Here is a 124,682-nt window from a genome sequence, read left to right as displayed (position 1 = left end):
CCAATTTATAGACGGCAGGATGACGGCCATGCACTCGTCCAGTGACGCGAAACAGTTCGGTAGTCCAGTTAGGTAAGTAACCTTTGTCGAAAGTGCGTTTGGTTTTGCCAATGCGCACCCAATCTCCTACGGCCAACTCTCCACTTTTCTTGGGGACAGCCCTCGTCGGGGACGTACCAAACAGGTGCTCAAACACCAACACTTCGTTCTCGGGAGTCACGTCTTGAGGGGCACGTCCGATGCTTCGATGGTAAGATTGGTTGTACGCTTGCACCAGGTGCGGTAAGATGTCGATGTACTTCAGAGTGTGGTGATGCGTAAAATATTTCCACATGCGTTCTTTCAAAGTGCGTTGAAAACGTTCCACGATGCTGGCTTTGGTTTCGGGATTCTCGGTGGTACAAAAATGAATGTCACGTTTCTTTAATTCTTTTTGGAAAGCTTGGTTCAGAAATTCGGTGCCTTTGTCCGTTTGCCATCGAAGAGGGTGACGACCACTTTGTTTCAACACCCGTTGCAGGGCTCGCACTAACTCGCTGCTCGATTTGGAAGTCAAGGGCACGACCCAGGCAAATTTGGAAAAGACGTCGATGACACAAAACAAATATTTGTAGCCACGATTGTAGCTGGCCAAATGAGAGACATCGGCTAAATCGGCTTGCCATTGATGATCGATGCCTTCCACTCGGGTGCGACTTCTGGCAAACTTGCGTCGAATGGGTTTGTGTAAAGTGTAGGTAGCTTGTTCTTGTAACCATCGTTGCACTTGAGGTAAACGGAGACTTTTCAGTTGCGTTTTGGCAGCACGATACAATTTTTGAACTCCTGCGTAACCTGCAGGATGGGAGGGATCGTAGTAAATGCTGGCTAAGACGTTTTCCATTTTTTGTGTTGGTTGGTGTGTTAATAAGACACCCACTCTTGGAGGATGCTACTCTTTTTCTCTTGGGGTATTTTCTTGGATTGCAATGCTTTGCGTGTGCGGCCAGCAATAGGTGTCGAAGAGGAGAAGGATCTCTGAGCGGGGGATATCGGTTCTTGTTTCACTTCTGTCTTCACTTCTGTCTTCACTTTCTTTTTCTCTTGTGAGGAAGAAGGGGTGGCCATCATCTTTTTAATCCATCCAATTCTGGAGGTAGGTGGTGTTGTTAACTTGCGTACTTTTTCTGGTGGAGTTTGAAACCCTTCCTCTTCTTCTCCTTTTTCTGTCTTGGTCACGGGTACTGGTGGTACTGGTACTGGTACTGGTGATGGTGCTGGACTTTTCATCAAGGTCTTAAAATCTTTCAGAGTGGGTAGAGCTGTTTCGTCTAAAGCTTTCTGGTGAAAGAGTTGCAGTCGTTGCAAGAGTTGACCGTACTTTTGCGATTTTTCTGTTTCGGACAAATCTTGGCGATCCATCAAGGACTGCAATTCGTGTTGTAACTGGGACATCTCGCTCAAATGGGGATTGGGAGGTAATTGCGGGGTGTGTTGTTCTTGCCACCGATGGTATTCCATCCATCGTTTGTAAGGCACTAAAGCTAGTTTTCGTCCTTCCATGGGGTTGTCAGGGGTCAATTCTGAGATCTTGGGACTTCCGAGGCCTTTTTATCTTGCTCCCACCAGTCCTCCCAACATGGTTCCCAAGACTCCTTTCAGTATGGGGCCTAACAAGAGAGGTAAAATACCTCCACGTTGCACTAACATCTTCTTTTTTTGACGAATGGGAATTTTCTTTTGAACCATTTGGCGAAGAACGTGACGATGTTTGCCTAAACATTGTTTCTGGTGTTTGGACAAAGGGATAGTGCCTTTCAAAACGTTCAAACAACATTCGCACACGGTATCGATGACCTCTTTGGAGGCTGTTTGAATGAGTTTTTTTCGTAGGGGTGGAGAAGCTTTGGACAGGACAGATAACATGTCCCCATGTTTGGCTAAACGTGGTGGCAGTCCTTTCCTTTTCTTTCCTTGGGGTTTTCTGGAGGGTGACATCTTTGAGTCTTCAGGAGCACCAAAAAACACTGATACCCGACTTGGTCACAGGCCTTTTTTATACTGGAACCCTTCGCCACTGATTGTCTTTACGTCGTATTAGTTTGAGGACAGGCATGACACGTCGTGCAGGGGTACGTAACGGACTAAATCGAGCCAGTTCTTGCTTGGACAAATCCAGTAAACTTTGTAACATGCCCGATCTTTCTTGAACTTTGATTTTGGGAGAAGGTACTTTGTGAGCAGCAGCCACTGCCACTAAATTGGAAGGTCCTGCCACTGGGGAAGTTCTTTTGGGGGTCATCAACGGAGAAGTTCTTGGTGTGATCAACGTCTCCAAGTACTCTTCAGTTCTGGGTGTCATTAACGGAGAAGTGGACAAACGTGAAGCTGCCGGAGACGCAGTCACTGCCGTGGCAGGTCGTGGTTTGCGAGTGTAAGGTTGCGTCCTGGCCGAAGTGCCTCTCTTGCGACTAGTTTTCTGTGGACTTTTCTTTTTCTGGGGGCTTCTTTTCTTTTTCCGGGGTGGTGGTGGTGTCTGGTCAGAGGAGGGTCCTGCCACTGGAGAAGTTATCCTTGGGGACCTGGTCTTTTTCTTCTTGGGGCTTCGTTGGACTTTTGTCTTGGGTATAACTTTGGGGGGCATTAGGATCCCATCTTAAGAGTGAGCGAATGATGACCCCTACTAGAGTACCGCTCCCTCCAGGTTTCAAAATGATTTGTTTTTTGGTTTGAGTGTCGATGCGGGGATCGGCCAGTTGGACCAAAGCGACTTTGTTTCGATCGAAAAAGCGTTTGGTTTGATGAGGAATCTGAATGATTCCTTGGAGTAATTGACGTGCCGTCACCGTGAACCATCGTAAGACTTCTTTGAGACTAGCTTCTAAGACACGAGCTCGTGTTTGTGGATTTTTTTCTCGACTGATGCCATATAAGGCACGAATCAATTTGACGGGAAGATGCGACTGAAGGGACGTCATTTTCGCACTATGTGAGACAGACGAAAAAGGGTCTGAGGTTTTTATAGATTTTTTTATGGGGAGTGAAATGAAGTCGAGGACGGAGACGTGTACAGGACAGGCCCTCCGTCTTGGCACCAGTGGTGAAACAAGTGGGTACGAAATCGCAAATCCTCGGGAGTCGTAGGTTTCAAATCGACGAGTAAATAGGCGTGTGGCGTTTGAGTGGCATCGTCGTACGCCTGAGTCAGCCAAGGCGTTCCTAACTGTTTGGCTAAGACTTGCACTTGCGATTTATCTCGAGGGCTTTTAAACAAGACCACGTAATGCGCATTGAGACTGATGGTGCGATGGGCTTTACTTTGTTGAAACAAATTTTGGGTGATGTAAACGACACTGGCATTACGGTGATGCCCTTTGCGCGTGAACCACAGTTTAATTTCTTCTTCGTCTTCTCCTAACATGTCGTCGAAAATGACCAAATGGGTTAGACGGGAGTCAGAGACGATGCCGTCGTCTTCTTTAGGAATGCCTTCCACAAACACGATGGAATCGCCTTGACTTTCTCGCAAGAGGCTGTACGCCGATTGCCACTCTTTGTAACACCACACAATTCGTTGAGGGGGTCGATCGATCAAATGATGTTTATGTTCGATCAAACGTTTGACGAATTCGGTTTTGCCTGAACCGCTAGGTCCAGCAATGAGCATGTTAAAGGGATGGCGAAGATACAAAGCCTCCCAACTGGCACGATCTAAGTGTTTGTCGATGACTTTGACAGTAGAGGAAGAGGGAGCAGAGACAGCAGAGGTAGCCATGGTGTGAGAAATGTCACTTGTGACACGAAAAACAAACAAGACAAGAGTTTATATACTTTTTCAGAACACGTTTATTGAATGTTTCAAACATAAATACGAAAGACAAAAATGCATAAAAGCCAAAGGCTTAAGTACAAGAATAAAAGGCACATGATAACCATGAACGTGGAATAAACACAAGTGTCTGTACAACATGTTTTGGGTAAAGTTCTAACCAGTTCTATAGTAGGGGTAAGGTCACACAATTGTCCTCCCGAAAGGGTCTTTCAGGCCTGTCCACGACAGTCCTGTCCTGGGTGACGGGTTCTTCTGGCACCGTCACTAACACAGGTTGAAAAGTAACTTTTTTCCTTGAATAACTCTCGTGCATACTAGGCCACCTCTTGTGTCCAGGCCTCAAAACCCTGGTCTCGGTGATGTCCAACATTTGACTCCTAACCAATCTGGTTTCTTCTTCGTCAACGACATGGTAAGTTACTTCAATGAACAATGAACTATCGATCTTGCCTAGGGTTCCTTTTCATATACAGACCAATACCGACGTGACCGTACGGTAAGGTGAAGTGATTGGGAAGTCGCACTCGCTTCTGGTATACAATTTGATAGACTTTTTCCAAGGGTCGACTGACGATGTGGTGAGTGGGTAAACGTACAATCTTGTTCGGTTGATAGGTGGTCACTTTAAAGTTTCCATCCTCTCCCGATTGCAAGGCTTCTTTCAATACCCCAAAGTTGACCACTCGACTGGTACGATGATTCAGAGTCAGTCCTTTCACTTTGCACGTCGTGTGCACTTCTCCTTGTTTGTCCCGGTATTCGTAGCCGTAATTTTTGGGACCACCACTGACGAAACTTAGAATCTTGTCGTCGGGATGCTCGTCTGTCCAGGCTCCTAAACGGTCTCCTTCGATGTCAGGGTGCTGTTGAATCGGGTGATGGATGTAAATGCAACTGTCCGTGTCAAAGTACAGGACGCGTTCTTCTAACAGTTCTAAAGCTTCGTACAATTTTAAGCGAGCATGAGCTGTCACGTAAGCCGCAATGATGACATTTCCAAAAGGGTCGTCTTGTACAAAGTCCAGATCTTCTTCGTAATTGATCAAGATCAAATCCTCTCGAACGACGTCCACGTGTTTCATGTATTTGGTTTTGTCGTGAATCATCTGGAAGTAGCGGGAAGGTTCTGTCAAATATTCCGTCTTGGGTAAACACGGTCGTTGTGCCATTTTACTCCACAAGCAATTTAACATCACTTTGGCAAACGATCGCCTGCCTTCGTTTTTTTCGATGTGGTCTAAAGAGATGCCTTCTTGTGCGTAGTATTTCTCTTTGAATTGTATTTGGTCTTCGGGAGTGTGACACCAGGAAGGATAGCCGCTGGCTTCTTGTTTCAGTTTCAAAAAGGCATCCACGTAGTCGGCGAAAATGCCTTTCTGAGTAGGGTCACCCTTGTGGTACTGTTGTGTCTTGGGAAAGTGGCAAATTTCGTACACTTCTAACAGTTGGTATCCCATGTCCAGAGCTTTGAACAATTCCACGCTGACCCAGGTTCCCGTCAAGGCACGTTCTTCCTGGCTGTGATGGCAAGGTTGGTCCTGGTTGCACGTTTCGGCACAAGTACGGCACAAGGGAAACATCAGTTTGCCTTGACAATGGTGAGGTAAGACGGGATGGTATAGGTTCGTGGGAGGCAAAACTTTACACTTGATCAAGCCTTCGTATTGTCGAATGTTTTTCAGGTCGATGTGTTCCGTGAACAATTGCGGGTGCCCTACAGGAAAGCGACAATATTTGCACACGTAGGGATACAGCGAACACACGTCCAAGTATTTGATTTCTTCTCCTTTCTCTTCGTCGGCTTGGTACAGCAAACAGGTGGCATTGGTCCTTCCTCCGTACAAACTATCCCTCGGGTTCAGCGGGTCCATGAACTGGTAACTTTCCACGAGGCGTTTAAACTCGGGATCGGTTTTCAAACGGTGATCGTACTCGTGTTCCCACATTTCCACCACTTGGTATCCTTGCTGTTCTAACTTTAGGCGTCGCTGACAAGTGTCCTGGTACAAGTCTTCCATGGTTCGTTGCAAAAACTGATTTTTAGTGTCACGGTCAGGGTAACAGACGGGACATCCGTGAAATAAGCAACCGTTAAACTCGTACACGATCTTGGGGTTTTCTAAGTCCCAGCCATCTACCGAATACGTTCCGATGGTCTTTTCGCCTCCTCCGTTGCGGGCATGCTGAATCCATTTGTCTTCCTTGTCGCACAAGTAATGTAACCAACGTAGGGCTTTGACAGAGTATTGACGCTTGACATAGTGGGTCGTTTGAGGACTGATGACAGCCACGGTGTTTTCAGGCATGAATCGTTGGCGGTACACTAAGGAACACGCTTTGGCAATGGTGCAAGCTTCTTTCAAAGGATCGACCCCTCCGTGTTCCATGAACAGTTCTCGAAATTTTCCACAGCAACGTCGTAAAATGTCCACGTCGGAACGACAATACTTTAGCATTTCTTCCTGAAAGTCGAAAGGGTCGGAGGCATGAGCCTGGTACCAAGCGTAGAAAGCTTCTCGTTGTTCGGTACGCATGTTGTCGGGGTCGTAATAGTGAGCCTCAGGCAAATGGGGTAGAACGGCATGTTGATTGGCTTCCGTATTGAAAAAGTGTGGAAAGTACCCTTTAGCCATTTCTGTCATTCCAAACGTTTTAGGCATTCGACTCAAAGGCATGGCCAAGTAACTCATCGAATCTTTAAACTGTACTTGTCCCACTTGCATGAAAATGATTTTGGCTCCGTTCAAAGTGACTTTAGGACGCTCGGTGCCTTGTTCCGCATAGTACCTCAAAAGAAACTGTCCATCGTATCCGGAGAAATTGTGAGCCATCACCGTGGCATGACGATGACAATCTCCGTAACGTTCGATGTCCTCTTGGCTCCACGTCTTGTCGATGGGGTCTAAGACCCATTGGGCAAAATCGGCTAACGTGTTTGGTCCCCGAAAGATTTTTTCACGCCCTCCGGGAATCTTGCTGCAGTGAGGGCAATGACTGAAGATAGGTTCTTGAATGCACTTCTCGCACGCTCGATGAGCCACGCAGAAATTAGGAATGTGAATGCCGGTCTCTTGCATACATTCGAAATCGAAAAAGATGAAATTGCCTTTCTTCTTGTGACCGTCCTCTTTCTCTGGTGGGGGTTGGTATTTTTGCACGTAGCATTGGTGTTCCAAGTCCACGATGCGGTGACAAATGTGACATTTTTTTTTCCTGAACATACGTGTGCCTTGGTACTATTGGTACGTATGCCTTGTCTACACGTAGGGCACAATCTCAAGAGTTGACAAGCACATTTCTGCTGTGAACCTTGCGTCTTCAGATGTTGTTGGTAACAGGTAGGACTGACAAACGTGCGCAAACAAGTCGAACAAGGCACTGGTCCTTCGCTCAGACAGGGTGGAGAGGCCAAACATCCTGGGCATTTTATTCCACAATGCTTGTGTTGCTCTCGATTGTTATAACCATAGTCACATTTCTCACAATAATAACCGTATCCCAGGAATCCAGTGATACTGGTAATGGTATCGAAATGGTCATCGTGATGATAGACATGAATGTATTTTCCGTCCTTAAAATCTTGGCCTCGAAACAACAGAGTTCCACGCATTTCTTGAGGGTGCACTTTCAAGGTGTAGCGTGGAGCTAGGGCATCTTGCAATTTTTGCATCTCAGGAATGCCACAGGGTGTGTCTTTGGACAGTCCGGCTTGTTGTAACAGGAGTTCTGCTTCGTTTCGTTGTTTGGCTCGATCGCATCGTTGAATAGTTTTCCAGGTTCTTTTCCATTCTACCGTGTCGTTCTTGTTGGCATAGGTTCGTCCCACCACGATGGCACGGGCTAAACACATCTGGTCTTGAGGGTTGTTAATTCGGACGAGACTCTTTTTGGTGTTGCGAAGGTCGTCCACCAATAACATCTTTTTGCATCCAGTTCCTTGAGGAGGAGAGACGTGGGCCATTTTCAGTGTGGCTTTATCATCGGTGATGTCAAACTGGTCATTAGATTGTTGCACCTGTTGTATCTTGTCCATGACTTTGGAAGGGGTCAGTTCTGCGGGTCTGCTAAACTCGATCCAAACAGGGGATTTCAAACCGTCGTGATCTATGGATAGTGTCAAGCGATCGTCTTCTTTGGCTTGACATTGTCGCTTGAGTGCGGTGAGCAAAGAATCCCACATCTCGGTGATGAACCCTTCTGCTTTCTCCAAGGGTACGTCGGCCTTGAAATCTTTAAACTTCACCGTGTAGGTGTAAGCCGTGGTTCTAAATTTTCTAGAGGAGCGCTTTTCCGTCTCTCGAATGGAATAGTACTTTTCAGGGTTGACTAAGGGTGGTGAACTTGGTTTAGAGGGTTCGGATTCTGGTTCACTCATGTCCTCTTCAAAATCACTGGCATGAATTTGTGCCAAGATTTCAGCCCTGGTACGAGGCGATAGATCACGTTTCTGCCTCTTACTTTCTTCTTCTTCTTCTTTCTTCTCGAATGAATGGGATCGTTTCATCTTGAGTGCAAAACGTCAAATGACTCAAGTTTAAACACCATAGACTAATTTATAGTCTTGGCAAACCAGCGTATATAAAAAGGGTGTGTGTCTTGTCCTTTCACTATTCATTTCACTCTCAAGCCGAGCACAACGATGGAAGAGACTACCCAGATGGAACGTTTCGTCAGAGCTTTGCGAGAGGTCATTAGAAAATTCTCTTCAGACCAGCCGACGGACTACTCTCCTTCCTTTCGAGATAAAAGTCAAGATACTTGCTATATCTGTCAGAAGAAAGGGCATTGGTCTTCAGAGTGTCCAGACCGTCAAAAAAAAAAAAAACAGGGGCTAAAAAAGACAAAAGTCAAGATACCTGTTATTATTGTAAAGAAAAAGGACATTGGTCTCCAGATTGCCCAAAAAAGAAACAAGAGGAGTCAGAAGAAAAGAAGGATTCTTCAGAAGAAGAGAGGGATTCTTCGAAAGAAGAGAAGGATTCTTCAGAGGAAGAAGAGGAAGAAAGAAGACAATTCTATTTAAAAGAGGAAAAGAAACAGGAGAAGAAAAGAAGAAAGGAAGAAAATGAGGAAAAAACGGTGAAGAAATTGAAAAAACAGAGAGACTAAATAAGGAGAAAGAAGAAGTGTAAGAACTTTTTAAAGTGTTCTGTGGTGAATTGTGAATTGGATTGTAAAAAATGGATAAAAGAATACATGAATGATATAAGGTAAGTGTCTTTGAGTTTTGATTTTAAAATAAGAAGCTACACTCAAGCACTCATACACAGACACGTACTATAAGGGTAAAATGGGTGGGGTTTATTTTTGAGTTATTGGCAAATTGAAATTGTATTTCTTTTCGAGAAATGTGGGTGGCCCTGAAAAGGGCCTTTTTTCTTTATGGTGTAGGAGTGAGTTTAACCAATCAACTTTAACTGCCTTAAGCCTTTGCCACGGCCAAGGCCTACTTCTGATGATTGGGTTGAAATCACTAAGGGTGGTACGACAGGCTTAGTCACAGGGTTGGCGTGTTTAGCTCGGGAAGGTCGTATTCTCTTCGGTCGTGATAAAGAAGTCTGATACATTTGTTTCAGACTTCTTAACTCCGCTAAAATGTCCAACAGTACCGTAGCCGTTTGATTTTCACCCTCTTGTTTCTTTGCTGCTACTTCTTCTTGCTGTTGTTGCTGTTGTTTTTTTCTTACCTCTTCTTGTTGCTGTTGCTGTTGCTGTAGGAGAAAAGCTTGTTCCGCTTCCTTTTGTCGTTGCATAAATTTCTCCAGTTCTTCTTTCTGTCTCTGTCTAAAATTCTCCACTTGCGGTAATGAAGAAGGTAACGAAGGTTCCGGAACAAATTCTTGCGAGGTAAGAAAATCCACAAAATCCCAATGTACCTCTTCTGAAAGTAAGTCCGGGTTCCCTTGGGCAGTCTCCCCTGCTGGTGCACCCCAATGGATCGTTTTCTGAGTTTCCGTCATGTTGAATCACTGTCGCATAGATTGACTGCACACAAGCGCTAACGAATCTATATAGACCACGTGACGTCACAGACTGCTCTCTTCGGATTGGATGCGAGCTGACTGAATTTTGTAACGCGTGTTCGGATTGGTGAATGAATTCAATCCGTTTCAATCCTTCCTGTACCTATAAATAAGCGCAGTTCACTGCATTGATTCACTTGTTCTCGTCGCTTCAAGATGTGGACCGATGTGCAATCTTCTACGCTTGTGTCTTCCATGATGTTTAGGACGGACATGCTCATGTATGTCCGATCCAAGTGGACCATTGTCCACAGGACAAACACCAGCCTGTGGATACGTAGGATCTACGTTGAAAGACAAGGATGCCTGAAAAGAGTGCTGATTTACGGACCAACAGTGAGACGTAGCCTAAGGACAAGAAGAAGACCAATGCGGTACCATTTATGTTAATGAATACATTAACATAAACCCAAAGGCCCTTTTCAGGGCCAGCCATATTTCTCGAAAAGAGATAGCCTTTCCATTGCCTACCCCTTTTTTAAATTTAAATTTAAATTTAAATTTAAATTTTAAAAAAAAAATCCCAAAAGCCCGAACTCTATTCCCCATGTTAATTTCCCCTTGTCGCTAGACAGACCCACACTATAGTTCCATGTTAAATTCCCCTTGTCGCTAGAGTGACCCACGATTTATTCCCATGTTAATTTCCCTTGTCGCTAATCTGACCCACGATTTTTCGCCATGTTAAATTTCCATTGTCGCTAATCTGACCCAGGGGTCTCTGTAATGCTAATTCCCATTGTCGCTAATCTATCCCCATTTACTACTCTTAGTCTATATTCTCCACTCGTTTCAATATACTGGTCGGTAAATGAATGGCTACATTTTCTGTATTCAAAAAGCTAACCATGCTGTGTTTGTAGTGCTGTACTTTCTTCATTTGCAACATTTTGCATGATTAAATGATAAGTATGTCTTATATTTATTTCATGAATAAGAAAGAAAATAGAAGCTCAGAAAAGAGAAGAAGCGACTTATCAATTTGCAAAGAGGATTCTGCGTAGCTTTATTAGGTACAGAACTACATTTTGTAGCGGACGCACATGGCAGGAATGTGAAGAACGTATTCACTCCGTCAATATACAGTTTCTTGTGTTAATCTTAATTCCGTTGGAAATGCAAGTATGTATATTTGTATATGATAAACATAAAATACGTGCACAGTATGTACATGTACACTGTATCTCTGATCTACTACATGTATAATTTTTTTTCATTTAAAAGAAAGTCGGTAAACCTCGTTTCCTTTTCATTAAAAATGTATACATTCCTTTGTATATCAACGATACAGTGAACACACTATATATTTGTGTTATATATAGGATGGAACTAGGTTATAATTACACGCTTTAGTTAAGAAAAGAACACCCACATTATCTTCACAAGATGTATTTCTATACGCAAATTTCTTCAAGTGAAACATTGTGTACTAAGCAAGATCTTTGCGGCAATACTTGGTCCAATTCATCGTGTTTCATTTTCATCCTTTGCGGATTGTTTTATGTTTGATGAAAAAAATTGAAAAAAGTACAGTCGAGACAAAAATATCATATCAAATTGCTCTTTTTGTATTTTATTACATCGACTTCCTAATATTATCATGTTTACTTGAAACGCTTTAAAGCAAAACCCATGTTCAGCTGTATTCTACATAATACTGCAAGAAAGATTTGCGCTCGCCCTAAATTTTCACCAAAAACGGCTTCTTTAGAGCATACATACAACTTTGAACAGTTAAGTTTTTGAAAATATTTTGAAAACTCTGATTTTAACATTAAACCACAAACATTTCCGAGATCACTGCATGAAGAAGAGGAATAAATGTATTCTGTGATTTATAATTATCAGTCTTTGAGTTATATGAGACAAGATAACCTGGGACTGAAAGCCTCGGAGAGTTCGTATAGAGAACTTCAATTCGCACTAAATCGCACTCCACGTTATTCGTTATACCTACAGAGTGACCAGTTTTCAAAACTAATTTGCGAATAAAACTTTGCTTGGGAAACTTCAATCAATTTAGTGAAAAAGTCTCCTGAAGTACATAAAATGTTTTTCACGCATCCACTGATCAAGACTACGTGGCCTCAGAACACTCGTACAAAGAACCTGGGTTCACACGCTTTTTAGTTATAACTCGCAGACTGATGGGTATTTTGGGCGGAAGTGGAAGAATCTTGAGGCAGGCCTCTCTGTATTTCTTAATTCTCACAGCATAGATAAGAGGATTTGAAGCACTCTTGGTAAATCCGACACAAATCAAAGCAATTATTGCTATCTCTCTCTGCCGTGTACTCGCAGATCCAACCAAAGTTAAGTATATGGCATATGGCAACCAGAATAGTACGCAAGTGAAAAACAGTATGAATATCGTCTTGAATGCTCTCCTTTTGAAATTCAAATCCACTGCAGCTCTGTAAGGCTTAACAATGGCCGGTAATCCAAGTTTGCAGCTATACTGGGTGACACTGACGCTGATGCTACTTCCGGGGGATACATGTATCCTCCTTGCGTTTTTCCTTACAGTTATTTGAATTCTGCTGTAAGTGAATGTCATGACTGAGAATGGAACGAAAAATACGACAGTGGCTATAATAATATGGTAGGCACTATTCATTGCCGTTGTCCTTGATATTATCACGCAGATCATATCATCCAATTTTGATGTCGTTATTAAAATAAAGAATATGGGGAAAATGAAAAGAATTGACGATAGAGTCCAAGACATTCCGATGAGAACCTTGGCAGATTTCGGCGTAAGTTTATCTCGTCTGTGAACAATAATCAGGTATCTGTCCACACTTATTGTCAACAGAGTATAGACTGAAACGCTTACAAATATATTCTGTAGGGTTGAAAAGCAAACACATGTAATAATATTATGAATGTGGATTTTTGACACAATGGTAGAGAAGATGAAGGGCATTGAAACGATTCCAAGGAACATATCAGCCAGTGCCATGTTGGCAAGTAGAAGATTTATTGCCGATCTCATGGATGTCTTCTTATACACTAGAAGAAAGGCAATCATGTTTCCTCCACAACCTATAGCAATGATTATTAGCAATATGAAAGCGAAGGTTATTTTAGCCCCAATAGGAACCTCCGATAAATCATATGCTTCGGTCTCATTCGTGACATTTTGAAGAATATCCATCCTTATATGATCAATATCAGACGACTATGTTTTATCCGGAAACGTTATCCAAACTTTAAATAAGAAATGCGATTCTAAAGCAAGAGAAAACTCTTATTCAGAAAAATATTTAACGGCGATAACAAAACTTGGGCCAGACCTCAGTATGCCAAATGTGTTTTACAACACTTTTGAACTGAATAAGTAAAGACGGGGCGACTCTGTTTCTTGCCTGCTATTTTTCTGTTTACACGCATTAAGTAAAGGATTAAAAACAAAAACGTTAGGAGGAAGCCTTTCCTGTTGTCTTGATAAATATTTTTCCACTACACGCATTCATAACGAACTGAGATAATGTCATAGTTCCCTGGAAATTAAGTACTCGGGAAATTTAACGGTGAAATTCCTATATACGTTGTCACGTGCAGTTTCTTCTGGAAATTTACTTCCAACGTGTTATGTGGACTGATACTTAGCAGCTACTCTTGTTTTTTCCCTCCATCTGTTTATAGCTTCCTGGTGTTATCCCACTGTTAATATGTTGTCACTGCAATGAAAATTAAGTAAGCATACCGTGATAGCATATATTAAAAATAATAAATCCAAAGTTATTCTTGAGATTTTCACAATTGTTGACAATGATGAGAGAAATTTTTATATCAACTTTATTCCCAGACGATTTTCCACAACACCACCATTTGCATGAATTACACGAATTAGCCAATGTACTTGTTGGAACACACTCCATTGTGAAAATTGTCATGAAGAACCCTCTAGGCGGCGTGCATGAAAATAGTTTCATGCCATTCTTTGGAACAGTTTTATGCAGGCTAGTAGTACTGCTGACTGAAGTTCGGTTTTATCTTGTTGACACCTTTTGCGTTATTTTCAGGAACATGGATGAGTAGTGAATTATTTTATCCTCCTATTGTGTGAATTTGTTATTGTTCAACTTTGTTTTTAAGATACTGTTTTTTGCGTTTGATGTTTGAACTATCACGGAAAATGAGAAGTTCCTTGCTGTGCAGACTTCAGAAGGAGTTCTACAGTTATAGATGAATGTTATCCCAAACCAAAACCGGCAGCGTTTCCGATTTTTCCTGGATGTCCGATATTCACATCTGAAATAAAAATAACAAGGACTGAAATACTAAGTAAACAAAGAGCTTCGGTCGTCATATGTAGCAAACTAGAATAATAAGCGTACTGCAGTCAGGTGAATTCTGACTAAGAACTTAAACCTCTGATCTCAAAATTGTTTTTAAAAGTAATTGATAAGCATCCGTCCGAGTGATTTTTTACATCTTGCCTTTAGTGACACCAAGTGAAAGTTTGAGCTCCAATTAACTATTTTATTTCATGCCCCGTTATCCAATTAACTTTTCAGGAGTCGATGTGGCTTGGTAGTTAGCGTGACGGACTCACGACCGAAAGGGTTCGGGTTTGAATCCAACCATCGGACCAACCTTGATCGTGGGCTTGGCACTTTACTCCAATTACCTCTGCACTAAACAACGTACTTGTGTTGCTGTGCCGCAAAGCGCCAAACCAAACTAGTTAACTGTTCGTGTCCCGTTATCTTCTTATCCATCACATGACCAGATGATATGATAAATGAATTAGAAAATAACATACTTCTCTTAAATAGTTAATGTAGTTTTACTCGAGAAAGATATGTTTCAAAATAAATTAGTTCTCTTGATCAAGGTGGCAAAAGCTTGGTGCTTTGTACAGACAAACTGTCACTGTCGGTAAACAAATTAAATTATCCATTACTTTATGTGCGATTTATACAGTTATTTGTAAAACTATTTTCTGTCTGTATTTACTAACATGATCCAATATTGGAGAAAAAAGTATCATTTATATAGCCAGTCTAGTTCGATCACAATTTTTCCCCCCAAATAAACGTTATGGTTATTTTATCCTGCCTGCCCCACTGTCCATGTGTGCGTCAGTGCGTGCTTTCTGTTGCATAAGTCCTCCTTTACTATTCAAGATAAATATTGAAAAAATGAGGGAGGAGGGGATGTGGTTTTGTTGGCTGTACATGACTGTCCAATAATTTGTATGCAGAAAGGCAAACGTTTTCTTTATTTCTAGCTCTGTGCTTAATTTGAAGACAACACGTAGCAAAATAAGTAGCTACAAGCAAAACATTCCGATCGTTTGCTGAATAGGAGATACTGATTGACAGTACAGCGTTATCCCATTAACATCTGTTCGTGAGTAGCGGTCACATTTGTCGGCATTCTAACACAGCACATAATTAGGATAAGACATCGAACACGATTCTCGGCTAAAGTGGGCTCACTTTTCTGTGCCGATTCCAAAATTACCACTCACTTACCATGAAATCAGTCAAATTGTGCACTTCATTGAGTGAGATATGCTGATCAAGCTCCTTGATGTATTAAGATTTATTACAGAAATAAAGATTGGAGCATATTCCTAAGTTGTCACACCATATCGTATGATACATTAAACTGTACGTTTTTAGCCATACAATTATTCACGGTGTTTCCTGAGGTATTGTATACAACCAATGAATCTGATGAAACTTTTTGCTTTTCTTAGTCTTAAAAAAGTGCGATGTATTATACAATTTCGTAATTAAGACATATTTCAGGTTAATATATGTGGTTGAGACTTTTCCAAAAGTTATAACCAACCCTAGTTCTTAAACTTTAAATAAACCTTATACTGAGTAACTCCAACACACCTTGTTTTTGTCACACAGCTTCTAGTATACAATCTATATGCGATAAATGTCAGATTGAGGAGCATGTCGAGCTTGCAGTGTTTAGGTAATAAATCCATGCAGGACAAGTCTCAGCTTGCAGTATTTAGGTAATAAATCCATGCAGGACAAGTCTCAGCTTACAGTATTTAGGTAATAAATCCATGCAGGACAAGTCTCAGCTTGCAGTATTTAGGTAATAAATCCATGCAGAACAAGTCTCAGCTTGCAGTATTTAGGTAATAACTCTATGCAGGCCAAGTCTCAGCTTGCATTATTTAGGTAATAAATCCATGCAGGACAAGTCTCAGCTTGCAGTATTTAGGTAATAAATCCATGCAGGACAAGTCTCAGCTTGCAGTATTTAGGTAATAAATCCATGCAGGCCAAGTCTCAGCTTGCAGTATTTAGGTAATAACTCTATGCAGGCCAAGTCTCAGCTTGCAGTATTTAGGTAATAAATCCATGCAGGACAAGTCTCAGCTTGCAGTATTTAGGTAATAAATCCATGCAGAACAAGTCTCAGCTTGCAGTATTTAGGTAATAACTCTATGCAGGCCAAGTCTCAGCTTGCATTATTTAGGTAATAAATCCATGCAGGACAAGTCTCAGCTTGCAGTATTTAGGTAATAAATCCATGCAGGACAAGTCTCAGCTTGCAGTATTTAGGTAATAAATCCATGCAGGCCAAGTCTCAGCTTGCAGTATTTAGGAAATAACTCCATGCACATCCAATTGCAGCCGTCTCAAGAATGTGTATCATCATATCACTTGGGTGTTTCCAGTGGATGTGAATGAAAGCCAAAGAAAGCCGCGTGGATACATTTACACCTAAATGCACACAGCTGACCTGTCAAACTTAACCTTTGACCTCACCATTGTTGTGCTGTTGGACAGTGATCTAAAACTGCGACTAATGAAACCTACTCTAAAACAAACAAACTGACCATAATGCTAAAATGACTCATACGCATAAAGTCGTGATGTAATATTAAAAGGAGTCATATGCGTACAGTCATGTGTTACGAGTCTATGGTCTCAAAATAAGTAACAAGAAGGAATGAAAAACATGTTGTTGTTGGAGTGGGGGGGGGGGTTAAAAATTATTTAAAAATAATATTTATTTCCCTAAAATAGAAATTGAAAGAATTAAAAATAACTCACAGTATTGTGAATGAGATCCTAGCATCCTAAATAGTTCTATGAAGTCCAAAAAAGTCGAGTAATCCGAATGAGTTCCAACGGTATTCCTAATGATGGTCAGTAATGTCCTGGTGTATCAATAGTACAGAAGATTCACTATGATATTATCCAAAAATATCTTTACATGAATTCACAGTATTTCAGCAAGAGTTATAATTCCAATTAATCTGAAATATTTCCAAAGAATGGTTAAAATAAACGAATTTTTTTCAATATAACTGAATAACTTTCCAGACTGGCGATACTACAAAGAATGCCTAATTCTTTGTAATATGTTTATGATATAGATTCCCAATACGCGTTAGAAATAGTCTCACATTCGTAATCTAAACCGTAAACAGGGTCACGTTGGTTACACTAGCTAATCGAGAATTAGGTCATCATGGCCTTTTCGAAAAACCAATGACCTCCATTCACACCACGTGATGTATACCTGGATTAAGCCTTGGAACTTATGAATGGATTTACACACTATTATAATATCTTGTCTTACAGTACAAACAGATTTATTTAGAAAACCAGTATTTAAAATATTATTAGAAAACCAGAATTCAAAAAATTAATAGAAAACCAGTATTTAAAATATGATTAATTAATTAACCCTTGCTAACTATAATCACGAATGTTAATGCACATAACTTAGATTTACATAATACTTTACGTAAAATTAAAATGACACATGCATAAAGTCTTGACATAATATTAAAATGACACCTATGCATAAAGTCTTGACATAAAATTAAAATGACACGTATGCATAAAGTCTTGACATAACATTAAAATGACACCCATGCATAAAGTCTTGACATAACATTAAAATGACACACATGCATAAAGTCTTGACATAATATTAAAATGAATCATATGCATAAAATCTTGACAATATTTTTTTATTAAAAAAAAACTCATATGCGTAATATCTAAACAATAAATACAAGTAAAATAAACGAACTTGTAAAAGCATTCAATACGTAATATCTTTTTCCTACCGGCATAGCATTATGAACAGTTCTTCACAAATTTGTGAGGTTTAGTGAGAGCAAAAGAAATAAACAAAAAAAAACATAGTACAGGAAAAGGAGGATGGTGGAGCTGTCTTCGATATCTGACGAGATATAATTTAAGTCTGTCTCTTATTTCATCCCTGTCAGTCACGTTAAGCCATCATTTTATGAATAAGTCACGCACCATAATTCACTTGGGCATTAACTTCAGTCTAGTTTGATACAAATTAAATAGGAGATAATTATCCATCATGTCAACAGTTAATTAGAGTTTGATGTAAATCAAATCCCATATAATTATTAATCATGTCCACAGTTACTTAGAGTTTGATGGTTTTAGAAATTATTCGATCTTTCAATGTAACGAAGAAAACGATTCCACAAAATAAGTTTCCGCCTACATGATTTTTGTGCATAATTGCAAGTAGTAAACAACGTGTTTACTTGAATCTGTTTTGAAGGCCTGAACATGGTTATGATTGGGATGAGAGTTAAAACTGATACTTTACCAATTTTTTAACTATATTTAATCATGAGGCTTTCTTAAAAATGTACTGTTTGTCGTTGAGTGCAACAGGTGTACTATGTTGTACGGGTGACATATAATATCCAATAACAACAGGTGTACTATGTTGTATTGGTGACACAGAATATCCAATAACAACAGGTGTACTATGTTGTATGGGTGACACATAATATCCAATAACAACAGGTGTACTATGTTGTATGGGTGACACAGAATATCCAATAACAACAGGTGTGCTGTGTTGTATGGGTGACACAGAATATCCAATAACAACAGGTGTGCTGTGTTGTATGGGTGACACAGAATATCCAATAGTAACAGGTGTGCTGTGTTGTATGGGTGACACAGAATATCCAATAACAACAGGTGTGCTGTGTTGTATGGGTGACACAGAATATCCAATAACAACAGGTGTGCTATGTTGTATGGGTGACACAGAATATCCAATAACAATAACAGTTCAGTCATTGACACTTTGCATGATTCATATGGAAAACTCCGTCGGAAGTTAATATTTTTGTTGTGTGTCTTTTCACTTTTATGCATTCTTGTTGGAGCTAGCTAATTGGTTACATAAATGTATAATAGATGGACAACAGTCTTGACACAGTTTAAGATCTTTTCATGGGGGGGGGGGGAGAGAGCAATTTGGAATTGGTTCAATACAGAGGAGCCTAATTTTTGGCGAGTTATAGTTAGGCGATTATGGAATTATGAATAGTTAATTCGGTAGTAAATTTTGACAATTTATTTTCGCGGTCTCACTCTGAAACCGCCAAATCGGTAAAGTTTCTCGAGTGCTAAAATATACACACACACCACACACACCATATGATAACTGGGTACTGCTCCGTCACGTGGCGATAAGAATCTTCGTCTTATATGTCGGGTATTTTAAAAGTTCTGAATATCATTGCGCTGTATAACAAAGTGAATAGTACGTCGGTTTATCCCCTTAAAGTATTCCCCATCCACTCTATACACTTTCTCAGCCGGATTATCCAATTATGAAACGCCATTTGAGATTCGGTTTTTGGAATATTGTTCATATACACTGGATATTGCACTTCCAACTCATGGCTGATTTCAAATCGTCTGCCATTCAACGTATAATTGATAACGGGACTCAGACAAAAAAAATCATCTGGAGCTAAATCCGGACTATATCGCGGATGTGCTCCTTCATACGTTTGTCACAACGGCTGATTGTCGCACTGGTGCGTTGTCATGAATTGGATTCTCTGGGTGCCAGTGTGCGGACGGGTGGTTTGGTAGTGTTCTACAACGCCTGGCAACACTTTGAAATTATACAAATGTACAATGACACTAGCAGATTTATGCACCAGTACCATGACGACGGGGCCATTCGCGTCGAAAAATAATGCGCATAAAACTCTTGACAGCAGACTACGTCGAGCTATTTGTAGTCTGTGCTTGTTTACTTCGATCCAAAATTTATTATTTTCTCTTGAGTCAGGTTCGAATGAGGAAATTCATGTTTCATCACCTATGACGATTTCATGCAGGCTTCTTTGGTCACTCTTTTCATAGTGTTGTGGCGATTTTATCCCAAATCTGTTTTGGATCAGCCGTCAACAAATGCGAGATAAATCCTGCACAAACATTTCTGAGCTAAAAATGATTCTTCAGTGCATTTGAAACAGCTAACAAATAATGTCCTTGATAACTGCAACATATTCCACTGTGTGCAATGCATCATCTTCATCAATTGTTTCCTTCAAAGCAGACACATCCAGCTCACAAAGCGCAGACAACCGTCTTCCTCGAGTCATATTCTAATGATTCGCGACCATCTTTAAAACGATGAAATCACCTCAAATTTGTAGGATGTTACAGAGAATTACATCGGTAAATTTATCAACTTCGGCCCTGATACCATTCTGAGAGTACCATAAGAGCGGCTTGATTTTACAGAACGCTCTTTGTTCTTCTTCTCCAACTTGTTTACGTCACTGATATTTACGTGTCACGTTATACACATTAATCTGAAGGTGTCGGCTGACTGCACATGCAGCTCCAGATCATTCTATACAACATTAATTTCAATATGTTGTCTATCGATTGGAATTAAATTTATTGACAGATTCAAAGAAACAACAATGTTATACAAATGCATTATACAAATGTGAATATTCATCAATTTTAAAAGCCATTGTACTTCATGTAAATGAATAACATGCACGTCATCATAAAAGAAATAAAGAACCCCGTACTAATATAATTAGAAGAGAAGTTAATAAAAACATAGAATGTCATCAACGGACAGATCAACTCAGTACCAAACACAACTCAAAACGGATGTAATTTGCCTGATAGTCGTGTACGTATACAGAACGTTCCTATGGAAACTGAAAACTAGACAGAAATAATAATAAAAAAACAACCACTCCATAATTTTAAGGTCTATTCATGCACTTGCTAATTCTGTTACAAAAACATCAAATACATGGTTTTTACGTTAAGCTTATATTGTTTTGCAGTGGTTACCATATAAGTAAATGTCAATAATGGAACCTCTGTCAGCTTTTATACCGTTGCACTCATACTGATGTTATATTCTGTGTTTTAGACGTTGAACTATAAAAGTTCCATCTATGTGGACCAGTCTGGTTCAAAGGAAACTGAAAATACGACCGGTTTCAAAAACAATGTGATTATAAATTTTAAAACATTTTCAAATTATCGAGAAATATCCCTTAGCAAATGTATATATTTGTCTTAATGGTGATATGATGGACTGTATTCATACCTATCTGCATACTGAATGACACGTTTTGCGTCCAAAAGGCTTTCTCCAATTCATGATTGTTCTTTGTGACAAATTAATGCCACCATTGTATGTTGATCAATTGTATTTGCATTTGTATTGTCAAACTGGTTTTAGAAAAGAACGCTAACAGCTCTGACAGCATCTTGACACTTTAATTAAATTTCAGCGAAAGATATGAAATCAGAGAAAAGCGTATGAAAGCCATACAAATATTGGTATAACTCTATGTTTTGTTTACAAATGCCCAAACAAAATCATGCATGCATCATACATCCTCTCATACAACACTTACTTATAAAAGAAAGATGACATAATTGTATTATACTCACCATGTTGCAGCAGTAAACAGTGCTTTGTGTGCTAGGAAGTCTCAATCAACCATCCACCGTGGGAAGTGACACAGTGCCAATAGCTCACATTCATAAAACGGAATTATCGACATATGGCTAATATTGAAAACTGTCCAGTGTTGATGAAAATGATAGATTAACGTACTCTGTTAAAATTAATGACAGCGTATCAGAAAATGAAGCTGGCTGGAATTCCATATTGCGTTGCCGTCGTAACCGAGCGAAGAATCAACAAGTTCTAGCAGACGTTGAGTGTCTGACCGACTAGAGATATGACAACTCCCTGAATTCCAGAGTGTAGATAAAATAATTCACAGAATGGGCAATTTTTGTTCAGAAATGTGTGCGTGTGTGTGTGTGCTAGTGTGTGTTCCTGCAACCCGTGGAATCAGCTTCGTGGTTAATGGTGGATAAAATATAGTAAAGTTTGTAATTAATTAACATGTTTTATTTCGGGATGTAAGCCTACATGATAGTCAGTATGAAACCACTCTTGCCTTCACATTACTCTCATTCATAGTTAGGAAATGTGGTGAACATTGTAGAACGTTGTAATGAATGGATCAATTCACATGTTCTAACTTTCGTGTAAGCCTACAGACATTATCAGCTATTATGAGACTACCCTCACTTTATATGACCTAACCTTTACAGTCAGGTAATTCTGGTTAACTTCGTCTTGGGACATAACTATGGAAATATGGACATAAGATTAATATATATATATATATATATATATATATATATATATATATATATATATATATATATATATGTGTGTGTGTGTGTGTGTGTGTGTGTTACCTAGTTTATATTTTTAAGAAATGGGAAAAGGTGTGTATTTCTGAGCCAGGTACATGATTTAGCTGTCATTAATTTAATAATAATAATAATAATAATAATAACTTAAACTTTAGACGAAAAAGAGGATGCATTGAAACCCGGAAGTGCAGTACGTCATGAAACCGTCAATATCGTTAGTTTTAAATACTTCGCGTAAGAACTGTTTAATTTACACTCAACCGTAGGATCTGTGGTCCATTGTTATCAGTGTTTCCAGCAAATGTCAATGTGCTATACACAGTGGCTTCACTAGGGTTGGTGTCACCCAGTGCGGTAACTCGTGGTGTTACCCTCATTGACCTCCTTTCGTAACAGACCATACATAATCCTTAGTAATGTCATATTGGTGTCACCCTCTTTGATGGTGTCACCCGGTGCGCTTCGCACCCCTCCCCGTCAACCACCCCCCCCCCCAGTGACGCAACTGGCTTTGCATAAAATGCCGCTTACAAATAGATGAAAACGTGACATTGGCACCGAAAGGGGTTATTATAGTCTTACCGGCGTTATCAAAACCACGTGACAACTCGCGAGTCGACAAATATTTGACATCAAAGAGGTCAAAATCGTGCAGAAATATTAAAGTATCAATTTCTAATGAGCATAACGTTAATGACCCAATATGCGACAATATGGTCCAGGTAATATAGGAGTTGGAAACTGTGTTATTATGGTACGAAATATTTAAATAACCCATGAAATGTATTAGACTTATGAAAACTAAAATTTTAAGTCGTATAATATTCATAAATGCTATAAATATTTGACTGAACACTGCTTAAACATGAATTTGAATTACATAATTTCTGATTTTATTTTCATATTATTACCCTAAATAATGTAGATATATCTTTCTCATTAATGAGATATGTTATTAATTGGCCTGTTTAATTCATTTAAATGGCTTGAATAGCTCTGTATCTTCATGCAAATGTAATGTCATTGTTTCATAGAAAGTTTTCTTTGTATATTATGCACTACAGATGTGTTTACCTTGCTGTGTATTGTACTACCCGCCATTCAATTTAATTCAATTTACTCTTCCCCCTCCCCCTTCCAGGGTCGAAAATGAATATCAAACACGGTTGAGTCAATGAATTGCCCCTGTTTGCTGTGGATCACGCCAGCTTCTATCTTCGGACGTATGGTTATTTTTTTCCGGCATACATACAGACATACATACAAACGTAAACTTAAGTTTTAATTTAATAACATTTTAAATTCCAATGAAATCGCTAAACCCGATAATTAGTCATTTATGCCCTGTAAAAGATGATCGTCATTTTGATAAGTCGGATGTGTTATTTATGCATAATATTTCTAACCTCGTTTATCAACAAGTGCGCTGAGAAGAACAAAACTTTCTTTTGTACCACAGGAAATGCGAGCTTCACAGTAATACAGATGTGGAAAGAGAGCATATTACGGCTTTTTATTGATTTTCATTGACTAAACAAACGAATCTTCTTTTTCCTTTTATTTCTTTTGCTCTTGCTTTTTCTTTTACTGTTTAAAATTGTAGGTATTTATGATTCTTCTCAATCTTCTTCGTCTTTATTATTATTATCGTCATCGTTATTTTCATCGGTATCTTATTATTATTTTTATTATTATTATTAATCGAGAAGATTAATTGCACTGAATAGATATTTGAAGATCCATGCTAACATTGAAAGCAATCACAAGAATAGAGCTATTAGGAAGGAATTTGCATGCCTTTGTTTTTTAAATAAAAAACAGACACACTGAAGATTTAAATACGCATTACGCTGTGATTACCGGCTTTCATAAGAACTATATGAACCAAATAAACACGCTGACATTATGACGAGTTAGCCAAACAATCTATTCAATTCATTTTTTTTTAATTTAAAAAAAAAATCATTCATTTTTAAATAATCAGAATTCATCGACTCTTCTTATTCACTAGCATTTGAAAAATCTTCATCGTCTCAAAAATAAAAAGGATCATTTTCCACAGAATGTTTGTCCATACCAACAAATATTAAGTAGTTTTACGTCATATGTACCAAGTAAATCGGATTCTCTAGTTTGTACCGTATAAACCCCTTTACAACACGATCGCAAATTCGAAAAGAGTAAATCAGACTTACCGTCGCATAATGCGGATGAAGATCTGAGTCTTCGCTTACAAAAATGAAAATCAAAGATTAAAAACAGATCTTATTGCAGGCTGTTAACTTACCACAGCAGATCTTATTGCAGGCTGTTAACTTACCACAGCAGATCTTATTGCAGGTTGTTAGCTTACCACAACAGATCTTATTACAGGTTGTTAGCCGTTCGATACCAAAGCAAATATTAGTCTACGTTGATGGCAGTAGGATGCCACAACAGCTCTTAGCCTACGTTGATGGCAGTTCGATGTTACAGCAGATCTTAGTATAGGTTGTTAGCTTACCACAACAGATCTTATTGCAGGTTGTTAGCTTTCCACAACATATCTTATTGCAGGATGTCATCTCACCACAACAGATCTTATTGCAGGCTGTTAACTTACCACAGCAGATCTTATTGCAGGTTGTTAACTTACCACAGCAGATCTTATTGCAGGTTGTCAGCTTACCATAACAGATCATATAACAGGTTGTTAGCCGTTCGATACCAAAGCAAATATTAGCCTACGTTGATGGCAGTTCGATGTTACAGCAGATCTTAGTATAGCAGTACTGGGGAACGCTGGTAATGGTTGAAGAAAGAATAAATCAGAATAAGTTTTGGCTTCAGTACTTTCACATTGTTTTATTTATTTTATTTTTTGTCCTTGGCTGCCATATTGGGACTACCAGACAAATACTAATGATTGTTAACACATGTCAAGTTTTTAACGCGGTATAGAAATCTAAAACTATCAAGTTCTCTAATTGTAACTTAATGGTGCTTAACAGTCATCTTGAACTGAGCTCTGTTAGTTCTAAAACAATATGTAACAAGCTAAAGTATATCCTGTAAGTAAAAACTAGAAAGTCAGAATAACACTGTCACACACACTCACGATATTTATCTGTGGCGCCATTAGACAAAAATCAGGTATATAGCTTACATACATGACTCATACCTATACAATACAAAGGAAAGGAGTAAACTCACATCTGAGAAATCAAATATTCAGATACATCCTATAAGTAAATTAATGAGTATAACACCGTTAATCTGGACACCTCGAGTGATTTTACGAATGGTTGATTAATGAGTATAACACCGTTAACCTGAACATCTCGAGTGATGTAACAAATGGGTGCAATCTCTCTAATTCACGCAATAAGCCTGTAGCTACATGCAAAGCTACCAATAAGAACTGCCAGTGTAGTAAATTTAACAAACATTGGATTCAAATCCCAAGTCAGTATGACATATTCGTTTTAATTATAGTGTGTGTGTGTGTGTGTGTGTGTGTGTTTGTTAGAATTTTTGTGTGTCCTATTGTCATAATTATTTAGACTGGTAATCAACCTAAATGATTATCAATATAAAATAATTAAACTAAACTACTGTCATGTAAACGTCGTCACCTACAGACAAAATAAAAAAGGAGACTTTACAAATGCACGTTCGACCATGTCTGCCTTAGACTTGTCTATATGTAGTTTCACATCGTCTCCTATGACTGTAAGAGACCCTGCTTCTGTATTAGGTACGCGTGGAAGTCTTTTAGAATAGACTTCAAATCCAGTACATGTGGTGACAGTGGAAACTTTGGTCTATATGCATAAAGTATTTCAAACGGCGAATATCCCATGATAGCATCAACTGCGTTGTTCATTGACAACACTGTTGAAGGGGTCATAATGTCCTAGTTGGTGCAAAGTGTGTTCGTATACCCTGTTAATCTTGTACCTAAAGCTCGATGAGTACGCTCGCATGCCCCAAGACAATGATCATGAAAACTATGTGCAAATTATTGTTGAGGAATTTCCATCATTTGCTCAACTGAGTAATAACCTTGGCAGTGAACTCTGTTCTTTGATTATTTATCAACGTGTGGCATGTACCATACTGTGTAAATAGTTCTAATAATGCTTCCGACACAGTGAAAGCAGCCTTATTGGCAAAGGGGCTTTGTGAACAGAAACTTGGAAAATATATCAACAGCTGTGAACAGTTAGATAGTTCGTCTTGTTGAGCAGTGTAAGGGACCATACAGGGCAATGTGCCAAACCGAAACTGGTTCTTTTGGAGTTTGATATGATGCCATAATACTTTTACTATATATGATGGTAATTTTCCTGCTCTGATATTCATGACAAGATCTCACAAAATCACCAACAATCTGAATACGGCGTTCAGAATAGTAATATTTCTTGGACCCTATTAATGGTTTCTTGTATTCAACCGTGACCACCAAATGGTGTATCGTGATACAATTTAAGTATAGTCTGAATAAACGATTTTGGCAACACCAGCTGGTACTGTGACCGTAGTTTCGTAAGTTTCGCCTTCGCAACACGACAGTGAAACAACATATCAGCTAAAATCACATAATCGGACTGTTGCAATAATACTTGTCAGCGGGAGATTGCGGGCTCGAACCGCGGCCGAGTGATACCATAAACTTATATAGTACTAACAGCTGCCTATCTTGGCGCTCAGCATTAAGAGGTTAGAGTTAGGTCTGGTCGGCCTGGTGTCAGGATAATGTGACTAAGTGGGACATTATGCAATTTATGCTATGTCTGCGGTATGATGCCCAAATGCTAGACATCACTGTAAACTGCCACACAGCAGACATCGTAGCGATACGACTGAAAAATTGTTAAAGCTATGTTAGATTCCAAATCTCACACACACACACACACACACACACACACACACACACTAATTGTCTATCTTTCCCTGGGATCTTGGCATAGTACCCCGGAATACATAATTAATAGTCATTTTCAAATCTGGATCTGTAGATTGGCAATGCCTCATGCTAACAGAAGTCATGTTTAGCTCAGTTAAAGCAATGTGTCTTTTTTTTTCAATATACCTAGTTAAAGAGCAGAACTTTCAGCATTTAGGGCCTGTCAATCACTCAGTACGTTCAAATCAGATCGGTCTGTATACATAAAATATGAACCCGTTACAGACTCTTAATGTCAATATCCCAGTTTTGAACACGTAGTATCTGCAACTTGTGGTAATTAAGAAGCATGTTGTCTTTTTGGTTGTTTTTGTCAATCATAGTCCTGGGGAACTCTGATAGTAGTTGTAAATTGAATAAATCATGAAAGTTTCGCCTTCAATAAATTTACGTTCTGTTTTGTTGGGGTTCAGGATTGGGGCGTCCTTGTATCATGCTGCCCAAAATTAGGACAAGGAAAGCAACGTTGCAACTAACATCTTTGTTTAATAAAGCCAAATGATAACAAGGTGAGTTTCAGTGACTCATATCGAGAGAGATATAACATTGGTCTACGTTATTTGCAACTAGATGCCACATAAGATCTTAGTCTGCTTTGTTGGCAATACGATGCCACAGCAAATTTTAGTCTACGTGCTAGCAGTTCTATGCCACATCAGATCATAGTCTACGTTGTCGGCAGTTCTAGCCACATCAGATCTTATTATATGTTGTTAGCAGTTCTATTTCACATCAGATCTTAGTCTACGTTGTCGGCAGTTCTATGCCATATCAGATCTTAGTCTACGTTGTCGGCAGTTCTATGCCACATCAGATCTTATTATATGTTGTCGGCAGTTCTATGCCACATCAGATCTTATTATATGTTGTCGGCAGTTATATGCCATATCAGTTCTTAGTCTACGTTGTCGGCAGTTATATGCCATATCAGTTCTTAGTCTACGTTGTCGGCAGTTCTATGCCACATCAGTTCTTAGTCTACGTTGTCGGCAGTTCTATGCCACATCAGATCTTAGTCTACGTTGTCGGCAGTTCTATGCCACATCAGATCTTAGTCTACGTTGTCGGCAGTTCTATGCCACATCAGTTCTTAGTCTACGTTGTCGGCAGTTCTATGCCATATCAGATCTTAGTCTACGTTGTCGGCAGTTCTGTGCCACATCAAATCTTATTATATGTTGTTAGCAGTTATATGCAACATCAGATCTTATTATATGTTGTTAGCAGTTCTATGCCACATCATATCTTATTATATGTTGTTAGCAGTTCTATGCCACATAAGATCTTATTCTATGCCACATCAGACCTTATTCTACGTTGTCGGTAGTTCTATGCCACCTCAGATCGTTGTCTACGTTGTCGGCAGTTCTATGCCACATCAGATCTTAGTCTACGTTGTCGGCAGTTCTATGCCACATCAGATCTTAGTCTACGCTGTTAGCAGTATGATGAAATTTAGACTCGGGGAAAAGACGGTATGTATCACTCGTGAATTATTAATAAGCTGATCCATAATTGACGCAATAAGCTGATAACCACAGCAAATCGTGACTTCTTGTATTGAGTGTCCACAGTGATGTTGACAAATTAGAACATATCACTTCCGCTTTGCAAAAATCTGCTACAAATAGCCGTCAACAGCCAGACGTCGTAGTGTGCAAAGCTGTATCAATGTAACTGATAGATTGTCCATCAGACGCTGGTTTAAATCAGACCTAAAAATAACGTAAAATTAGGTAGCAGAGTTGTTAGAGAAAACAAAATGTCTAACATGCTGTGACTTAGATTACAATTTTATTAAGTCGGGACGAATCAACCCGTGAAGTGTGTTCACTAGGCTCCACCTTTTGAACCTCAGTATATATCTTCCGATAAGAACGTGAATTCCATAGTGCTAATAGTCAACATCTTAAGCATTTGGACAGCCAGTGACTTCTCTAATGGTCAGTTATCTTAGCGTCAATCCAGTGTGCGTCCACGCTGTAACCTCAGTCTAAATGAATTGGTGATCGTGAAATTGTTGTTTCACTCCGAGCACCGCACGATTCGATGATGATGTAGCATCTGGGGCAATTATGCATTAAAAGAACGTCTCAGTTTATGTAATTCGTTTTTGACAAATGGCCGATCACAAGGTCTAATTATTCACGGTATTTAAACTAGTGTCCCTCGAAAGGACTGGTGGTTTGTTAACCGAAGTGAATTGGAATAATTTCATGAGAAGTCCGCTTCTTCCCTCCTTGTTTTAACTGCTGAAGATTGAAACCTTGTGATATATTTTTGACTAGCCCCCAACGTATCACGTTTGGTGAGATATTTTTGACTAGCCCTCAACGTATCACGTTTGGTGAGATATTTTTGACTAGCCCCAACGTATCACGTTTGATGAAATAACCTTGACATGCCCCAACATACCACGTTGGTTAGATATTACTGACAAGCCCCAACGCACCACGTTTGGTGAGATATCATTGACCAGCGTCAACGTACCGCGTTGGTTAGATATTATTGACAAGCCCCAACGCACCACGTTTGGTGAGATGTTATTGACTAGCCTCAACGTGCCACGTTTGGTGAGATGTTATTGACTAGCCCCAACGCACCACGTTTGGTGAGATATCATTGACAAGCCCCAGCGTACCACGTTTGGGGAGTAAATATATTATGATATTTTTTTAATATATTTACAAAGAAATATAGTACCAAAAAGCAAATCTTGACCTTTGACATTAAACCTGATGTTCTTGATAGTATGTCACTGATGTCGTCACATAGTGTCAGGATACATTCACATGCCAAGTTTGGTTAAAATCCATAATTACTATTCACAAGCCTTTAAAGTTTACAAATTTAGGTTTTATTAAAATCTGTTCATATTTTATTTGTAGTATTCTGCTTATAGGCCATAACAGATAAAAGCCTGTGTCATGAACTTTTCACTTGGATTAAGGTCATTGAGTACTAACTATGAACTTTTTGGATATATTGTTGAAATGCAACTGAATTCCCCCTGGAATATGATTAAGTACCAATCAGTTATAATTCGACTCCCCTTGGAATGTGATTAACTACCAGTCAGCTGTAATTCGACTCCCCTTGGAATATGATTAACTACCAATCAGTTTTAATTCGACTCGCCTTGGAATATGATTAACTACCAATCAGCTGTAATTCGACTCCCATTGGAATATGATTAATTACCAATCAGTTATAATTCGACTCACCTTGGAATATGATTAACTACCAATCAGTTATAATTCGACTCGCCTTGGAATATGATTCAAGAAGATCGCATTTCACCGTATTTATCACCTTATTCATTCATTTTCTATGCAGATATACAGAGATATTATAGCAGAAAATACTTAACTTGACTTTATCACAATACGCAGGTGACACTTCCCTCTTCGTAGATGGTACCAAAAAATCACTTACGCAAATTTTATTAACATTTATATATTTGTCAAACACTCCGGCCTTTGTGTCAATATGGATCAAACAAAAGTAGTTTCAAAGTATGAACAATAACAGTCGAAGGCTAGATGTGAAGCTAAATCATTATTCGGAAGCAAGAATTCGTACCGTGTTGGAAGTGATATTTTTTATATTTACCATAAAGTACGAAAGTAAAATTTATCCTAAAATGGCAGAAATAAGAAGAATGATTACTCCGTGTATACAAAAATACTAAATGTTTGTCAGTATGAAAATTAACAATTTATCATTTTTCATTACAAAATCCACCTGATAGTATTACAAAAAAATTAATACGTTCATTTTTAGATGCTCGATGAATGGACGCCTAACAGGATGAAAATAATCCATGTTTGCAGTGGGTATCGAGAAGGTGGGTTACAAATGGTTTATTTAACAATCTTTTTCGAATGCTCTAAATATTTTGGATAAAAAAATTCTTTACCCCCCCCCCCTTTCCAGGAAATTGACAAAGATACAATTTTCTCTGTATCCAAACTTGCACAATTCTCACAGTTTATAATTATTTGATAATATATATGGTGTTCTTGACACCGAATTTGGGGACGACACTTATTTTAATCTTGGCAGAACGACATTCAAATTCAAATCTCTTTCCTTCAATAATAATAGAAAGATCAGACAGACGTAGATATTTAAGAATGTTTTACGAAAAAAGGAATCTCTCGTATGAATTTTGTGTGAGATTTTAATTGTAAATTCTTATCATAAAAAGTACAAGAACTGTATACAGCTAAGACAATTTTTTAGAATATATAGGCATCATGAAATCAGAAAAAGAATGCATTTAACAACAGCATATAGTTTGTAATGAAAATATTTGTTAATATTTGTCAAATATTTCGTATTTTATGAAATATGATAACGATTGTTAATATTACCATGAAATTATTTCAATAAAATAAAATTAAAAAAAAAAAAAAAAAAAAAATTCAACAAAAATGGTGCAACAATTAAATATTCCAGCATCATATTATCAGGAAGAACTTTTCTTTAAAGTACTCGGTCACAAAAGATTACAAACGAGAGAAAAATTATATCGTCACAGAGGCGATACCAATTTTATCGCAACAGGGGCAATGCCACTTTTAGAACTACTTTCTTGCTCCATTTAGGAAGGATAACTGCCCTTATGTGTGTTATTCAGACCCATATTTCTATTTTTAGATCCATTTCATATACTTTTCTTCTTCTGCTCTTTCTCTCTGTCTCTCCACACCAGGATGTACATATCTTAAAATGTGTCAACTGAGGCTCTCTAGCGTACATTTATTCAATCAATGCGGTGCCATCAAATAATGATTAAACACGAACACCAAACAGCAAAACAATAGTCTTCGAGTATTAACTTTTTTTATTAGCAGTTTTCTGCATGAATCATGGAAACTGTCAGTGATTGAACTTACATGACATGTTGCTATGTGTCACCCATACGGTATTTTATGCCAGTAATATTTTACGACAAGCGGTACAAATATTTTAGAGACAGCAATCGAGATTAAGCTCGCATCACGATCGTGTTTGAAAACGATGGTTAAATCAGGTGCCTATTAGTGTTGATTGCAAACCGAAATTAAGTGACAGTCGAAAATTGGACATAGGGTCCCTACTGAGATATACTGCAAGCTTGCCGAAGCGACCCAAAACTTTACATTACAATACAGAAATAAATAAAACAAAGAAATAAAGGCAATATTGCTAAAATTTCCCCGCGGGGGAAATTTAATCCGGTCATTTCGACCACATAAAGGCTTGGAAAATATGATACTCTGAAAGCTGTACTGGAAATATTACAAAATTAATAAGGTAGTGTGTCTAACATAAATTAAATATAGCCTCAAATGTATGCGAGTGCAAGATTGGCTGCCCTTTGCCTATATGAGACAGACATAAAAGACTAGTTTTCGTCTTTTCGTCGGGCTGGATTCTAGAGGGAGCAGAATTATATCCCTAACGTTCATGTGATCGGGTAAGTATTCTCGGATAAACATAATTCCGTGAAGATTTTCTTTCTTTGTATCTAAGAGGAGAGAAAATGGGCACCAGTTACCATAAAAGACTACCGCTGCATGATACATGATACATTCAGGCACCAAGGAAGATGATATATCGGTCATAATAAAGACGTATCTGATCTACTAATTTTGATTTAAATCGACAAAATCCTTGATTTGATTCCAAACTGGAATATGTCCTTGATGTAATCTTGGCTCAATTCAGAAAAAATATCGAGCCATTAATCCGGACCCTAGCAAAACTTAACTAACTAATATCTTGACTAGAGAATGTATAGATGATCTTTTCAATTTATATTCAAGAAAAAAAACTATACATAATGTAGACACGACCATATACAAAGATTTATTTTAAAAAAATAGAGATATTCATATCAATTATAATAGACATAAATAGTAATTCTTACCTATCGCTGGCGCTGGCAAGAAAACGTCTACATATTATATAGTAGGACCTGGCCATCGCATTCGTCTGCTTATGTCCTCCAGCCAATTCCAGCCCCGTTCAATGAATACAAAGGTAAGTTACAGAGATGATATTTGCTTGCTCTGAGTGACTAACAGATATATTTCATCGAGTGGGTGGAAAATTCTGTATTTTCAAGTGTGTCGAGGGCACTAGAAAAAATAATCGAGTTTTTCACAAGTCGATGAAATATATCCGTTATTGACTTGGACGGAAGCTAATATGTATAACATATTTAAGTAGCGGATTTCTGGCGTTGTCAAGAGCGTCAGCGTTTTACCATTTATTTTCTGCTGTTTTGTATATGTTCGCACTCCAGCAGTATCGATCCGCGCATGAAATTAGTTAATAAAATACGAATTACTTCATTTTCGTACAAATAGTTTTACAAAATACACAGTTTGAAGCATGATATGTACAATCGAAGCCAAAAGCATTGTAAACGTTATAACTTCTTTTTATCGATGTAGCAATGCAGTTGTCAACCGCATTTGCTTAGAATGGAGAAAACCCATACAAATCAATTTTTGTCTTTAAAAAAACTTAATAAAATCAAATCTAGGCTTACTGAATATATTTATGGAAAATAATTCACTAGTGAAGTGAAAATATTTTCACTTCGCCACTCGTGACAATACAATGTTTCCACTTCAAGATAGAAATTTCTCCGTATATCTACTAAAAAACATATATTAAACATTTATGGAATATGGGCATTATTAGTAGAGACTTAAAAGGCATTAAAGCCGTGATACTTTCTGTCAAGCTTGGTAGAATTCTGTAGAGTGTTATATATATATATATATATATATATATATATATATATATATATATATATATATATATATATATATATATATATATATATATGCCATATTTGACAGTGAATCGACATTATTTGCATAACCTTAAAATTCGTTCATACCAAGATGCTTTCTGTCAAGTTCGCTAAAAATACTGTTCCGTTATTTAGACGGAAATGATAAGGAATCTCTTTTGCAAAATTTACCCAAACCAAACAGTCCGTCGCAGGTTATAATGCAGAAACCTAAGTTAAGAAGAAAGGGAGTAAAGGGTCACGGCTCTTCTAAATGATGACAGAAAACTGAAAATCAAACTTCTCCAAGCAATATTACACCCTCCACCTGTCCCAACTCGTTGTCCCCAGCCCATCACACACACGCCCACACACACTTTTCAAATGTGTGTTAGTAAACGTATCAGTTGGTTAGTTATCTAAATTCCAAAGAGCTAATTTAACCATGAATATGCGTACAAGTAATGAATACGGTCGGTCTTCAGGAATTTGGGAATAGTCCATATTTTTTATATACTATCTTAAATATTGGTTAAATATAACAATTTCTTGCAATGTGAAAGAGCCTCCCAATGGAATGACTCAACAAAGGCAGTGTAAGGGCAATTTCAATTAAGATGATGTGTGGCTAAGAGAATGTAGAGGGACCAGTGTCACTAGCAGAAAGTTGTAGCAAAACAAAGTCCAGGATTGATCAAAATCGGACCTAAAATATGTCTCTCGCCTTTATTGGCCTGGATATGTACACAAGTTAGAGACTGACGAAGAAACAAACACATATTTTGTTAGATCAGATACAGCCTATGTCTAAATGGTGCAAAGAATCAGCCACTAATTCTTTGATGATATCTGAGTACATGCAGGCAATATTAACATTCTTTCATCAGGTTTTCAGATGGTCTAGTTAAAACATGGTACCTGTCAATTACTGTACAAGTCCTGGGAATGTCTTTCGTCTATCAGTGCTATGATATTACGAACTGGTGTAAGACCAGGCATCGCCTGCTACCGTAATTAACAGTAGACGGTACTATCTGTGGCTGTTGACCCTGAAGGAACATCCACACCCGGCTCCCTCTGGTAAGTGCTTTCTAGTGAATCAGGCTGTAGAGTGCATGTGTTCATCTACTGGTTATGAAGGCAGATGGCAAGAGCTGTGTGGATAGCGCACGGAATCAGCTCAGGTGCACTAGGAACTGCGTACGGACCTGACTTTAGACGTTTCGACACTGTCGTGCCACTGGATTGAGATAGGCCGGGAGAAGAGAGCGCGGACGACTCTGCGCAATTTTCCCTCACTTAAATCGAACTCACGCGAAAGTCATGACTCTACTCCCATCTCCCACCATGTGTTTAGTTAAAGTCCTGTGGAGATGGGCGAGTGGCAAAACGGCAGGTGTGGATATACTGGGAACTGTAGTTGCAGACCTGCACACAGAAGTCCTTGGGTATTGGCTCGCTCTTTAGTGGACCGAATAAGCATGGAACTTGGCAGCCCCGTCGGTGACTCTACGCAGACCTTTTGAGAATCACGCTGCTCACCTCCGTAGCATGAAAAAGGAACAGAAAAGGAACCCTAAACATTGACTGCTTCACCTTATCCATGATCAGTATACCGCGGCTGACGGGAATCTCACCTTAGCAGTCAAAAACCTAGCAATACGACGAAGAGAACGCAAATCACCATAGATGCCTGAAACGTACACCTATTAATGGAAAGTACATCAGCAGATAGTCTAGAGATAACAGATCTGATTGGTAGAGAACTGGCCAGATTCAACATCCAAATTGCAACCCCTGAGTGAAATTCGTCCAGCTGAGGAATGGTGATTCACTAAGGTAGGAGCCTGTTACATTCTTCTGGAATGGCTGAAATAAAGAAGAGTGATGTGAAGTTGTTGCTGGGTGCCAGCAAATCAGAGCAAGATAGCAAACTCATAAATCTCCCCAATTGACTGAATAATGTAAATGAGACTAACACTATAACGTAAAGGCATGCATCTGTCATCAGCGCCTACTGACCTACCATGACCAACCCAGATGAAATCAAGAATAAAAAGTTTATCAAGACCTGGAGTTTCTTAATGCAGAGGTACCGAAGAAAGACTACTTCATTATCCTTGTGACTTCAATGTTAAAGTTGACACAAATCACTAGACATCACTAAGTGGCATTTGCAAAAATGGTGTTGGCGAATGAAGAATGGATTCCTACTGCATAAGAAAAGGGCTAAAGATTTTTTGACTTTCAAGTCATCAACAAATCAACCGCCTGCCAAATCACATCAAGATGTCTTGAATATACTTAAGCTCCAAGCACTGTCATTTTTACTGATTACACGTCATCGCCAAGAGAAGTTACAGACAGGATGTCAGAGTGAGGAAGGCCATGAGTAGTGCAGATTGCTGGACTGACCACAGGCTCATAATCTACAAGCTCAGTATTTGTATTCAACCTAGCAGACGACTACAAGAAAAAAAGCGTCCAAAGAGCTTAATGCTTCCAAATTGAAACAAAAGCACGCAAAAAAGTCATTTGTGGAAGAACTGTGCATCAGACCTTCTATTATGCCTTAAAGACAATCTACAGGCCAAAGTCATCAGGAACATCTCCAATACTGAGTGATGACAGCGCCATGCTATTCACTGACAAAGATAAAATACTTCAAAGATGGGCGGAACACATAAACAGCATCCTCAATCAACAGCCATTTATCAGTGAAGAGGCAGCTGACTGACTGCTCCGAAACAAAATTGACATATCACTTGCTATCCTCCAACGCCGACTGAAAACAGTTGACATGTTGTCATATGGCAAAACACATGGAATAGATGTTATATCATCAGAAGCTGGAGGTTCGCACACGGCACATAAATTTTCTGAACTCTTCCAGTCAATGTGGACTCGGGGAACAATAGCTCAGGAGTACAAGGATGCACCTATCTACACTTATACAAGCGAAAAAGCAACAGATGATCCTGCAACAATCATAGGGACATCTCCTTGCTGTCAAAAGCCGGCAAAATACTTCCAAGGAATCTTTTTTCTGCATCTCATTTATCAAGGGCTCCTGCCTAAGTCAGTGTGGCTTCGGGAATGGACGTGGGACCATGGACATTATGTTTGCAGGTCATCAACTCCAGGAAAAATGCTAAGAACAGAACTCAACATGTACGTGACATTCATCGATCTACCAAAAACATTTGACAGTCAGCCGTGGAGGTCTTTGGAAGATCATTGCAAAATTTGGTTGCCCATAGATATGCATCATGATGGCTCGGCATTTCCATGATGGTATGCTCACTCGTTTTGTAGATGACGATGAGTCATCTGAGGCATTCCCAGTCACCAGTGGACTCAAACTGGGTTGTGTTGGTCCCAACCCTCTTCAGTATGATATTCTCTGCAATGCTTACTGGTGCCTTCCGTGATTATGACACTGGGATTGACATTAGTTACGATACTGATGGCAAGCTCTTCAATCACGGGAGACCGCCGGCTAAGACGAAGTTACAGGAAGTGACAGTTCGTGTTCTGCTATTTGCTGACGACTGTTCCCTGAATGAAAAATCTGAGCCTGATATGCAACACAGTATGGACCATTTCTCTTCAGTTTGTGACAATTTCGTTCTCATAATCAGTATTAAGACAAAGGTGATGCACCAACCTGCATCAGGAAATCTTCAGTAAGAGCCTACCATAAAAGCAAATGGTCAAACCCTCGTGGCAGTGGACAAGTTCACCTATCTCGGTAGCACACTGTCACGTATAGTCGATAACAATGAATAAACCAAACCAAAAGTGCAAAAGCCAGCGTGTCCTTTTGAAGACTACATACAAATGTGTGGGAATGCAGAGGGATCAGTCTATAGACAAAGCTTAAGGTCTACAAAGCCACTGTGCTGCCAACCCTGCAGAATCCAAGCAAAGCCTTAAAGGAGTACAGATGCCATGCCAAGAAGCATGGGCTGCTTGAGAAAACTGACGAGGATAAGATAGCAGGAGAGGGTCACAGACACTTAAATTCTTGCATGAATAGGCATTCCAAGCATCCAGAATACTCTGCCAAAGAAATCACAATTTCGATGGGCTGGACACATCACCAGGATGTCAGAAAAGCGACTATCAAAGATCTTCTAATGTTACGATTATATGGTCACAAAATAAGTAATAGAAGGAAGCAAAACCCAAAAGTTTGGTAACACTTACCAAATAATTTAATTATCAATGTTATAAATGAAAATGTGAGAGGAACTTACAGTATTATAATGTGAAGCCACAATAATCCTGTTAAAGTTCTATGAAAGTCTCAAATAATAAACATTCCTTATAAACTTAAAAACCAGAAGTGTACAGGTCCACCAACAATCGTGCCATTGTCAAAATGGCATTATCCAGAACTCCTCTGAATAATTCACAATAGTTTAGGATAATATCATAGTCCAAATGATGAGCACTGTCTATTTCCATTGAACAGTCCAAACAAATGTTTTTCCTCTCAAATAATATCAAAGTACAACATAAAACACGTCTGCAGATTTACAACAGGAGCACAAGAAATGAGGAATGTTGTTGTTGTTGTTGTAGGTTTTAATGCCATTTTTCAGCACAAGATAGGCTATACATGGCGGCTAGTATAAATGGTGGAGGAAGAATCCGGGAAAACCCCAGAAAGAACCAACGACCCACAAGAAGTTACTGGCAAGCTTTCTCAAATTCCCACATTGGCCAAACCCAAGATTGAACCCACACAGAGGTGAGATGGCAGTGATCCATAATGTGACAGATCTTATGACTCAATTTATTCCAAATTTGCCTATTTATCTGACCAAGCGCAACGAATGGGAAATTACTGAATTCTTCTAGCACCGTCCAAATCCCATCAACTCATAAGAAATTAACCCAAAGTCATCTCTATGTCTTATTATTGAGATTATTATTAGTATTAGTCAACACATACATACGCATCTATTTATAGATCCTATTCAACTTTATGCTATTAACAGACCCTAGGTCATGCAGGCAACATCTAATTAAAGATAACTTGTACAACATACAACCTTGAACACAAATTTAAAAAATTAGATAAAATCATGTAACAGGAGTTACAAAAATATAGATAAACATAACACTAAAGAGATATGAAAGAGGGAAAGAGATCTCAAGGTGGTCAGAAAAAAGGCTTCAAAAATTCCTACCAGTCAGCCGTGAAACACTTCAAAAATGACACCAAGTCTTGGGAAGATATTAAACAGAATCACATCACCATACTAAAGATACAGACTTTGAATGGAAGGGAATTGCGGGGACAGTGCAGAAATGTTATTAGCGGAAATATCAGGGCTGCAGCACGGTTTCTATTCATCAAGCAAACCCAAGCAGCAGTTTCTGTCAAGTGTGCCACAGACAGTTCAGAGTACAAACTGGCTTGATCAATCATTCATGTACTCACAGAAAGTTAGCGATGTCATGGTCATCTTTGAACTTGAAGGGTGAACAACAATACGACTGTGTCAGGTATTTATCGTTTGTGGAAAACCATTGTTGTCTGTAAATTCTGCACACTACAGTTATGGAATGAGAATGAACAACAATTCCTCTTTGTCAAGTGGAAAAACCTTGACATTATTCATATTTTAAACAACATAGTATCAATTGCAAATTTCAGAGCCTGTTGACATGGAACGTGTACCAAAGATTCTAAAGATCCAGTGTTACAGGAAGCAGCAGTCATCAGTGTATATGATTATACATGTATTGTTTGTTAGCTTTTCTTTCAAATTTTTCAAACAATTTAACTTGAATAGCATGCTTGGTACATAGTATCTATATTCGGTATACAGTTTCCATATTTAGTATACTGTCACTGTTGCACAACTCAGTGTATTGTGTTATTCAACATACATCACAGGCATTTTAGTACTTTCCATGCATATATGTGTGTGATGCAACTGCAAACACTGCTTTACTATTATTTTTGATGATCATGACAATGCATGTTATTTTGTTTCAGAATTAGTTTGTATTCTATTGACGGTATTCTGGTACATCAGCAAACATGTATTAGTAGTATTTTAGTATGTAGGATCGTAAAGGTCGAGACTATACTATAAAAGCCTTATTATGGCATCCAGTTTCATTTTCATGTAGTCTGCTGTCAAGTTAACCTCTTTTGCCCTCTAATGTTTCAGCTCTGATGTTTCTTTCAAGAAATTTTAATAGGTGTAACTTGTGAACTGTCAATGCGATTCTCACTTGGCTCACAATATGATTTGTCAGTGGTACTAATGATCACTGATAATTCTTACAATGCTGAAGACAACATAAGTAACAGAAAACAGGGTTTCATGTGTAGTTTTATTTGCAGGAAGTTGAAAGGTTCCAGTAGTGATTAAGCATAAAAAGTGGTCCACCTGCTCAATTGTGGGCAACAAGTTAGATACAAATCTTGATGTTTAGCACAATTGAATCAGTAGTAAGTTACAGTCTACACAACTATGCCTGCTTATTTCTAATTTTTACAAATGGCATCTTGCAATTATTGTACACATCCAGTGTTTCATCTGCAATTATTGTACACATTCAGGGTTTCAACCGCAATTATTGTATACATCCAGTGTTTCATCTGCAATTACTGTACACATCCAGTGTTTCAACTGCAATTATTGTACACATCCAGTTTTTCAACTGCAATTATTGTACACATCCAGTGTTTCAATTGCAATTATTGTACACATCCAGTGTTTCATCTGCAATTATTGTACACATCCAGTATTTCATCTGCAATTATTATACACATCCAGTGTTTCATCTGCAATTATTGTACACATCCAGGGTTTCATCTGCAATTATTGTACACAATCAGGGTTTCATCTGCAATTATTGTACTCATCCAGGGTTTCATCTGCAATTAGTGTACACGTCCAGTGTTTCATCTGCAACTAATGTACACATCCAGGGTTTCAACTGCAATTATTGTACACATCCAGGGTTTCAACTGCAATTATTGTACACATCCAGGGTTTCAACTGCAATTATTGTACATATCCAGGGTTTCAACTGCAATTATTGTACACATCCAGTGTTTCAACTGCAATTATTGTACACATCCAGGGTTTCAACTGCAATTATTGTATGCAACTAGTGATTTTTGAGAGGACTAAAAATAGCAATTTTTAATGGATGAATGACACAAATGAGCTTAAACAAAGCAAAACTGCATGGAAGTAAGAATTTAGCAATAACTAACAAGAATACATACACAATCAATTTCAAATCTTGAATTTTTTTTTTGAAGAGCTTTTATATCAATGCTCAAAAAGGTTTTACTGATTGAATATTAGCAATAAACAATAAACTCCAGTTCATTCTTTAAAAATATCAAGCAGCAGGACATAAAACAATCTAATAGACCAGAGATCTCAGTACTCTGATAATCTATGATGATGACTGTACTCATTTAACAATCTAATAGACCAGAGATCTCAGTACTCTGATAATCTATGATGATGACTGTACTCATTTAACAATCTAATAGACCAGAGATCTCAGTACTCTGATAATCTATGATGATGGCTGTACTCATTTAACAATCTAATAGACCGGAGATCTCAGTACTCTGATAATCTATGATGATGACTGTTCTCATTTAACAATCTAATAGACCAGAGATCTCAGTACTCTGATAATCTATGATAATGACTGTACTCATTTAAAGCACCCCAGTGTTGTAGTCTGCATTTACAAAAAACATACAACTACACTGAATAATTATCTTAGGACTGACAAGCTACATTTCCACTTCATTCCACCAGGATAACGTTCACAATAAACACACATAATTTTGGAATACGTACATAGCCATGTAACACATTTCTAGCCACAAACAAGACTGAATGCATGGCTGAGCAGCAACTAGAAACCTACTAAGGGCACATACACATTAATGCTACTAGCTATGCGATTTCCCAGGAAACATGATTAAGTATAATGCTGGTAGTAGCTATGTCATTTCCTAGGGCACAAGAATATACAATAAGATGGTATTAGCTAGCTCTTTCCCATGGGAACATGAGTATAAAATAGGACAGTATTAGCTAGGTCTTTTCCCATGAGCATAAATAATAAGTATGGGAGTTGTAAGCCTTTTCATAGGCTAATAATGGGACATGTGACAAGAATAATGCCTTGAAGAGTCATTCATTTTAGTTATGGGCATGGTTGATAGAGGTTAGATGCCTTGCTTTTAAGTGATGAATTTAGTCACTAAATAAAGCTTCTACTGGAATATTCTATTTCTTGGATTTGGCAAGTGCTTAGGTTAAAGAGAAAAGGCTTGGAAGGTTGGAGCACTCCAATTTAACACAATATAACATGAGCTCACTGTCATTGCCAAGGCTATTAGCTGCTGTACAAGACTGAACAAACCATAAGAATTTACTTTGATGTTTCCATATTTCTGGCCAAGCATTGGCGAATAAACAGCAGTATTTTACTGAGAGGTTTCCACATATACACTTATGGTAAAGTATAGGTGAAGAAAATGTTTTCTATCTTCGGGTAGACATTGAAGAGGGGGCACTGAGGAAAGACAGAGTGATGGTTAAGTATGTGTATGTTATTGTGTTGAAGCATGTTAAAACATTTATTTTAGTGGATGCTTCGACTACTGATCTTGGGATGGTTACAGCAATATCTGTGTGTATGTGTGTGTTTTGTCTTGGATATTGCAAGATTTGAGAAATAGTTTGGACAGTTTCAAAATCTTCCCACATCTTGAACCATTAGGAACTAGGTACTTCCTTTAGGGTTTTCCTTGTGTAGGCAACCCAGCTGCTGCTACCCTCATCTTTTACACCAAGCAATTGCGAACTTCACTGATTCCTGCTGCACTATGATGTTGCTAAAATGTGTCAGGGTTTTCATTTCTATGTGGGCATCCATGCACATGGAAGTATATACATTACAGGTGTGACACATCTTGAGGAGAAAATGACTCTGACACAGTATCTTTTAACATTCCTATGTTCACTGTACATATCTTTATCACCTCGAAGTCATAGACAATGTGAGCATGAGACGATGCAGTATATACCGTTGGATTCAGTGGACTTTACTCCATTATTTCTTCGTAGGTCTTATCCTGTGGTGGCTTTAAAGGCCCTTCTCTCTTTCTGTATTCTGTACTCAGTCTGTATTCAGATCTGCCTCCTAGCTGGAGATGTTAAGGTGGGTTGTTGTTTCAGCTTCTTGAAAGTTGTTTTCCCAGTTTTTTTTAGGATTGTGCTACTTTTCTTTCTGGATAACTGAAAATCAAAATTTCGCTTTTGTTTGGGTACATTGAGAAGCAAGCACTGGTGAAGTTCGCGATTGTTTGGAGTGAGGCTTGCAGATCTACAGCATTGTTAACCTGGTTGGCAATGTATGTAGCCAAGTACTATGGGCTTGCGATCCTATGATTATTCAACTGAAGGATATGAAATAGGTCATGGTATCAATTTTAGGATGATGGTATGACAAGAATGAACAAGGCCAACAAATCTAGTAATTGTAGTAATTAATGATCATTTTAAATTACTGATCAACATCACAATATAAAATATGTCGATGAACCAAGGTTCCTTAAGTAAAACTGGGTAATATCGTTCAAATAAATTTCATGTAATAATTCACGTCTTTAATAATGTGCTCAATGAGCAGGGTCTAGGATATTCACATGAAATTATTTTATAGAATAGTGTGCACCTGATCTGACATCACATCATGCGAAGGAAGATCTTGGTCTGTTCTATTTGCAATTAATTATTTATCTTTCCTATGTTTAGTGATACCAGCCTTGTTACTGTATAATTACATTCCTGGCTTGTTGGTACTGTTTCAAAATCCTTCAAGCATAATCCTTCCTTTAAAAATTTTCTTTACTTGATGTAAATCTTCAAAAATGTTTAGTTTTCAAATAGGAAATAATACATTTTGGGATAACCCTGCCAACCCTGACGAGTCCGTCTCAGTAAGGCAGTTGATTTTTTTTCTCCGTAAGGTGTAGCAAAATATAAATAACTACTATTGTAAACCTGGAAAACGTAATTCAAAGTTCGATGCAGCGATGATATTCATTATGTTCAACTGAAAAGTTTTAAAGTACGTGTAGACTTTATTTACCACTAGTACAGTTGCACAAACTTTAGTTCTGAAACCCTATGCAACTCAGTAACTTGTTGCTATTTCTCAACTTGACATAATTCTTGGAAATTCTTTTTCCATTTCACATGAAGACGGAAATCGTATCTCCTGCCACGAGACATACTCAAATCGGCACATGATGTCCAATAAACATAATTGTTTCCTTTCCAGCTTTTATTCACAAGAATCTGAATACTCCTTTTTATTCTTCTGTGTTAATCTTCAAAACATTTTTAGAAGCTTTTTTCCCATTTTCTCTTAAGCATGCATTACTTTCTGGATGCCATTTAGGGGGCGCTCATCAGTTATTATGTACTTTTGAGAGACTGACGTATGTAAGATGAAGTTGTGTTTATTTAAAACATGCACAATGGAGAGAATGTTGGCATACATCTATGCTACATTAATGTAATGTGGATGATATTTCTTTGGAAATTGTACATGATCTAAGCACACTGCTAACTAAAATGACTGCCCATTGTGCTAAAAAATCAGCCTGAATTAGTCTAAAGTACACTATCCATAGCAGCTGTTAAATACAAATAATGAATTTTGCTAGACTAGACAATACCAGCTTCTGAAAGTGCAATGTATGAATTACCAAATATATAAAATTTAAAAAAAAGTTATCAGCTCTTTTTTATACAATTTACCTCTGAATTTCAGGAAGTGAAAATAACCAAGTGGAGCTAGCACTTTTCTGAAAGGTGCACATCTGGAGTAAGGCCAAGTTGTATACTCTATAACCCATATTACACCCATCAATCATACACCAAAATAAAGGGAATTAAAGGTTCTTTTAATTATACCTAAGACATACAAGGTCTTTTTTAAATGGCCAGTATAACCAGTGAGGAAAGCCGGAGAAATTCTTTTTCTTTAAAATTCTAACCCTATGCAAAATATGAAACTGTAGAGTGCCACCTTAATTTTTTTATATAATCAACAGTTTGATCATGCAGACGCTTTGCATAAACAAATAGGTGCAGTTTAAAGTGTCTGGGTTGCTGCTGTAAAATTAGTCTAGTTCCCTGACTTATTTTACTAATCCTAATATGAAATCTGCATCCATATAAAACATGGATGAACAGATTATCCGGATTTTTTGGCAACTATCATTTTTTCATAGTTTCTGCTTGTATGCCATAAGTCTGTATTTTAAGGGTAATTTTCATAAGACTTACAGCAAAATCGTAAGAGTTGGCAGGTCTGTTATGGTCATGCCATACTGATGCCAGGGAAAAGAACAGCTGTAAAATATATTAAAATAGCTTTATTACTTGGTATGAAAAATATATGTATAAATATATATATATATTAGTATATGTAATGGACTTCTCTGTGTATGCTGAACCAAAAAATGAAGCACAAAAGTATAAATGGCATCAAAAGTGGTAGACAAAACTTAAATAAAATGCTGATATAAAAAGTTTTGATCTTGAGAAACTAAAACATACTAAAACATGAGCAACTCTGTGCAGCTGGATAAAATTTCAACAAAACAAAACCCATGAGGCAATTAAAAGACATCCATAATGTTTACCTAAACTAGAGGATTGGGGAGGAATATGCTCACATTAATATATTGCAATATTGTACAAATCACCAATCTTGATCATCAATGTTTACTCAAATCATATAAAAAGTACAGCCTTATGAGTGATACAAAGTTGAGTAAAATCAGTTATATCACCTCATTAATATGCATGGATCTCAATCTTTATCAAAATCAGGCAAGATCTTGTTGACACAAGCCCATATTTCAAGTATGATCCAAATCTGATGAAAACTATGATTCACAGACTGGTAACAAGCCCAGAAAATCGGATGCAAAATCACCTCATTAATATGCGTAGACTTCAATCATTATCAAATGCAACAAAGAAGATGATGTTTTAAAAAATCAGAACAGAATGTAACCATATCATCCAATCAAATGCAAGATCACTTTATTAATATGCATGCATCTTGCTCATTGTTAAATTTGTCTGAGATTTGATGATATAAACATACATTCCAAGTCTGATCAAAGTCAGATCGGAAATATGGCCTTCAGAGCAGTCTCAGGCTCAACCAATCGGCTGCAGAAGAACTTCATTAATATGCACAGCACTCACTCATTATACAAACTGTCTTAGATCTAATGATGATATAAACATATATTAAACATTTGTTCAAAGTCTGATGAAACAGTAGTAATGAGCAAATACTGCAGGATGGCCCAATGCTGGACTCAGTGCCATACCATCAGCTTACTTGGCCTTATGGCCACATGCACTGAAATTTGGCCAGCTTTTTCAGCCATAAATAACAGTATAAACATGCAAAATAAACAGCAAGTGTATTTTAAAAAATCAATCAAATCCTTAACTTCCTCTGTAAATTTAACTTTATCATGATTACCATTTTTAAAACATGTTTGAAACTGTTCTAAATCTAATGTACACAATGTCTAATTCTTGTCTTTAACAGAGTTAGATTATCTATAAATTTACCTATCAATAAATTTCACAGACTTTTAAAAACAGGTGTAATCCATACATATTTCTTGGGAAAGTGATTAGTAAGATGGAATGCTTACAGATTACAGAATACATGGAGTAGATTCAGGTTCTACATTTCATACATGGAGTAGATAAATTTCATAACTGTTGTACTCTCCTAATTTAATTGCCAGTGACCTTTACTAATTTGTCTATGGGAAAAATTATTATGATAGATACCTTATTAGAAATTTATAAAAAAACATGGTACTGGTGTTGGTTAAAAATAAAATGACAGTTGGTGCAAGTCAACATATATAACTTTATTCCCTTGCTTTCATCAGTTTCTGAGTGATGACAGAGTTGACTCAGTAATAAAACTTTCTTAATTTTGAAACAGGTTATAGGACCAGCAAAAGTTTGATGAAATAATTCCAATTAATCAGATGCAAGCATTTTGCAACTGGTAAACAGCCCAAGGTTATTAAAGCCTTTTGTTTGTACCTAAAGCAGCTGCTTTAGAGAGAATTCATATAAATCTAATTTAAGGGGTTCTTTAAAAAAAATAAATGTCCTAAATAATTTTCTCATCAAAAATTTCTTATGTCACTTTGACCTTGAAACTACATTTAACTTGAGCTACTTAATATGCAAAGGTTGACTACATTTGCAAACATCATATGCTGCGAAGTACAAAAATAAAAACAAGCAAATTAACAGTGGCAAAAAATAGGTGCCATGTAAATGATGAGCGAGAAACCACAGTTGGGGTACAATTAAACCACACTTGGGGTACAATTAAAGTTTACAGGTGAAACACAATACAAATAGCACAACTCTGCAAAAATTAAATCTCAGGGCAGCTAATCCATGACTTATTGTTGACAGTTCGAATCACAGTTCCAAGATTAAAATATGCATTTATTCCTAATTTACTAATTAAGTTTCATTTAATCTCTTAAATGCAGTGAACTGATCAGACAAAATGAATATGTATCAAGGAAAAAAAGATTTGCACTAGTTCTTAAGTTCTGAATAAAATACTTTGCTGTGTAACAAACAAAATACATCGTTGACGAGGTACAAAGCATTTCTATGTACCAAACAAAATAGCGAAGTAAAAAATGTTGCTGTGTAAAAACAAAATACATCTTTGATGAGATACAAAATGTTGCTGTGTTACAAACAAAATATATCTCTGATGTGGTACAAAATGCTTCTGTGTAATATATAATACATCTTTGACAAGGTACAAAATGCATCTGTGTAATATAAAATACATCTTTGACATGGTACAAAATGCTTCTGTGTAATATAAAATACATCTCTGACATGGTACAAAATGTTGCTTACTTCCATGCATCTGCTGGTGTGAACAGTTATATTGTTAGGCCCAATAAGGAAAAGTATTTTTATTGAAATGAAAATTCAAGGAATTTGATTTTTCTTGGTTCCAGATAAATAAAATGGTGTAAGCATTTTCTATAGTTGCAAAAAATTAACATGTACATACACTTTGGATATTTTTAAATCAGAATGATAAAACAGATTTAGTAAAAAATTCTGTCTGCAGTTGTTCAAGATAATCTGTGCATACAAAACAGAAATCGGAGACATGTTATAATGAATATAGACTATAATTAATGTGGTATTTTTTCCTATGAAGCAAGCCGAAGGACAACTTTACGAAATGTCTGCAGAATGAAATCAGCACTGATCCAAGAATTTGAAAGAAATTTTTTAAGTTTCACAATTTAATTTCAGCTTAGACAAAAATGTGATATTCTGGATGCTTTGATTATGGCATTGGGAGACGATGCATACTTTGACATCTCAACAAACTTTAAAAACTGAAGCCAAATCCCTGTCTTATTTTGATTAAGCACTTTAGTGATCAAACCATAATTAATTATATAATAAATGCTGATAAACTTGAAACACTGAAGCCAACTGACCCTGCTGACAGAATCAAATGGATGTTAATTATTTTCTGCCGGTTGAAACTAGCAACTAAATCATCTTGCCATGCCAGTTCAGTCATGTGATTGCAGCATTACTGTAGAAATACTACACTGGAGGCATGGTGTGAAGAAAATGGAGAAAAAAAATTAATAATAATTTTGTGTATATGGAAGATTTCCAGAGTTATGGAAGGAATGGAAGACACCACTCCTCTTGGGAGGAAAAAATCCTGGAAGGGAGGTTCAAATGTACCATTTGTATGAACTAGATTCTGTCATATACTACATCAAACACTACAATAAGCCACAAGATAATAAAAAGGCAAGAACTGCAACAAAAAACAATAGGAGTTAAGTGACTTGTTGAAATGTACATCTTTAGGTGATGATGATAATATTTACCATGTTTCAATGTAACCTATCAAACATGAGGAATTAGTTATGCTAATAAGGTTGTGCCATGCAATGCCTTTCAAAATCTGGATTGCTAGTTGCGATAAAGAGGTTATGTCATGCAATGCACGAAGCACCAAACTGAACAATTGCAGCAGCAAAGAGATTTTATATGCGCTTCTTCTGGTGATGACTATGATAGTTATCAAGTTTCATGGCAATCCATTAAAAAAGCATGGGACAAGTTGTTTTAATGTATTTCTCATACACTGCATTAAGCTATACAAAAAGGGCAATTGCAAAATGGGCAATAACTCTAAATAAATATTGAATTGTCAAAAATTGTTTATGTGTAGGCCATGACCATAATATTTCCAACTTTCATGGAAATCCATCATAAACAGCTGGACTAGATGTCTTAAAGAGATTGTGCCTGAAGGACAGATGTACCTGAGGATTAATTACTACATGGTGGCCGAGGTATAAAATGAGACATATAATACAGTCTTTTAAGAACTTATGTTCTTTATGTGGAGGTATCTTTCTGAGTACAGGTTTAACTGCAGATATATTTATGTAACTCTGCAAACTGATGTACTATTGTATGTAATGGATGTTCAGATGCAAAATTGCATCCAACAACACAACAATAGGGTATCATATTTCTCAATAAAAAAGACAGATATATATATATATATATATATATATATATATATATATATATATATATATATATATATATATATTGTTTATGGGTCTTTTTCATTATGTGACACTAGATACACATTTATTTTTGGATGGAGTTTTACTTCCAGATATCTAATACACTTAAGATAAAATATATATTCTCAAGTGAATCTACTATGAACTCACTATTATTTGAAGTGTACTCATTTTTATAGAGTTTGTTGTTGCTACAAACTGTAATTTTAAAGACAATGATTCTTCAATGGTAAAAGCAAAAACACCCTCCACAATTGTTTAATGTAAGCACAGACAAAAGTCTTTTTCTTTGCTCCAAGAATCATGAAAACCGAGGCCCTAAAAAATAAATGACTTGACAGTACATTACTTTATTCTATCAAATTACATCAGCTTTTCCAATAGATAACAAGACTATCCAATTCTTCTGATTCATGTATGAATGTATAATGGGATCCATAAAAACTGCTGGACAAAATATGCTAATGAGACTATACTTCAAGGATGAATTTATAATGGCACAACAGGACAACTCTATATATATATATATATATATATATATATATATATATATATATATATATATATATATTCTTTGATAACTTATGCTTGAAAGATGTGAATACAAATGTTTGCTTTATATGTAAAGTCAGTTCTAACTAGGGAGTAATAATGCATTTTATAAATAAACATACATCAGCAGTATAATATTCAGTGACCAACTAAATCAAAAATGGATTTCAAAATAAAAACATGTACATAAAAAAGTGGATTACATGAGACATCCATAAAATTAAAAAACTTAAATATTTGTGGACTAACATATTCTGTGTATTGATGCTGTAAAATGACAATGATATATACACCAATTATTTAGATATGTCAATCATTTGGACAAATGGAATACCCACCAGATGTAAATGGTATTCTTTAAATTAAAATCATCTACCAAAGTAATCATGTCTCAAAAGCTGGATACTCAGTACATGTATGAATATGTATGCACACTGATTACTGATATTTCACTAATACAACCTAATAACCAATCAATGATGATACAAATCTCAAATTCCGGTATGTATCTGCATTAACAATGAAACTACTGAAGTGAGACAAAACACTAAATGAAGAATAAAAATGCAACTTTTTTGAAAGGAGAAGAACTTTTTAAGCCTTCAGTTCAAATATTTTGTATGGTGTCAATACAGATTAATCTAATATCAGATTCATCAGAGGAAAAATTATCTGTGGACAAAGAGACATTACTCTAAGGGTGTGATTTATTTTGATATTAATTGCAAATAAAAATCATATCTATTAAAAGAGAAACATGTTAAATGAATACATAAGCCACTGACAGCAATGGACCTGATAACAATAGCAAAATAGAGTTGATTAGAGTTTAGAAAGACAACTTAAGTTCTGAGTTTATAAGTCCAGGATACTGTAAATTTTATTTAATTTCGAGTGCATACATTTCTAAAGCTTTGCAAAATATGAATTTTAATTGGTACCTCTATTTTGTGGATTAGGGAATGGTCCTATTGTTTACACAGAAGGACTATTGTTTGTTGGATCTTTAAATTCATGGATTGTTGCAAACACCAATCCACAAAGACTGATAACATATATACTAGTTTACAAGTCAAAACCAAATGCAAACTGCACGGACCCCCGATCTGCAATCATAGAATGCACTGGCAGAACTAGGTCCGTGTAGTTTGATCAGAGTAATCAGTAGAACAAACAATACAGACCTAGATCTGCAGATACATTATGCTATGGCAGATCAGAATCTTTGATGTTTGCAGATAGACTTTATTTATCAGCGAGTATGAATGGTATCCCATTAAATATAGATCATTCACAGTAAGGTCTATTCCATTTAAACATACATGGTACCCAGGGAAGGCACTTAAAAAAATATATATGCTAGAGTACTCAGATTATCCAAAGAGTTCATATGAAAACAATGCAAAATTCAAAACTGAATCTATGGGTGACTATTCTATATGAAAAGTGCCTTCCCTGGGTCCCATGTGTATTTTACTGGAACAGTCCTAACATCATTTCTATCTAAATCACTAAAACACTACACAAGCAACATGTGCACCAATTAATGAACTATTACTTTTCTTATTGACTTGAAGATATCTTTTTTAAACCTAATGTCTTTAGTGATAGAAACATAATGTTTGATAAATCTGTATGGTTAGTACCAAATACATAAACCCAATGCCTGTATAATCAAAGTTTCACAAAGAGCACAGGAAGTTTAAATTGGATATATTAGGTTCTACACAAATAGCATTAGAAAGACTGGAATGTTGGATTACATTTAAAATCATACAAATGTAGTAAATGTAGAACTGTATAAACCACAACCAAATAATTTATATACAAAACAGGGCAGGTAAAATACCCTGTCTGCATATTTAGATACAAAAGTAAAACTGTGTGCGAGACCAGAATTTAATAAAAACTATAAAGAAAATGTGATCAAAATTGAAAATCTTCAACCTTGGTCAGTAGAAAATTGTGGAATTTGCCTAACTCTATAAAGCTTTATGGTGGTTGACCAGATGGGTTTTACAGCATCCTCACAGTTCATCACGTGGCAAATCTTCATCAGTGGGGTCCAAATCCTCAAAAATCTTATCCAACAGTAATTCCAGCTCAACCATCAACTTACTCATTCCTATGTATTTCTGTGAGTAAGAAAAAAACATTTAAAAAACTCGAATGCTTAAGACAATTTTTTTAAAATTACAATCAATCAGTTACATAAAGCATTATATTCGAATTTCATATTTTTCACATTAATCTTGACATACCTAGTCTTGACTCCATAAAAGGCATAAACATGTCCCACATGTCCAGTTGAAATTCATGGCATAAACATCATGTCCCACACGTCCAGTTGAAATTCAAGGTATAAACATCATGTCCCATATGTCCATTTGCAAGTAAATGTATAAACACCATGCTAACTGAGTCAAAATACTGTGCTAAGAGCAATTACTTGATGATGGCTAAATCCTGACTGACCCTAGCTGGAAACTAGCCCCGTTTAAAGCAGACTCTACCATTGACATACTTGTCTCGATTTGTTGAAATAGTACTAACATGTGTTCTACTGATTAAAACAATGTCAGCGAGCACTCTGTCTTGATAGGTCCCACTGAGCAAAGGAACAGAGAAATTGATTCCAATGCATATGAATACATACAGAATAAATTGGTATATTTTTTCACAGATTTTTGAGGGATATTATTCTAATATAAACTGGTTAACATAAAGGACCAATGCCATATGTTGAGTATAGAATTTTGAATAAGCTGCACCTGATTACTGGGGAACTAAAGATTATACATAAAATGATGCAAATCCATAAATTATATTTGTAAACTGTTAAAAAAAATATAAAGCAAACTGATGAAATGTTTCCAATAACAAAAGGGTAACATTTATACCTCTTCAGTTGTTTCTTTGATCTCTTTTTCTGTAACAATCCCATCTTTGTCTGTATCCATCAAAGCATATATCTGCAAAATAATAGAAAAATTGTTGACAAATGTAAATCCTTTAAACAATTTAAGACATCTTAAGGTACAGGGAGTGCAATATACAATTTGGCAAGTTTTGTAGATAGTTCTTGTTTCTCTTTGTACTTTTGTGAAATTCTTCTCTACTACATATAATATAAGTTTCTGGGTTACAAGAAAAGTTAAGTAGTAGTGCTTTAAAAATAACAAAGTAGATACAGTGTAATCTGCTCTGAAAAATAAAATGAACATATGCAGATCAACAAGATGCCCCAGTGGCCCGAGATTGGTCACCTGTCTGACATTTACCGACAAGTCAAAAAAGGAAGTGTAGTTGGCCATGAAATCTGGATTAGTACATTATTTTCCATGGAAATGACTTTTAATGTTGATGATTAATAAAACCTTTATGCCAGGATGCTCTGTCAAAGTTTGTTAAAATCTGAAAAACAAATTTTTGTGTGAAAGTTGTTTCAATCATTTTCTATTTTTAGCAACAGTGGCCAAATGTTTGCTGGTAGACTGACATCATTTGAACAAATCAGAAAGACCTTTATACTATTGTCAGTGAAACTTTTGTCATGTATATTCACTAATTACAACAAAGTACCAAAACTCACACTTCACAGATTTTTGAACATAACTTCTGAATTAAGATTGTGTCAATCAAGTCTGCTGGTACACACAAATAGGTCAGGTAAATAATCCTAAAATTGCTGAGATATGAAAGTCCAGCAATTTCAAAACCATGGTGGCAAGGGGAGGTCATGGGCAAGAGTTATTGATCTTTGTCTGTATAACATGATGGGAAAACAAATTTTCATCTTTTGGGAGGGCTGGATTTAGGATTTACACCTCTCCTTCGATAACTCGTGCACAATGGGGTCCACAAATATAGACTGCATTATAAGCGAGGCATGAGTTACAGAGGGACCTCCAAAAATTGAGAAAAAAAATTGCTTTGACATCAAGAAAACCGGGGGGGGGGGGGGGAGAGGGGCATTAGGGAACTGAAATGTTTATTCACTGAATCCTCATTTTACAATCACGTCGATAATAATTTTTAATAACACGCTTTTTCCAATGAAGTTGTTCATTATTCTGTTTAAATAACATTTATTTTCAAAATGTCCAACATATAAAAGATAGTTCCAACTGGTTTCAACAACCATCAAATGTAGGAAAAAAAAGTCTGTGTATTATGTCCCTGCTTTTTGTTTTCTTGATGAGTCTGTTTCCCATAGTGGTGTTTAATATTATCCTGCCAAATCGGGAGTCCACAGAGCAGGGAACTAGACTAACTCTAACTTTAAAAAACACTCGACAATTATTTCATGAGACAATCGTTTACGTTGAAACTCAATTTTTGTATTGCTCAATTAGTACAATATTGATGTCGTGAATTAATTAATTGGAATTAATAATGAAACTTCTTATCATCCTTAAGGATATCCCTAAGTACCAGTTCAAGAATTCTCTGAAACTCGCTTGCACAATGGTCTGTATTTTCGAAATCAAGCTTTTTATTTTACTACGTATTCGTTTCGTTTGGCTGCCTTGTTATCTTTGATCAGTTATGAAAGAGTCGGTTAATTTAAGGTACTTTATGTTACATACACAATTACATTTATAAGTGTTCGATTGATCAAATGAAGTGAATTCACCTGACATACGACCAGGGCAGCTAGATTTTAAGTTTGTAGGATTTTCATGCCTTTTAACTTCTTTTCTTTTTTTCCACCTCCTTTTTTTGATTCAAAAGACATAATTAACGTGATAATACAAAGGAGGCCAGCTTTTAATTTAGTGCAACAATACAACAAATACTTCTGGAAGTCAGATATCAAAATATGGTTGGCACTTAATTAGGTTCTCAGAAAAAAGCTCGCGGACATAGTTGTTATGGCAGTTTGACGCATTTTATGTTTAATTACAAGAGGACACATTGCATTTATGACGATTACACTTAAAAGGAACTAAAAGATAGAACTAGAATACATATTTCAACTGATAAAAAAATGATTCAATTTGTGTTTATTTATTAAAGTACTGCTTCCACTCGGCATGAGTGATATTTTCATTAATCGAAATTTCCTTACATATCGTTAATTGCAGTGTACTAGGAATGTTGTTTGGAAAGAAAATGTAAAAAATTGTATGACCTATCTACTGTTTTCTACTATAAAACGAGCGATACGTCAAAGTTTCCATTACCAATTTTGATCGCGATTTTCTTCAAGTTCAACAAATAGGGATCAAGTTTTAAGGTATTTTCTGGTTTAAAAAATGGGATCCATGCCTGACCCCACATTATAAGCGGGTTCATGAGTTATCAGGGTGCGAGTTATTGAGGGAGTGGTGTAGTAGGGCTTATACAGGGATTTACAAATCAACTTACCCGACTACTGGAACAAACTCAGATTTGGCTTGGGCAAACTCAAGTTTCCAACTAACTTGTCCACAGGCAATTATAAAAAATTGAATATTTGGTTTGTTAGTATTCCATTACATACTGGAGCCAGTTTTGACAAATAAGGAATAAATATTGCTATTCTATCTTACCAGTTTATATTTTAATCATAATATATGTATGCATCCAGGATTAGCTGACATTCAGGTCTGTAACTTAGGCCTGGGCAGTTTGTTAGCTGGCTGGGTATGAAGATTTGTTTTGATGCATGTTGCAGTGAGTAAGGCATTAATTGTTAATAATATAACTTGTGAGATTCCACTGAAAGGTGTGTTTGGAAATAAAAAAGCTCTAGTCACTAACGATCAACCACCAGGATTTCATTCAAAGTATGATTGATGAACCAAAAATATAACACCCACATACTGTGTTTATGACCGGTTCTTTATGTGATAATTAACATTAGACCTATATGTAAATACTGCTTGACAAACAATTACATGGATAAAGATAAGTGTTCTGACTCTCAGCTTGTCAAACATTTCTATGTTTGTTGGTGATTTCAAGGTGACTAGATGATAACTGTGAAGTATATTGATAAAATCAGTGTTCACAAACCTATCAGTTGCGAATATAAATTAATAATCATTACAAAGAGTCTAACTTTTATTACTCTTGATGTAGTCAATGAAGTAAGTCATCTATCTTATTTAGGCAAGAAAAAGAAACTTGACCAACATTCTAGCTCTAATGAACCTGTTTTACAAAAAAAAATAAGCAGTATGATGCATACAAGAAAGTACAATAAACCAAATGTGATATTATATTCTAAATATGGAGAAAATTGTTATGAAAATATAAGTGAAGAAACAAAGTGTTACCAAAAACTTCAACAGTAGTGTGTTCCATAAGAATTCTTGAACTCATGGTCCCTCCCAGGGGTGGGAATCATACTAAGAGAAGGGAGAATGTAATGATATTATATTCCAAATATGAAGTCAACTGGGTAAAGGATTATGGGAACATAAGTGATAATACAAATTTATTTTAATAACTAAAATGTTTTCTCAGGATAAATTATTGTCCAATGACCCCACACTGGTGACATACTTGACAGAAGATTCTTTTCATTAAATAGGAAAAGTGGTTAGCCCTGAATCAGCACTCAACTGCTGTATGTGTTCACTCACCATTTTGTGCTGGTGAGCAAATTTCAATTCCTGCATCAGTGATGAAAGCAGAATCTTTGCAGATGAATTATTACAGTCACAATGAATCCCCAATTCATTTTTATAAGACGTTAAACTTCTGAAACTTGCTGTGTCAATAATCTACCTGCATCAAGAATCTTGTGATATTTTTCAACTTGTTTTATGTATTCTGTATATAGTGGACATTTACGTATGGTTCTCAGTATATCAGACTTACCCGACTGAGAAACAGAAGATAGTCATCTCCAACCTCAGAATATCAGACTTACCCGACTGAGAAAGAGAAGATAGTCATCGCCAACCTCAGTATATCAGACTTACCCGACTGAGAAACAGAAGATGGTCATCTCCAACCTCAGTATATCAGACTTACCCAACTGAGAAAGAGAAGATAGTTATCTCCAACCTCAGAATATCAGACTTACCCGACTGAGAAACAGAAGATAGTCATCGCCAACCTCAGAATATCAGACTTACCCGACTGAGAAACAGAAGATAGTCATCTCCAACCTCAGAATATCAGACTTACCCGACTGAGAAAGAGAAGATAGTCATCGCCAACCTCAGAATATCAGACTTACCCGACTGAGAAACAGAAGATAGTCATCTCCAACCTCAGAATATCAGACTTACCCGACTGAGAAAGAGAAGATAGTTATCTCCAACCTCAGAATATCAGACTTACCCGACTGAGAAACAGAAGATGGTCATCTCCAACCTCAGTATATCAGACTTACCTGACTGAGAAAGAGAAGATAGTCATCTCCAACCTCAGTATATCAGACTTACCCAACTGAGAAAGAGAAGATAGTCATCTCCAACCTCAGTATATCAGACTTACCTGACTGAGAAAGAGAAGATAGTCATCTCCAACCTCAGTATATCAGACTTACCCAACTGAGAAAGAGAAGATAGTCATCTCCAACCTCAGTATATCAGACTTACCTGACTGAGAAACAGAAGATGGTCATCTCCAACCTCAGTATATCAGACTTACCTGACTGAGAAAGAGAAGATAGTCATCTCCAACCTCAGTATATCAGACTTACCCAACTGAGAAAGAGAAGATAGTCATCTCCAACCTCAGTATATCAGACTTACCTGACTGAGAAAGAGAAGATAGTCATCTCCAACCTCAGTATATCAGACTTACCCAACTGAGAAAGAGAAGATAGTCATCTCCAACCTCAGTATATCAGACTTACCTGACTGAGAAACAGAAGATGGTCATCTCCAACCTCAGTATATCAGACTTACCTGACTGAGAAAGAGAAGATAGTCATCTCCAACCTCAGTATATCAGACTTACCCAACTGAGAAAGAGAAGATAGTCATCGCCAACCTCAGTATATCAGACTTACCTGACTGAGAAACAGAAGATGGTCATCTCCAACCTCAGTATATCAGACTTACCCGACTGAGAAACAGAAGATAGTCATCTCCAACCTCAGAATATCAGACTTACCCGACTGAGAAACAGAAGATGGTCATCTCCAACCTCAGTATATCAGACTTACCCGACTGAGAAACAGAAGATGGTCATCTCCAACCTCAGAATATCAGACTTACCTGACTGAGAAAGAGAAGATAGTCATCTCCAACCTCAGTATATCAGACTTACCCAACTGAGAAAAAGAAGATAGTTATCTCCAACCTCAGTATATCAGACTTACCCAACTGAGAAACAGTAGTCATCTCCAACCTCAGTATATCAGACTTACCCGACTGAGAAACAGAAGATAGTCATCTCCAACCTCAGGATGTGCTTTTAAAACTTCATAATAGCGCTGGAAAATAACGCAAACGTTTATTTAAGTCCATGCAAAAGGTATCCATATTTTGCTTAACAGTACATTAATAAATTAAAGACATTTTTGTTTGATCATTTCAGCTTTTAAATTGACCATTTCAGTATTAATTGATAAGTCTTTATTTGCATTTACACTATTAAATGATGATAAACAATATTTTGTATTTCAAGATTAGCATCGCTTATATAGTATCATCTTACACCTCACAAAATGTTCTCACTTTGGTTGTACACAAAACACAGCAAATATAAGGCATGAATAAGATAACTGGACTAACAATTATAGGAAAGACCCTATAAAATATCAAAGAGAGATACCTGAATATATGGAAAATTCTATCAGTCTTGTATAGCATTCATAAACATATGCACAATTAGTAACTGTCTTTCTGTAACCAGGCTGATTTTATGATGCAAATTTAGGAAACTTCACACTTTCACCTTTCTTGTTTATATATGATTTGTAAACTACACTGGTCCCAAACTATAACACTATTCAAGTAAGTCAAACAAGGGCATTCAGTTATAACTGAGGACAACTTATAATGAAGTGATTAAATATCAAAAGTACAATCATCCCCAAAATGGGTTTGGTCTGATTTGTTGATTTACAGCATGGCAACACAAGTAGGTTATAGAGTTTTGTAGTAATTGGAGTAAAGTGCCTTGCCATAGGACACACCACAGTTGCTGACCAAGGCTAGTCTGATGGTAGGATTCAAATCTTCACCCTTTCAGTTATGAATCTGGCATGCTAACCACTAAGCCACAATGGCTCACTCCCTAATTGATTACCATACATGTGCTACATAAGGGGCTACATTATACTGAGGTACCTCATAACCAAACTATACTGAGGTACCTCATAACCAAATTATACCAATGTACCTCATAAGCAAACTATACTAAGGTACCTCATAACCAATCTGTACTGTGGTACCTCATAACCAAATTATACCAATGTACCTCATAAGCAAACTATACTAAGGTACCTCATAACCAAACTATACTGAGGTACCTCATAACCAAATTATACCAATGTACCTCATAAGCAAACTATACTAAGGTACCTCATAACCAATCTGTACTGTGGTACCTCATAACCAAATTATACCAATGTACCTCATAAGCAAACTATACTGAGGTACCTCATAACCAAACTGTACTAAGGTACCTCATAACCAATCTATATTGAGGTGTATAATAACCAAACTGTACTAAGGTACCTCATAACCAATCTATACCTAGGTACCTCATAACCAAACTATTAAGGTACCTCATAACCAAGCTATACTGAGGTACCTCATAACCAAACTGTACTAAGGTACCCCATAACCAATCTATACTCAGGTACCTCATAACCAAACTATTAAGGTACCTCATAAGCAATCTATACTCAGGTACCTCATAACCAAACTAAACTCATGTACCTCATAACAAACCATACTTAGGTACCTTATAACAAAACTACACTGGTGTACCTCATAACCAAACTATACCAAGGTAACCTGTAGTGAGGAACCACTGTAGCTGCCAAACTTAAAACATAATTAAAAACTGAATATTACCCCAAGCGCCATCATTTTAAAGCTTTCAAACTCCAGAGTCTTTTTCCTGTTCACGAAATCAAACAAATGGTCTCTGAAATGACAAGTAAAAATTAAATTTAGTTAAAACAAGAATCTCCATAGGTTACAATTTTCAATTTGTATTTTCTTGTTTCAAGATTTGAGCAATTAAAATCATGAAATCTGCTTGCAAAATACCTTTCATAAAAGACACTCATGGCAGTATAAAATTTCATCCTTTACAAATGAGTGTCCCTCATGCTGAGGTGAAAAATGTCTGTGAATATAAAAGTTTATAAATGGTGTTCTTTGAAAACAAGTCTTCTTTTGGAATGCAAATAATGATTTCATGTGACTGAATTTCTGAAAAATCTTGCATATCATATCCAGCATTTAGAGACCTAATGAGAAAACCACCTAGATCTTTCCAAAAGAATTTGTAGAATTCAACATTAAATCCATCGGAACCAGGGCTAGTTTCATGTTTAATATTTTTCAGTGCTAAACCACATTCCTCAAAAGCTAACTTCACACAAGCTTCAAAATCTGAACTTTTTCAGTGTATCTCATAGTGGTGCATGATTGGGAACCAAAATCCCCTCAGTATCAGAACTGGGGGTCAGGCTAAGTAAAAAAAAAAAAAAACAAATTTTGGTATCAAAACTGGATGTCAAATTAAAAATTAGGGGGTCTTTGAAGCACAATGGGGGTAAAGCGAAACAATGGTTTCTTATCATGGATTAAAAAAAAAGTGGTTACAAGTTTGTAAATTATTGTTGTTGTTGCTTTTGTCTAAAAACTTTCTGTTGATTTAATATATCTTTTTGACCTGATACCTTTGTTCCATCTTCCATAATTAACTCTTTTATTGTTTTGTTTCTGTAATTTCTCTTTTCAAGGTTAAGGAAATATTTTAAATTTTTACACCAGACTCATACCACCTAGCTTTTGATCTTAACATACCACACCACCTTCCATCTTTTTTTCTCGTCTGCTCATTTCTTCTAAATCCACTCATTTTGTGTTTAGTTCTTCCATAATTGTAGGGTTGTTAATTAAGGGCACTCATGCTTAGGTAAGACCCACAGAACTGTAAGGGTATTTGTAATTAAGTAAGACCCACAGAACTGTAAGGGTATTTGTAATTAGGTAAGACCCACAGAACTGTAAGGGTATTTGTAATTAGGTAAGACCCATAGAACTATAAGGGTATTTGTAATTAGGTAAGACCCACAAAACTGTAAGGGTATTTGTAATTAGGTATGACCCACAGAACTGTAAGGGTATTTGTAATTAGGTAAGACCCATAGAACTATAAGGGTATTTGTAATTAGGTAAGACCCACAGAACTGTAAGGGTATTTGTAATTAGGTAAGACCCACAGAACTGTAAGGGTATTTGTAATTAGGTAAGACCCACAGAACTGTAAGGGTATTTGTAATTAGGTAAGAACAAATGACCCTTGGAGACATCATATCTGGGTTAGTATCACATTGATGACACTCATACTCAAGTTAGAATATTTCAACTTTAATTTCACTCATACTTTGATTAGAATCAAAGAACTGTAAAGACACCCATACTTAGGTAAGAACCACAGCACATCATGGGCACTCATGTTTGGGTAAGAACAACAAAACTGTAAGGGCACTCATATTTAGGTCAGAATCACAGACTGTAACAACAACTCATACTCATGTTACAACTGTAAAATACTCAGACTTAGGTCATAATCACAACTGTAATGACTCATACTCAAGTTAGAACTTATAGGGCATCCATACTAAAGTATGAACCACATCACATTAACCCTTTACTCCCCCAGGTACACTTTCCTACACCTTTACCTCTGGCCTCCCTCCATCTATGCATAACTATGCTTTTACTTTTGCCTCCAGTCTATGCATTTCTATGTATTTACACAGTGTATACTATGAATAGGTAATATCTTCCAGTTAAATGCTGATTCACCGCATGGTAAACCAAACGTGAGGTCAAAACTAATAAATTATCTTTACAAGCATCCAGTTTTAATGATGTATGATAGACCATATGATTCTAAATTTAACCGACAAAATATACATTGAGGGGTTTTTCAAGGCCACATCGAAAATGGCGATGGTAATACCTTAATTCGATGGAGCTATTATGGCCTTTTCACATATATAAATGTAAGTGTAATGTTTTCCAAATATGATGCTAAAGTTTACATTAATAATATATCAATTCGTAATGTCATTATGTTCTTTATGTTAAAAATCATTTTTAGAATGCACGGCAAATACAGCAAGTCTTCTTCCATACAGATGTATGTTATGTATAACGGAGCTTTAAGGTGTTTAAAACATGAAATTGGCCATAAATGAGGGGTGTATAAAATAATGATACAAAATTATGAATATGTGTTGTTAATTTCTTCCATTCATTTCAATTTGCAAAGTTTCAATCAAATCATATTATTTATGACACCGGAAGTGAAATTTTGTATTTACGAAGGGAATTCCCCAAATTCGTTGTGGCGATTTTGTCCTTTGTCTGTTGATTACAGTGATCTGTCTGGAAGTGAAAACGATTTTTCTGGATTCAGTTCTGATGGAATACCAGATCTGATCAATAATGATGACATTTAAGATGATCAATCTGAAATTTGTTCATTATATCTCTACAAAGAAATGTCATCAGACTCGAGTGACACTGTTGATGATCAGACTCGACACTGATGATGTCTGCAGAGCTTCTTACCTCTGCAGACATGCAAGATAATGACTTGAGTCCATTTACTCAGCAGTCAGGTCCATCACATAATTTACATGAAATAGCCCTAGAACTATACCATTTCTATTTATATTTTCCAGTTGGAATTTTTATAAAGGTCGTAATTGAAACAAATAAATTTGCAGCTAAACAACAGGCAGATAATGCAACCAGTGATCCAGACTGGACAGACACCAGTGTGCCTGAGATGTTCTTGGCATGCTGATCTTTCAAATACTGCACCAAGCATGGAGAAAAGAGGCCAAAAGAAACCAAATTTGGCTGTGTCATTTGCAACTTCCATCTCTGCAGTTTATAATGTCACAGCCTGTGTCGTCAAAGCATGTTCATTGTAGAGGAGTAACTATGATGTGCTCCAATACAATTGTAGAAAGTTTTTGTTATTGTCATGTTTGAGTATTTTTCCTCAACACGAAAGTCTAAAAACAAGAGATTTCCTAAATAGTTGATATTTATATTCGAGTTCAGCTCTTTAATAAAATGAAACCTCATTGGCATTTTTATATATACATGTATGACTAGATAGATTTACCTATCTATAACCACATCATTAATGACAAATAACTAGAGCAGACTTTAAAATATGTCTGTAATAACCTTTAATATGCCCATGTATGGAAAACAGGCCAAGTGAATGAACAACTTGAAAAAAAATGTTTTTGTTAAAGCGATTCAATTACATGTGAAGAATCTATAATTAGTAACACCTAAGGTATAAATATTTTCAGGCTCAAAATATATAATAACCTCAAAACTTTGAGTTTAATTTCATTGTTGTTGACAAAACATTACCATAGCTATTCTTCGACAATGAATTGAAGCACTAAAGTCCATCCTTGAATGAAATAGATCCCCATTTCCAATGAATCACACTATGACCAAGAGTGAAATGGCGTCATGCATGCCATGTGGGTGCATCTATTTTCAGAAACGGGGATTTTTTTAATATGACTCCACACGTTTTAATTTTGTTACAAAAAATGATTGCAAATTTTAGGTTTTAATAATTAGTATGTACTTGTAATATGGCTGCTTATTGGTCAGACAGGATTTACTTTATTTTATAAGTGATGTAAGAAAACAACATTGACACTGAATTCTCCAACTTTGCATTGTACAATATACTTTGAACCCTAACTTTTTTTTTAAATAGCTAAATATTCAATAACAAAAGGTTTATATTATGTTTCTTATGAATTCAATATTATCCTTGATGTATCCTAAATTGGCATTTAAATATTAATGATGTACTGCCTACACTATGCGTGACATTGAAATTTCCTTGAATATCTTTAATTATGGTGTACTAAGAAGGTCGATTGGAAAGAAAATGTAACCAATTATATGACTTCTTATTAAAAGCTGATAATTTCAAAATGTTGATTAAAATGTCCAGGTCTTATCTACCATTTTTGACTATAAAACGAATGATACAGCAACGTTTCAGTTACCAATTTTGATCGCAATTTCCTTCAAGTTCACGAAATAGGGATCAATTTAAAAAAATATATTTTCTGGTTTAAAAATATGGGATCCATGCCTGATTGCATGTTATAAGCGGGTTTGCAAGTTACCAAGGGAGTGGTGTATAAGTTAAGCCATTTCAACACCAAGGGTAGATTCCATTCAGGGAATAACACGAGTGAAAATGGTCTTGATAGATCAAAATTGGACATGAAGTCAGAAAGGTCCTTGTTCTGTCCAATATTATCTCATCCATAATGTCAGAATGTTTCCAACATTGTGGATTGGTATCCCTTTATATCGATGGGAACTAGCATCTCATCATCAAAGAGAAAGAGAAAAAAGTTGGCATGCTGAGGAATGGAGGCTGAAAGTAGTGTGACATCACTGATGTGACACCAGTTATTAAAAACCCTCCATTTCCCTTCATATGGTTTAAGAGTGGATGGCCTTCTAGCTGTTGCAATCTTCTCCACACTTGATGTTCCAAACACCTTTTGAGCAGGGCATCTCAGACAAGAGCCAGGCATAAAGGAGGAATTTCTCTGGACATGAATGGAACAGTGGCAGTCGGGCTGCTGTCCTTAGTATGTCTGTTACCAGGGAGATCAGGTCACTGATCCAGGATTTCTCCCTTCATACAGACATGATCAGAATTATCCAGCCATGTAATCTCCAACTGCACTGAACTTCATGAAATTAGGGGTCTATGACCTCCTATAATTCAACCGGCCATAGCTAAGTTATTCTGTCGTCTTTGGGAACTGCCTCTTCTGTACCCCTGCTGATGACTGTCCCTTCTTTGGAATAATCTACGATTAAGATATTCGGAAAAGGGAGCTTGAGGTGACTGATGCAGTGACAATCATGTGCTGCCTACTTCATCACCTAATCAATTTGACCACTGAAAGGGGACAGCTGAATGGGAGGGTGCACATGGTCACTGCATGGTGGAACTTCAGAGAGGAAGAGTGTATCTTGTCTAAGTCCATGTTGCAGTAGGCCACCTGGCCATAAGTCATGGTGTGGTGACAAAGACAAATAATTCTCCTTCATGTCCAGCAAGAACACTGTCATGCATGGACAAAGTATGGAGTACTGTACATTCATGCCTTACAGGCAGAGATAGGTAGGACTCTGTACTCTCAGGCCAAGCAGGTGGAGTGATATTTGACTTAAAATTGTCATGCCTCATGGATAAAGGCTTATCCCCAATGGTACTTCGAAAAATTTCTTGTTCCATTGTGAATAATCTTGACAATAAAGCCTTATTTACTAAAGAGAGCATGTGTGGTAGCATAGGGGGCATCTCGGCAATCCCAATGAGACCATTGAGATTCTGAGGTGGGATGTAGGCTCAGTACCACATGTAAGAAGAAATATATATTGCTCTTTTTTGTGACCCTTGGGCTCTTTTTTTTAAAGGATATTAGACAATGTATTCCCAGTCCACAATGCACACACTTTACAAGTGTGCGATAAAGAGCAAGTGGTACAGAGAAGGCACATTTTGTGATTGTCCTCTTCTACCTTGAATCTCCTGCATCTGTTACACCATTTTGTCATCTCTGTAATGAAAAGAAAACACACAAACATATGCATACAGCAAATTTATATAAATCCAACTGAAATAAATGCCAACTGCATAATAAAAAGTCATAATTAGAGTAAATGCCTAAACACAGTGTCCTGGAAATTCCACTGGTGAAAAATGTATATTCCTGTTCCTAGTCAAATGTGACAAAAAAGAAAGGTACAGTCATGTAAAACATATCAATAAATTCACACCAGATTTTAGAAAAGTGTTGTATGTGCCACATACAACAACATTTTGCCTTAATGTACCACTAAAAATTATATGTGGATGAACACATTTACGTGACAGATGTTTTAGAATTCAGCTGGATTGTCTGGAGAACATCTCAGCACATGGCAGTGAAAATACCAAAAACCATGTATAATAATAGCCACCCAGCGGGTAGATATAGGAATTAACCTATAACAGTTGATTCCCTTGGTCAAAATAATATACAGACATAAAAACAATTTGGTCTTTCTGACAGGGCTGGATACAGAGGTAGCAAAGAAATGTATTTGCTGGAGAAAGTTTTGGACCTATTGTGATATCATTCTAAAATTTAACTGAATGGAGCAACTGATTTAGAATGTAATTTTAAAAACACTAATGCAAAATTATTAAAATAGCTGATGTCACCATGGTTATACCGTAAAACAAAAACATAAACGTATTAAACTGCATAACATTCCATTGCTAAATTTAAATTTAAAAAAAAAAAATTAACCTTGAATCAATCAGCAGTCTTCCACTTCAGAGACTACTCTACAGACATAATTATGAATTCACTTTTATTACATGAGGCACATACATTTGATTTAATTAGGTAAGATGGATTTTAACAAGAATACATGTACTCATTTTCTTTTACATATATTGTCTTTGGTGTACATTTTTTATGTGACCATTTTCTTCTAATATCGTAGTGTGTCTTATAAATGGGTTCATATATGAGGTGATGAAATACAATTTTTTATTTTTATTTTTTAACATTAAATTCAAAAGCAAGAAAATTGCAGTCTTTACATGTTCAATGCACTAAAATAAAAACTAGTGTAACATAAATCCACCAACAATTAACCTGCTAAAAAATTTGGTATATCAGCACATTCAAGACTATTAACATATCAACACATTCAAGATTATTGGAAATTCATTTGGAACATTCTATTCTTTTGGACTTGTGATGGAGCATTTAGGATTTAATTCACAATACCCTCTTTTGAATTTTCACTGCATTATATGGAAATAAATTTTTTTGGTTTTTTCCTTCTAATTTTGCCATACTTGTTGGTTTCACTTCTTTCCGTTACTTGGTTCAAGACCACAGAGTTGTAACAGAAGTTGAATTTTACCTTAGCGTTTATATTTGCCATAATCAATGAAATACAAGAGTTGGTGATACAAGATGACCATGTGAAGCTACCTGATATTGCCATAACTGTTTACCAGCTCTCCAAATCCTTTAAACTTAACTTGGTCCAGTGTAAGTTCTGTATTACATTCAGCATTGCATCTTTTAAAGTCTATATTGGCATTATGCTGATGGTTCCACCATATGTTGATAGCCAAGTTACTACCATATGAACGAACTTGATGAATCCTGCAAAGAAAAGACAAGAACAATAAATGGAGAAGCAAAAGACTGACAAACGCATAGCTTTTTGAGTAGACACATAAAGATTCTGTTTCACATCATAATCTAATCAATTTTCCAGATGTCAGAGTAAGATCTGACTTGTCTGGACAATTTGTCCAATTCAATTGTGATTTTAATTCTGTAATATTTTCCTGCACTTTCCAATTTTATGTACTAGTAAGCAGGCTATGGTTTAAGTTTTGATACACAAGATTTCATAGACCAATGTCTTTGTTGTTTATAGAAAGTTAGTAATACTGAACCAAACAATACAGTACCAGTTTTACTTGCACTCTCGGCTTATCAATGTATGGAAAATGCTTACACAGATTCAAAGGCATGACTCGAATTATGCAAACAACTATGGGCTGCCATTATTCAAATGTCAACAATTCCCTCCACCCGCAGGTAGCACCACAACCAAAACTTTAACTACTGCAAAACCTAACTTTTGTATTACACCTACCACCTCCATAACAGACATTAAAATAACAAAAAATCACAGCTACCAATTTATAAATTAAAATAATGAGCAACTACTGGAGGAAGAGCAAAAATGGATATTCAAAGTGTAACAAAGTTACTCTTAGCAATGCAAGTTCAATTTTTGTTCACTCACACAACTGTGGAATGAAATGGGTTTTCATGTTGCTGATGAGTTGTTTAACCACAAGCATAAGAAAATCATTAATTTGTCCTGTCAGACTTTAATATCCAGTACAATGATTCAGGACACCGCATTTATCAAATATTTACTGTTGAAATGTATTTAATTCATTCACAGTATGAGTTTTTAGTCAATTTACACGTATAGAACTGAAGGTAAGTATTGATGTAAAAATTTTGAGACACTGAGCTGGTGGGGTCAAACCCAGATCACAGAGGTATAACACACAGGCAACAGTATGCCTGCGAACCTGAATGAAGTGTACAGACAACCTTACACGTTGTGATTATGGTCAAGACTGGTCTTGGCCCTTGAGTAAGATACTCAGCCTTGGTTGCTGGAATTGACAAATCATCTGAGTTCTGAGTTGAGAGACCATTCCATGCGATGGACTCAAACTCTCCTGGATAGACTGTCAGCCAAAATTTTGAGTCAGCTGGGAATGTGTCTGACATGTACGTTGATATGCAGACTGTCACATGTCGAACTGCTAAATCAGGACACACAGTTCACGTGATCTGGTGCCCCTGTTTGAGGAGATAGGTCACCTCTATTTGTTACTGGACATATAGAGGACCATTTTGTGCGAGAGATGATCTTCCCAGAAGTGAAAAGCCTTGATAATAGCCTTCATTTCAAGGATTTTGATGTGCATTGGTCACTCCCCTGGCTCCTAAGTGCGGCTGACAGAAGCGAAGTCTGGCAACAGGTGAGCATCCAAACCATATGCACTGGCATTTGTGTATACCATTATATTCGCTTGGGGCTTCTCCAGTGAGATTCCCTTGGTCAGCCATCCTGGATTGCACCACTGAGGCAGGAATGATCAAACCTCATGTGTGATGAGGATGGCTTGATCAAGGGGACTTGAGTGGAAATCAGTCCACCACTGCACTGAATAAACCCAGGAGTTGCAAAAACTCTCCTAGTGAAATCAAAGTCTTGCTTATAAACAGACTCAATGAGTCTGACGATTCTGGTGACATGAACATGAGGAAGCCACACCAGATTCTGGCTGGTTGGTTAAGAACTCCATACCCAAATGGATAAAGCTCTGGGATGGATGGAGGTCTGACTTTTCCCCATTTCACTAGAAAACCTAGATAAGCTAGAAGAGAATGAAGATCATACCTGCTTTGGAGTAGGACAGAACTACCATGTGTTTCTGGAGATGTCATCCAGGTACGCTGCTGTCATTGTAGATGACAATGACTGGAACAGGGAGATGACACAATAAAAAATCTGAGTGAAAGCCCAGGGGCTAATGTTGAGGCTAAAGGGAAGAATGGTGAATTGGTAGACAGTGGGTGAAATGGAAAATCTTGCAGGAGATGAGGTGGATTGTGATATGAAGGTAAGCATCTGTCCAATCAAGACTGATGGCATACTCGCCCTGTCTGACGGAGTGGTGGACTGACCTCGCCATCTCCATCTTGAATTGGGTGAAGCAACTCCAGTCGATGGTGGGTCTCCACTTGCTGTTTGCTTTCCAAAAAAGAAACAGCCTTGAGTAAAACCTTGGGGGCTGTGGCAAGCTCCACTGCCATTTTTTGTGTGTTTTGATTTTTATGAGCAACTGTATGTCCTGTTGCAGAAAGGCATCCTTTTCCCAATCTGACAGTGTATTTGTGAAGGGGTGAGAGGAGGAGTGGGAGGGGACTGCTGATAAATGAATCCTGAAGCCCCTCCAATTGACCTGGATCACCCCTACCCCCACATTCTGAGGGTATATAGAGACTGGTGAGCTCCAAAATCGGTTTCTTACTGCCTCTGTATGATTTCTTCCTTGGGATCAATGTTGGAGTACATGTGACTGAGAAGGTCCATGTCCTGAGGGTGCTTAACATCCCCTCACAATGATGGGGAATGAATGGTTCCAAACCCGTGTGGGTTAAGCGGCAAGTTGGAGGGGCAGATCATCAGCTGCCTGCCTCCAAACATCCCATATTCTTCCTCCAAAGCAATGGTGAATTGAGCAGGGTCATCCGGAAAGGTAGGGTATGATAAGGTTGGAGAGACACATGTGACATGTTGTTTCAACAGTAGATTGGCTGAACTCGTCAAAGTATTGGCCATGGTATGGTAAGCAGCCCTGATCATTCACCCTAGCAATCCAGGCCACTGCCTCCCAAGCGTGGCTATTGCTGGGTATTTGCAATGACATCCCAAACCAGCTGTGATGGGCACTGAACAAATTTGCCTGCCCTATAAAATAGACGAGCCTGCATATGAACAGCTACTACATTCCTGTCAAGCACTGAGAGATCAGTTCTGAAGACGCCCATCGCCTTAAGTATGTATCTTCCTCTGCATCAAGATCTACCAATTCTTTAGAGCAGTGGTAAGGATGGAGGGCATTCTGAAGTAGCCAACACCTTAGAAAGGTCCTTGATGTTGGCTTGAAAGCTAAACTTCAGTCTCTTCTAAGGTCGGATCTGAGTAAGACGTGAAGGATGGTGGATCTGAAGCAGTTCCATCACACTCACTGCAGCAAGGCCCAACTGGGTCTACTTGCAGCACTAGAGAAGACATACCTATGAAAACATCACTAGCTCAAACACTGAACATACAGATTCATCACTGCTGGCTGGCCTGGCGAATAGTTGGTCTGGAACCTGGTGGTATATAAGATGCTCTGGCTATCACGGTACTGGCCACTCCAAAGGCCTGGCTGGACAGACAGACTTCTCTTTGAAATCTTGGTAACAGAAAGGGCATGTCGCTGACAGTATGGTTGGATGGTCGGATCTGTCACTAAGATCATTGTAAATCAAAGTTGGCTGGACCAATTCTACAAAAAAAGGTTCCCATGCAGGAACAGCTGGATGGACAGCAATGGCTATGGTTTTAATATACATTAGATCCAATGGATCAGGTGTGAATGGTGTGGGGTTGGCTCAGATACTTTCAGTATATAAGAGTCTGGTAATCGTTGGTACTGGCCACACCAGAGGCCTGGCTGAACAGAAGATTTCCCATTGAAATCTCCAGTATAGTAATGATAAGATGTGGATGGCGCAGCTAGATGGATGGATCTATCATTAAGATCCCCGTATAAACTATTTGGCTGGACCATTAAAACGAAAAGGTCCCCATGGTGGGACAGCTGGACTGCCAGTGTTGGCTGGACAGTTGGTGATGTCAGGATGGCAAGTGACTGCTGGACGGCAGGTAACATCATGGAAATGTGCTTGGAAATGTAATATAATGCCTATAACCTGCAGCTGACTGATAAATTTGCCCAATAAATCGAAAATGAATGTTGGATGGGCCCATAGGAAACAAAAATGACTGGATTGTCAGAGGATAACTGTATGATGTGTGCTCTGTACAGCAGCAAAGCTAAAAACTGGTGACACCTGGAGTATCAGGGGAGGTAATGGGCAAGAGTTACTGCCCTTTGTCTATTTAGACCAAATATATAAAGTATCTGCATACCAAAGTTAGCTACGATGTCGTAGCCTCAGCTTGATTTGTTGTGGTTGAGGCTACGAACTGATCCCATATCATGTAATGGAGCAAAAAAAATCATCACTAAAGTCAGAAAAACAAACAGTGTAGAAATCAACTACATAAGTATAATCATGTTGTGAAAGAAGTTTGGCTTATTTTGAATTTATTAAGCCCTTACACAATAAAATAAACTGGCATGGTTACTCTAACCGTATCCTGTCCGCCATGACAGATAACGCGAGACTCTCGCCGTGACCCCTTTTCTACGTAAGGCTTGCTAGACCATATTTTGGATATTCTACGCTATATTATTATCAATTAAGTGCGAATAATCGCTTCTTGGTGGAATTTCAAAGTTGCCAATAAACCGTATTTACTTTTAATGCGCAGAATTTCTGACCCAAACGGCGCCAAATTTTTACTACGATTTGTTTACATTTCCAAATATGGCGTCAATGTCCTTATATGGCACACAAACAAACGAGGCTGAGAACGGAAGTAATCATTATTTGAAATAATATGGCGGACGATCTAAACGAAAATATCGGCTAAAAAAGGTAAACGAGATTTTACAACTATTTCTACAATGATTTTCGATACTTCCGGTATTAAATAAGAGGACTACTCAATTTATTGGATTATATGCAAGGACTATGTTTAAAATGTTATTATTAGGCTAAAAGAGTGTGAATCACACCCGGCTTGCTCCATTAACATGTATATGCTCATGTTAGTACCCTGTCCGCGAGGTACGAGTAAGGGTACTAATATTAGTACTATACCAAAGTTAGTTTGCTGGGCTGGTAAATATTCTTTTCTATTACTTATCGCACCACTTCTTCAAAGCCTATGAAAACAGGTAACGGTCTATCCGACTCCCTTGCATCTGAATAATCAGTATATTTACTATTTCTGATGTTAAGAACATTGTGAATTGTTTTGTGAAATAAATCCATTTTCACAATCTTCATGATATTAGAACGTAAATTTCCACAACTTGATCATTATTGACCCTAGGATATTTCTGCAATAGGATCACATTTGTTGGAAGGCTGTATTCAGCCAAGCTGCAGCCTCTGAAGAACACAGGTTAACCTATGCAACCATTTTCATTTGTAAATGGATGACTTTACTATATTCTGGACATAGCTCCTTTTGGGTTATTTCTGTAACTAGTTGCTAAGTATTCAATCACTTGTCTTGGAATGTTGGTTCCTTTTCTTCTCTTTTTCCAACCCTCTGGTCCCCCTTCCATGTGTTATGTGGATGAGGTGCTATTTCCATGTTTGTGAGACATCATCAGTATTATGACACTGTAGTTATAAACAGTAACAGAAAAACTTAACAAATAATTTAATTATTAACCCTTTACCTCATACAGCATAGTGACAAAGTGCAGCATGCTATAAATAGAACACCTGTTACCTAGCAGACCGCATCCGCATAGGCATGCCTGTGAATTGTTAAGCAATGTAGTGGTGTTACGTTTAACAGCAGTTTTAACCATTTTACGTTTTAGGTAGACATCTATTATATATGGAAAAATTGAAGAGTAAAGTCCGATTGTTATAGCTGTGTACTTATTTTTCACGGAAGAATATTCTATGTGCTTCAAAATCTTGAGAGAACTCGTTCATCGTCATGTCCGTGAGGCTGCGTGACCGACCATAGCTGCCATTTCCCATACTCAAAATTTACATGTTTTTCGTCTGCGTCTACATCACTAAGTCATCTGAATTTGATAATCAATAAAAACTAATTGCTGCTTACATAAATATCAGAGCCTTTACCTTAGTTACTGAATCTTTCGTGGTTGTGATTCTACTCGTGAAAACTTCGTAAGTACTGAATGAAATCCTGCCTGTGAACTGTTAAGCAATTTAGTGTATGTTACGTTTAACAACAATTTTAACCATTTTACATTTTTGGTACACATATATTATATGTGGACAAATTTTAAGAGTAATGTCTGATTGTTATAGCTGTGTAATTATTTTCCACAGAAGAATTTTTTTATGTGCTTCAAAATCTTGAGAGAACTCGTTCACCGTCATGTCCGTGAGGCCGCGTGACCAACCATAGCTGCCATTTCCGATACTTGAAATTTACAAGGTTTTCGTGTGCGTCCATATCACTAAGTCATCTGAATTTGATAATTTATAAAAACTAATTGCTGCCTACATTAATATCAGAGCCTTTACCTAATTTATTGAATCTTTCGTGGTTGTTATTCTAATCGTGAAAACTTCGTACGTACTGAATGAAATCCGCGGCTGCCATTTTGGAGAGTGGAGATTACGACCCAGTTACTTTAAATAGCAGATATCGACCAGTGCATGAATAGCGACCACATGATCTGACGTAATTGTCATTCGCAGAAATGAATGTAGTATGTAATGGGGGGTTTTCCCCGAAGGTGGCACTACGAAAACTAGCTCAAAATGGCTAATGTTTACAGCAGGCGTCAAAAGGCGCTTCTATGCGAATCTTGCAGAGGCGTCAAAAGGTGCTTCCATGTGAATGGAGTAGAGGCGTCCAAAGATGCTTTTATGAGGTAAAGGGTTAAAGTTAAACAATGAAAATGTAAGAGGAACTTACAGTATTATGAACTGAATCCAAAATACTCTAAAAAGTTCTATTCATATCCAAAAGAATAGAATGTTCTGAATGAATTTCAAACTCTTGAAAGTACATATCACAACAGCATTGTCCAGAACCCTCTGAATAATTCACAATAATCCCTGAATCATGTTCTAGCCAAATGAGCACTTTGTAATTCAAATGAATAATTCTAACAAACATCTCTTTCAAATTAACTAAAAAAACATTAAACATATCTGCTGAGATTTCGACATATGAAATAAGAATCCAAAGTGGGAATGAATCCAAAACAGGAATCAAATTTTTGATTCTTCAGTTCTCTCCCAATATACACCTTTAAGAGTCTGTTATGACTATATGTCACAATATACCCTACATGACAGATCTTACTACTCAATCTAATATTTCAAAATATCTATTTATGTGACCAAACTCATCCAATGGGAAATAACTTAATTCTTTGAAGAACCTACTTGACCTACCTGTCCAACAGGTAACAACCCCAAAAGGTCTTATTATTAATATTATTATTAATGGCTGTAAACACCTATGTGAACAAGTATTTATAGAGCCTATGCAATCTACACACTTAATATCTTAAAACAGAATTTCATTCCTGTGTACAAAAATTAAGTATCTAATATCTTGACTATATAAATTATAGATGATCTTTACAATTTATATTCAAGAATAAAAACTACACATAATGAAGACACAATCATGTACCAAGAGTTACAAAAAATATAGTTTCTGCAAAAACCCACAGCAGATCTCAATCATACAGATGATAGTATTCAAACACTATATCTACCTTTGTATAGCTTGACTGAGATCACCAGTAAAATGGACAACCAAAACTTAATTTGACAAACCTTTAATTTTAATTTTTGTCTTTCAAAAGAAAACAGTGCCCACTGGGTACACTGGGTACAATAAATTGCGGGAACCACAAGCAACTTGCATGATCTTTCCCCCATTGGTTTTGGGAAGTTGCATGCACAGCGATTGTTGTTGTGATAAACCCATAATTCTGTGACCTGAAATCAAATCTGATATTGTTCACAAATATCTCAAGAAATCTTGTACCCAGTAAAATTATGCCAATAACAATTGCATGTACTATTATTTGCTGTTTCATCTATTAAACAATATTGTTTGTGATGCACTTGATATAAATTAGGCAACATTGATATTAAATTTGCAATTACAACAGTAATTGTTGTAGCTACAGAAAATAATGTTCAACCTGAGATGGATTACTTAACAAAACAAAAATTGCCAGTTAATGTTGACCATATATGATATTTTATGATAACAATTTCTACAATTATTTCCTCACAACAGCACATAAAGGTTATGTTGTACTACTGACATTACCAACGATATGGAATGTACAGGCAGTCCCCAGCACTGACATTAACATGGTGAAACTCAACATCTGCCAAGTCTGGGTACTTCAGATAGTCAACACTGAAATATAAAAAACAGACAATTACCTCTAATGAATTCCCATTAAAAGAGGAAGAAACTAACATATGTCATATTGAAGGAATCACTGTGTCATATTGAAGGAATCACTGTGTCATATTGAAGGAATCACTTTGTCATACTGAAGGAATCACTGTGTCATACTGAAGGAATCACTGTTCATACTGAAGGAATCACTGTTCATACTGAAGGAGGTTTTTTCCTCAATTTTTGTTCATTTTTTCGAGATACTGGTAGGTTATTGTAAACAAATTTTCTTTTATTGTCATGAAGGTTAGCACTGAAATATGTTCAATCTAATCCAGACCTTTTCCAACTGCCTCTCCAATCATAACAAATAAAAAAGCTATGGCCTGCATGTTTAGCCAATGCTCAAAGAAAAACTTTAATTCAGACTTAACAAATGATGTCAATACCCTCAGAAATACTGCTTTTCCACTAAAGCTGACTTTGACAAAAATTATTTGTACATCTCAAGCACTATTTCAGTAACATTTTCTACCAAAATTCTGTGTTTATTACAAACTCATTTTCAGGTCCCATGAATGCTATGAGTAAATATGAGTACTTTGAATGGCACATAATATGCCTGCCTGTGTTCAATAATCCTCCATGTAGGATATGAATGACTCTAAAGATTACTCACAAATGGTCTTAATGACCTTTATCTCTGTCTGGTCAAGGTATGTGGTCTGTAAGTAAACTTAAGGTTCAGAAACCATGACTGTGACCTCTGATCTCTTGACATTTCTTTACTAATCTAATTGCAAGCCATCTACAAAGCTTGGTCAAGGGACAAAAGCTGTTCTGCAAAACCCATATTTATTTGAGTCACAATGACCTAAACTTTTGACTCTTCAAACATAAAATCAACATGCCTTTTCTGTGTCTGAAGTGCAAGTGTTCCACAAACTTTGGTCAAGGTATGTGGTTTAACACTGAGGTTATTACCAAAAACCATGTTTCTTCTTCCAGTCAGTGACCTTGACAGTTTCCCCCCAAATCAACAGGTTTCAGTCTTAACCAATAGATAAGTCATTCACAAACTTTGGTTCAATTTTTCGGCAAAAATAAAGTTGTCTTCTCTGAGTCAATGACCTTGACCTTTGACCCCCCCAAACTGATAGGCTTCTTCCTTACCCAAAATGTTAGCCATCCATAAAGTTTAGTCCAGGTTTATGATGTAGAATTCAGGTCAACAACAATTTTGATATTTTTCAGTTGCTATGACCATGACAATTGACCTAAAATCAAAAGGCTTCTTCCTTTCCCCAAGTGAAAGCCATCCATGATGTCTGCTAAATGCAGATGGCGGAGAACTGGAGTTATTGTGCTGAAACCAGTTTTCTTTTCTTTCAGTCACAGTGATCTTGATCTTTGATCCCAAAATCAATAGTGTTCATTTTTTGTTACCCCACATGCAAATCATACACAATATTTGGCAACTGCAGATTCTGGAGAACTCAAGTTGTTGTGTGGAACAAAAAATTTCTTCGTTCATAGTGACTTGACCTTTAATTTTTTTACTCTGATATCAACAGGATCCTATTTTACCCTAAGTGCAAACCATCCCCAAAAATGTGGTCCAGATCTCTGTGATGTGGAACAAATGTTATTGCACTGCGGCCATTTTTCTTCTTTCAGTCAGTGTTCTTGAGCTCTGACCTTCTGTCTTATAAATCGATAGGTTTTTTTATCTTACCCAAAATGCAGGCTATCCACACAATTTGGTGGAGGTATGTGCTGTAGAACTGAAGTTATCATACAGAATAGGGAAAGTTAACAAACAAAGAGACACACTGCGTCACAGAATTATGCACTCTGTTATGCTGGATGTAGAAAAAAAGTTACTACAATATATATATTTTAATGACAAGATAGTCAAGTTATGGCAGACAAAGTACCTCTATCCTTCCTACTTCTTAAATCAAATAGGAAAAAGACAAAGTCGGCAACATTGAATGGTAAACTCAGCCAATAACACACCAGCACTATTTCCTCTAATACCTATGCCATAATGCAACTAATGATTGGGAATCTTGATCATTTTCAAGTCCCAATGAGTCATAAAGCAGTTCCAAATAGCCTAGGGTCCTATGCTAATATGGAGGTATTTTACGACAGAAATCAAGACTCTCCTGCCTTCCCTTTCTCACTGTAGTTATACTTCAGACAGGTTTTCAAATAAGATATATATTTTTTTAACACACTCTTGAAGATTTAGCTAAAAAATTGAGCTAAATAAGCAGTTTTAATGATACACCGCTCCCTCGATAACTCGCGCCCGGATATTGTCTGTATTTAAGATTATTTAAAAGCAGGGCTGGACAAAGCTACCCAACAATAATAGCTGCCAAATTTACCCAAATTATCTTGGTGCTGAGCAGATTCACAGAATTCATCAGCAAAGTATGGAAACAAAACATATGAGTTACATGGATGATTCCAGGAGGAATGTTCAATCTTGCAGCAACACCATCACACAGATGATTTGAGAAGGAATGTTCAATCTTGCAGCATAACAGTCACACAGATGATTCCAAAAGTTTTCAGTGTCATAGCATCAGAGTCAAATAGAAGATTCTAGAAGAAGCATTCAATCTCAAAGCATCCAATATTCTAGTAATAAAGACTGATGTGAAAACTGCCTATATTACATCAAATTGACCTTACTTCCATTTACTGAGAACCTGTTTATCTTGAAGAGGAATGATCAACATTCTCACTTTTTGGAGAGTTCTGATTTTGAACCAAATGTTCCGACTGGAAAAAGTGGATGCTTCATGCTATTATTATTATAAATGTTAACTTTCTTCAGTTTAAAACAATTACTAATTTAATCTCTCTACATCTTACCATCAATCCCTTTCCCATGATGAAATGAACTAGGTTAATTAGAGTTCTTTTTCTATGAATCAGTTTTGATCATTTTAATTTTTTTTTATTGATTTGTTTGGATTCATCTAACATGACTGGTTTAATTTTGAGTAAATGAGAGCATCTTATGAACTTGTTGAGTGCAACAAATGGTCTCAAAAAATGAAAGATGAAAATTTCAAAGCTAGCTAATGTCAAACAAAACCTAAGAATCACCTGTCAACATCTACAGCTGAATATGCTCCTTCTGGTCCATCGATATCAACCTACAAATAGAAACTAGTACAGTGAAAGTGAATATCATATTTTAATGAGTTAACCTTTGTGGTAAACTAATGTTTCAAACAAGAACAGAAAATCTAAAATGTGTCTCTTTAAATCCGTGTTGTACATAATAATATGTATATCAGAATTAATATAATATAATGCTGCTTTTTTTTCTTGTATTTATAATCACATAAATTCTTTACAAATCGTTCATATAAATATTTATTACCATTTATTGAAAATTCTCAGCCTCTCATCATGGCATTTGCAATATTCCATTGGTACGCAAAAAACCTATTAAGGTGTACAAAAGAATCATGTAACACAAAGGGGGGTGGGGTGTATAACCAGTGTTCCTGACAAAAGAATCTCAAATTATGGACAGTGGTACCTGAGTTATGTTGTGTTGTTGTAGGGTTTAACGCCATTTTTCAGCACAGGATAGGCTATACATGGTGGCCAGTATTAATGGTGGAGGAAGAACCCGGGAAACCCACCCCAAGAACCACCGACCCACGAGAAGCTACTGGCAAGCTTTCTCACATACCCACATTGGCCGAATCCGAGACTCGAACCCATGTAGAAAGAGGTGAGATGGCAGTGATCCGTAACGGAGAGCGCTTTAGACCACTCAGCCACTCGGGGCCCCCACTGTACCTGATAAGTTTAATGTAAGTTTTTATACCTTAAATATGCACTGGCAATATAATAAATTTATGATACCTGATAACCCTACCAAAAGACCATGTAAATATAGTATCTGTTTCAGTACTGAGGTGGGTTATACCTTCCCATAACCCTGCCAAACCATGGAAAGGCTTACTTCCATCACATCAAGCTTGCCAAACACCAACATGTTGCACTCCTGATTATTCTCCCAATTTGAGAGTTGGAGGGCTACGAATATGTGCCCAAGTGTGGTGATGTCCTGGTGGGTACTGATTTACCATGAGATCTGGCTGGCGACCACAATTTGCTGGTTATCTGTGGTCATGACATAGAAAGACGAGGTACAGTGGAACCCTGCTATAATGTGATAATTGGGGTCCACAAAATTAGATCGCGTTAATATCAGGGTCGCGTTAATGTGGGTTTTTTAGAGCATTTTACTTTTTTCTGAGAACAACTCATTGGCACATATACGTGTATTCATGTCTAATGTATATGATGAATAGGGTATCAACACCGTTTGCTATCGTGCCGTCGTGGCATTCATTTCATCTATAATGCATGTAATTCCATTGAAAAATTGCACACAGATTTACAATATTCAATAAATTTTTCCCAGATCATTGTGTCTGAATTCAATGTCTAATAAACAGCATGAAGAGAATTTCAACACCGTTTACTTGCCATCTGATATTGTACCGTTGGGGCTTGAAATTAATCCATTAAATATGTAATTCCATTGCAAAAATTGCATACATATTTAAACTATTCAATAATTTTGTCACACATCATTATGTGTCTGAATTCATTGGAAAAAATTAACAGCAAAATTAGGTTAAGAAAGATGAAGCACGTGTACGGTTCATTACATTACAGGTTATATGAACGATGTCTGTACAAATATACTGCTAAAATTTTCTCATGCGTTTCCGTGTACATTTATCCATTGCAAATTTCCAATAATTAACGCTTGTACACCTATTCGTTTGAACGACTACAACAGAATAATTACAAATAAACACATGCTTTCAGCGTACATGTAACTTTTACTTCAGATTTTGTGAATATTGAAAGAAACGTGTGATAACTATTATACTAATCATGGCGCAAAGTGCAGAGAACGATTTGCATTTGTGAACATGCTTTTCCATAACGGTAAAATATTTTTATAAAAAATAGGATATTAATAACGAGTTCATAAACAAACACCATACCCATGTAAAACCCAAGAACTAAGTGCAGTAGGCCTGCATTGGTCACGAGTCACTTTTTAAAGAACAATGTAAAGTTGAACGCATGTAAAATTTCATACCCTTTCAATTTCCAGCTAATAAAGCGAGCATTATTTACTGGTCAACTGATTGCATCTAATAACACCACCAAGCCCAGCAAACATGTTGGCGGCTTTCGTTTTTTTATGTTTATTAAATTGTGAGAATCTTTTATCAACCACCGCATTGTCTGCTGATTGGTTGTGTATGCGGTTAAAGAAGAAACACATGTCGGCTATTGTTTGAGCAATGATTGTATACAGAATTAATTAAAGACAATCACAAAGACGACTTACTGGCTTTACTCATGGACCAGTAATAAGTAACATTTCCGATAATGTTTATTTTGGCATAACACTTCAAGAACCTGGTGAAATTGTTACATTTCAGAAGCCAAGCCATGATTGTATTATATTCGAATTCAAAAGCGAATTCTTCCACAAAATGATAATAAACATTTTACACACTATTTCTCTTACTTTAAAAAAAGTATTTTTTCCGGGGATGAGAAAAATACACGTACATGTATTTAAAATTTCAGGAACACGCCACACTCGTATTATATATCACATTGTATTCAAATTCATACACGATCTCTTCCCCAAAATGAAAATCAATTTTTTTGCGCAAAGTACAGAGAACGAATTGTTTTGTGAACTTGCTTTTCCATAACGGTAAAATATTTTTATAAAAAAATAGGAAATTAATAACGAGTTCATAAGCCAACCCCATGCATATGTAAAACCTGAGAACTAAATGTAGTAGACCTGCAAACGTCACGAGTTACTTTTATATATATTTTTAAAACCTGAACGCATGTACAATTTCATACCTTTCAATTTCCAGCTAATAAAGCAGACATTATTTACTGGTCAACTGATTGCGTCTAATAACACCACCAAGCCCAGCAAACATGCTGGCGGCTTTTTTTTTACTGGATCAGTAATAAGTAACATTTCCGATAATGTTTATTTTTGGCACAACACTTTACGAACCTGGTGATATTGTTAAATTTCAGAAGCTACGCCACGATCGTATTATATTAAAATTTATACGCAAACTCTTCTCCCAAATGGATAATAAACGTTTTATACCCTATTTCAGGAACCATGCCACGATCATATTAAATTGGAATCCATATGCGATCTCCTGTCCATAATGATACCAATTTATTTATACACTATTTCATGTACTTTGGAAAAAAAAATTTTTTTTTTTGATGTGCGAAATTTCGGGAGCCACGCCACGACCGCGTTATATCTGAATTCGCATTAAATCGGGGCACGTTATAGCGGGGTTCCACTGTACTCTGCTCTCCATGCATGAAATTAAGCACACTTGACTGATCTGAAATCACTAGCCAACCCATCATATGTCACTCTGATAAGTCTTCTGATGGGGTGGGTGACCTGCCACCTTGCCATGGCTTTAAGTGAGAAGAGTTGCAGTTTGTGCCAGAGGATACCCAACTAATTAACATGGTTATTCTCACCCAGTGAAAAGCATGTGGAGTCAAACTGGAGATCTTGAGCTATACACCATTTCTTCAAAAATACCTGTCAAACAACCAGATCAAGATGATGTCTTGAGTAAGGAGTTCATGAACTCTTCAAACTATTTGTTGGCCTCCCACTTTCGATGCAGCAAGAGACTCTGGTTGTGATCCCATCAAGGTGGATTCATTTCTTTTCATATCCATCAAGGAGAAGCTCATCTTTGTCAGGCCATACGAGTGTTTGTTTTGGCTAAAGATGGCTGTGTTGGTGTGGTGTTTCCCTTATCTTTGTGAAACTCCTGAGGTACAGCTTATGCTGGAGATCAGCCTTTACCGTCAATCTTGCTACACCTTTAGCCCTTTGGGACTCAGTACTAACTGCTCATCCTTAAAAGTTCCTACCACCTTATTAATAGCATTGCTAAGTAGGGGATGATCTTCTGGAAGTCACTTGAATTGTAGAGTTTGGTGTCCTCCACCATGTTTCTATAGATATTTTCCATTTCTATCTCCAGCAGCATGCTGTTGGTATCAGTGATTAGCAGCTAGGTTTTAGCATTGTAATGCACCTTAATGTGGTTGTAATAAAAATAATAAATCGGTCAAGAAAAGCTTGCCCTGTGTAGATCACGTGGTTACACTTTGGTAGAATGTAGAATGTACCACTATGAGGTTATCCTGAAAGGATGGGTCAGCAATCAAGATTGCAATGTGTCCTCATGGTGTATACTTCTGCTTATTTTTCATGATCTTGCAAAAGACAGAACTGTTGAGTAGTTTAAAGCAGTCCATTTCAAAACAATTTATGGCTTTAACCCACAGGTCAGTGTTCTGTATAAACATCATACTTGAATGGTACATGTCACAAAAGCCTTGTGTAAACATCATAATTGTATGGTACATGTCACTAGAGCCTTGTGTTTACATCATACTTGAATGGTACATGTCACATGAGCCTTGTATAAATATCATAATTGTATGGTACATGACACAAGAGCCTGGTTTTTACATCATACTTGAATGGTACATGTCACATGAGCCTTGTATAAACATCATAATTGTATGGTACATGTCACATGAGCCTTGTATAAACATCATAATTGTATGGTACATGTAACTAGAGCCTTGTGTAAGCATCATACTTGAATGGTACATGTCACTAGAGCATTGTTTAAACATCATAATTGTATGGTACATGTTACAAGAGCTTTGTGTAAGCATCATACTTGAATGGTACATGTCACAAGAGTATTCCCCAAGCATAAGACTTTTAATGTACAATTTCACAAGAACCTTCTCATAGCATTGTCCGTACCCTACACCTACCCAAAAAGAGAAAAATGGTACATTAGAACTACTGTAGTATCATTTATTTACATTGGCCTCAATTTTCATGGTTTTGTTTTTAAAAAAAGGCAATTTCATGTGTATTTAAATTCATGGTTTTGCCTGTCAAAATCTGCATATTAGTAGGTATTTAATTTCATGGTTTAACCTCTACAAATAGGTATTTAATTTCATGGTTTAACCTCTACAAATAGGTATTTTATTTCATGGTTTAACCTCTACAAATAGGTATTTTATTTCATGGTTTAACCTCTACAAACACCCAAAATAAAGAATACAAAAGAATAAAACTATGCCGATGCAAACGGAGGTCACTTTAATGTTTAAAACAAAACTACCTCCCGTATGAGCACAAATAAAAAAATCTGGCAAGTTCAATAATTACACAGTGTTTTTGACCAAGTGAATAACATCAGTCGAAGCCGATGCAAACTAAAACAATACTACCATCTCTAAATGAAATGCCTGTCAACAATAATCACTTTCTCCATGTTTTCATTTGAGTGCTCAACATCAAAGGAAGCTGACGCAGCCAACAACACTAGGCCAATCGGTTATTAAATTACATATGAATGATCTCTTACTTAAACCACTGTTCATCAAGTTGCACCATCAGTACTTTCTGACGATCATGGCATTAACATAGTGACTTAAGAGTGGTAAATTTCAACTCAGACCCCCCCCACATGGTTTCTGGACTTCCTAACAGTCAGAAACTGCGAGCACAGCGCTGGCGCTTGCTTACCAGGCAGCTAATGTTTGTGCCTGCCTCTTGTACAGGCCAACTTCAACAACTAGAATTTACAGTAAATAAAGAGTACAAAGACGAATTAAAGTCACACTTCCACAAATGGTATGCTAAACAGGTTGTGGACAACATTACGGAAAAAGAAGATGTTACTGGTGATGATCAGTGCACAGTATTAGTAAGCCTTCAACCACATTAATCAAGCCAGTTCATGCTGAGTGGATAATTGCAACTCATGCGACAATGAGTGAAAGATCGGACCTAATTATCAGTGGTTTTGAGAAAGCTGGACTTGTTTAATTCAGCAATTTGGGGATTATTTACCTGAAAAGCATTTGTGAGCACCATGAGACTTGATTGACACAATGCTGATACAGTGGCTTTGTTCAAAAATCTGGCAAGTGTGAGCTTTAATACTCTGCTGTAATTAGTGTATATACCTAGTGTTTCATTAAAAATAGTGTTTGAAGAAATAGTTATAGTATTTTACAGGATTGTTGTTTTTTTATTTAAAATGCATGGATAAAATGAAATGTACTTTCAGAAGGATTTAAACATTTCAACAACAGTTATACTCAAATGAAGGATTGATTTGAATAAGAATTAACTTTAATTTTCATATACTGTTATTTTGTATTACTTCTTCTTTCATTTTCATTATTACTATTGTTTGAATACCTTATGCTTTTTCTCTATTTTCACTCTAGCCTTACTTACCTCACATAGCAATTTAAGGCAGTGAGTGTAAAATTACAGCTATCAGATACCCTATCAAACATGTGCACTGAAACCATATAAAATGTTTTATAATTCTGGTTCAAAAGGTCAAAATAAAAAATGAAACAAACACATGTAAAAGCTAATATTTAATTACCAGACAACAGTATTGACCTTGATTTATCAAATACTAGTAGCTGTGTTAACCTCTAGGAATGAAACACTGTAAGAAAAAAAAAAAGGGGGGGGTCATCATCCTACATGGCTCATTTTTTGTTGGAGATTTAAATTCATGGTTCTGGACAACAATGAAAACCACGAAAATTGGTCCCCACAAAAACTGATTTTACTACATTATGTCAGAAATTGTAAGGCAAAAATTAAACAATCACTTTTGAGAGACCATCTCATGTGACCAAATTCTTAATGCAATGTTGTTACTGTAGGCAGTTACCTGTTTAAAGACCACATCTTGAAAGACAATTTACAATATTCAGAATATCTCTTACCACTGGTTTTAATGTATTCATAAAGTTTATAGTCCATAAAATTCTAAAACAACCTTTTTTCTATGAGCAAAAACCTACCTTATCTCCATATTTGCTAGGGTCCACAAACACTAGTTCTTTCTCTCCTCTGAACAGACAGTTGATGTTATCCACTGTGTCGAAGTGTACCACAGACTTTGTGCCACCACTACTAAACCACATTATCTGGAAATATTCACAATTTCACATTAACATTTCAGTTGAAAACACTCTTATGTTGTCCACTTGCCAAATTTTCTATAAATGGTGTATAAATGAAATTAGTCACCAAATTCTACCATCAATGACATGTATTTAAAGTACCATACAGATGAAATTAGTCACCAAAATTATGCTGTCAATGACATGTATTTATAGTACCACACAGATGAAATTAGTCACCAAATTATGCTGTCAATGACATGTATTTATGCTACCATACAGATGAAATTAGTCACCAAATTATGCTGTCAATGATATGTATTTATGCTACCATACAGATGAAATTAGTCACCAAACTATGCAGTCAATGACATGCATTTATAGTACCACACAGATGAAATTAGTCACCAAATTATGCTGTCAATGACATGTATTTATGCTACCATACAGATGAAATTAGTCACCAAATTATGCTGTCAATGACATGTATTTATGCTACCATACAGATGAAATTAGTCACCAAACTATGCAGTCAATGACATGCATTTATAGTACCACACAGATGAAATTAGTCACCAAATTATGCTGTCAATGACATGTATTTATGCTACCACACAGATGAAATTAGTCACCAAATTATGCTGTCAATGACATGTATTTATAGTACCATACAGATGAAATTAGTCACCAAATTATGCTGTCAATGACATGTATTTATGCTACCATACAGATGAAATTAGTCACCAAATTATGCTGTCAATAACATGTATTTATAGTACTGATGATTGCTTATAAGCCATTGGAAATTTAACTTAAAAACAATTTTTGTTTATTTATATCCTAGCTGAACATATTCAAAGTCATCACTTAGAAAGTGAGAAAAAGTATCCTATCCCTAGCTGCCCATAAATAATCATAGCTGGAGAAGCACTTAATTTGGATTAAAATTCAAACATAAATTTTACTTCCAATCTATACTGAGTTCATAGCACTACAATACACCTTGGTAAAATGAGACATAATATCAAAACATTACATGTGTGTTCAACACTTTGGGTAATTCCTGGTGAATTTGTATATTTGCATTTTTCATAACATCCATTACTGTTCATTTGATTTTGGTTCGTAACCTGCATCCCTGATTTTCTACACTGGCTACCCTGTTATTTAAAAAAGAACTTGTAATGTCCATCAATTAAGTGCTCTTTATTTTTTCAATAATAATTCTGCTTGTTGCCAATTATTAATCAATTTGTAAAAACAGTAGACAGACATAAATTACTATTGTTTGCTGAAATCTGCAGGACAGATTTCTGAATGAATTATCAGTTATTTATTTATAAATACACAGTCTGTGAGGAAACAAGTGAAACATTGAAAGATAATACTAAAAGTGAAACAATGAAAGATAATACTAAAAGTGAAGCAACTGCATCTTCTGGAACCAAAAATGACACTTTTGTATATTTGATAATTAGGTATATTAATGGGGTTTTTTCTTTCATTTGTTATAATTTTGTATATTATCTCCTTTAAATGTTTTAATGTTATATTTCTCAAATAATGCTGCCATATTAACATTTTATTCATTTTCAGGAAACAACTATCTAGCAAGAGCCATTAGCATTCCAGAATCCCTGATATGGATACAGTCATCAATTCCATTGAGTTGCACAAAAATTCACTTGTAACTGATACCAACAGTAATTTATTTCAGCTCCTCACCAGTAAGTATCCAATGCAAAACAAGTTTCACTTAAAACCTTTCTAATGCATAATGTGGGTCTGTATATCACCACTGTAAGCCAAGGGTTCCTTTAACTTGCAAAATGTCTTATGGGTCCACATAAAAATTAAAACAAACAAAGTTAATGAGTCAACCAATATACTGTGTTCCTCAAGGGTTGAAAAGGAATAGCATTCACAATGACATATCTACATTATTAAATACGTATGGTCCTGAAGTGTCTGTTGGCACTAATATTTACTGCTGATGAACTTAAAACAATCCTTGATGAACCATGGTACTCTAAAAAGTTCACACAAGTCAAAAAGAATCAAGTGTCTAAATGAATTCTGAGTCCTCAAATGTGCTGGTGAGCCAACAGTCTTGATGTATCACAATGGCATTGTCAAGAACCTCTTTGAATAAATTCACAATAGTCCCAGAATAATAATTTCATTCAGAATGAAAGAGTACTTTGTAATTCCAATGAATAATCCAAACAAATGGCTTCCATTCAAATTATATCTAAACACATTTAAACACATCTGCAGACTGATATTAAAACAAGAACATTGGAAATAAGAATGAATTAATTGATCAACTCTCTCTCATATACACAGTATGGCTGTTTTGTAATTCTTATGTTGTCATACTTCCTATCTGACGATTATTACAATACACAATGTCACAAAAGAACCCACCTGACTGAACCAGTCAGTAGGTTGGTTGGTTGATTATATTTTTAAGGCGCATCAGCACAATTAGACTAGTTTAACAAATAAAAGTTACACAAAAAAATTATTTACAACTGCTGAAGATTAAAGTAACTTGTAAAGGGTAAGAATCATCTTGTATTGATTCTTCACCTCTTGTACTGATGGGTAGCAAAACGGAAAAAATAATGCAACACTGATTAATCATTTCAACCATAAGCTTAACTAAAATGAGATGCACATTTATAGGTAATATGAATAGTGTAGCATGACAGGGATGAACAAGTCTTCATCGTTTTTGTATTACCGTTTCCACAAGATTATTTTCCATCAAGTCATCACATTGGACAGGGCATGGGAATATGACATCTTTCCTTAAAATAAATGCAGTATTAAGTTAAGTTACTATGTACTGGAAATATGATCAAGTTTGAAGACAACATATGATGCTAAATGTCAGTGCTACAACAAAGACAATTCATATATATGACTTATAGTACATCCAAACCTAGTCTAAATTAATCTTTTTTCAGGAGATTATCTTTTCTTTCACAACCACTTTCATTTGGCAAGTTCTAATCAACTAAATCAATTGAAAGTCTGGGTGTCTTATCAACACGTATGACTATTTTATTAAATTTTATCATCGCTGTTAATCAAAATTCAGCATGTGAGTTTTAATGGTGACAATGGTAATTTACCCAGAGATAATAAGGCTCTTAGAAAAGTAGAAGAAAAAATACATACACCAATACAGTAAAGGGGTCTACTTCATCTGGCATGTTGTAAGTGATTTCACAAACCCAATTTTATCCCATTTATGGAAAATGCATTACATATTGTTTATAAAAAATCTGTATCTAAAAAGTGATGTATTTTCTTGAGCTTTAACATTCTGTATTCCAGCAGGGATATTCAAGAAGCGCTGGAAAAACCATGACTATAGTGTTGAATGGTTGAGCAACTATCCTGTAAAAAAACGTCTAACTTTATGATGACTTATTCAAGGCATGAACAAAAAACTACAATCAATGCCTAAACACAATTTTTTTTATTACTGTGACAATGACATTAAGCTAAATGGGCTAAATGATATGTCACGAAATGAACTGCTTTCGCTTGATACTGACTTACTCCAAGTATGTAGAGAATCCATAAAGATATTTAGAAAATACAAGCAAATGAAAACTTTAAACCGAATCTTTTAACAAATTTTCTATGACTGACTTTGGATGAATCATTATGAAGCTAAGGCAGTTGATTATGTGGCATGTTCATTTATCTATTTGAACTATGGGTCAAAGTCAGTCATAGAAAATTTGTTAAAAGAGAATCCATAAAGATATTTAGAAAATATAAGCAAATGAAAACTTTTAACCGAATCTTTTAACAAATTTTCTATGACTGACCTTGACCCATAGTTCAAATAGATAAATGAACATGCCACATAATGAACTGCCTTAGCTTCATAATGGTTCATCCAAAGTAGAAACAAATCAATCAAGTCAGGAAAATACAAGCAAATGAAAAATGTAAAAACCATAATAAAAGCTTTGTGACCTTGACCCATGTTAAAGGGGCCAGTGAGTGTGTCACAAAATGAATAGTCTTAGCTTCAGAATGATTCATGCCAAATATGTTGACAATCTGTAAAGAAGTTTATGAAATATATGTTAATTCTAAATTTTAACCAAACCCTGAACAAACGGTTGATTCTGCCAGCAAAAGTGAACAGCGATATCCAACTTCAAGCGAAAATGACAGCAATGTGTAACTTCTGACTATTACAAGTTCAATTACAATTTTTTCTTACTGTATTTCTAAATTTCTGAATCTAAGGAAACATTGTTTTTCATGACTGCAAGTTATTTCATGTATGTATTACCTTCAATTGTTTACAATCTACAATGTTCACTTTAATGTCTATTTAGCATAATTCATGAAATTAATTTATAAAAATGAACACATACAGGCCAGAGTTAGTACTATGACTTTAATGCAGAACAAAAAAGCAAAATTCCCTCAAAGGGACTGATGCTTTACAGGCTGAAAAGAATTTCCTGGAATCCACAATCAAGTTCATTTCTTCATTTTAACTGCTGAGAGCTGAAACCAAGTTAGATATTGCTGAGGAATAAAAAATTGTCAAGATAGTCACTACGACAATTTGTTACTTGCTCCATGTCAATATTACTTTCCACTCAGGAGGAGTTGTGATACAATTTTCAAGATTACAGTGGTCCCCTTCTTACACAGCCACCCCTTCTGTATTGAGAAAGTGGCCTTATAAGACTGGTAGTCTTTCCAGAAGGGGACAAAATTTTTGGTGAGAATTATAAGTAATGTACGTAGTAAGAAAGCTACAAGATCTTCATTTAATATCTTTGTTTAAAAGTAACATTAATTATTAAAAGGTTCTTCTTGTTATAATAATAGACTTACTTCAACTGAATATACATTAATAGTTCTTATTCTTGATATGCGAGCAGGCATCATTGTCAAGCACATTGCAAAACCAATCAAAAAACGTCATTTAAATCTTGGCACATACATAATTCACTTTTTGTTTGCTCCATTTTCCCACTGCTGCTGAAAAACCTCCTTATTGGTTACGACGTTGTTTATTTTAGTCTTTTCTACATAATAATTGTTTTGCAGGTACCGCCTCCCCACGTCACCTGATGTCGTCAAGTAGAATAACCGACTTTCTTTTAAAATAATATGTCTCCGTTTACGTGATGACATGTTAATGTTTGGTAATGATTTGTTCATATCTTGTTAACTGTATGCGATATAAGTATGCAGATGAAACTTTTGTCGAGTGGATGAAATGCCTTCTTCGTAAAGGAAGCGATAAATGTGTTGTCACGTGATTTTCCGGCCCTTGTCTGGTAACCTGTTTTGTTCAAGGTCAAGGTTAATATCTGTGTGTGTGTGTGTGTGTGTTAATGCACAAAATCTATTTTTAGCCTATGCTGACCCTGTTATGATCTTGACAATTATGTCCAGCTGTAATCAACAAAGAGAAGAACTCGACAGATGTGTGAAGCCCAAAACTCTATCATAAAACTGTTCCCATTTCCTGCAAACGTCAGCTTTTATATTACTCTTCCTATTACATATACTATAGTTAACACTTCTTTCAGTAACAGAAACTTGACATAATAGAGATAATCTGAATACATATTTTAGGTCACAATATGAATTAATTATTAATTCTGGATACATTGGAAGAATAAAGTGGTCGCTCACGAGGGGAACATTTTACATTTTTGTACTAATATGCCGGCCGCTGGTCACATTAGGAGTGGCCATTCTTGAGGGATATTCGATGAGTGTGTATGTAAATTTTTCAAGGCATTCCAAGTAATCTGTTGGAATAGTGAGAACAAAAGTAAGGATTTTTTAAAATGGTCACATTTAAAATTGGGAAGAAAATATTTCTTCTAACCTTTATATCTTTACTGAAAATTTGTAATAAACTGATTTGCTGAGTCAAACTTAAGACAATCTGTCTGATATACAGATTTATTCAAACACAAGCATTTGGCACAATTCAAAAGCATAGTATAAGACTGTGATAAAATGTTTTGGTCTGCTTCATGTGATCATAAACATGATCCACAAACAAATAACCATCCACATTAATCACACAATTTTTTTTTAAAGGACAAATTAAAAATCAGTTTCCAAAGTAGATTAGTGTCAGTTAAATATGTCAGGAAAAATTCAGGACCAAAAAATGTTGTGTTTTGAAGTGCATTTTGGTTATAGAGATTTTGATCTTGAGAGGTTTCACTGTCTATTATAAATCTTAGACAAAATGCTAGTAATTATCTAGTCAATGCTTTTAATTTCCTAAGCACCAAATAATACTTACCCAAGAAAGTCTGGTACGCTATCCACCATGTATTTTTCTGAAACATTGTAAATTCTCAAAAAGTCTGAGAATTTCATGTCAATAATTTTTTGTGTCCTTCTTTCCTTTTTGGCCGTTTCCACGTTAATGTTATGATCATTGGATTCTTCCAATGACAAAAAATAATCATCACTCCACAGAGAAAAAGCTGGAGAAAGTTTGGAGGCTCCCGTCATTTTCAATGGTTTCAGAGAAAATACATAGTCTCGAAAAAATGTTTCTGGATCAGGAAAACCCTGGACTTCATCTACTGGATGATTTGGTCGTCCAAATCCAAATGGCTTCAAATATCCTGGCTCTTGAGTCAGATCTCTACAGGAAACATGGTCACTTTCTGTGACTGCCATGATGATAAAAATGATGTGAAAAGACTTCATCTTTGCAATCAAGCCTGAAATTACAACATACAATGGGTGTAAATTTTGCAAAATTCCTAGCCAAATCATAAATAGATGCAAAATCAAACTGTATTAAGATCAAATGACAGCATAGTATTTTCATCACAAGAACAAATTTCTCCAATAAAAAATTGATAAATAATTTGAAAATAAGATTGAATTGGAATTTCATTTATAAAGTTTTCAAAATATTTTGTTTAGTTTCATAGTCTAGCTTTTTTATATTACAACTGTCCTGTAGGCATTTTTCATTGTGTCCTTTAATGATAGATTTACAGCTTTCTGCCTCAGATGAGGTTTCATTGAGTAACAGCTTTCTGCCTCAGATGAGGTTTCACTGAGTAACCAATTTATATGTACAGTATTGAAGATATGTTTAAGATAGGTTTTACAGATTTCTACCTCACACTGGGTTTTACTGGGTAATTGGTTTAAACATAATATTAGATTTTACAGATTTTTACCTCACATGGGGTTTTACCAGGTAATTGGTTAATAAATATTTGATGCAGAACTGGAGAAAGATTTGACTGATTTCGACCTCACATGGAGTTGTACCAGGTAATTGGTTCATGCATATTTGCACGTGAGTAATCACTCTAGAGAACGAGTGCTGAGGGCTGTTCCACTAAAACATACTTGGGACCCAGGGAAGCACTTTTAATGTGGCATACTCACCCACAGATGCAATTTGAAATTTTCTTTTCATTTTAATATGAATTCTGTGCAATCAATATAGCCTGACATATATTTTTTTTAACTGCCTTTCCTGGGTACCAAGTATGTTTAAAGGGAACAGCCCATAACAAAGGGAACCAAGTGTTTCATTTTGTGGAAAATATTCATAAAATTGACTGATATAACTTATCATTATTAAATTTTACAAACAGCCAAACTTTCTTACTAACTTAAGAGCGGTTCACTATAGTTCCAAGTACTATAAAATCAAGACCAGAGCTTAACATGAAACAATAACTTGAGTGGTTCACTATAGTTCCAAGTACTATAATAAAAAGGCCAGAGCTTAACATGAAAAAATAACTTGAGTGGTTCGCTATAGTTTCAAGTACTATAATAACAAGCTTAACAAGAAAATCTTTAAGAGTGTTTCATTAATTCCCAATACTATAATAGTAAGGCCAGAGCTTAACAAGAAAAGGTAAAAGAGCCCAAAAGAAATTAAAGTCTTTGGCCATTGTAACATGTTCATTTCATTGAATTTTCAGTAACAAATAAATCATAGTCTTTGGCCATTGTATCATGTACATTTCATTGAACTTTCAATAACAAATAAATTATAACCTTTGGCCATTCTGACATGTTCATTTCATTGAATTTTCAATAACAAATAAATTATACTCTTTTGGCCATTCTAACATGTCTATTTCAACTTTTGATATCAAAGAATAAACACTTATATAACTAATATTATAATATTATCTCTGACTAAGATTGTTAGAACATTCGCCCCAGATGCAGGAGGTTACGGGTTTGGATCCTGGCAGAGTCATACCGAAGACTTATAAAAATGGCACTAACAGCTGCCTTGCTAGGAGCTCAGCAGTAAGAGGTTGGTGTTAGTTAGGAATGGTCGGTCTGGTGTCAGGATAATGTGACTGGGTGGGACATCATGCTACATGTCTGCGGCATGATGCCCCAGTGCTAGACATCATTATAACTGCCATACTGCAGATGTTACAGCAATAAGACTGAAAACTTGTTACATTACGGCTACATTAAAATTCCAAATCACACACACACTGAGATAACCTATTACTCCAAGATGTGACTATAACGTATAAAATAAGTATTTGTTACAATACAGCCTTATTAGTCACTATGACCATATAACTGAAAATGGATTCTAAGTACATGCATCAAAAAATCAACCTGAAAACAATTTTTGTTCACACTGTGAATTAACACAAAATAATTTCCCAGTTTCTTCTGATTTGTTTTATACTGTATAAACTGTATTTTTCATCTAATTTATGCAAGTAATGTTAGCAAGAAGCTAGGTCAATATCAGGAATCCGTTCAACTGCATTAGATAAACTTAATTTCCATACTGGCTACTTGATATCATGGCGAGTTTGTTACTTTAAGGATGATTTGCAGAGTAGAATGTGTGGGGAAAGGTTTACACTGAGAGTGAATTTGCACAAAAGGTACAGAGGGACTTAATTTGTATTAAATTTTTCACAGTGTATGGGCTTGTTATCTCAGTGTATGGTCAAGTTATCTCAGTTTATGGGCATGCTACCTCAGTGTATGGACAGGTTATCTCAGTGTGTGGGCATGCTATCTCAGTGTATACATGTCTCTTTATTTTTGTGCAATTTGGATTTTTTTTAACATAGCTTTAACAATTTTTTGGTCCCATTGCTACAATATCTGCAGTGTGACAGTTTATAGTGATGTCTAGCACTGGGGCGTAATGTTGCTAACATGTAGCATTATGTCCCACCCAGTCACATTATCCTGACACCAGACTGACCAGTCCTAACACTAACCTCTTAATGCTGAGCGCCTAGTGAAGCAGCTGTTAGTACCATGTTTTACAAGTCTTTATCTTTTCTAAAGGACAATTATGATCTTTGAACTGAAATAACTGAATTTTTGTTTTGAATCTGAACACAGCAGGGATCGTCCTGGGCTTCGCCAATGTCGCAAATTGCGATTTTTTTTTCCTTATTGGCGACAAAAATATCCCATCTGGTGATTTTTTTGGCGACATACTTTTTGGTTATTTAATTTGTACATACAATCAATGATTTGGACTGGATAAATTAAAAGGCAGAACGAAAGGAAGCTACAAACTTGACTAAGCAATCATTGGAATCAATCTGTTACACAAACGATCCTTTGTTCTTATTGACAACCCCATCTTTACAGTGCATTGTTACATCATAATCTGCTTATGCTGACATCTGGGCTGAGTACTGTATGCTGCGATACAGTCAATCATGCTACCGCACTATACCTACAACTGACCGACTTCTGAAGACGCGAATAGAACAGATACAATTAATTGTATGGCTAATCCTTCTGTTTTTTTTTATACATATACCAATACAATAGTTTTGCTGAACCTTCATAGAAAACTGATAAGCTTTGAAGTACCGACTACTGTGGATAAATACAAAGCAAATGGAAAAATTCTAAATCACAATTACATCTGTCGCCAGTGCGGCATTTTACTCATTGATCTTTTCCTTTTGCCATCAGTCCTGATTTACGGCTGCAGAGACTTAAACTCCACAACAAGAAATAGCAAAAAAGAACAGTTTTGCATAATTAATAATAATTATTTATTTCTCAAAATACAGGAGTGAAAGAATCCCTAAATTGGGTGTGAATTTATGCTTATATATACGGTCCAATATTGCCAGGTGTTGACTCGTGTAAGTTTCATTCGTGGGAATGGAGATCCTATTTTTCTTGTCGAGAAAATTTTTACAGCATTCAGTGATCATTCTTGGGATTTAGGAAGCAATTCGCTACAAGCTTTATGAAGCTAGCCATGGGGGGGGGAGGGCTGCTGAGAGACTACTGGTATCACCTGTCAGCACTGAGGACTGTGAACGTGGATTCAGTAAGATGAACCTCATAAAAACTGACATCAGAAATAAGCTCTGCATCTCATCTCTCGAGAATTTAACGAGAATCATTATGTACAGATGTGAAAAATTAGACTTTGAAACTGCATTCAACAAGTGGGCAGCCCTAAAATCGTGACGGATCTTCATGCAACACTTTGTAACATTTTGTTAATGCTTGTTGTAATTAAAGTATTAACTAATCCATCTTTTGTAATTTTCATTGCCTGTTACATTAATAGACTAAATGAACACTTGGAAAAATGTACACTACTTTTTTTGGCGACACTTTTTGAAAATTGGCGACAAAATATTGAGGTTGGCGATTATTTTGGCAACAGCTTTTTAAAAGCCAGGACCATCCCTGCACAGGTTTGCAAATATTCTTGGAGAAAATCGATATTTGAATATTCATATGTTTATCTAGCTATTTTGACAGCATTTGTAAAAGAGACAAGGCGAAATGTAAATCATGCAATGCTGAATTAGTTTACAAGTGAACAATTTTAAACCAGATAAATCAAGTGAAATTTAAATTCCCTCACTGCAAAGGTAAGTTATAAAGCAAACATTCTAACTAGTCACACTGCTCATAACATCATCGTATCTATTCACGGTCTTTAAATGATGACATGTAATACAGCATGCTGATACATAACATGGTATGGGGCCTTTACATACCAATCATGCAAAGGTTACACAAACTGGTAGACTGTTCTCCCACTTGCATTCTATCTGAGGTAATTGTAGGTAATCCCACCTACCCTTACCATTAATTCCTAGTATCTTAAGTTGGAAAGCTAACTACATTACACGTTCATAGGTTGTCTTTGATTCTAATTTTTTAAAAACATTATTGACTGTGTAATTATCAATATGTTTAAAATCTGACACAATCCTTACTTATTTCAAAATGTGTTGCTAGAAATGGAAGCATCACCTCCATATTACAATGATGTAAAAGGACCAGATGATGCTGTACAAATATGGAGGGCTAGATGTAGAAATGTTGGACTTTAGAACAGATGTACATAGGCAAGATGACACTGTACTGCTATGGTAGGCTAAATGTAGCAAAGTTGGTCTTGAAAACAGATGTTCACAGGCTCGATGACACTGTACTGCTATGGTAGGTCAGACATAGGAAAGTTGGATTTTAGAACAGAACAGTTTAAGTTAGTGGTTCCCAACCTTATTAGATAGTGATCCTTTGAAATAGTTTTTCGAGCCTCATAAACCTATTTCCAGATTTTGATAAGTTTTGCAACCATCCAAAAATATCCTAGCGACCCTCAAAAATGACCTTGTGACCCTGATTTGGAATGTGACCTGGTCATCAACTTAAATATGATCGTTCCAGTAGCCTAAATGGTTAGAACATGCGCCTCAGTTGCAGGAGGTCACAGGTTTGAACCCCAGCCAAGTCATACCAAACACTTATAAAAAATTGGTATTAGCAGCTGCCTCGCTTGGTGCTCAGCATAAAGAGGTTAGTGTTAGGACTGCTCAGCCTGGTGTCAGGATAATGTGTCTGGGTAGGACATGATGCTACATGTCTGCGGTGTGATGCCCCATGCTAGATGTCACTATAAACTGGCAGGCTGTAGACATCGTAGCAATATGACTGCAGAATTGTTAAAACTATGTTAAAAATCAAAAAAAACATAGACATCATCATAAATTGTAATTTGCCTTTCTGAAAATGAAACTGGTTGTTGGGGATCCCTCTTTACCCAAGAAATCAAAGGGTCTACACCCTAACTCTGATGGTATTTAGGTTATATTGTCCAATTAACTGAAAGTCTTCAAGGCAATTACATACTTGTTGCAGTGTACATCTTATATATAAGCCAAAATTCAGTTAAAATAATTAATAATCAAATTCAATGAAGGGTCTTTTTATGAGAAAAATCCAATGCCAACTTCTGAACATCTGGCCTCCTATGACACAGAGATTAAGGTTAATTTTTAATAGTTTAACAAATTAATGTCATTTCTGTTAATAAGAATTTAGTTTCTTTTATATTACTATTTAGGTTGCTGGAGAGTTGAAAAGGACGAAATTTACACCAAGTGGCTCTAATGGAGCAAATAATCACAATATTGAATAATACAAAAAAAAATTAACCATAGCAGCATGGAAATATTATGTACAAAATGGTGTGTTTTTTCTCAGATACTGGCCCACAACATGTGGCTTTAACAAAATTGCTTTCTGTTAATTACTTGCTCTGTCTCCAACCATAGTCACCCAAAAGGGCTAAATGTTTATTATTTTCACATATTCTAATTTCATTTAAGAAAGAAATAAAGAAATTATATCACTGACTCAAGATTTCCATGTTTTCTTTAGCCATCCACTCATTTTAGTGTACCCAGATAACTTACGGACCCAATTAAAATGCAGGAGGTGTGGATCACATTTTAAAAAAAACAAAAACAGAATAGGCAGTATATATCGTACTACCTTGCTAAACATCAAAATTAGCAAAATAAATGGTTATCACTGTCTTATTTTATGTGATACCAAGCAAGCTGCTTCTAATGTTAGTAGTTAAAGTGATGGCCACGATATTATTTCCAAAAAAATAAGACTGATGTGTTTGAATCATTTCACTGATTATTTAAATGGAGGCCTAATAATTCAGTGTGATTCTAATAAAGCTGAAGGATACTGTAGCCATTTACAATGAATCAAGTAGATAGGCTGTATCAGATGACACAATTTTCTGTCAAAATGGAATGGGTTGGTTTGGGTGCATTTTAAACCTAAATACTAATTTTTGTTTGCAAGAATTGTGCAAGAAAGTTCCAATAATTTGTTTTGACATTACATGCACTGGGTTCCATAGTAAGGAGATAGCCATTGGTAAATGTTGCTAATGTGGCTGCACCTGCCAAGTCCTTATAAAATATCAGCTATTCATACTCCGATCCATAATTGGGCTGCAGAAAGGCTACCTTTAATGTCTTTGTTATTCCTAGCAATATTGTTTGGATTTTCTTGATTTAAACATGGAGTCCAGATCAGTGGGAATGGATATAAAAAATTGTAAAGATATGGTTCGGGTTAAAGACGATTCCTGATGTGGATGAATCCTTATGCAGCTAAGATAACTCATTCTGTAATACAGTGCTTTTGGCTTCAGTAAATTTTTGTTATGGCTTTGATTAAAGTTATATCACTGACTTCCATTTCCTAAATCTCTTGATGGGTCTTCTTATTTGGGATAAATTACTTTGAAGCTAAGACAAGCCACTTTTCAATTTCACTAATACCCAACTCTGAATCCTTCATTTGCCTGAACTACTGGTGGATTTAGAAATTATTCAATTGTAAATAAGCTGCAGTAGAGATGCAATTATGTATTCAGATGATATGTATATTTAACAGCATTAGCTAAAGTTTTCAGAAAGAAAATGAAACACAAGTTTCACTTGATAAAACCTGTAGGCATTACCAGCATTTTCACCGATTATTACATAATGTTATTTACAAAGTATGAAGAATTTTGTTTCAAGAAAATGTAACAAAATCAGTGTCATCTTATTAAAAGCTGCCAATTTTATGAGGCCGGTTTTAACTGCCATTTTTGATGGGAAAAAAGTGATATATGAAGTTTTCATTTACCAGTTTTGTTCATAATCAGTTAACTGGGGCTAAAAAAAAATAAGCAAAACCTCGTCTTTGATATTTATGTTTTGGGCGTCGAGTACTAAAACAAAAATAACATGTGATACTTCTTACATTGTAGGAATACACTTTTCCTACAATGTAAGATGTCATACCCTGAGATTTATCAGGGGCCCACATTGTAGAACTAAGATCCACATTAGTCCTACATGTAAGACATAGCACATTTTGATTTTGTTAAGGTGCTGACGCCCAAAACATAAATATCAGCGTCAGGTCTTACAGGTAGGACTAAGATCCACACATGCTCCCGTGTTATAGGACAGTTATCCGGGTGCGCTCAAATGAGGCAATGGTGTAACGTCAATAAAACAGAGTAGATCCTATGTCTGGCATTTTTATGTAAAAGTTCATACAGATCAGTGATATTGTGTCTGGTCTGGAAGAGAACAGGTTCTGGCGAAGCCTGGTTTTCAAGAAGGGCGTGGCTGCTGGACGCTTACGGTTAGGGAAGCAATTTTGAGCCTCCAATTAGACTGGTCCCTTAAAAGAAGTAAGGCAAGGTATGGAGTTCGAGAGATATTATGTAATCCCGAGAGTGATGACTTAACGTAAAGTTGTTTGCACAGAGATAATATTGGCATACTTTTGTGTTACTATAATTTACTGTGGCTAAAATATCTTTTAATACTGTACTTGTGGAAACTGTACATAAACTAAGCTAAACACGTGCTCTAATTAGTCTCCAGTACACCTTTAGCGGTTAATAGTTATTAAAATAGGGAAATCACATTTTGCCAGATTAGACAATATCGGCATTTTAAAGTGCAACGAATGAATTAAAACGTAAGAAAGTTATCGACTTTTATTATAATTTTTTCCCCTTCAGACTGTGCTTTTTATGTCCAGTAAAGTGAAAATGACCAAGCGGAGCTAGCATTTTATTTTCTAATATGTGGGCCAATATGTTCATTCTATAACCCAAAGTACACCCATCAATCATACACCAAAGTAAAGCGAACTTAAAGTTCTTTTAACAAGAATAAGATATTCACGTTTTTTTATATATATATATATTTTTAAATGCAAATTACGAAACTCCACAGAGCTACCGGATGCATCAAATCTCAAAGTGTAACAGTTTGGCCTAGGGACTAAAAGTGTTTTAATCTCCCATAAATTATTAAAACGAAGAACGTAGAAGTTGAATTTGCATTCACTGTATTTTCATGCGTATAATTTTTAATAGTTATGAGTAGGTTTATTTTATTTTGAAAGAAACATTATTTATGATAAATGTATGGTTCTTTCATTGTTTAGAGACTAGCGTCCTTGCATTAAAATTTGAAAACCCCATCCCCAAGCCTGTCTTTTCCCCGTTTTGGCATGCACGATTTGGGTCGGGGTGAAAGGTCTGACGAAAAGCAGTTTAAAATTGGATATTTAAAAGGTATTATGTTTTTCATTAATCTCAGATGCGAGTTTAAGTATTGTGCCTTAAATTTTAACTAATTTTGTTTCTCCATAAATGTCTTTGGTGGGTTTTTTTGAAAAGTTTATTGGCGTACCTTGAGTCACGTGCTCAACGCGTGGCGTCATCAGTATCATTAAGACTATTTTTTCTATTTTTTATAAGCAGAATGTTGCACATTTTTATATCGACACAAGCGATTCTATTCCGCATATGTCGAAAGATTTGACGAATGCTGGCACTTAATTGAGTCTAGTTTGTGCATCTTGTTTGATCTACGCATGACGCATTTTCTTTGTGTTCGACTCCTGTCATTAGCATGAACCAACCATTTTTTTTCATTTTGAAAGATCTCAAATTTTGCACACATGTCATGCTAGTAGTAAGAAGCATACAAAGTTTATTTTATGAAAATATGTCCGATATTGTATTTTAAGGTTTTTCCCCAAACAAAATCGACTTGATACGAGCATGAATTAACAAGAGACACAAATACCGCACAAAAAAAAAACAAAATACTACAGCATCACTTTCATGCCCACGTTGAGTGGCCTCTCGGGGGATGTTTTGAAAATTTCAGAAACGTGATTTGCATAGTACTAGCTTCTGCTCTGCTTTCATTTTAGCATACCTTTGAAGCGCAATCAATTAGCACGTGATTTCAATTGAGTGGCTGTGTTAGTCCGAGTTTCCTCTGGCCCTTGCCACCACTTTTCTGATATTTGGACATTCATGTTGGGGTTTAGGGTCAGAATCCATTCCCTATCGAAGAGATAGTAGCCACTTACAAAAATCTGTAAATGTTGAAGCAAACCAGATTCACTACGCAGAGAGTATGTAAATGAGGTAGCCACTTGACGCCAACAAAAACATCAGGCATACACGCTTAGTACTTGAAAATGGTTTTCTCCACCCTGCTGTGATACTGGTTTCTGGTGGTCATTCTCAGAAAAATATGTTCCATGTGCATTATGTTTATTTACAAACATTAGGTAACTTCTCTATGATAAGACCTCAGATGTCAATGACATGCAGGTTGCAACATTTGTATAGTCCTGTGACTGAATGCAAATGGCCAGATTCAGGTCAGAGTTCAGCAACAACGTACTTTAATCTCGTTTGTCAGCAGATTAAAGACTTGATGAACGCTATGCTCATGATTTTTTAGAAAATATATTTCAATCTATTTCATGCAGGTACATCTCTATGAAAGGTCATTCAGGTTTGCAGGGCCGGCAAGGAAGCAGCTACCCCATGTTTTGTCAAATTCCAACCTTTCTTTAATATAGGGAATGGACTCTTGACCCTACACCCCAACATAAATGTCCAAATATCAAAAATGGGATGACAAGGGTCGTGTGTGTGATACTTCACAGATGGTGGTTGCCTGAGACATTTGATGTATTACTATTAGACAATGACTTTTTGATTCAGCATCAAACCATTTACCACTTGTACCAATTAAAATTCAGCATGTCTCAGACAGAATCAGCGAGTAAATGACAATACTTGTCCAGCCATTATACTTGTAAAAATGCTACTAGTACAATTCCAGAGTTCTGTATAAAGTACTGTGAATTCGCTTAATCTTTCATTGTCCCTGGAATATTCAACCAATCAAATGTTTCAGGCGGCCGCCATCTTTGAAATATAAACTTTCGGTTTGCATACACATGACAAACCTGCCAACTCTTATGATTTTGCCGCATGTCTTATGAAAATTACCCTTAAAATAATGACTTGAGGCATAAAAGCAAAAAAATATCCAAAACAAATGATCTTTGCGGGAAAATTTGTTCATCCGTGTTTGATTTCGATCTGGATTTCATATTATAAGTAGCGAAATTGGTCAAGAACCAGACTAACTTTACAGCAGCACATTGTACGCTTTAAACTGCACCCATTTGTGGGGCCCCAAGTGGTCTAAAGTGCTCTCCTTTACCGATCACTGCCATGTCACCTCTGCGTGGGTTCAAGTCCGGGATTCAGCCAATGTGGGTATGTAAGAAAACTTGACAATAGCTTCTCGAGGGTTGGTGGTTCTTCCCTGGGTTTTCCCCGGGTTCTTCCTCCACCATAATTATTGGCTGCCATGCATGGCCTATCATGTGCTGAAAAATGGTGTTAAATACTACAACAACTGCACCTTTTTGTTCATGTGAGGCTTCTGCATGATCCAACTGTTGATCATAGAATTTTTTATAAAATGGCATCCAGCAAGCAATGCATTCTTGACGAAAGGGAAAATAAGTCTCTTGAAAAGTGTTAATAATCAACACAGGATAAATAAAAAGGAATATTCAGATTCTTGTGAATAAAGGCTGGAAGGGACACAATTATGTTTATTGGACATCACATGCCAATTTGAGTATGACTTGTGGCATAAAATTTGATTGCTGTGGTCATGTGAAATGGAAAAAGAATTTCCAGAAATTACATCAAGCTGAGAGACGGCAACAAGCCATTGAGCTGCATAGGGTTTGGAACTAAAAATTTGTGAACTGTACTAATGGTAAATAAAGTCTATACGTACTTTACAAACTTTACAGTTGCACATAATTTTTATCTTTGCTGCACCTTCTGAATACCGAACTTTTAAATACGTTTTCCAGCTTTACAGTAGCAGTTTATGACGGACTTGTAAGGGTTGGCAGGTCTGACGTGGCCCGTCAATTGAAAACAAAGCAAGTTCAAACGCTTTACCATAATTGCACAAAAAATCCCTGAATGCATAGATTGTTCAATGATTATGCATCAAATGTATGCTAAAATTAAATCTGTGCAGAAGCTAATACTATGGAAAGCTTCTGAAATTTAAACAACAATCGGAATCCTTGATTCCAGCAGGTTTTTGTAACTTGTGTGACTGCACTATGAGTTTAATATATCAAGAGTTTATACTGGATAATAATTTTAAACAGCCAATGAAAATGAACATAACAAACAGCGTAATAGTACACCCCTGTAAGGCCAGTCGATGTGGACTTAGAAATATATGAGACCTGCCAACCCTTAAACAAGTGCTGTAAGTGCTACAAAAATTACCCTTAAAATACGTACTTGTGGCATAAAAGCAAAACTACAGAGAAACGGTTGTTAATGAAAAATTTGGATAATTGTTTTGTCTGTTTGATTTGGATCCATGTTTCATCTGAAAAATAGTGGAATTAGTCAGGAAACCAGACTAACTTTACAGCAGTACCTCGGATGCTTTGAATTGCACATATTTTTTCATGGCAAAGCGTCTGTGTGATCAAACTGTAGAGTATTGCATTTTTTTTATTTTTTAAAATGGCATCCAGCTAGTGATTAATGCTGAAGACGAAGTGGAAAAGAAGTTTCTTAAAAAGTATTAATCGGCACAAAAGAATACAAAGGAAAAATTCACATGCCAATTTGACTATGTCGTGGCTGGAGATATGATTGCTGCCGTCAACTTTTCAGTTGAACATGTTTACTACCATCTCGGAATGTTTTGTATACCAAACTTTGAAGTTATTTTTCTAGCTTACGGAAGAAAATAGGTTGGTTGGCAAGTCTTGTATCCACTAGTAATTTGTGCAAAAACTTCATGCTAAAGTCAAAATCTGATTCTCTGAGGTCAGTTTTGTGAAGATTCATTAAATATAAGCTTGAAGGTTTGCAACCAGTGCAAAAATGATGGTTAGAGGCATTCAGTTTTTGGCATACATATAACACTTGGAACCCATGATCACTACCAAGCACTATGAGCAAATCATGTCATTTACTACTTTCTTGCTATTTATCATGAATGGTTTAATTGCAAATATCTTGATCATTTTAATTAATGATGCTCCTTGGTTTCTTGTTGACTAATTGTATTTCATAGTAACTGACCAATATTTTTGTCAGCGCATCGGTTGCAGAGGCAACAATGTTTTATAATATATTATTATATGCAATGAAATCTATTAAAAGATTTGCTGCAACTGAGCAGATGTAATGCTGCAAAGCATGCAGCTTTGTTTCATTCCAGTTTGAAGAAGGGGTTCTAACTGTTTTGGAATCCTGGTAAAATTTTGGTAAATAAAATTCAAGGACCATGAGAAAGTCGTACAATATCTGACATTGATAACTACTGATTTCATAGAGCACCAGGCACTTATTTTTAAAGATTATTTTGAACACAATACAATGCAAGATATTGTGGTCCTAAAGGTTTTTCAAAACATTTGGAATAGCTATAGAAGGAATATGTTTTTGTCAAGTCTGCATGCTTCCCCATGATCTGAATAGATGAAAAGGGCGCAACCAAACCAAAACGTACTCATGAGTTGGGTAACAGCAACAACTTTTCATACTGTTAAGCGCAATATTGACTACATATTGGTAGTGTGCAGCGAGAAACGAGCACACAAAGTAAAGATAGCTTACAAGGTTGCTAGGAACATTCATTGTCATCTCGTAAGTCCTTTCATGAGGATGTTATGTTTAATTAGCAAATTATTAAAACCCACACTATCAAGAAAGTTTTATAGTTGGCTAAAACTATTGTAGATTTCTGTGTTGTAAACTTGCTTCGTTTAGATAAACTCATTCGTATGGACGATTCATTGGCTAAAGCATCCAATAGCTCAATTGACTTCTTAGATCCTACTGATGTGGAATTGGATTTAGAGCTTCACATCCATGGGGGGGGGGGGAGATCAAGCATACATATTGGTGCCATTTACTTGTTTGCTTCAAGTCAAATACTGTAAATGTTACCAAAGGCAAAAACCTGGTGTATATATGCCACTTTCCAGGTTTAACCATGATTTACCTCATTATTTAATGTGCATGCCTTCATTGGAAAATACATATAATTAATTTCCTCTTTACATTTCCCTGGACTACTTATGTCGTGAACCCTGGCTGAGTCGTACCAAAGAAAATGGTAGTAACGGATGCCTCGCTGTGAGCTTATCATTAAAAGGTTAGTGTGTGGACTGGTCGGCCTGGTGTCCAGATAATGTGACTGGGTGGGAACTCGTGCTACACATCTGCAGCATGATGCCCCTGTGCTAGACCACTATAAACTTCCACGCTGCAGACACAGCAGCGATACGACTGAGCGTTTATTAAAGCTATGTTTAAAATCCGCATCACGCACATGCACACATATGAAGATGTTCCTGACAAAATTTAAATTGCATCAGGTAAACATTCAGTAAAAGCAGTGATGAGATCAAACAACTTTATTGATGTGCGACTTGACCTGGAAGTGACGGTAACAGCCAGTTTTTGACTGAAGGTGTCTTGGTTTCGTCGTTTTGCTATGTTGCTACTGCTGCTAACGTGTTTAAAAAAGTTGTAATAGAAATCCAGTAACATGTGATTCAATTAATCTTTTTGCGCTAACTTGTTACATTTGGCTGTTTGGTCCATATGGGTCTATTGTTTGTTTTCAGAATGGCAGAAAATGGTGATATAGATCAACAGACAGAAGAGCGTTTGCTTGCAGATGACGACATGGAAAATGGACATTCAGAAGATTATCACAAACTTGTGGACTATGGAATTGACAAAAATGTAGCAGCTGAACTGGAACAAATTTACAAAACCGGTGAGTTGAGGACATGTAAATAGAACATTATTATAATCCATTCTAAAGTTTTAAACATGTTCAAGTACCCACTGATGTGCATTCTCCTCTCCTCTCCTGCATTCAAACTTGTTCTAAATAGATTTTCCTTGAGAGAAGAAATTGCACCATTTCTTAAGTTTTGAGATGATTGGTGGTGTACACTTTGTCAATGGAAGATAGTTGGTAAAAGCTAATAGGAAACCTTTTAGCTATACACTGGTAACAGACAAAAACTGTGTAATGGTCCGTAGTCTCTCTTTATACCTACACAAGTTACCATAGCTCCATGTCAGCTACTTGGAGGATTGCCATGTATCACTTTGTTACAGTCATGCCATGGTCTGGTTAATGCTTCATTGATATCCAGTGTGACCCCCACAGTGGCCATCTTGCAACACGGAAGCTAATTCACTGAAATACTAAAGATGGTTTTAGCACTAAGCAGTTTAAGGAAGGAGAGTGTTCCATCCAGCTGATTGTCAATCCCTTTGAGGAATGAGTTCGAGCTGAGGATAGATAAAGGGGCAGATTTAATTTGCTGACTTGTACTATATGATTAATAGGGCTGATCGTCTAAACATTGTAACCTGTTGTGAATGGTTGGTAGAGACAAGATCCAATGCCATATCCAATTGGGGACATCGAGTTAGCCAAATATAGTGATGCATTGGAAGGGGTAATAGAAATAATCAAAATAAATATATATCAACATTTGTTAGAGTTCTTATTAAAGAAATTTTGAACACATGTACATGGTGGGAAAATAAGGTCAATTGATGTGATTCGTGCCTTTTTTGAAGAAATGATTATAGAGGGTGGTGATTATTATGAAAAGGCATTTATTTGGTGCATCTTCTGTATTGATGAAAGTATTGGTTCCCACCACCACATGAAGCTTTTTAAAGCAATTCTTTACTCTTTCTCAGGAAAACTAGCACATTCAGACTTGGATGATAGAGCGCTGGACGCTCTCAAAGAATTTCCTCCAAATGATGCAATAGCAGTATTAAAACAGTTTTGTGAAAGCAGCTTGGAACATGTTGGAAACAAAAGTGCATATCTGTGCGGACAGATGAAAACATTTAGACAGAAAAGCAAGGGAGGTGGAGCTAATGCAGCGCCCAAGCCAGATGAGGCAAAACTAAAGGTACAGTGAAACAAGACCATCCTAGGATTCCAAAACTGAACAAGTAGCAGCATGAGAATAGCCAGACTTGACAAATTTCTATCACTACACGACGGTGATGTAGTTATTACCTTGTCTGTTTTCATAACATTGTGTCAAAACTGCCTAACCAATCTGTACATTGTTTTGTTGTTGCATGTCAGTATGGCTGCCATTTCTAAAAGCAGAAATTACCATCAAAACATATTTGACAAGACATTTTGATATGTAGGTCTATGCATCAGTTATGGCTGCCATTACTCAAAGGAGAAAATGCTGAAGAGATTTGTGGCCAACATGGCCACAAAACAGAACATGGGTTTCGTTAGTATTACACAAATGATGCTAACACAGATGAGAAGCTTCTAAAACTCTTAACCTCTAAACCATTGTTTTGCTGATGTGTATAGTTGGCAGCATGTGCAGAATTTTGTTTACAGAAAGAAAAATGACCCAGCTTTCTTGGATCTTGACAATATTTTCTCTTACTGCTCTCCAAATGCCAGGGTTCTTTGTGAATGACTGGAAGAATTCATATTAACATGGTCAGAAAATTCTAAATGCATCTATGAATGAGTATCCCACTTTAAAAGTGGGTCCCATGTATGTTTTAATGGAACAGTCCTAATAATGTCTCATCTTTTCTATGATAATTGTGCCAAGCTGACATGCAAGGCCATATTTTTTTAAAAGAAAAAGTATGCTTGGTTCTGGTTACCCTACTGGCTCAAATTTTCCCCCGACACTCATATTTGGCCTAAGGTGTTGTCACAGCAAGTAATTTCAAAATCTTGATATCAGTAAAGATTATAGAAGATGGTTTCAGCATAGACACTTGAGGATGAAATGGTCATTTGTGTCCAGTATTGCGACTGCCCCTTAAAGAGATGCTTGTTACTGATCGAAAAACTAATCCCTCTATTCGTTTGTGTTCTCACAGAAATGTGATCTTTTGCAGCACTAAAATACGAAATGACCAAGTATCAATTTACATTAGTTCTGGAGAATGTTGCCTGTAATAAAATTAAATGTGCAAACAGCAGACAAATAATTATTTGCAGTATAGCAATTTTAAAAATGTGTGACAATATTAAGAACAAAACTTTGCCCTTGCCTTGGGTAGTGTTGGAAAAATATTCCTTTGTGCAGTTGCAGAAAAACTTGAACATCTTTTGCAAGTTTGTGTGCAATAACACAAAGCTCTGGTTCTCCCTTGGGTGGTTTCTTTGTGAGCCCTGGGATTATTCCTCCTCCATTGTTTTTGTTTGGTTTTTTATTTTATCCTAAGATTTAATTCTGGTGGTCTCCCTCAGACTTTTCACTGGTTGAAGCATTTCATCATTTCATTATAGTTACTTGTATAAAATTTAGATATAAGGATGAGTGACCAAGACAATGTTGAAGTTTAAAATGGTTTATGAAGTCTGCCATTTTGGAACTTTTGGAAATAAATATTATTGTTGTTTGGTGCATCTGTTAATCATCAGTCCCTGGCTGCTATATAATGCATGGTAGAAGTAGCATAACATTTACACCGGTACATAAAAAATGCAGATTTTATTTTGCCTTGTTTTTTTTTTTTTTGTTTTTTTTTTTTTGTAATTATTTCATACAGATCTTGCGTTTCTCTGTCGATCATGCATTTGCCAGTGTATGACTGGCTGTGTTTGTTGCTTCATGATTAACAAGCAGCATAATTTGCTTTTACATGGAAAAAATATTGTTTATCTTGTGTAGGAGATTCTTGATAGAACTGGATACTCGCTAGATGTTACCACTGGCCAGAGAAAGTATGGTGGACCTCCCCCAAATTGGGACGGTGCACAGCCTGGTCCTGGACATGAGGTAAGAACTGACCATTTAGTACAAATGCATTGAGGTTGTTTTTTTTTTTATTAACCCAAATGGATACGTTTGTGTGGGTGGGTGTGTGTCAACTTATGTACATATGCATAGAAAACGGGGAGGTGAAACTTCGATAGTAATTAGTTTAATATGTAAGCTGTTTGACCGAGTTAGTCGGCATTTGAATTTTAGTGGACACTGGGCAAACTTTTTAAAGTTGCACTGCTTATTTCTTTGATGTGGCTAGATATTCAACCTTTGTTGACCGTTTTCTTTGACATGTTAATATTATTAATGCATGATCATTTGTGCACGGATTAAATACAGGCCGTTCATAGACTTCTGGTTGGTGGGTCATCAAATGTACATATGCAAGTGGGTGGGTAAAAACAAAAGTTTGCATGTGTACAGGGAGGGGTGAGAAGTCGAGCTTTGTCAGCTTTACTAAATGTATGGCCCCTATTGTTGAAACTTGCTGTCTGTTTTACATAAATTATTTATGTACTTGGGCTGTTAAATATGCAGAGATGCTGCCAGGATACGTGAATGACAAGAATTGATCAAAATTTGTACGAATCCACACCTGTAGAGCAGTGATAAGGAGAACTCCTGGAATTAGTTTTACATTGGCACATATAGAAAATAAACTGTGTAGTTCATAATTTTTATTTCACCGCTAACTTTCAGGTCCTTGTCGGGACAAAAGTTGCATCTCTGGTAGATGCATTGTTGGCACTTGCTGCGACAGCTGCCTCTTTTCAGGCAGGCAACTGTTCGCTTGGATTCTTTGGCTTGACATGAATATTTGTTAAACTAAATTTGATTGGCATATTGGGCTCGGGAGCAATGATTCTAACGTAGTCTAAACCTTACCAATGCGTGTTAACACGTTTACTACACATCACACAAAAATGGCTGAAGATAGTGACAACAGTGATTCTTAAGGTTGTGAACTATATCAGATTATTTAAGCTGGAAAAGTAAATGAGGACACCAGTCATTGATATTGAAAGGAGGAATAAGAAGCCAGTGAACTTGATCGATGGACAAAAAACAGACAACTTTGATTAATTTGCTAGAACAATTAAGCACTGTGGGATCGGGTGCTTTAAAACTATAAAGCCCAATAAGGATCAAGAAAATAAAAAAATACGGACATCAAACTATCTAAGTAAAAGTACATGGGCATTGGTGGATTTTAAACTATGATAATGGAGCAAGCAGATCAAAAATCTAGCTTGAGCTATGATCTGTTTAAATTAATGAGTGTGTGATTTGGATTTTTTAACGTAGCTTTAACAATTTTTCAGTCATATCGCTGTGATGTCCGCAGTGTGACAGTTTATAGTGATGTCAAGCACTGGGGTATCATGCCACAGATGTGTAGCATGATGTCTCACCCAGTCACATTTTTCTGACACCATGCCAACCAGTTAGGCCCAACACTTCTTAATGCTGAGCGCCAAGCAAGGTAGCCATTTATACCATTTTTGTAAGTCTTTGGTATGACTCGGCCAGAAATTGAACCCATGACCTCCTGCATCACAGGCAGATGCTCTAACCACTAGGCCACCAGAGCGGTCATTTAAAATCTTACATAACAACATAAAGGAAAATTTTACAACTTGATAAAGCTGGCTGAGCTCGCTGTACATGTTTTTCACTTTAAAAGCTTTTGCTGAAGTACTGCTGTCAGTTTTGTAAATGATGCAAAGGAGCTCAGTTTGATGGAATACGCAGGTTGTGTGTCCATCGCTTGCCAGGCCAGATTGGGCCAGCGGCTGTGGCTTGTCCTTGGGGGAATGACATTTAACTTCCATTTCCTTGGCATGACAGAACCATGTTGAAAGTGCCATTTACCCTGACTGTACCCCACCTGACATAAAATGTGCTTTAGAAATTGTCCATGATTTCAGGTTTTCTGTGGCAAGATTCCAAAGGACGTATTTGAGGATGAGTTGATTCCTTTGTTTGAGAAATGCGGTACAATCTGGGACCTGCGATTAATGATGGATCCCTTAAGTGGATACAACAGAGGATACTGCTTTGTTACCTTCTGCAATAAAAAGGGTGCTGAAGAAGCTGTGAAGCAGGTAGGTTGAAGCCATTGTGTTATATCTGCCAAGTGCCTCATTTTCCCCTTATTTTGGACCTGAATGTGCATTTCTCTTGTTAAAAATCCATTTTTAAACATTTTATTTTAAAGAATTAAATTACAACATTCCTTGCAATTTTCTATTGATAATAGCACACGGTTCCATTCTAATAGCGAGTCACCTGCATATAGAAATATAAGAGTTCTAACATAATTGGTTAATTTGAAATCTAGGCTATCATGCCAGTCTTCAACTACCATATTAGATTGTGCAAAGCATTTGCCACTTCTATCTCGCCTTTGTAATATTCAACTTCTAGTTATGTTGAAAAGGAAAGAAGATTCATAATTTTTTCCTGCTAAGAAAAGAAACAGGAAGGTAAATTTTACTGTCTTGTTTAGATTTGTGAAACCGTCTCTTAAAGAAGAAAACATGGCATTTTGCAAATTGTGTAATTGTGATTTACTATCGAGCATGGAGGCACACACTATAAAATAATAACAAAAAGCTAATAAATATCTTGCTGCTCCATCAGCACAGCCTGATCTTGCGTTTATAAATACCAGAGAGAAACTTGATGTAATTTGAGTGGAAGTTCATTCTACTCAAGTTCTTTAAGAAGTGAACCTTCCTCTTTCAATAGCTAGTGTTGCTGTTGATTTATTTTGCATACTTTTTTTCCAGAGGATTAATTGCATGCTAGACTGAAAATGGTTCAATAAAGAAAATCGCACAGAATTCAAATCTTAAATGGAAGATGATGCATTAGAATCAATAATGGTTGGAGGGAAAAACTGGTGTAGAAAAGACTTACATAAACATCCTGTGTGTTTGTGCGAACGTGTTGCACTCTTGCACCTTCTGACTGGAATGGGGTGCATGTTGTAAATAATTAAACATGCATTTAAGTTCGAATAATGAAGTATTTGGTCCTAAAATTAAAAATAAACTTTTCTTGTAAGCAGTCAATATTTTTATACTGGGGGTTTGACAGCCATGCATCTGTTTTGGATAACCATTATCCAGGCCTTTTTCAGGAGATTGTAGGCATGTATATGTAGAGTATTAAAATAAACTTTACTAAAAGCATTGGTCATGACACGAGAAAATTGATTCTCGTGTGCCCATTGTTTATGGCAACATTCACACATTAACATGGCCAAAGCTTATCCCCGTTTTCTCATCTTGTAAATGGATGTACATGAATTATATCTTGGAATTTTGTTTAGTTGTCTAAATGATGTGACTACTTTCATTTCAGTTGGATGATTATGCCATCAAGCCAGGCAAAAAATTGAAAGTGAACATCTCGGTTGCAAATCAAAGATTGTTTGTGGGCAACATTCCAAAGAGCAAGACCCGAGATGAAATCATTGAGGAGTTCTCAGCAAAAACAGGTATAGAGCATTGATTAAAAAACTGACAATTACCGTTAGAGATCAAAACTATTACAAGAGATCAGTTTCTTAATTTTGTTGACTGGGTTGCCAGAATGGTTATGAAATTTTACAAGAGCAACTGAAATTATTTTGATAATTTCATGGAAATGTTCACATTCTGACCATTACTAGTTTCAGAGTCATTTTGCCATGCCTATATTAGATTGGGTAAACCAAGCTTGTATTTTTTAGTATTAGGTATAGCATGATGCTGAGGTGTATGACCATGGAAGATGTACTCGGTTTTGCAAAATGAAAACCTCCAAGTTTACAGCGTCGGGATGTTCCCAAGTAGTGCATATGGTCTGTTTATCTCGGCTTGCTTCAGAGAAGAGCTAAATATAGCTAATGTGGTTACAACTTGGATCCATGTATTGTGAAGTCCTCTGTAAACCATTGTTTCACCACTTTAACATGTCCATCATCACAAGTGACCAGACTTTTATGGTTTCTGTGCATGCAAAATTCCACAAAAAAATAAGAATCGTGTGCATTTTTGTCTGAAGAACGTGCTATTTTGATGTACGTTTTCGTTTAATGTCAAAATTCCAGTTGTCATTTTCAGCGGATTTGTTGTTTGTGAAATATGTATTTCTTGTCCTGTGCTCAGTTCTGATCCTCTTGCCTTTTCTGTCAATTCAACAAAGACCTATTTCACAATCTGATGGAAATGGCCTATCGATGTTTGATGCTGAGGTTAACTTGGTATTAAATAACAAAACCAGTTAAAACTAAACTTTTTTCATCATTTTATCAGTAATACTTATAATATAGTGCTGATTTTTCTGTCAATAGGCACAGCAACAGTGGGGAGAAAAAATCCGCATATCAGACAATGCTAAAGATGCGGTGGTGAAACGGGGGTGTCCTTCCAATGTAAAAAAAAATTCATACTGGGGAAAAAGTATCGACTTGACTGGAAACAAATGAAATAAATCAGATGATTTGCAATTGGATTTTTTCTTCATTGATCAAGAAGTTGCATTCTTCATGTCTGAAGCATTTTCATCAAACTTTAAACACAATGATAGTCTGCCATTCCTAACATTTGGTTTCTGAATGGCTAATAGCCATTATAATAAGCATGGTGTATCTCCCTGAACTTGTTTGTTATATAGATTTTACACTTATGACCAGATTCGGTTTACAGGGCCATTCTTTGTTGAATATCTTGCAGTTTTTGGCAAATATTGCTATGATTGTCGTGATAGTTGTGGTGTGCTGCAACCATCTTTTGCTGTTTTCATTCAGGTCACATTAAGTGCACAAATTGTTGATGCAAGCGATAAGAAAAGAATTAACAATAATCCTACCTGACACCCTTGGAAATGTGGCAATCTAATTTAGTTGGAATGAATTTCCGACATCATTGGTGAACACTCGCATGTTCATTTACATATGTAGATAGATGTTCTAGCCTTGATAATGTACTTCATTAAGAGCAAAGCAAGACCTCGCCAATCTTTGTTGGGCAACATGCGCAGAAATTAAAACTTGCAAGACGCGCATGTTCACATTCACCTGAATCTGTATACCACAGAGAGACTTCATTTTGTGGATTCGAATGTACTGGAATTCATTTGATCATGTAGTTTACCCATAATGTTGTCTGGCTGATTGATAGAAGCCAAAGTTGAAGCATGTTAATTTAAGATTTGTAATGACCTGGGTATCCGTCATTATTCTGGTTGCTTCTTTATTTTACCACCCATAGACCGTTTTATTTTGTTTTCAGAGGGTCTGATTGATGTTATAATCTATAGATCTGCAGAAAAGGAAAACCAAAAAAATAGGGGCTTTGCCTTCCTACATTACGACTCCCACAAAACAGCATCAACAGCCAAAAGGAAACTGAGCTCTGGCAGGACGAAAGTTTGGGGTTGTGATATAATTGTAGACTGGGCAGATCCCATAGATGAACCAGATGGTGACACAATGCAAAAGGTATGTTTGCACAAGTATTAATTCAACCATAGAGCTCAACTAAGAAGTCTAGATTCAAAAGTCTGGTCTGTGCATTTAAGTAACATACATGCCTTACCTCCATGATTATATCAGAACATTGGTCAATGGATTTTTGCACAAATCAAAATCTATCATTCTCAAGTTGGTCTGGCTCGGACAAACCCCAGCAAGCTTGCTCTTGTTTAAAAAGAAATTTGTACACAACATTAGCATTGATAGTGGTGCAAAGGCACTTTTGCGACTTAAGCTTTAGTTCAGTATACAAGAACATATTGTTTTTCTGCAAAGAATTTAGTTCTTTTGTGATTTCATTTTTACTCCCTCTTTATGTGCATGAATTCATTTGCATAGTGATGTAACATGGTTTGTATCCCATTGAAAATTCTTGAAATGAAATTTTTAAAAAAATCTATGAATAGGAAATATTTTAATGTACAAGAAAGGGTGTGTGTCTAGATTTTCTCTGAATTGAGTTTTTGTTTGTTATCACTGTAGTTTCTAAATGCATATCTTCACTCAGCAGAATTAATTCTTGTATTAATTTTTATATATACACATAATAACTTGCACTTGTTGCAAACTTTCGCAGGTGAAGGTCTTGTATGTGAGAAACCTAACATCAGATGTGACTGAAGAAATGCTGAAATCCAAGTTTGAAGAGTATGGGAAAGTTGAACGTGTGAAGAAAATTAAGGATTATGGATTTGTGCACTTTGAGGAAAGAGAACATGCTGTTGCTGCTATGGAAGCAATGAATGGAGAGGTATGAAAATCTTTTTGTTGCCACTTTATAATGTGTTGGCTGTCATGGAGGGGGTGGTTTCTGGGAGAAGGTTTGTGCTGGTTGTGGCCTGATGCTTACTTGTGCTAAAATGGCAGACCTTGCAACCCTTCAAATTTTGCTACAAGTCTTAAGGAAATGACCGTTACAATTAAAACTATCCATATAATGCAAAAAGTACCAAACATGACTGCTGTGATAAAATCTGGATTCTGGATTGTTCCTGTTTTGGATCAAGGTTTCATATTGGAATCAACAGTTATCAGGGAACCAAACCGACCTAACAGGAAAGAGTATTTCATCACACACTGTAAACTGCACACATTTTTTCATGCACGATACATGTTGAAAATGAAAGGGACAATAAACCTAAAAGTTGAAATGGCACAGAAGAACATGGAAAAAAATTCACAACTCTAGGGAAGGTCAACAATTGCATATATTGTAAGATTGTGTTCATTTAAACATGTAGCCTGATGGGGAAAGCTGGTTTCCATAGCCACAAGTACAAGGATTTCATAATCGGATATTTATCAAGAAACCAATTAGCTACGTAGAGCATGGAAAGTGCAGTCTGTGAAAGTGTCCATATAATGTAATGTCAAAAATTTGCCATGGCCAGAAACATTGAATTAGTGAAATTCTTTGCTCTTGTATTTTTTCATTTTTTGTTTTTAATACCACAGTACAGTGGTGCCTAATTTCATTGGGTTCAACAGCCCACACTTATAAAATTCTAGATTCAGCCTTGAATTTATTAAGATTTATGGTTCATGAAAGCGCATGTAAACTTGTCTTGCAGAAATTCGGAAAATTGGAAATAGAAGTTTCTCTTGCCAAACCACCCTCTGAAAACAAAAAGAAAGAGCACAGGAAGATGGCACAAGAACGTCGTCAAATGATGATGATGGTGGGGAGAGGAGCCGGGTATGATCATTTTGCTATTAATTTGTTCGTTGCATGTACCTCATTGATGATTTATTTGCACTGCACATTAATAATGACTGTTATTTGCCTTCTTTTTTTTTTTATTGCAGCTTCTCATGTCCCCTTAGGAAATTACATTTTCCTTTTCATGCTACCAGTCCTGTTAGTTTTTAAATGCAATTTTATTTTCTTCTCATCAGTCTTTTGAACAAATCTTGTTGATAACTCTCTTTGAATAGATGGTCATATGAACATGGGCTTTTCACTATAAAAATGTTGAATGATGAAAATGGTGTCATTTCTCCTTGTCTTAGTAAAATAATGTTCAAGACATAGAAAACTCTACTGTTTCAACATCTAATATGATTGTAAACAGCTTTAGTGAAAATCTTGTCATTGCTGCAGAATGATCATGTCAGCATGAAGTGTCCCCTGAATGACTTCATTTTTTGTCTAGTTGATGATGAAAATAGTGCCAGTGCATTTGCTGCAATGGCCATCTTGGAAATTTTGCTATAGCAACATCTCATGGAAGGTTGGTCATTGGTACTGTGTTGTGACCAGCATACTTCTAACAAGTAATTGGTTCAGCAATGGTAATTGTCGCAATCTAATGTCCAGTATGAATACTATAGCAGCTATGTTGAAAATATTGTTTTAAAGATGTGGTTTGCACCAGAGGACCTCTTGTGATATTTGCTGCTAGATGATGTCTTTTTGGAGCAAAACTAATTTTATAATTGGCAAATGAGAACGCAAAGAGGACCGTTGAATCTGAATATTTGTGCTTTTGCTGTTTTGGAATTGAGATGCAATCAGAATATTCCAGTTTCTATAGCACTCATTAAAAACGGGTTTTAATTTTTATGAATTGTGCAACCAATGCGTATTGTGTTGTCCTCTTAAGAACAGATTTTTTAATCTGGACGTAGTAAAATAATATCAACATGATATGATGTTTGGAGATGTTTACCAAGGTCATGTCTTTGCAATACAATACAAACCTGCTTGATGAAATGGTCAATTTTTAGTTTTTACAAGCCAGGTGAGTGATGTATGTTCCACCTTTCCCTTTTATTAGATGTTGGTAGGATATACACCGATGCCCACTGGAGTGACCCTTCCAGATGGAATTGTACAGTACAATAGATCTAGTGCCAGTTGCTGTCTGTTTTGTCAAAGCATTCACCACAGCATCAGGTCCTGCTCTACATACATGGTTGTAGAGTTGGCGTGCCAAGCTGTGTAGAAGAAAAAAGATGACCTTTCATATCTAGTGTGGTAACAATTTGCCTCATTTGCTTAGACATCTTACATGCACTTTATTCAGATATTGTTTAATTATGGTTATTGAAAAAATAAGGGCATTAGGAGCTGGACATCTTTCCTAACATTAACATCAGCTGAAATTCCAGTCTTTTGTGTAATTGTAGAAGCTGCACTTAAGGTAATGACACCCTTTGTATCAGTACATTTTGTAAATCATTTCTTTGCACTTGTTTGGGAAAATAATGGGCTATGCTAATCATTTTATTATTATTATTATTATTATTGTTTTAAAGAAAACGGCATTGTAAATGTTTCAGCTATGATGACTATTGGGGATTACCAGGCAGAATGCCACCACCAGGGCCTTATGGAGGGTATGGACCTAGAGGTGGAATGAGGAGGCCAATGCCTCCCCCACCAGGTAGGGTATTTTTATGTTTTTTGTTTCTTTTTAGATTGGAATGTGATGATACTTCTAAAAGTAAAAGATGAAAGCTTCATACCCTTGCACTTGGTATTTGTACTTTAATGAAGTATCCGGATTTTTACATTTCCTGCAGCATCCTGGGATGAACAGTTAATGTATTCATATATTAGCATAATGAAAAGTTTTGCATTTCTGCATTTTCTCACTGGCAGGGACTCCTGATGCACCATAATGCACATTTTATGTTTCAAAAAGTATGGAATAATTGGTTTATAACTATGAAAGTAATGGGAGATTCTTTCCGATTAAAATTATGAAATGTTCCATCATCGTTGCCAAATAAGGTGCGGAACTTTCTAGACTAGAACTGTAGCGATTCTAAACCTGTCAAAATCAATGGAATCATCTTGCTTGAATTAAGACTCTCCTTTCGTTTTCTTGCACTTTGATATGTGGGGATTTGACCAATTTTGTACATACTTGTGCATTTGATGATTTTATATGATCACTGGAGGATTATCGTCTCCAATTTGACTTGCAAAGCTTGATTCAACTAACACAGATTCAGCACAAAGTAATTTGATAATGACTAGGCATATCAAGGCTACAGGAATGATGCTATGCAAAGTAATCGGATTCTAAGTGAATTAATTTTGATGTATGTGATGCATTATGGAGCTTGACCATTGCACACAGAAAGTTGTACCGTTCGTGTGTTTTTTTTTGTTTTTTTTTTCCTTCAGTTTAGCAAAATAAAAAGTACCATTTATAAGAAGAAAAGGATTAAAAAAATTGGACTTTCTAAGTTGGGCATTGTTAAAAGATGCACTTGTTAAGTTGGAAAAGTATAGATTAAGTATTATTCATGCAATATATTTTGGATTTGCATTCATGAGCTGGCAAGTTCTAATGCTTGATTTGGAACAGGCCTGTGCGAATCAGAAGGTATGTCATGTTGAATGCAATTGAATTTATCTGAATATTTGTCGAATGTTATTCCAATATCTTTTTGTATCAATGAATTTGCATCTTGCTTGAAACCTTGCTTGTTAATGTTCTTTTTTACATTTGCACTCCTGTCTTATGCTTCTTTTGACCATAATCTCATACATTTCAGAATATTATGATGATTTCTACTATGAAGACGATTACTACTACTATGGTGGTTATGCTCCTCCTATGCGAGGCGGCCGTGGTGCTCGTGGAGGTCCCATGATGCCACCAGTAAGTTAACAATCTTCTCCGTTTGTTACAAGTTTTGTAAAGATATAAAATCATTTCTTATCGATAAAATAAACTTGTTGCTTTCTTTATGTGATTTATTCATCATCCTAATTGTTGAATGAAAGGTAATTTTCATTATTTTTGTAAGAAAATTTTTGGCATTAGATTCTGAACAAATTTGTTTCCTCTAATTTATGGTTGAAGTAAGGTTCTGAATTTGAGTGCATGAAATGTAAATGATGTGGATGCAATTTATTTCAAAGATAATTGACAATGAAAGAAAACTGAAAAAGGAAGAAAAATGTAGTGTTCATTTAGGCAGAATAAATGCCCAGTATAACAATCATTCTGTAAAGATTTGATGTAAGGACAGTAGCAGTTTTTGTTCTGTTGAGGATGGTAGTGGAGAAGTGTTCCGTACAATGCTGAAAAGTTTAAATAGGCTAGGACACAATAATATATGAAACTGTAAAAGAAATTAATTGAAGCATCTAAATAAAAATGGTTTGTTGATATGAAGCTTTTATCAGGTTCCAAATAACTTTATAGTGTTTACAGTTTGAAATATAATTTTAATAAATTTGCATGCTGACATTATTTTGCAATGCCCAATGGTAAAACAGTATACGGAGCTTTAATGATGTAAATTTTTGCTTGTTTTGTTTTTGGCAGCCCAGTCGCGGCCGAGGAGGCGTACCACCGCCACCCCGCGGTGGTCCTAGGGGTGCTCCGGTCGCTGCTGCCCGGGGTTCCCGAGGATCCGCCAGAGGTCGGGGTGGTGTAGGAGCAGTCAGAGGAAGGGGTGGTGCATTCACAGGTGGAGGCCAGCAGAAACAGCAACAACTACAACAACAACAACCCAGAGGGGGCAAACGAAAGGCCCCAATAGACGCTAACCAGGGCCAAAGCAAAAGACGAAATATCAATGAATGGGGGGCTCAGCCAATAGCCCAGCAGCCACTTGGACAGTCTGGTTATGGTGGAAATTACAGTGGAAACGATTCACAGTGGTACACGGATTCTTATGGGCAGAATTGGGGTTGATAATAGACCATATCCATCTTAATGGTCCCAGTTATTATCAGCTCTCCAATTGACTAGACGGCTCTGTAAATAGTCATCTCAGAATGGATTTGCTGTATTTTTAACAAAATCTGTGTGTTCATTCTGTTGGTCTGAGTATCAAACTGTCAGTTTTAAATAATTTTTAGCCCATTTGGAACTTTTGGCCATTTTATGGTCTTCATCTGCTGGAAACTACCAAATTGAGTGCAAAAAGGAACAGAATCAGGCCAAATTGGCACCAGGAAAATTCGAGCATTAGTAGTTGGGGTTTTGAATCTCTTTGGCAGGATCACTGCATCCCAGGCAGCAGTATTAGGAATGATTTTGCATCTGGCTTTGAATATCACAAATTGTGATTTGTAAATAAAAGACGACTTTGTCCTAAAAGAATGAAAAGGGAAATATATTAAGAAAAGGATACAAAAAAATTTAATTAGTAATGCACTTTGTATATTCTAATGAATCCCAAGTATAGTATATTGTTTCAGGGGAAATATTGTGGAATCACACTTTTTGTCTTGTCTGTGTAAGACATCTTTATTTTAGGTTAGTTTTCAGCTTTTTTCTCGTAGATCATGTAATATAAATCCATCAGCATTTTTATTTTCTAATCTTTGGCATCGTTTTATTTTCACAAATTGTAATGATTGTCATCTAGAGTACACAATAAAATATCATGGATCAACAAATACATGAAATTTGTTTTCCAAATTCATCTGAAACCAGTTGTATTTAGGTTTCCATCAGAAATAGTATATATTCGTCATAAAATTACCTTTAAAAGTAGTTTTCCCAACCATAAACTGTTTTGCATCACGACTAGATGTAGTTTTGATGGAACTTTTTATGTGCCACCCCATCTTGATAAAGGGTGTACAAGTTCATGTGTACCATCCTTGATCAAGTCCGTACACTTGATCATTTATCACCCATTTTTAAGAAACTAGTTTTCGTTGGGGTTATTAAAAGTTAATAGGCAAGCATGATCTTTTTGCACAGAGAATGTTTTAGAACTTGATAATACAACAACTAAAGTACACTGCAGCAACTAAAAGTCATTGTCTGGCAAATGAAATCTGAATAGGGAAAGGTAAACTGGTCATTTCATTGTAATATAACATATAGATATAGAACACACCACAAAGCTCTGTAGTTGTGAAACTCTTCCAATTGCCCATTCATATTTATTGTTAAACTTCCAAAACAAAGAAATTTAGCCTTAATAAAGGCTTGCCCAGAAATTAAATGGTGCCTTTTGAAAATCTTTATGGCATGCACATTTTAGAATTTGTAGACTTGTAGCACAGTTGGCCAAAATAGAAACATTTGCAGATCAGATGCCAAGTCACCAATACTTTTCTGGCTGTGGCATCGATAACCAAGTTTTTGCAAGTTATATTTAGTGTGTTGGGAATATATAAGCAAGCATTGACTGACTGAGCTGTTTTGTTATGCTGAACTCACAAATTTAGGTCTGCACAAGTTCTCTGAAGAGCTTTAAAAGCATATTTTAGTAAGGGTGGGGTGAGGGTGTCTCGTTTTTTTTTTTGTTTTTTTTGTTTTAATGGTACTTTATTAATATTGGCTATATTGTTCTGAGGCAAAGAGCCATTTCTAAGGACAATTAGGCAGCAAATCTGGTTGACCTGAAATATGATACTTGAGCTGGTTGCATTGGAATTACTTTGATGTGCAGCTTATGCTTGTTTACTGTTGATTCTATCTAAAATTGTAATTCCTGGTACATGTGTCCTTTTGGTCATTAAATGATTTATTTTCACTGTACTACTGCATGAGCACAGCTGAAACTACACATCGAAAATCTGATTGATTACGTTATCATTACAGATGGGTATCAATAGTGCCACAAAAACCAGCAAATTTTTATTCTTTGTTTTTAAAACTTGACCAAAAATTTAGCCTAATAAATTAAAGATTTTTCAATAACCTCTTAAACATGTAGTTCTAAAGTTTATTTACTTGTCCAACCCATTGTGTGAAAGATGCATGTGAAGACACCTATGATTGCTTTTGTATGTGGGTTGAATCTGAATTAGTTTGAAATGTTCGTTTTTTTTATTTGTCTTTTTGGGTGAAATTTCAAAATAGAAAATGAAATTGCTTTTGCTTGTGAGGAATTACAATACTGTACTCGATGCTTCCGTTGGTTTAAATTAAAATGTGTAGTTTCTGCTCGGTCGTTAAGAGACCAAAATTCGTAATATGCTGCCAAGGTCGTCACATCAACCTTCAGTAATAAAATTTTTTGGGACAAGGAAAATGAACTGTTGGAACAAATTTCTCAAGAATATGATCCGAGGTGTTTGGATTTTAATTGCATGCTTGAAGATCTTATTTTGCACACACAAAAATTTGAAATTGGATTTGCATTTTTTTAAGTCTTTCGAGTACATGCGTAGACCCACCACAACAAAGTCAGCTTGAGCATGCACACCATTGTTGTTTGTATGGCTATGCTAATTTATTCCTGAATGAAGGGTTGGACAAGGGAGTTTACCCATAAAATGAGAAAACCATTTACATTTTAAAATTGGAAGAAACTAAATGGCAATCAAGGGAGTTTACCCACAAAATGAGCATACCATTTACCTTCTAAAATAGGAAGAAACTAAATGGCGATCAAGGGAGTTTACCCATAAAATGAGCATACCATTTACCTTTTAAAATTGGAAGAAACTAAATGGCGATCTGGTTACAACTTTTAGCAGTACTTGAGGAAAGATATTTTTATAAAAATTTATTTGAAATTAGAAAGTGGCATACATCAACTTTTGAAAAAATGTATACAAGGGATAAGTTTTGTGGTACTTCTAGCTCTGCTGGTCAAACACCAGATCTTGTGGGATGGTCTGTTGTCTTCTGGCACAAGTTTGTTACTGCTACTCCTAAATTACTTGTGGATTTCCACTAGCCTTGATGCATTCATCCCAATGTTTAGGTGGTGCTTTATAAAAATTGGGGTTTCTTTGACATCCAGTATGGCAGCCATCTTAACAAATCTGAAAGGTCATCTCAACATGAATGTAATGGACTTTTGGTATGGGACATAAATGAAAATTGTGCTGCATTGATGTTTCATATAACCACTTATAATTACAAATTGAAAGGGGTGTCAATCTGACAATAGCCCACAGAGTATCCTTTTTGAAACTTTTGTTGCTACTGACAACTGGTTTTAGACTTCTGTCAACAATTTTCACCAAGGTAAAGATGGTTTCATTTACACGTGCAAATGTTGAATTAATCTTCATATTGGATGGTCTTATTAAGAATGGGTTTCATAATGTCTTGTCCTGGGTGAAAATGATGTGGCTCG

General features: G+C 36.4%; 3 protein-coding genes across 7 annotated transcripts; 1 reads left to right on the top strand and 2 right to left on the bottom strand.

Moving 5' to 3' along the window:
* Window positions 1-11,381: 11,381 nt before the first annotated feature.
* On the bottom strand, window positions 11,382-33,319 carry LOC149799052 (high-affinity lysophosphatidic acid receptor-like). 3 transcript variants are annotated; one of them, XM_089958028.1, is made up of 2 exons: window positions 33,212-33,319; window positions 11,382-14,091 (listed from the first exon to the last, which is right to left on the bottom strand). In XM_089958028.1, exon 2 carries the CDS (start codon window positions 12,989-12,991, stop codon window positions 11,912-11,914), a length of 1,080 nt encoding a protein of 359 aa, XP_089814154.1. In that variant the 5' UTR covers window positions 12,992-14,091; window positions 33,212-33,319; the 3' UTR covers window positions 11,382-11,911. The 3 variants fall into 3 exon arrangements, with proteins under 3 accessions (XP_089814154.1, XP_089814153.1, XP_089814155.1); XM_089958027.1 differs by lacking the exon at window positions 33,212-33,319 and adding an exon at window positions 21,564-21,871; XM_089958029.1 differs by lacking the exon at window positions 33,212-33,319 and adding an exon at window positions 16,875-17,103.
* Window positions 33,320-45,527: 12,208 nt separating this feature from the next.
* Window positions 45,528-100,653, bottom strand: LOC149799051 (tRNA wybutosine-synthesizing protein 5-like). The gene is made up of 11 exons (XM_089958026.1): window positions 100,501-100,653; window positions 92,415-92,844; window positions 88,842-88,908; window positions 85,994-86,119; window positions 79,109-79,158; window positions 75,905-75,997; window positions 67,594-67,770; window positions 60,353-60,425; window positions 58,696-58,761; window positions 53,282-53,353; window positions 45,528-52,516 (listed from the first exon to the last, which is right to left on the bottom strand). Exons 2-11 carry the CDS (start codon window positions 92,828-92,830, stop codon window positions 52,409-52,411), a joined length of 1,248 nt encoding a protein of 415 aa, XP_089814152.1. The 5' UTR covers window positions 92,831-92,844; window positions 100,501-100,653; the 3' UTR covers window positions 45,528-52,408.
* A 769-nt stretch (window positions 100,654-101,422) lies between these two features.
* Window positions 101,423-122,043, top strand: LOC149799050 (heterogeneous nuclear ribonucleoprotein R-like). 3 transcript variants are annotated; one of them, XM_089958023.1, is made up of 12 exons: window positions 101,423-101,534; window positions 106,967-107,121; window positions 108,069-108,289; window positions 110,045-110,152; window positions 112,069-112,245; window positions 113,510-113,645; window positions 115,423-115,631; window positions 116,242-116,415; window positions 117,236-117,360; window positions 118,947-119,050; window positions 120,174-120,280; window positions 120,953-122,043. In XM_089958023.1, exons 2-12 carry the CDS (start codon window positions 106,968-106,970, stop codon window positions 121,322-121,324), a joined length of 1,887 nt encoding a protein of 628 aa, XP_089814149.1. In that variant the 5' UTR covers window positions 101,423-101,534; window position 106,967; the 3' UTR covers window positions 121,325-122,043. The 3 variants fall into 3 exon arrangements, with proteins under 3 accessions (XP_089814149.1, XP_089814150.1, XP_089814151.1); XM_089958024.1 differs by having other exon boundaries at window positions 120,943-121,148; XM_089958025.1 differs by having other exon boundaries at window positions 120,174-120,281; window positions 120,950-121,148.
* Window positions 122,044-124,682: the final 2,639 nt, after the last annotated feature.

The sequence above is a fragment of the Sinohyriopsis cumingii genome, chromosome 5, assembly GCF_028554795.1.
Source record: "Sinohyriopsis cumingii isolate HCF-2022 chromosome 5, ASM2855479v2, whole genome shotgun sequence".
In the NCBI taxonomy this organism is placed as follows: domain Eukaryota; kingdom Metazoa; phylum Mollusca; class Bivalvia; order Unionida; family Unionidae; genus Sinohyriopsis; species Sinohyriopsis cumingii.
The sequence above is the reverse complement of the archived record's forward strand: the minus strand, read 5'-3'. Positions and strand labels throughout refer to the sequence as shown.

Bases quoted from the DNA above. Each gene is read 5' to 3' on its own strand.
- LOC149799052 (XM_089958028.1), bottom strand. From the start codon at position 12,991: ATGGATATTCTTCAAAATGTCACGAATGAGACCGAAGCATATGATTTA.
- LOC149799051 (XM_089958026.1), bottom strand. From the start codon at position 92,830: ATGAAGTCTTTTCACATCATTTTTATCATCATGGCAGTCACAGAAAGT. The intron at 75,998-79,108 runs GTGATTCTTAGG...TTTATATTTCAG, and splicing joins TCAGCTGTAGATGTTGACAG to TGTTGACTATCTGAAGTACC. The intron at 52,517-53,281 runs GTATAAATGTTA...TCTTACTCACAG, and splicing joins TCAAAGAAACAACTGAAGAG to AAATACATAGGAATGAGTAA.
- LOC149799050 (XM_089958023.1), top strand. From the start codon at position 106,968: ATGGCAGAAAATGGTGATATAGATCAACAGACAGAAGAGCGTTTGCTT. The intron at 108,290-110,044 runs GTACAGTGAAAC...TATCTTGTGTAG, and splicing joins CAGATGAGGCAAAACTAAAG to GAGATTCTTGATAGAACTGG. The intron at 116,416-117,235 runs GTATGAAAATCT...CTTGTCTTGCAG, and splicing joins TGGAAGCAATGAATGGAGAG to AAATTCGGAAAATTGGAAAT.